The 144,179-nt window shown below is 41.4% G+C and overlaps 4 protein-coding genes across 6 annotated transcripts in view; 3 read left to right on the forward strand and 1 right to left on the reverse strand.

Moving 5' to 3' along the window:
• The first annotated feature begins 8,347 nt into the window (after window positions 1-8,347).
• SAMD13 (sterile alpha motif domain containing 13) lies at window positions 8,348-59,803 on the forward strand. Of its 2 annotated transcripts, none has more exons than XM_024565564.4 (4): window positions 8,348-8,494; window positions 13,635-13,719; window positions 42,834-42,945; window positions 58,646-59,803. In XM_024565564.4, exons 1-4 carry the CDS (start codon window positions 8,485-8,487, stop codon window positions 58,787-58,789), a joined length of 351 nt encoding a protein of 116 aa, XP_024421332.1. In that variant the 5' UTR covers window positions 8,348-8,484; the 3' UTR covers window positions 58,790-59,803. The 2 variants fall into 2 exon arrangements, with proteins under 2 accessions (XP_024421332.1, XP_024421333.1); XM_024565565.4 differs by lacking the exon at window positions 8,348-8,494 and adding an exon at window positions 12,146-12,263.
• A 15,429-nt stretch (window positions 59,804-75,232) lies between these two features.
• On the reverse strand, window positions 75,233-101,933 carry LOC112309394 (uricase). The gene is made up of 8 exons (XM_024565601.3): window positions 101,836-101,933; window positions 91,793-92,011; window positions 89,227-89,343; window positions 89,048-89,126; window positions 81,947-82,133; window positions 80,252-80,375; window positions 78,218-78,301; window positions 75,233-76,357 (listed from the first exon to the last, which is right to left on the reverse strand). Exons 1-8 carry the CDS (start codon window positions 101,860-101,862, stop codon window positions 76,283-76,285), a joined length of 912 nt encoding a protein of 303 aa, XP_024421369.2. The 5' UTR covers window positions 101,863-101,933; the 3' UTR covers window positions 75,233-76,282.
• Window positions 101,934-102,664: 731 nt separating this feature from the next.
• DNASE2B (deoxyribonuclease 2 beta) lies at window positions 102,665-114,179 on the forward strand. 2 transcript variants are annotated; one of them, XM_024565575.3, is made up of 6 exons: window positions 102,665-102,971; window positions 105,859-106,036; window positions 109,331-109,412; window positions 111,474-111,635; window positions 113,150-113,347; window positions 113,697-114,179. In XM_024565575.3, exons 1-6 carry the CDS (start codon window positions 102,862-102,864, stop codon window positions 114,035-114,037), a joined length of 1,071 nt encoding a protein of 356 aa, XP_024421343.2. In that variant the 5' UTR covers window positions 102,665-102,861; the 3' UTR covers window positions 114,038-114,179. The 2 variants fall into 2 exon arrangements, with proteins under 2 accessions (XP_024421343.2, XP_045055453.2); XM_045199518.2 differs by having other exon boundaries at window positions 102,665-102,847.
• A 14,822-nt stretch (window positions 114,180-129,001) lies between these two features.
• Window positions 129,002-144,179, forward strand: part of LOC128780368 (melanoma-associated antigen B2-like) — a 16,374-nt gene continuing 1,196 nt past the window's right edge. Inside the window, exons 1-4 of the mRNA XM_053919702.1 lie at window positions 129,002-129,041; window positions 130,518-130,642; window positions 131,191-131,316; window positions 131,580-132,323. Coding sequence (XP_053775677.1) covers window positions 129,002-129,041; window positions 130,518-130,642; window positions 131,191-131,316; window positions 131,580-132,323 — 1,035 coding nt within the window. The remainder of the gene's footprint in view (window positions 129,042-130,517; window positions 130,643-131,190; window positions 131,317-131,579; window positions 132,324-144,179) is intronic.

Below are 144,179 nucleotides of genomic sequence, written 5' to 3' on the forward strand. Positions count from 1 at the left end.
CTACAAGGGGTGCACCCTCCAGAAGATAATTCCGGGTTTTGGGGGTCTCTTCTTCTATTTTGTTATTTTTCAAATATAACGGATATTTTATAGTCTGTTTCTCCTTCCTCACATCTTAAATTTCTTTATAATGTATTTTAAGAAATACATTACATATTAGAAACACTCAATTTACTTTTAAATTTATTCAAAAGAATTTAAAAGATTATATATACATAATCACTCACGTTAAGTACTTCACAGTAAGAGAAGTCCTCTATATATTTTTACTTAATATTTTTATTATTTCAAATTGCTTATGCCTTAGGAAATAAGAACTTACCACTGGATCTTTCTCCGCCCCCTGCTGTGTAACTCCGGGCCCAGCGATCACCCTGGGCCCCACTCTCACTATACAACAGCAGTACTGTGAGTAAGCCCATGTCGTCTGCCTGTATCTGCTGTTTAATGCATTTTTCTCCTGTCGCTGAGTGTGTCTCCAATTGGCCGTATGGCTGCTGCAAACTTCATACATTTAATTCAGGGTTTATGATTATTTCTAATTCTCAGAGACTTGCCCCTGTTTTTCTATATCTACACTGCTGTTGTGTTTGGACAGTGTCCAAAAGTGTGACCTTTAGATAAGGGGATGAAACTGTACAAACTTTTGTTTCTTAATACCATCTGCTTGGTAATAAAAATCTCTGGACAGGAAGAAATTAAGAAGGGAAGGAAAATATGTATATACTTCTTTCCCAAGATAGAGAACATGAGGGCAGGTATCCTATATTCCAACGATGAGTTTCCAATAACTAGGGGCAGTTTCAACAGACAATTCGATCTGCTATCTACTCTTGTTACGAATCCTGGCTTATAAACTATACTAACATTATCCTGTATTTTCTAACCGATTTATGGCTTGTGATCTTGTCAATTATTGCAGTAAAGGACAGGTATCACCTGCTTTGTAAACTTTCTAGATGAATTCATTTCAGCAATGTTCATTTATTTCCTATGGTAAAACAGATCCCACACTATTAAAAACAAAAATAAACCACCGCCTGGATTTGTTTTCAAGTATATACTTGGCCCCTCCTACGTGTAGGCGTGATAGACTGCATCCCAGGTGTGGATCTGAGGGATGGCAGTGTTCACAGGAAACATTTGCCTTGACAATATTTACAGTTTTTTCATTAAAGTGTATGGATCCATCCTCAACATCAGCACATAAACCTACATTAGTCCCTTATCAAACTTTTTACTGTACAACACATATCAAATCTTGGTTGAGAGAATAACATACATATATAAAACGTTGTTGAACAAAATGCAGTCTACCTGTTAGTTTCCTAAGGCAGCCACAATAAAGTGCAAGAGACTGGGTGCCTTAAAACAACAGAAACTTATTCTCTCACGGCCCAGAGGCCAGAAGTCTGAAATCAAGGTAGTGGCAGAGCCAGCCTCCCTCTGGCGTGTGCAGGGGAGGGTCCTTCATTGGCTCTTCTAGCTTCCTGTGGCCCCCGATGTGCCTTGGCGTGAGGCAGCCTCATTCCGCTCTTAACCTCTGTCTTCCCGTTGTGCGTCTGTGAGTCTTCACATAGCATCTTCCTCTCTGTGTCTCACTCTTCTCACAAGGACATCAGTCCATGAGGTGAGGGACCACCCCCTATGCCATTATGATCTCATTTCACCTAATTATATCTGCAATGACTTTATTTCCAAATAAAGTTAAATTCTCATGTACTGGGGGTTAGGACTTCAACATACCTTTCGGGTGGACACAATTCTACGCGATAACACTATTTATTCCTTCTAGAGAAGACTGTAGCTTCCAAATGGCGTACATCATCAGTCTTAGAACCACAGGAATTTGCTTCCTCTGCACTATGTTTGGAGCCAGGTTCACACCTTTCATTAAACGATGCTCTAAGAAAAAGCATAATGAATATCACTATTGTGTTTACTTAAAATTCATTAAGAACCCAGACCCATATTTTTTTCAGAACTAAGTGTTGCAAAAATTCTCCCACACCTTCTCTTTCTCTCTGCCCCTTTCCCAAGCTCCAGGGGCCCTTCTTTTGCTGTAACTTGTTTCCCGAGCCTGTTTCATCTACGGCTCACTTCTGTCTCTGCGACTTTCTCAATTAACTTTCTCTTATAATTTGAGTCTTGGCTCCGAATTCTTCTCTAAGCCAAGGACTCAAGAACCAAGGTTGCTGAACCGAGGCTAACACCTAGTGCCATTTTTCCGCCACTAATAAAGCTATTGAAAAAGATCACATAGAATTTACTGGAAATTGGTGTAGAATGAAGGTGACCAGAGAGAAGATGAAAGATATGGCCAACAGACAATGGAGAAGTGACATGCGAATGACTGCTGTCTTTGAAGATGAAAATGAATATATGGAGCTGAAACAATTTACATAACAGAATTTTCTTAAATAAAGCAGATCTTAAAATTACATTTTGAAAGGGCTCACCACATCCCAAGAAAATTTAATAAGAGCTTTTTTTATAGAATTTCAAGGATTAAAAAAAATCCTATAGTCACCTAGGCAGGGGGAAAAAGGCCATCTTTGAAGATAAAGAAATTGGACATATTCCACACAGTGTTAGATGCTAGAAGAAAATGCAACCGTGGTTAATGAATATTGAAGCAGGGAGATTCTCTACCTGGTCTAATCACCCTTCACGAACAATGGTAAGAAAAAGAAATTCTCAAATATGCAAGAACTGGACAAAACATAACATATATGCACTTCTGAAAACTTTATCAAGAAAAAATTCAAGACAATGAGCAGATGAATAATAATAATGAGTTAACTCATGAATGAAAAACTCATGAGGTACAAAAAGTCTGGCAACGAGCTTTGAATCTATTTATACTTAAAATTGTATTTAAATAACTGGTGTCCTGAGTTATAAAAATTAAATATAATTGTCATCATGCTTTAAAAATTACATAATGTGAAAAATAATATTCTGATGATAATAAACTGAAACGAAAATCATATTTGCTCTCCAAATTAATAAAAAGGTAGGGAAAGAAGATAGTCTAACTAGATTAATTAATTGCCTTTCATCATCATTTCATTTCTAAGGTGAATTGATAAATATAAATGTAAACATTATTAAAATGCACTTTACAATGTCAAATTGCTCAAGTATGGTAGGTGGCATTCTACAGTGGCTCCCGACGATTTCTACCTCCTGCTATTCATAGCCTTACGTGTTGGGTGAACATAATGGCTTGACTGTAACAAAGAGTGCATGGCAAAATGATGGATTTCACTTCTGAAATTAATCTATAAACAACTATTACTTCTGGCTTGCTTACATTGTTTCTCTGACTCTTCCACGTACTTTGATAAAGTTGTGAGTGGCCCCGTAGAAAGGCCCACATGGCAGGAACCTGGGGCTTCTGAGGGCTCATGAGGAACTAAATCCTGCCAATAACCAGACGGGTGAGCTTGAAAGCAGATCCTCCCTCCAGTGTGGCCCTCAGCAGAGAAAAGAGCTTAGTCCAGTCCTGCCTCTGGCTTCCGAACATCCTGAAGCAGAGGACTCAGCTAAGCCACGCCCGGATTCCTGACCCACAGTAAGTAAAAGATAAAAAATGTGCATTGTTTTAAGCTGCTAAATTGTGAGGTGGTTCTTTACACAGCAATAGATAACATACACTGCGGAAGATAAAAATAATAAAATAAAACACAAACAAACAACATAGATCATAAAGCAAGAGAGAAAACAAAGAAATGATGAGGATTCAAAATGCACACAGACATGACAGATAAAATTAAACATATCTAATTAAAATAATTTTAAAAGAGGTTAAAATAAACTTTTTAAAATGATTACACTGATAGAGATAGTCACTCTATAATGGCAAAACATACACATCACAATAAAGTTATTGTAGTAGGAATCTTATGTATCAAATAATGTAGTATTAAAATACAAAATGCAAAACTTCAAGAAATAAGAGGAAAAGTTAAAAAAGTTAGGAGATTTCAGCAATTTCTTTTGTCATTCTTGAAAAATCAAAAAATATATACATTTAGAGGATGTGAATAACCTGATTTAAAAAGATTGATGATAATATCTGATATATAATAGATGCTCAATAAATACCGATTAAAATCTTATAGCCTGCAAAGAAAAAAATACTAATATTTTAGCTCCTCATGTAACCCTTACAAAAACAAATCTAATTTACAAGATAACAATTTAGACCATATATACCAAACACTCAACAGGGATAATTCTAAGAGTGGATTTACTGGAAATTCTCCCTTTTTGTTATGAATTTTTGGTTGTTTTAATATTTTACCACATACTTAGTTTTTCATAATAAATAGGATTTTATAATATTCCATCTTTCTATTTCTAGAATTTTCTGGAATCATTCCATGGTATTTCATTTCTGACATGAACTACTGTTCTACCTTCCTTCCAAGAACAAACAGTTCATAGTTTGATCTTCTCTTGAATGTTATTCCATCAATTATCGCATCTGCTCTGAATTTTCATGTTTCAGCTTCTACTGGCTTCCTGACTTCACCTTATAAACATAGTCTGTTGTCTCTTGTTCCAAATTCTAGAGCACGTCTTCCCTTTAAGGGCCCAGCTTCCTGCTGATCTTCTTTGCCAAAATTCTATATCACAGCTTCCATTGCTACAATTACAATCCACCTTGTGGATGTGTATTTTATTGGATCACTATTGTTTATATGCTTTTGTACTTACAGTAGTTTCCAGCTTGTTCCCCAATCCCAAGCTCCATCAAAGGGGTTAACTTCATCAGAAAGATCAGGGGCAGAAGTGGAGACTACACGCTCTGCAAAAGTCAGGTCTTCTCCTTGCAGAAGTCATGAGTGAGCACTGCCCCGGACTGAGTCCTCCCTTCCCCAGGCCTTCGACATTCCACCAACATGGATCAGGAGTCCATTGATTATCAGACCTCTTCGTCTCCAACGCCAGAGCCAGGGAACCCAAACACTCATCTCTATTCCCCACACTCACAGTCTCCACCACCATTTTAATATTTCTTCACTCCTCTGAAACTGATTTCAATATCCCCTGTATCCCTGTTTATGTCAGTCACCTCAAGAAGCCCCAGACTCTCAAACTCTCAGCAAACTCTCAGCCCCTAATCTCTCTCCATCTTGCGGCCCTCCCCAACCCCTGAAATTCTTCCACTGTGCCTCCTGGTATTCAGGGTTCCTCTCTCACTCTACTTTTCATTGCTACCACTCCGGATCAAGGCCCTGGTATTTCTTGCCTGGATTACTGTCATAGCTCCTCGCCTATTCACTTTACCATTTGCTCTCTATGATCCACCCTGGATAGAGCAGCCAGAATAATGCTTTGAAAATTATTCCTGATCATGTCATTTCTCTGCCCAAAACTCTCCAGCAGCTGCTCATTTCGTGCAGTGTGAAAGTTGAAGCTGTCGCAATGCCCTACAAGTCCCACATCACCTGTCCCAACCCAGTCTTGGTCCTGAGTCCTCCCACGCCCTACTCTCTCCAGCCCAGCCACACATCAGCATCCGTGGTATTTCTTGAAAACCCCAGGCACACACTCACCTTGAGACCTATGCCTAACTGTTCTCTCTTTCTGGAATGTTCTTCTCTCAGAAATCCACCAGAAAATTCTCTTACCACTCCAGATCTTTCCTGGTATGTTACCTTCTCAATAAAGCTTACCCTGATCATAATATTTAACATTTCAACCCACACTCTCTCCTGCATTTCCAATCTCCTTTATCCTGCTTTATTTTTTTTATAATAAATCCCTTTCGAATATACCAAAGAATCTACTTAATTTATGTTTCTTATTTAATGTCTGCCTCTCCTACACTCACATTAGAATATAAGCTCCATAAGGGCAGTAAACTTCTTCTGTTTTATTTGTTGATACATCTCAAGTAACTAGAATGGTACCTAGCACATAGTTAGCACCTAAATGATATTTATTGACTTACTGAATAAATGGTTCTCAGCCCTGTTAAACCTAATGCCCTTTTAATAACAAAGTTGGGATAATATTCTGTTTAACATTAGGAAGGTACCTACACACGTAATTTTTAAAAATTCAAAGCTATAGCCTTAACTATAACAGAGGACAAAGTAAATGTGTGATTCAACACGGAACTGCTCAGGCAAGCCTAAACTAAAAGACACAGTAAAACAGTCAGATGCTTGCATCCACCTTTAGAATCGCCATAAAATAGCCACAAAATGGGCAGTATTAGTCCTGAAAATTCCAAGAAAATACCACCACACTCCAGGAAAATTTAATATGTCTCAAACTGTGTGGAAAACACTTTATATATGAAAAAGATTCTAGGCTCAGGCAAATACAAACAGGTTTTCCATCTACATTAAGGAGCAGTGGGAGAGTCAAGTCACACAGGATGCAGGACAACTCTTTGCCGTGCGGGACGGTCCTGAGCAATGCAAGTATGTTTAGTGTCTTTGGCTGACCAACTGCATTCTAGTCGTTTCCCCTCTGCAATCACTGGGGCAAGCAAAATCACTCTGGTAAGTTTCAAAACAACTCCGGGAGGCCCTTCCATCCCAACAGACTCTTGATTTGTACATCCCGTGGTCTCTATTCTGCTGTCATTGGCTACCTCCCTGTAGTGTCTGACCCGTCCAGGGACTCCTCCTCACTCCACTCACCCCCTGGGCCGCCTGTCACCGCACTCTTGCAGTTTCCCTTTCCCCTCTCCCCCAGTTCCTGCCTGGTGTCACTGTCTAACTCCTTACCTCCCCCTGCCCGTCTCTGCTGCCTTTCCTTTTTCCTCTCCACCTGATCTTCTACTACCTCTCCTAAGTAATTGACTCTCAAAGTTCCATGCTATACAGGATATCCAAATCCACACTCCCAAATGCCACTTTGCCATTCATATACACATGTCCAACATCAAACTAGTCATTTTCCTCCAAACCATGTTTTTCTGTCAGTTGTACCTATTTATGTAAATGACAACATCATCCACTTAATCTAAAAATGACAACCCTCTTTGATTCTCTAGTCCTCTTTCCCCACATCCAATTGACTGCACTGCTCTGTCCATTTTTCCCTCTGAAGTGTCTCATAACTGCTTCCTTTGTGTCCCTGTACTTCAAGCTATCATTACCCAGAACTTAGAATATTGTCACAGCCTCCGAACTGGTACTTTCACTTCAATTTATCTTTCGATGCTTCCACAAAAGGAGTTTCTGCAGATAATAATAGTATAAGTAAATAATATTATTTATACTTAGTATAGTTCCTGGCTTATAATAAGTATAAACAATATTTACATACTACAATAATATTAATATACTTTGAATTTTATTTATTTAATTAATAATAAATAATAATAATTACACTATACAAAGTGCTTTCCACGTCCTTTAATCCACACAGCCACATCATAAAGTGGGAGCTATTATTTAAATCTTAAAGATGAGGTTTGGGAGGTTAAATAACTTACCGAAGATCACAGAGGTAGCTCTGAAGTGACACCACCAAATTCCGGGTCCATCTGGCTTCTAAAACTTGTTTGTTTTTGTTTTAAAAAATATGTACACAACTTTTGCTATGGCCTCTAGACTAATCACAATGTTCTATTCAGTCTATCCTTACCCCACCTGCCTTTCCCTTCCCACTCTATTCTTCCAATCCACAGGTTCTTCTTTTGGTTTTACTTACATCCTTATTTAACAAGGACTTATTCCTCAGCTATTTCAAGAAAGTCCTTCACAGCAGGTTCCTCTTCTTTCACCTCCCCACCACATCAGTCTGCAGCTCCTCCCTCCCTCCCCCCAAGAGAGGGTTCTGGAAGGAAATGGAATGTGAGTGGGTCCAACCTTGGTAGATGCTAACAAAAAAGAAACACCTGCATCTTGAGTTTTTCTCTGCCTCTTTGTTGCTTGATGGTTCTGTATACTAAATCAGACACCGTACAGTGTCCCACAAATGTAAGGTGCAATGATTTGCCCTCCCGCTGCATATCCGGGGCTTCAATTCAGTTCTCTGTAACAGCATTGGTGTCTCCAGCAGGAATGCCACGTGTGCGCTGGGGGTGAAAGAATAAGTAAGGCCCTAAATAACATAAACTTGGCCTGGGAAATCGCTTTCTCATTACTGCCAAAACCCGCTGAATAAAACGTGGTTTTCGTCTGGAACTCCCCATTATAAAAGTCTTTCTAGGAGTGTTCCCCTCCCCCAGTCCCTGGGGGATTTAAGTTCTTAAAACTGTCCTCCCTTACATTCACAAGGCCCCTTCTCCAGGCTATTCCCATCACTTCACTCCCTGGCCTTCCCGGTTCCGGGGGCCCCGCAGCCGACCCCCGCCCCGCCCCGCCCCGCCCCGCCCCGCCCCGCCCCGCCCCGCCAGCCCGGAGAGGACTACAAGTCCCGGCGTGCCGCGCGCGCCCCGCCGGCCGCTCCGGGGCTGGGTGCTCAGCGTCCGACGGTCTCTGCGCCGGGTAGACCCTCCCGGCAACGGCCATGCGGAGAGGTGAGTGATCCACTAGTGCTGCGAGTGCTGTGGGAACGCCCCCACGCTACCCCCTCTCCAGGGTGAAAGGAAACGAAGAAAATCCCAATAAAAACCCTCCCTCGTCTCTGCTGTGTGTCTGGTGCCTCTTCAGCTTGTTGCACCCACGAGCGTGTCACCCTGGAGTGGAACTGGGGGCAGAAGCGTGCCCGGCCGGCGGAGGCTGCGGAGTAGAGTTCGCGGGATGGAGCCGGGGGTGGCGCGGCTCGGCTGGGACCACGCTCCCGTTCCAAAGACAGGCTGCCCCGGGGGACCCCCAAACTCAAAACGAACCGTTCGTTCTTGAAAGTCTTGACCAGAAACTTTTCCCTCTGTCGCCGGTGCCACAAGCGACTCTTGGCTTTCGGAGGGCGCCGCGGGTCCAAGAGGCTTTCTGGCGTCCTCTCTCCTGCCCTCTGACCTGCACCCAGCGCCCCGTCTCCAGGCCACTCCTCACTTTCCCTTGAGCCGCTTTTGGGGACCGCTGAACTCTGCCATGCCCTCGGGAGACTTTCGAGATTTGTTCAGCAGCCATATGGACCCAGGTCTGCGCTGTGGTGTGGGCTGGACACTCGAGGGCCGATTCGGGCGGGAAGCAGGAGCGGTGGTACCTGTGGAATGTCACTGGCTTTCTGGGCAAGGCTGCTCTCTCTGGGGATGACTCCTGATCAATAAAAGAAGCGTGAGGGAGGCGCCCCGTTTCGGTCCCTTTCTGACCCATCCCCCCCACCTCATCTGAGCCCCTTCCCAAGTGTGCTCAAAAGTTCTGCTCCAGAATCCCAACACGAGGACCAACGGAGGTATTTTAGCACTGTCCGTAGTAGCCTGGATCGGAGGGTCTTGTTTGTTTGCATCTCTCACACCCTATACTACCACACATCATGGACACTACACATTCTGCAAACATACACACATTACACACACCACAAACAGGTGCAACAGCCGCACACACTGACGTAGCCTAAAATTACGCTCCTCACACACATTGCACACACATCTGAGAGGGGACCCAAAAGCCAGAATTATGAAAAATTGTGAATTTATTCTTACATGTTTAAACTTCAGTCACCTTCAAAGTGCTCTCCATTTGATGCAGTACACCTATCCAGACTTCCATGGCTCAAAATAGTTTTGAACTCTTCAATTTTGATGCCACTTAGTGCTTTTGCCATCTTTTTTGTTTCACCTCTTCCACATCAGCAAAGCATTTACCTTTGAGGACTTTTTTTCTTCTGGGGAAACAAAAAAGAAGTCACTCTGACCTGGTGAATAGGGAGGGTGGGGCCTGGGAGTCACACCATTTTTGGTCAAAAACTACTGAACACAGTGCAGTGTGGACAGGTACGCTCATAAATCACCCATCATGAACTGGGCAAATGCCTTGAAAGAGTCTTGAAAAAAATTACTGAAGCCAAATGCAGCCTCTCACAACAATGCCTGATGGTGCACTGATGCAGATGGGCTCCTAGAACAGGCACCTAGCTGGGGAAGCCTGTGCTGCAAGGGGCCCACCCTCCAGAAGATAATTCCAAGTCGGATTTTTTTTTTTTTGGTCCCCACCTTGTGCATTACACCATTTGTGCTATACACCACAAACACCATACACAGTACATACATATCATTTTTATTAGCAGAAAAGAAGGTTAATATTAGTTTGTTGAAGGGAGTGGAGAGGAAGTGGGTGAGCACTAGTATATATACTTATACCCACAAATGTCATTTTATTCCAAAGTTAGAAACCAGTTCATGGGTGAAACCTCCTAGTGTCAGAATTTAGAATGCCTTTGTGGCTCATTATTTATGAAATGGGATTATTTCCTATAACTTATAAACCCTTACTCTCATCTCAGGCAAACTTTGATCACAGCAGGCAAGACGGGAGGGGATGTTCTCTTCTATATGTAGGAAGAAATTCTTGGAGAATCTTCACAGAATCCTTCTTCCCGTGATTGTGTCTAAGGAAGAGTTGGGTGTGACCACGTTTTCATTGCCCCTCCTTTCAAGAGTAGAGCTGACTCTGCTTTTGCTCTGAGGAGGGGCGTGATAGTACTGTCAAGCCACCTTCCTTGCCCCCAGGACTCACAGCCCTCCCCTGTTCCATTTGAGTTTAGTTGAAGAACAGTTCAAGAATTTCAGATCAATTCCAAAAGCATTATAAAATCTGTTGGTGAAAGAGCTCTGTATCTCCAGAGGAGTTCATCATTTTGATCAGCGATGGTGAGAGACCCACCTATTTGACCCTTGCTCAATAAATTATGCTCGGAAATACATGAACACTTGGAAGTGTCACACAAATCATTGCTTGCTTTTTCAAGGGGGCAATGGCAAGGATGGCAGGAGAGAAACCTTGCTCAGCAATGATTTTTCAAGAAGTTCAAAATTTCTGATATCATTCCTGGAATAAGTAAGAGAAAAAAACATTCAGTTTGCAAATTTAGATCATAGCTCCTGATCTAGTGACCTTAAACAATTCTAAGGGAAAGGGTGACCCACAGATTTCTCCTCAATTCTGCCTGAAATCTAAACAGTATTGCAGCAGCAGATGACTTTTTCTAGGACCCTTCTGGGGAACTTGTGTTCTCTGCCCTGTCTTGAGTGGTTTTGTTCATGTCTTGGCCTACGAGTGTCCCCATGTTGGCAGCTATGTGGTTCATGTGTCTGCAGTATGTTTGTGGAATGGGAATGTTTGTCTCCAGCCTTGTGTCCAGCCAAGCAAGAAAACTGTGAGACTGATCAGGGTAACTTCACCGAAAGACCATGCCCAGTCTCCGCTCCACCTCCCAATTTCCTGAATTTGGATTTAGGATGGTGGAAGATACTATGAATTTGAGGGTTGGCATAATGTCTTCTTTTTCATATATAATTAATAAAGTACCAGGTGCTCATAGATAATAAGCATGAATTGAATGTATGGAATTATGCTTTTCTCTGCAGCTGGGATACACAGTTAAAATTAAACCTCCCAGAACTAATTGTTTTGGAGAATAAAGTTTGCTTCATTTTTAATTTTTGCTAACTTCATCTGGTAGGATGAATACCAAAATAAAAGAATGTGGGTGTTCGGAGAGCTGGTCATCTACTTTGCATCCTCTGAAATATGTTATTTCCTGCATAATGAAGTAAAAGGATTTTCTGCTGGGCAGTGCTTTCCTTATCCTCACAAAGAGATTGCTTAAAAGCCAGCCCTGGGAACTTTGTATACAAGTCTCTATTAGGAAAAAAGAGAAACGCTGGACTGCAGCTTCTGCGTGTTCACTGGTTATAGTGCATAAGCACTAGGTTCTTTCTCTTCTTTTATGTTTTTTCTCCCACTGGGGAGAAAAAGAGTTTGAAGCATGACATTCATGTTCAGAACAATAGCAAACATGCAGCAACCATGCAGGGGAGGGCGAAAATGAGCTACTGATGCAGCTTGTTTTTCTTTGTGCAGGAGAGGTGTAGGGAGAATTGTGCAGTTCTTGTACTCGGGATTCATTCACTTCCACTAATTGGGCTGAAGGTAGTTTGCAAAAGTGAACGGGCACACTGTAGCTTTAAAAAGTCAGCCATGAACCAGAAGGCAGTTGGTGCAGCTTGTGTGTGATTCCTAACGTCATGTTGGCTCAGAGCCAGCCTGGTTTTATTTCACTGTGTCAAATTGTACCTCCTTATTGAATTCCTTTGCCAGCCTACTTTGTGAAAGAAAACATTGGGGTTTCTTTGGCTGTTCTTGATAAGCCTATAAAAAATGACATGTTTTAGTTGCTTCTAGGTAGGTTTTCTTTTTACTCTTCCACAAAAAAAAAAAAGAAAATAATAATAATAAGACAATGTAGTGTGGTGTTAGAGAGTATCATTGTGAGTGTTTTGTTTTGTTTTGTTTTCTGAGATGCCTAGAAAATGGTGAATATGCTAACAGTTTCCAACTGAAGTGAAATCATTCTTTTGGCATGGAGCAGCAGCACTATCTTCTGTCTCCTCTGTGACGGTGTGTGAATGTATGTTAATGCCTATATGTATACGCGATGCTGGGTTTCTCTGTGAATGCTCTCAGTGCTTTAGCGACTGGAAGTTTGTGTGTGTGTGTGTGTGTGTGTGTGTGTGTGTGAGGAGTGAAGATTATCCCACACTTACAGTATTATTTGTTAATCATCTACTTCTCTAACAGTGATAAAATCTTGTGAATATACTAAATGGTGCACTTGTCGTGTCAGAGTAATCCCTAGAGGGAGGGGTGCCGAAGTATAAAGTGATTTGAGAGGAAATGTATTTAATTTATGGCTTCAGCTGTAGAAGAGCAAGCACGTTTCAGAAATAGTTTCTTTTTTTTTTAAGCAGTTTTGTTCATAGCTTTTTCATCTTGCTAATTGCATATTAGTTGCGGAGGGTTTTTATTTTTTCACAGTGCTCATCCTACTAAACAAAAAGACAAAGTGATGGATGCTATTATATCTCCTTGAATGTTCTGGTGATTTTTACATAAATCTAATTAGCTGCCTACCCTCTCTCACACACATCCTAGCACCACCTTTCCGTGCTAAAGGCTATCTGACATTTTTGTGAGCTTCCAGTGTTATCAAAGCGTGGCCATCTCACGGTTTGTGAGGCTTTCCCTGAGAGTGTGTGAGGTAGGGGGATACTTGCTAACAAAAGCTTTAAGTGCTCTTTGGCATTGTTACGAAAAAAATATAGAAAGAGAGGGAATGAACAAAAAAAAAACCCAACCAAATGCAATAAGAAAAAAGAAACACAGCCCATGGTGGAAAGGGGCAGGGAAAGGGGGATTGTTTTTCTCCACTTTGCCTCAATTTGTGAGTTGCAGTGTCTTAAGTGAGAGCTTGCACCCAGAGGAAGCTGTGCCAGTTCACACAGAACTTGTTTTGAACAAGGATTCAATTTCATTTGCAAATGCTTATTGTCAAGGCAGGGAGTGCCAGTACAGAGGAAAGCACCCCTATCCGTCTCCTCCAGTGCTTTAGGTTTAATCACATCTCTCCAATCGCTGAGGGAACTGGAGATTTAAACAAACATACGTGAACTGGTGTGAAGCTGTAAAAGGAACCATTATGTTTCCGATTCAGAATATATATTCGTCTCTCACTTTCTAAGAATTAAACACAAGCTTTTCTCCCTTATTAATTAGTTGCTGAAGTAAAGGAACCCTGCAGCCTTCCCATGCTATCTGTTGACATGGAAAACAAGGAAAATGGCTCTGTCGGTGTAAAAAAGTAAGTGAAACTGGCTTGTGAGTTTTGCTTCTGCAAACAGAGGGACTTGGTTTCTATTTTTATACTTCTTGCTTATCTCCTACAAGGCACTGTTTGGGCTCATCTTGTCCTGGTTGGTCTGCACTGGCCACCAGCCTCCTTTCTCACCCTTAACCCCAGTTGCCTTTTTCCATATTCCATTTCTAAGACAGATGACTCAGACATCAAACTGTGCAAAAAGGGTTAGTGGATCAAGCTTTGGAACAGGGATGGTTCAGGATTTCAGCCCTGCATTCTCTGTATAAAAATTTTAAAAAACCATCAAGCAGACATACTCTGCTTTCCAAGCCCATAGGCTACAAGGGGGGGACAGAAAATAGAGTTCAGATCTTTTAAATAAAATCACCTCTCTCAAAACTGAGAGCTATAATGAAGGAAAAAAGCTTCAGTGAGAATACTAAGTTTTACCAACTTTCCTGTGCTAATTTTATGAACTTTTCTTTGAATGTGGAAGATGTCAGTGCATACCGTAGCATTCTATTTTAACGTCTGTTCTCACATTTGACATGTCTGATTGTATTTATTGTGAGTTATATGCTTGATGTTTTTTACATAGGAAAATTCAGTTGCATTATGTAGCATATTCTGAAGCAGAACAAAAAGTTAACTCACAAAGATATCTGAGTATCTGAAAAAATTATATATTCTCCTTTAGGAGTTTTATTGAAGATAATAACCAGTTTGATTACAAGGATAAAGTTCCAAAGTGATGTTATCTGTTTCATTTCCTTCCATGTCATTTATTTTAAAACTGCCTTCAACTTGAGCTTTGGAGGGAGCTAATTAAATGCAGTCCGTAGAAGGTGTGATGTCTGAACGAGGAACACTGTGCTGTATGTGTTCGCAAACAGAAGGCATGTTGTCCATTACAGTTACATTAAACTTAATAAAATCTGCTTTTTAGAATTCTCAGATAATTTATATGAGTGCCGCAACGCCGTCCTTATTCCCATCCCTGAAGTTCGGGGTAGGTAGATGTAGGAGAAACGGAAGGCACAGCTCTTTAGTGCGTGCGTTACAGCAGCGCTGTGCCACGGGGCTTGAGCGTCCACGGCAGAGTTCTGTTCTGTGCTGTCCGGAATGTAGCCGCTAGCCACGTGTGGCTGTCAAAAACATGAAATGTGACTAGGGTAACTGATGAGCTGAACTTTTAATTTTATTCAATTTTAATCAATTTTAAGAGTTAACAGCTTTACTGAAATATAATTGTATATAATAAACTTACATGTGTTTAAAATGTGAAATTCGATAGGTTTTGACAGCTGTATACACCCATGAAACCATTACAATTAAGATAACGAATATACCCATCACCTCCAAAGTTTCCTCATAGTCCTTTGTATTCTCCACCTCCCACCCCTCCTCCCTTCCCTGCCTGTGTATTCCCAGGCAACCACTTATGTGTTACTATAGATTAGTTTGCTTTTTCTACAATTTTACACAAATGGAATTATTCAGAAAGTACTTTTTTTTCAGCGGGGAGGGGGTCTAGTTTCATTCACCCAGAATGATTAACGTGGGATTCATTCATGTCATAGTGAGTACTGAGAGTTCATTACTTTTTATTGCTGAGTAATATTTCATTGTGTGGATATGTAATAATTTGTTCATTATTTATCCATACACTTGTTGGTAGACTTGGGTTGTTTACATTTTTTAGGTATTAGAAGTAAAGGTGCTTTGACCATTTGTGTACAGGTCTATGTGTGGACATATGCTTTTATTTCTCTTGGATAAATATTTAGGAGTGGGATGACTGGGCTGTGTGGTAGGTGTAAATTTAACATTTTAAGAAACTGCCAAACTATTTTCTAAAGTGGTTGTCCTATTTTACATTTCCACCCGCAGTGCGTGAGCATTCCAGTTCTCTATCCTCATGAACATAATTTGAAAATATTTTCTTATACTATGTGATTTGACTTTTCATTCCCTCTTTAGTGTCTTTCAAAGTGTAGAAGATTTTCATTTTGATGCAGTCCAGTTTATCAATTTTTAAATTTTATCGATAGTGTTTTTAGTGTCACATCTAAGAAATATTTGCCTAACCCAAGGTCACAAATATTTTCTCTTATGATTTCTTAGGTGCAGGCCTATGATTTTTTTCATTAATTTTTGTGTACAGTATGAGATGAGGATAACAGCATTTATGTTGATGGTGGTGGTGGTTTTGTTGCCTGTGGATATCCAGTTATTCTAGCATTTATTGAATTGTTTGTTGAAAAATTGATTGATCATATATGTGTGAATCTATTTCTGGAGTCACTATTTTATTCCATTGATACTTTTGTATACATGCCAATACAACACTATTTTGTTAACTATAGCTTTATAATAGATCTTAACATCAGTTTGTGCTATCCATCCAACTTTGTTCTTTCTCAAACTTGTTTCGCCTCTCCTAGGTCCTTTGCATTTTCATATGAACTTTAGAATCAGGTTGTCAATTTCCACCCACAAAAAAAATGCCTACTGGTGATTTGATTGTCATTGCATTGAATTATATCAATTGAGGGAGAACTGACATTTTTAACAACATTGTATTTTCCAACTCATTAACACAGCATTTCTCTCCATTTAGTTAGGTCTTCTTTAATTTCTCTCAGCACTGTTTTGTTGTTTTCAATGTGCAGGTTTTGTACACCCCTACATATTTCATATTTTTATTCTGTGATAAATGGTGTTGCTTTTTAAGTTTTAATTTTTAATTGCTTGTTGCTACTCTCTAGAAACACAGTGGATTCTTTTATATCTACCTTGTATCCTACAACCTTGCTAAACTCACTTAAAGCTTCTAGTAGGTCTTTGGTATTTAACATAGACAATTATGTCTTATGAGTAAAGAAAGTTTTACTTACCAATGTGGATGCCTTTTATTTCTCTTTCCTACCTTATTACAAGCGATAAGACCTCCAATGAAAAGCTGAATAGAATTGGTGACATTACACATCCTAGTTTTGTTCCCTGATCTAAAGAGAAAACACTTAATCTTTTTCTTATCTTTCTTCTTCTGTACATAATGTCTCTTTTTTTCCTGTCTGCTTCTACTTTTCCTCTGTCATTAATTTTTAAGCAGTTTGATTATGAGATTCGGTGTAGTTTTTGTCATCTTTCTGGTGTTTGAAATTGATTTTGGTTTTCTTTTTTGGGGATCTGTGCCTTAGTTTTCACCAAATTTGAAAGTTTTTCAGCCATTACTTTTCAATTTTTTTGGTTTCCCCTCACTTCTCCTTTGGGGACTTCCATTATCGGTATACTTGATCACTCGATACTGTCCTACAATTCACTAATGCCTGTTAATATTTTTTCGTCTTTTATCTCTGTGTTTCACTTTGGATAGTTTCTTTGGCTTCCCTTCAAGTTCATTAATTTTTTTTCTGAAATGTATAATCTCTTGTTAATCCCACCCAATACATTTTTCACTTCAGACAATGTAGTTTCCCTCTCTAGTGTGAAACTTGGATTATTTTTTTATATTTTCCACGTCTCTACTTAACATGTTCAGTCTTCCCTCTAGCTTCTGAGCAGATGAAATACAGTCATAATAAAATTTTCAATGTACTTGTCTACTTATTCTGTCATTTCTCAATCGTTTTCGGTTGATTGATTTCTCTTCTCATTATGGGTTTTATTTTTCTGCTTTGCATGCCTGGTAATTTTTGTTATTCAAACTACATTAAATTACACTTGACATCCGTAGTATATTAGTTGCAGGTGTACAACACAGTGATTCAGCATTTGTTTACCTTACAGTGTGGTCACCACACTGAGTCCAGGAACCATCTGTCACCGTCCTAAGTTATTATAATATTATTGACTGTGTTCCCAGTGCTGTGTGCTACATCTCCCTGGCTTATTTATTTTGTAACTGGAAGTTTATACTTCTTACTCCCCGCTACCTCTTTCACCCATCCCTTTACCCCCTCCCTTCTGGCAACCATTCGTTTGTACTGTTTCCATGAATCTGGTTTGTTTTATCCTTTTAGATTCTACATGTAAATGACATTGTATGGTATTTATCTTTCTCTGACTTATTTCACTTAGCATGATACCCTTTAGGTCCATTATGTTGTTTCAAATAGCAAGGTTTCATTATTTTTTATTGCTGAGTAATATTCCATCATATATAAATATATACCATATCTTTATCCATTCAGCTGTCTATAGATACCTAGGTAGCTTCTAAATTTTGGTTATTGTCAATAATTCTGCAATGAACAGAGGGATTCATATCCAGGGTCCCGCAGAAGTAACGCCATTGAGTGGGGTTGGTAGGGTATGTGAATGTCTCGCATGAGGTGGACAACAATTTGAACATTTCCCCTAAAATGGCGTATGGTGTGATTGAGTGTGATATTATTATGTTCCAGAATTACATGCTTATGATTTTGTATTAAAAGATTTTTATGTAATAAAAAGGGGCACTATTTGTGCTGGGCCCTGTATATTATCGAATTCGTGCTCTTGTTATTTTCTTTAGCTAAACACCTAGAAGCAGAATTGCTGGGACATACGGTAGTGATTTTTAATTTTTTGAGGAATCTCCATACTTTTTCCATAGTGGTGTTCCTGGCAATTTTTTATTGAATATTGGTATTGTGAATTTTACCTCATTAGGTGCTAGATATTTTTGTATTCCTATAAATATTTTTGATCTTTGTCCTGAGATGTGCTTACATTACTTGGGAACAAGTAATTTGATTCTGCTAAGTCTTGCTTTTAAGAATAGTTTAGGCTAAGGGTATTTCCCCCCTTTTTTTGAGGTAAGATTCCTCTTTCCACTCTCACCAGTGCTCCTGGATTATGAGGTTTTCCTCTCTGCGGATGAAAACAGGCACTATTCCCACTCCTGCATTATCTTCAAGGATTGTTCTGCTTCCTGTGGACGGTGTTTCTCCAGCCTCAGTTAACTCCTTTGCCTGTGTGTGATGATCAGTACTCTGTTAAGTACTTGAGATCTTCAGATCACCAGAGTTCTCTCTGTGTAGCTGTTTTTTCTCCAGGACTGTGCCCTGTGCACAGCCTAAAATCTTTCTCCAGGTCGTAGCTAGACAGCGTTTCCCTTGCTCGTTTCCCATCCCTGAGGGATCAGTTTTTTTATTGCCTATGTCCAATGACATAGATAGAGTGCCATTCTTGCATATATTTTGTCTATTTTTTTAGTCGTTTTAGGCAGAAGAGTAAATCTGGCCCCTGTTACTCCATCTTAGCCAGAAATAGAAGTTCCAGTTCATTTATATAGCCACAAGTGATTAGTGGTTAACCTACTGGACAGGGCAGAGTAAGATTATAATGCAGAATCACCAAAGGCATAAAACAGTCTTAAGGTTATTTCTGAGATATACCAAAATCAGGGCTTACATTTTGCTTTCCATTTTTCTTTCTAGGTATGGAAAATATAGTTGCTTTACTGGGAATGGAACTATTACAAAAGGGTCATTTCCCAAGAAGTCTAAGATAATAGCCCTATTCACTGGCTCCATGCTTCTGATCAGAGCTTTCGTTTTACAAGGCTGCTATTTATGGAGTTCCTTCTGTGTGTCTAGCACTTTGTGTAAACCTTGTTAGTTCTATTTTGAGGTGTGTTATTATTCCCATTTTATAGCTGAGAAAACCAAAGCTCCAGAATATTAAAGGCCTTCTAAGATTTCACAGCTACTAAATGGTCAGGCTGGGTTTCAGATTTAAGGCTGGCTCTGCAGCCCAGCTCCTTTCTTCTGCACTGCAGTGCCTCCTTATCAAAAGTGGCCTCCCGTCACCTCTACTACAAACACGGCTCCTGCTGCCCTGAGGCTGCGGAAGCCCGTCTTTTGTTTGTCTTAAAGATTTGGAGATGGGTGCAAACATCTAATAATGTGACCATAATTTAACAAAGGTAGGACTTTCCTTTCAAAAATAGTATATGAGTACTTCTTATAAGCACAGAATATTTTAATGTCTGTTCTAAGTATACTAGGCCACTTACTTTTCAAAGTTGAGTTTGTGTCACTTGGAGGGCATGTTAAAATGCAGATTGTTGGACATACCTCCAGAGCTTCTAGTTCACTTGGTCTCTGATGGGACCTGGGAACTTGCATTTCTCACATGTTCTGTGGTGTTATTGATGCTGATGTCCTGAGAACAATTGCACTAGGTCAAGATTTTCCAGGTTATGCACTGTTGACATTTTGGGCCAGATAATTCTTTGTTGCAGTTTGGGGGGTTGTCCTGTGCATTGTAGGATGTTTAGCACTGTCCTGGTGTCTACCACCAGATGCTAGTACTACACCCGCTCTGATCATGACAATCAAAAATGTCTCCAGCACTGGCCAGGTGGCTCAGTTGATTGGAGAGTTACCCCATACACCAAAAGGTCATGGGTTGGATTCAGGGCACATACGTAGGTTGCAGGTTTGATCCCTGGTCAGAGCGAATATGGGAGGCAACCAGTTGATGTTTCTCTCTCTCTTTCTCTCTCTCTCTCCTTCCCTCCCTGTCTCTCACCTTTCCTTTTCTCTAAAATAAGTAAAAACATACTTGGGTGAGGATTTTTCAAAAATGTCTCCAAACATTGCCAAATAAATGTCCTCAATTGAGAACCACTCGAAGCTAAGCTCTGCATGAGGAATATGTAACAGGGTGGCTTGTAGGTATCAGGACTAGTTTATATATTTATATTTGTCATTTGTGCTTAAGACTCTAAAAAGACCATGAATTTCACTCTGGTGCTTCCCCTGCCTTCTTTCTTCTGCCTCTTGCTTTATGTAGAAGAGGAGGGGAAGTAAAGAGAGGAAGGATAAAGTGAATGGTAAAATGTAAACATTTGAAGGAATCCAAGTGATGGGTATATGGGATTTTTGTACTACTCTTGCAACTTTTCAGCTTAAGTCTGAAATTATGTTTTTAAAATCTAGCCAGTTCATTAGTTGAAAGAGAACTCCTAGCCCAGATTTGGACACCAGGGAGAACTTGAGCATGACATTGAAAAGCACTGGACAGAGCTTCCAACTTAGTCAAGTCAGGTTCTGAAGACGGGTTTGACCTGGCGTTTGTTGCTTAACTAACAGAAAAATAATTACCAAGTAAATCACTTAATTTCTCTCAGACTTGGTCCTATTGACTGTAAAATACAGTAGTAATGGAGGGTTGTGAGGATGAAAAGAAGGCACTTGCAGACAGTAGAGTGGTATAGTAGTGATAGTCTTTGTATTCCATTCACAGAGCACCAGAATGCCAATGTGAGGCATGCATTCTGCTAATTGTCTTCACAAACGTATTTCCTTTAATCCTTGCCACATTAGATACGGTAAATATTATTGCAGTCTTTTTTCCAAGAAAACAAATTGGGTCTCAGAGACAACTGCTACCTTGACAATATTAAACAAACATCCCGTTGGACTTGCCTCCCTCTCTTCATTCATTTATTCTTCCCTCCTGGTCTCGACACACACAGAACTGTTAGATGGCTAATCACGACCCTTGTTTAGATCTCTATTACTCTGAATATTATAAATCAATATGATTTAGCATGATAATCACCAAGGCCTAGATCTTCTTGAACACATTCTGAAATACAGAAGTAAGTAAATTGTACACTTAATTCTATGTTCAGGGTCTTCAACAGTAATGACCAACAAATCAATAAGAAAAGTATAAACAGAAAAATGCCATAGAAAAATGGCAAAAATGAGCAAACATTCCACAGAAGAGGAAATATATATGGCAAATTAATATATGAAGAGGTGTTCAGTATCATTAATGACCAGGAAAATTTCTATCAATATCACAGTAATATGCACATTGATTTGGCTAAAATTTTAACATCTGACTATACCAATCATGAGGATATGGATTTGTAGGATACAGCACTGATGAAAGTTTAAATTTGTACAGCAACTTTGGAAAACAATTTGGCATATCTTCAAGTGTGAAACAATTAAGTATTTTATAATTCAGTAATTCTATTTCTGGATACATAGCAGTGCTGCCCAATAAAAATAACACTTGAGCCACATAAGTATTTTAAAATTTTCTAGTGGTCATATTTAACAGATGAAATTAATTTTAATATACTTTATATTTTACTCAAAATATCCAAAATGTTATGGTAATATGTTACCTATATAGCATACTATTAATGAAATAATTTACATTTTTATACTAAATTTTCTTTTTTCTTCTTTTTTTAAATTATATTTTATTGATTGTGCTATTACAGTTGTCCCAGTTTTTCTCTTTTTGATCCCCTCCACCCAGCACCCCACCCCACTAAGGCAATCCCCACACTATTGCTCATATCCATGGGTCATGCATATAAGTTCTTTACCTACTCCATTTCCTGTACTGTACTTTACATACCCATGGCTATTCTACCTATTTCTACTTCTTAATTTCCACATCTTTTCACCCATTCCCCCATGCTCTACTCCCATCTGGAAACTGTCAAAAACTATCCATATCCATGATTTTGTCTCTGTTCTTCTTATTTGCTTATTTGTTTTTTAGATTTAATTGTTGATAGATATGTATTTATTGCTATTTTATTGTTCATAGTTTTGATCTCCTTTTTCTTAAATAAATCCCTTTAACATTTCATATAATAATAGTTTGGTGATGATGAACTCCTTTAGTTATTTCTTGTCTAGGAAGCTCTTCTGCCCTTCAATTCTAAATGATATGTTTCTGGGTAGAGCAATCTTGGCTGTAGGTCCCTGATTTTCATGATTTTGAATATTTATAAACAATCCCTTCTAGCCTGCAAAGTTTCTTTCAAGAAATCAGCTGACAGTCTTATGGGAACTCCCTTTTAGGTAACTAACTGCTTTTCTGTTGCTGGTTTTAAGATTCTCTTTTTATCTCTAACCTTTGACATTTTAATTATGATGAGTCTGGGAGTGGGCCTCTTTGCATCCATCTTGTTTGGGACTCTCTGTGCTTTCGGGACTTGCATGTCTATTTCCTTCACCAAATTAGGGAAGTTTTCTTTCATTATTTTTTCAAATAGATTTCCAAGTTCTTGCTCTTTCTCTTCTCTTTCTGGCAACCCTAGGATGTGAATGGTGGAACACTTGAAATTGTCCCAGACGCTACTCACACTATCCTTATTTTTCTTTTGGATTCTTTTTTCTTTTTGTTGTTCTGATTGGTTGTTTTTTGCTGCTTATGTTCCAAGTCGTTGATTTGATTCTTGGCTTCATCCACTCTACTGTTGTTTCCCTGTAAATTTTTCTTTATTTCAATTAGTTTATCCTTCATTTCTGACTGGACCTTTTTTATGCTGTTGAGGTTCTCACTAAGTTCCTTTAGCATGATTATAACCAGTATTTTGAACTCTGCATCTGATAGATTGCTTCTCTCCATTTTGTTTAGTTCTTTTTCTGTACTTTTGATCTATTCTTTCATTCATACCATGTTTCTTTGTCTCATTTTGGCAGCCTCCCTGTGTTTGTTTCTATGTATTAGGTAGAGCTGCTTTGACTCTGTGTCTTGGTAGTGTGGCCTAATATAGTAGGTGTCCTGTAGGGTCCTGTGACACAGCCTCCCCTATCACCCAAGCTGGGTCCTTGAGGTGTGTCCTTCATGTGGGCTGAGTACACTCTCCTCTTTAGTTGAGACTTGATTACTATTGGAAGATCAATGGGAGGGATTTACCCAGGTCAGTCAGCTGCAAGGACTGGCTGTGACCTTTGACCAGCAACTTTGCCCTCTGTGGAGGATCAGTGGTGCAGGGGCAAGGTGGTGGTGCTCTGACGTGTTGTATAGCTGTTCCCTGGGTGCATAAGCTCTGTGGTTTCCTGGGTGGTACAAGCCAAAGTCATCGCCCACCTGTGTTCTGCCCGGGGCGACCCTGCCTGAGTTATAAAGCAATCTGAAATGGCTGCTACTTGTGCTGGGCTTGGAGATTCCCAGGGGAAAGCAAGCTGTGAATCTAGGCAGGCTGCTGCTAGTGCTGGGCCTGGGGCCACTTAGCAAGAGGTACAGGGACTGGGGGCTCACTGAGGCTGGCTGTTGCTTGTTTGATGGGATTTAGGAAGATGTGAAACATGAGTCAAGACCAGCCATTCATATGGCAAAGTCACAGTTAACAGCTTGAGTGGGCCCATAAGTTGGGTGGGACAGAGTATCAGAGGATCTCCAGTGTGGGGCAAAGTGTTCGCCGTGTTGATGGAGTCTCAGATATGGCACCTGCCTGCCAGCTCTTTGGTTCTATGGGGAAAAGGTTCAGAAAAGAGACAGTGGCTTCTGCCCACCTTTCTATCTGGGAGAAAGCTGTCCCCCAGCGCCTGCCTTGATGCCAGACACTTCAATTCCTTCCTGTATGCCACTGGTGCCTTTCAAGCTGCTATCCTGGTGCTTGAGTCAGAGGGAGTGAGTCTGATTAAGTCTGTATGTAGGTTCCTTAAGATGAACTGCTTGGGACTCCCAAAGTTTCTTCCACCTACATAATCCCTGCTGGTTTTTGCAGCCAGAAGTTACAGGGACTTATCTTCCTGGCAATGGAACCCTGGGCTAGGGTCCTGGTGTGGGGCTGGGACTCCTTGCTCCCAAGATACCCCTCTCAAATTTTTATCCACCTCACATGGATGTGGGGGCAGCTTGTTGCGCATCTCCACCCCTCCTACCAGTCTGGGTGGATGTGGTTTCTTTAATTCCGTAGTTGTCAGACTTCCATTCAACTTGACATCTGACGGTTCTGAGTGTTGTTTGTTCTATAGTTTAGTTGGAATTTTGATGTCTGTACTAAATTTTCTAAATCTGTTATATATTTTATACTTTGAGCATTGTTCAGTCTGGATGCAAAATTTTCATTAGAAGTATTTGATCTGAATTAGATTTCATAAAATTTACAACTGAAAAAATAGAACACATACTTGCAGTGATTCCAAACTTACTTAAAAGTTCCAATATGAATCAAGTACCAAAAAATTATTTTCTTTTGACATATGCATACACATTAACACAACTATTTCTTCTTTCTATAGAAGATTTTACTTGACTTTGAAGGAAAAGCATTATCAGTTTTAAAACTACTCCTGCCCAAGTTAAACAAATATACTAATACATATGTCAATATTGTTATTATTGAATTCAAAGGGGGTATTGCATACATTTATAAGCAACTATAAGTGTGTCAATATCAATAAATCATTCTTTAATTTAAAAAAATGATTTATGTTAGAAAAATGTGTAAAATTATTTTTATTGTATTGTGTTCTGAAAAGGTTCTGTTTCCACACAAAATTGTGTACCTGTTTAAGTCACAAATTAGCTTTTCCTTGTTTTTATTTTTGGAGTGTCAAATTAGGTCATTTACACATAGTCTGATATCAGTGAGAAAATATAAATTACTCTGACATTTTATTTTGTTTTTATTGAATATTTGGCAAGCGTTTCTTTTGTTTTAATGAAATCTTCAATTGGACTTCACTGTACAATAAATCTTTGCAAAATTCTTCCATGACTTATTCAAGAAGGATTGACAAAGAACACAGATTATTAAATTTATTTTGTTCTATTTCTTTTAAGAGTTACATTATCTGGCATTCATCCACAGCATTTGCAAATATGTACTCAATGATTTAACATCCATATCGATGACACTTTTTAAGAGTCTGTTTTAGAAAACTGAACATGAATATTATATAGTAGAATGAAGCAATAAGGGAACCATAAGTCTCTTGTTTTAAAATTACATTAAATGTAGATTTTTTTCTTTTATACCTAATGTGTGTGAAGTGTCATCCATCGGGATAAAATTTAATTTTTACAAATCTAGCTGAAGTTCTTTGACAGATTTTAAATATTTTAAAATATTTAAACATTGATTTCAATTTTTGAGGCCATAAATTGGCATTATTTCTTCATAAATTTGGGAGTCTTTTGAGACAAAGCATACTCCAAATATTAATTGAGCAGTGTCTTTTATGCTGTACTATTCATCTAAAGCTGGAGAAAAGTAATTGTGTTTTTCAGATTTTGAATCAATTGATATTAGATAATGTTAAACAAATCTTGTATTCCTCACACAGTGTTTTGGTGGCTTGGTTGAAGAAGCTTTCATTTTTTGTGAAGAACCTTTTTAATCTTTTCTCATAACATTCTAACAAATCTGAATATAACCACATATATATCAAAAAATGATTTCCTTTTTTGTTCAAGAAACTGAGCTGTTTATAGCTGGACAAATATATAAGCTCAGATTCTTTTCAAATAACTTCAGAATGTCTCATAGGACATTTAATTTTCCTTTCAAGAGACTAATTTCATCAATCCCTTTTTGATTGAGAAGAAAGTTACCAAATTCACTATATTTACTGAAAATCTCTTAATATTATCAATTTTACTCTACCACAACAAACAGCTTTTCCTTTTGTTCTACTGCAACAAATCGCAATTGCTATTCATCATGCAATGTCCAATATACTTTTAGCTAATCTCCTTCTATCTGTACTGTTCAGTTCCAGTGCTAGTTTCTGCAACTCCTCTCAATCCTGCATCGGTAATATAGCTCCTTTTTAAAATTTTAAAATTCGTTCAAACTTATTTTTAACTAAGACATTTAATTGCATTTAAAATAGAAACAATGCCAACTTAATTTCCAATTACAACATACAAAGATCCTTGTAATTTGTGCTGTCTGCATCAAACACATTATAGCGTTGTATGGGTGCAAAAGAAAAATCATTTGAACTGAATTGATCTGTTGACACCATCTAGATTGGCCATGTATAGGAGAACTTCAATTTAATAATAGTATGCTGAGTGATGCAACAGTTAAGTGAAATGTCCCACCAAAACAAGGAAGTCGTTTTAACAGAAACATATATTATACCAGTTCAAGTTTCCAAATTTAAATTAATTAAAATTAGATGAAATTAAAAATTCAGTTCTTCAGTCAAATTTTAAATGTTCAATAAATACGTGTGACTAGTGGCTGCCATATTGCGCAGGTATATAGCCAATAGCAGCTCGGGAGGATGATGAAGATGAAGATGATGAAGACATGAAGGTGGGTTAAATGTAGTTACTGTCAAGATTCTAGCTTACATTTTGCCTGGTAGATTCATGAGTGTTTATTAAACTTAAAAATAACTAAGTAATTAAGAGTGAGCCATCTTAATAATTTGGAATATATCCTTCTAGACAGTTTCTATACAAATACTCTTGTATTTATCATCTGTCTATCTATCTATCCAGGCATAGAACAATATACACATGTATTCACATGTATTCAAGAATATACATGCATGTATGAGTACATACACAAGAATATACACATATTCAAAGGACTCATAAATAAGCTTTTATGGTATTCTCTTTTGATGGATTTCAGATGTACAGATTTTGAATTAATCATAAACCTTGACATTCTTATCATTGGTCTATGTTTTGCTATGTTGATCCATGTTAGAATTTTTACTAAATTCTAAAAACAGTTCTAGGCATTTTACATGTATATTTATATCTGTACAAATTACAAGTATTCAGTATCATTATTTTGTCATTTACTTAGTCTTACTCTCTTTTTCATCGGTTGGTCTTTTTTTCCTTCTTCCCTTTTCAACAGAAAGTAGTTTATCTCCCAACTACCACTCCCCTTACCCCTCAGTGGAGAAGCCCTGCTGCAATAGAAAGTTCAAAGTAACAGAGTTTAGCAAGAACTTTGAAAAGAAGCTAATTCTTATTAATGCCACGCCTTTTGTTGCATATGTATCTCACTATCTTTCTCTGTCTTTGTATTCAGTATGGTGTTTCATTATGAAAATAATTTATATTTTAGAATATTCCTTTTATAATTAGTAAAGTGATACTTTTCTTAGTAATGAATATTGTAAAGTTCTAAACTGGCTTCAATATTATGCTACTACCTTTTATTATCATTTTTTAATTGTTCAATTACAGTTGTCCCCATTTCCCCCCATTATTCTCCCCTGCCCTACCCACCCCCCACCTCCTACATTCAATTCTCCCCCCCATTGTCTTTGTCCATGGGTCCTTCATACACATTACTTGAATTGACCCTTCCCCTTCTTTCCCCCAGTATTCCCCACCCTCCTCCCCTCTGGTTACTGTCAGTTTGTTCTTTATTTTCATTTCTCTGGTTCTGTTTTGCTTGCTTGTTTGTTTTGTTGATTAGGTTCCACTTATTGGTGAGATCATATGGTATTTGTCTTTCACCGCCTGGCTTATTTCACTCAGCATAATGCTGTCAAGTTCCATCATGTTGTCGTGAAGGGTAGGAGCTCATTCTTTCTTTCTGCTATGTAGTATTCCATTGAGTAAATATACCACAGTTTTTTGATCCACTCATTTACTGATGGGCACTTAGGCTGTTTCCAGCACTTGGCTGTTGTAAATAACGCTGCTATGAACAATGGGGTGCATAGGTTCTTTTGGATTGGTGTTTCAGGATTCTTAGGGTATAATCCCAGCAGTGGAATTACTGGGTCAAAAGGCAGTTCCATTTTTAGTTTTCCGAGGAAATTCCATACTGTTTTCCACAGTGGCCATACTAGTCTGCAATATTGCCACCAATACTGCCACCAATATTGTACTAGGGTTCCCTTTTCTCCACATTCTAGCCAGCATTCATTGTTTGTTAACTTGTTTATGATGACCATTCTGACCCGTGTGAAGTGGTATTTCATTGTGGTTTAAATTTGCATCTCTCTGATGGCTAGTGATGTGAGCATAGGTTTTTACCTACTCAGTTAGGTTTATTCCTAGGTATTTTATTTTTCTTTTTGCTATAGCAAATGGGACTTTTTTTCCTGATTCCCGTTTCTGATATTTCATTGTTGGTATACAAAAATGCCCTTGATTTCTGAATATTGACTTTGTATCCCGCTGTTTTGCCAAAATCACATATTAGTTTGAGTAGTTTTATGATGGATTTTATAGGGTTTTCTGTGTACATGATCATGTCATCTGCAAAGAGTGACAGTTTTACTTCCTCCTTTCCAATTTAGATTGCCTTTTATTTATTTTTCTTGTCTGATTGCTGTGGCTAGGACTGCCAATACTATGTTAAATAGAAGTGGTGAAAGCAGACATCCTTGTCCTGTTCCTGATCTTAGTGGAAAAGCTTTTAGTTTTTGGTGTTGAGTATAATGTTGGCTGTAGGTTTCTCATATATGGCCTTTATTATGTTTAGGTATGCTCCCTCTACTCCCACTTTGCTGAATGTTTTTATTATAAATGGGTGCTGTGCCTTATCAAATGCTTTTTCCACATTTTTGTCTCTCATTTTGTTTATGTGATGTATTATGTTTAATGATTTGTGAATATTGTACCATCCTTGCATCCCTGGGATGAATCCCACTTAATCATGGTGTATGACCTTTGTAATGTATTGCTGGATGTGGTTTGCCAATATTTTGTTGAAGATTTTAGCATCTATGTTCATCAGCGATATTGGCTTATAGTTTGCTTTCTTTGTTGTGTCTTTATCTGGTTTTGGGATTAGGATGATGCTGGCCTCATAAAAAGAGTTTGGGAGTCTTCCCTCTTTTTGGACTTTTTGAAATACTCTACAAAGGATAGAGGTTAGCTTTTCCTTAACTGTTTTGTAAAATTCTCATGTGAAACTGTCTGGTCCTTGGCTTGTGTGTACCAGGAGTTTTTTGATTACTGATTCAGTTTCACTATCTGTTATCAGTCTGTTCAGGGTTTCTGCTTCTTCTTGATTCAGTTTTGGAAGATTATATTTTTCTATAAATTTGTCCATTTCACCCAAGTTTTCAAATTTCTTGGCATATAGTTGTTCATAGTAATTTCTTACAATCCTTTGTATTTCTGTGGTATCAGTTGTAATTTCTCCTCTTTCATTTCTGATTTTATTTATTTGGGTCCTCTCTTTTTCTTGATCAGTCTGGTTGAAGGCTTGCAATTTTGTTTATCTTTTCAAAGAACAAGTTCTTGGATTTATTGATCCTTTGAATTGTTCTTTTAGTCTCTATGTCATTGAATTCTTCTCTGATCTTTATAATTTCTTTCATTCTACTTACTCTGGGCTTTGTTTGTTGTTGTTCTTCAGTTCTTGTAGATGTAGAGATAGAGGGTTAGGTAGTTTATTTGAAATATTTCTGTATTTTTTTATGTAGTCCTGTATCACTATGAACTTACCTCTCAGGCCTCTCTTCACTATGGTTTTGGGCTGTTGTGTGTTCATTTTCATTTTTTTCCAGAAACTTTTTGATTTCTTCATTGATCTCATTGTTAATCCATTCATTGTTTAATAGCATGCTATTCATTCTCCATAAATTGGAATGTTTTTGAGTTTTTCACTTGAGATTGGTTTCTAGTTTGAAGTCCTTGTGGTTCAAGAAAATGCTTGATATGATTTCAATTTTCTTGAATTTGTTGAGGCTTGTTTTGTGTCCTATCATGTGGCCTATCTCTGAAAATGTCCTATGTACATTTGAAAAAATATGTATTTTGCTTCTTTGGGATGAAAGATTTTGTGTGTATCAGTTAAGTCCATTTGATCTAGTATGTCATTTGGTGCCACAATATCCTTGTTGATATTTTGTTTGGAAGATCTATCCATTGTTGACAGTGGGGTGTTAAAATCCCCTAGTATGAGTGTGTTGCTGTCTATATCTTTCTTGAAGTCCCCCAAGATTTCCATTATTTATTTGGGTGCTTCTATCTTGGGTGCATATATGTTGACAATGTCTATGTCTTCTTGATGGATTCTCCCTTAAATATTATGAAATGTCTTTCTGTATCTCTTTTTATGGCCTTTGTTTTGAAGTCTATTTTGTCTGACAGAAGTATTGCTACCTCAGCTTTTTTTTCCTGTCCATTTGCTTGGAATATTTTTTTCTAACCCTTCACTTTCAGTCTGTGTAGGTCTTTTGTTCTGAGCTGGGTCTCTGGTGGGCAGCATATGTGTGGTCATGTTTTCTTATCCATTCAGCTACCCTATTTCTTTTTATTGGAGTGTTTAATCCCTTTACATTTAAGGTTGTTATTGATAGGTACTTATTCATTGCCATGTTTCCCTTTTGTACCTGTGTTCCTCTCTCAGTCTTTTTCTTCATCTTCTTAAAGCATTCCCTTTAGCATATCTTGCAGTGCTGGTTTAGTGAAGGTGTATTCTTTTAGCCTTCTTTTGTCTGGGGGACTCCTTATTTCACCTTCCATTTAAAATGAGGGCTGTGCTGGGTGGAGTAGTCTTGGTTGCAGTCTTAGTCTGACCTTTGCTTTTCATTACGTGGAATATTTCTTGAAATATACCCTTCCGGCTTGTAGTGTTTCTGTTGAGAAGTCAGCTGCTAGCCTTATCGGGACTCCCTTGTTACTTCCTGTTTTTCACTTCCTGCCTTTAAGATTCTCTCTTTGTCTTGGAATTTTGCCATTTTAATTATGATGTGTCTTGCAGTGAGCCTCTTTGGATTCCTCCTGATTGGGACTCTCTGTGCTTCCTGGATTGTGTGACTTTTTCTCTCATCAAATTAGGGAAGTTTTCCATCATTACTCTTTCAAACAGGTTTTCTATCCCTTGCTCTTCTTCTGCTTCTGGTATCCCTATTATATGGATGTTATTACGTTTCATGTAGTCCTGAAGTTCCCTTAACCCCTCTTCATTCATTTTGAGTCTTTTTTCCTTTTTTTGATGTTTCTGGGAATTTTTTTCTATCTTGTCCTCTAGCTCGTTGATTCAACCCTCTGCTTCATCTATCTTGTTTTTGATTACTTCAACTGTGTTCTTCAATTCAGAAATTGTATTCTTCATTTGTTCCTGGCTCTCATTGATAGGTTTTATATCCTTTTTCATGCTGATGTAGTTTGCAGAAAGTCCTTGTTGCTTCCCCGTGGTTTTTTGTTGTTTTGAAATCTCTGATAGTTTACTTGCCTGTTTCATTCACAACTTTTTCTGGGGATTCCTCCTTTCCTTTCCATTGGGGGTTGTTTCTTCATCTCCCCATTTCAGGGGAGTCTCTTCTTGTTTTCTTTTGCTTCTTACATTGATCCACTTCAACTCCCTGAGTTTGTGGTGTGAACTTCTATGGTAGGAGACTTCTGAGATTCAGTGGTGCAGTCTCCTTGATCTCCTGAACTTGATGCTCTTGGGATGCCCTTTATGCCATTTATGTTGGCTGTCTGGATGTAATTGGGTTTTGATTGTTGTTGGGTCATTATTTGCTGGGTCCTTCCCTCCAGCTGGTTGACTGGGGGTCATGCGCCCACCACCTCTTATATGCTGTTGTGCAGGTGCTGCCATAGTAAAACCACAAAGCCCAGGAAACAAACCCACACCTGCAAAAATAACTGCCCCCCACAATCCCACTCTCAACAGCAAGTGATTCAGTATTAATAAGGGAGTAAAGAGATTAAGACTATTATAAGAAAGGAGAGCGAATATGATATGACCTACTGAAAGAAAAATGATTTTGAGAGGGTAGAGGTAAGAGTGCTAATAAGAGTAGGGAATTGGAGCAATGCAAAGAACATGAAATTTACATTATAAAAAAGGGAATGAAGAAAGTGGAGTGGAAGGGAAACATGTAGTATTAGCTTTAAACAGAAATTTATAAAAATAAAATATAAAGTGAGAGAGAGAGAAAAAGGAAAACAAATGAATAAATAATAAAAAATAGGAACTGAACCAGAGAAAAAGATCCACCACAGCTCTATCAACAACAAATGGGCTAAAATTAATATAGGTGGTATGGGAATAAGAGGAAAAAAAGGAAGAAAGAAGAGCTTAAGAGATGTCTAGAGAAAAGGGCAGTGATATTGAAATGATAGAGGGAGAGGGAATACTAAGAGTAAGGAATGAAAGCCAGGCTAAGACAGGGAAAAATTAAAACTTTAGATGAAAAGAAAAAGGAAAAAAAAAGAAGAAAAATTTTAAAAGAGAGCAGCATGAAAAAGAAAAAAACAGACTAAGACAAAGAAAAATTAAGATTTGAGATAAAAAAAAGCATAGTAGAGGGGAATGATAAAATTTACTATTTGAAATACAAAAATAGTGAAGATCTAGAGATAAAATTGAAAAAATGCAACAACAACTACCTATGCACAACCAAATGAGCAAAGATTGCTAAAGGTGGAGAGAGAACTCGGGTTTTTTAAGAGCAGGAAAAAGAATGTGAGATGATCATTGACAAGAAAATTGGTTTTGAGGGGCTGGATGGGAGAGAAATAATAGTAGGCATGTGGAATCAAACAAATTATATCAAAAGAGAAAACAAAATTTAAAATGAAAATAATAAGAGGCAAGAAGAAGGTAAAATGGGGTCAGAAGGGAGGAGCAAAATATGTAAATTGAAATAAACTATAATATAAAATCTAGTGACAATATGCGCAAACTTGAAGGACAAAAAATAAATGTTTAAAAGCTATGCAGGAAAGAAAATATCACAAATTATGGAGAACATGGTGGATTTCGTCTTGGTAGCATCTGGTATTTACCACTGTTTTTTCTTTCTGTTTCCGCTTCTGTCGATGTCAGATGGTGACCCTGTCTGGCCTAAGGCAGCTTGTTCAAGACTGCCAGGGATCTACTGTCTGTGGCTGTCTCCTTCAGTTGTCAATCTATCATTCTGCACTCAGCAGTCATGCTTAAGCAACATAGATTGGGCAGAGTCCCTCCTTGTGTCAGGGCTATTGTTTCCCCTCAGGCTGCTGCTGCTCTGAGGGGAGTGGTCTGCTTGAGTACAAAGGCTGCTGCTGTCTGGGGGATGACTCAGCTCCGGGATCCCTGCAACTACTCTCTCAGTTCTCTCCCCAAAGCCTCCATCTCCAGTCTCTCAAGTGTCCAGTACACTCTGCATCCCTCCTTTGCTGGAGCCCAGGGTAAGTGGCTGCAAATGAAAATTTATTCATTAGCCCTTTAAATGGCTCTTTGCATCTCCAGCTATCTATCTCTGGCAGAGAGAAATCCTATCACTTTTCACAGCTGGATGTTATCTGTGTACTTTGCAGGCTGTGGTGCTATATGCTGGGGATCCCAGCTTAAGGTTTAGACCCCACACTTCTCAGGGGGATCCAACTGGCTGCTTAATATCCTTCCAGCACTTCATCTGCCTCCTGTGGGCGATCAGCCAGTCCTATTGAATCTCTGCCGCTCTCCCTATCAGTCAGGTTGTGCCAAAGCTGTTTCTTCTGTCCTTCCACGGTTATAAGGTTTCTTACTCGATATTGTTCAGTTCTTTGTTCCAGATGACTTCTCCACAATTTAGTTGTAATTCCAGATTGGTCCTGGGAGGAGGTTAGTGTAACTTCCACTCACTCCTCCACTATCTTGGATCTCTCGCTATTAGATTTTTTAAAATATGAGATATAATTGACATATAGCATTATTTAAGCTTCAGGTGTACAACATAATGATTCGTTATTTGTATAAATTATAAAATGTTCGCAATGATACGTCTAATTAACATCTATCACCATACAGGGTTATAATTTTTTTCTTATGATGAGAATTTTTGAGATCTACTCTCTTAGCCACTTTCAAATATACAATACCGTATTGCTAACTATATCACCGTACTGTACATTACACTTCTATGACATTTGTCTTACAACTGGAAGTTTGTACCTATGGGCCACCTTCAGCCATTTCTCTCAGTCCCCTTCCTCCCACCTCTGGCAAACTCCTATCTGTTCTATCTGTGAGTTTGGATACTTTAATTTTCTTTAAATTTTTTACTTTTATAATTCATGTGTAAGTGAGATCATACCGACTTTGTCTTTCTCCGTCTGACTTATTTCACTTAGCATAATGACCTCAAGGTCCATTCTTGTTGTCCATACTATTACTTACCTCATTAAAATGATACAATAACGTTTACATGTATAGAAATCTACACAGTAGTCACGTCTCCATTTGTAAGGGAAGCAATCACATACAGGGTTGGATGAATAACCTCACAGGATATTTGGTTATTTGCCTGGAAGCCTTGCCTGGCTCCTTAAAGAAAGAGGAGAAGAAACTGATAGAAGTAATTGTGTGTCCGATCACTGGCTTTAGCTTTCATTCATTTACTCCTATTCCTGTCCTTTTGTGGTGTCACATAAATAATCAGCAGTCCTTAGATATATGTTCTTTGAAAGCAATGAGGGGATTGTATCCAGTTTGCTAGGTAGTTCCTGGGTACTCTCTCCCCATCACGCCCCCCTCACCTGTCCTGTCTACCTATCCCAGATCCCACAACTACACTGCCCACCCCACTTTACCTGAATGCAGTGAGCAGTGGTTCCTGGGATGCTGTTCTTTCCAGCGAACAGCAATGTGGAACAGGGAGTGGTCATGATGGTAGGATACCTCTACACCAAATGCATGGAAGAATAAAATAAAACTCCTAAGACATTTATAGTGGCTAATACCAAATACTTCTTAACAGATAGCTAGGAAGGGAGGGAGGGAGGGAGGGAGGGAGGGAGGGAGGGAGGGAGGGAGGGAGGGAGGGAGGGAGGAAGGAAGGAAGGAAGGGAGGAAGGAAGGAAGGAAAAGCGAGGGGAGGTAAACAGAGCCACTAATTCAAACCTAAAAAATGACCTTTCCAATCAAGGATCTGATGTAATCCTTCTGCAGATATGTTTGGTGGGATAAGTTAGAGTGCTATATTTCTTGAATACAGATACTATATGAGAGTTAATAGTGGTGTGTAACTGGTAGTTTTATTTCTCTTAGTGAAGCTGAAATTCATTTCTTACCATTTTATGGCTGTCTGTTTGTTCTGGTAGACTGTGCATTAGTCAGCCTGGGCTGCTATAACAAAATACCATTTTTTTAAGACTGGTGGCTTAAACAACAGAAATTTATTTCTTACAGTTCTGGAGGCTGAGACGTTTAAGATCAAGATTTTGGCTGATTCATCCCCTGGAGAAGGTTCTCTTTCTGGCTTACACATGGCCGCCTTCTCACTTCTCTGTGCCCTCACACGGACTTTCCTCTGTGCTTGTGGACAGCTCTGACAAGGCCTCCAGTCCTTGTCAGGCCCCCACCCATATGCCCTCATAAAAGCCCTGTTTCAAAATACAATCACATTGAGGGTTAGGGCTTCAACATAGGAATTGGGGTGGGGGACACAATTCAGTCGTATGATAAATGTTTGATTATTCCCTTAAATTAAATGATAAATTGGGTTAACAATCGATTGTCTTTACTGTTTTGATTTATACCAGTATGCCCATTGTAAATAACTGCCTAAAAGAAGTGTACATTTCAGCCCTGGCTGGTGTGACTCAGTGGATTGAGTGTCAGCCTGCGAACCAAAGGGTCACTGGATTAATTCCCAGTCAAGGCACACACGTGGGTTTCAGGCCAGGCCCCCAGTTTGGGGCATGTGAGAGGTAATTTGATGTTTTTCTCTCCCTCTCCTTCTCCCTCCCTTCTCCTCTCTCTAAAAATAAATTAATAACATCTTTTTGAAAAAGAAGTGTACATTTCAAAAGAGTAAAATGAATAAAACTGGAGTCAGCTAAGCATACTGTCACATTTTAAGCTTGGAAACAACAGGAGTTTCCATCAAAGCCAGCAGAAGTCACAAATATGCATCATATATTTTTATTCAATAGCAGGGGAATTTTATACAATAAATTGTATTGCATAAATTTTTTATACAATAAATTACAAACTGTATAAATTCTGTACAATAGCAAGGCTGTTTTATACAATAACCTTGAAGGGTTGCTGTTTGCTACATAATTTCTCGGGTGCTTTGATATTCCTGCAGAAGGAGCGCCGAGGTAGTTTAAGCAATGAAGCCACACCTGAGTTTCCTGGGCTGGTTGGTACCACTGTGCTGGGGCTCAGAGAGGGGAGGGGAAGGTCTTCAGGCCATTTTTATGTAATTGTCTCTAGTATTCATGATTGGGATATGAAACGTTCATATGTTTGTGTTTAGTAAGAATCTTGGCATGAATTGTATCTGATAGTGAATAAAACCAGAAAGAAATTCATCGAGTCCCCTTGAGAGGAGTGTCCTTATTTATACAAGTTCAGAGATCTTTATTTGTATGGAAAAGTCAAGAACAGGCAGGAAAAGAGGAAATTTTAAGATTCTTTCTTTTCAGAAAGATTAGGTGGGGTGTTGGGGAGACCGTTCCCCGCAGACATATCTAAGGACAGAGTGCCATGCCATTTCAGAGGAAAGCCATTAGCCTGGGGGGAGATTCCTATTATATTGGAAAGAAGTGATGCAGGAAGATGCCCCTCTGTCCCTGGGACCTGCTGCTGGTGTTGCTGCTGATTCAGGCCTCCAGAGCCTCTCGGCCACACACCTAGCAAGGCCTGACTCAGGGTGCCAGCGCGACTTTTACGTCTGTGCCCTTCTTCCTCCTGTTCCGTACCTTCTCTTTGGAATAAGGCAGGGAACATACATGATCCTCTTTATCACACAGCTAACCTGCGATTTTCTTGTTTGCTAGACTCTGAGTTTCTAAGGCTCTTCAAGTGCCTGACTCATAATAGGAAGGTTAAAAATAATTAATGATTGGAATAAAATATTGGCTGAGGATTTTCAGAAGGGGACACTGAGCCAGTACCTTTTAAAGACAAGTAGGGTGCTAATCCTGGAAGTCGAGCAGACAGGGCTTTGAGGGCCCAACCAAGGCTGCAGCCAGGGGAAAGCCCAGGACTGCGCGTGCTGGGTTTCAGCACATCCTTGGAATGGGTACAGAGCCCGGGAAGTCCTGTCTGAGCCAAGTCCCTGAGTGCCACGCTAAAGGATTTACAGAAGTCTTAAAGAATTATTTGCTCTCTCAGTGCCTTCATTGCTTGAGTATGCTGCAGCTAAGTGCAGTCAATGCTTATTTATCTGAATATTAAAAAATGAAAAATGGCCTGTCAAGAACCTTTGAATCATGTTCTTTTGGGGCCTCCCTGCCTTGTAGCCAGATTCCTACTTGTTAGGATAAAGGGAGAGGGAGAAAAAGAATGAAGATAAAACTAAAGCTCGCTTAGTTGCTTCGTTCTTAGATATGTCATAAGCAAAGAGATCAATATTAATTTATTACAATCAAAATGATATTGCTTTTAGCCAAAGGCTGTTTTAAGACAGGGGCAAGGAGTAGATTAATTTAATTTTGAAAGTAAGTTATAAAGATGAAGGCAGTACAGAGTTAGAGTGCATTTCTGAGTGGAAACTTACGTAACATTGAGAATTATCTTTATAAAAAGAGTAATGTGATAAATATATCACCACAATATATTAACCAGTGTCTAAAGTAACTTTTGCTTTGAACTTTAAAGCAGAAATGCAATTAATGAGTATAATGGGATTTTGACTCACATATGGATTGCATTTATCCAGAGTGTCCTCTTGGTCTAATCATCCCTCAGAATCTATGATACCGTAAGTACTGTAAAGTATACACATCCTAGATTCAGGGGAAGAGTTTCAGCTCTTTTCCACATGCCTTCACTGACATACAGAGGGAAATGGAGACTATTTGCTGCCAGCACTTAAAATGATAACGTGCCAACATGAAAACGCTCATTGTAAGGTCCCGGTCTGCATATATCTGCCAAATTTGTTATGTGTTGCATTTCTGTGCCCATGATGATGTCTCTCGAGCTCTCTTTAAAAGTGAGGTGATTGTTTAATTAGGGATAATCATTTCCCTGTGTGAATTATTCACGCATGATACAATTTTTATCAATGCATGGTGCACCTAACCATATGCACAGGGACCAAAGGGTGACTGGGTTGAATGGAAGTACTAATTTAATTAAGTGGCAGAATTGTAGACAAATTATGCCCTAGTTTCTTGCTAATTTTTAAAAATAAGGTAAAATGCATATGTATTTTTTTAAAAATTCCAAGCCTGGAAATTTATTAATGAGCTGATCATCTTTATACATTATGTTCTAAGAAGCATTTTGCTATGATAACAGTGAATAATAAATATTAAGTGATAGGGGAACTTTTATATCTGCCATCTCATTTCACCAGCGTAAAATTAATAGCCACAGTGGGAATCACCAGCTGGGTGGTGTTTTAAGCACCACCATTTCAATTCCTTCCAGAATTTGACATACACACGTTTTAAGAAAAGATTTGGAGAAAATGGTCCATTAAAAAGGGAATGAAGTGTCTCTTTTTGGCCACCAATAGCAGTCCTTGAGAAGAAGTATGGCTTTCCCAGTGGGGAAAAGTGACACTTAAACCCGTCCTCTGAAATGTTCTCACAACCTTGCCTGGCCCTGGAGCTCTGGCCTCCCCAGCCCCAGCCGTCAGGTTGCCTTGGATCATCTCCAGCTCCCTCCTCAAGACTGTGCTGAAACCACCAGGTGGGCCCAGTGAAATCATCCATCATACTTTAGCCTAAACAACCTGGGAGTGACAGTGTGTACCTGCATGTACCTGCCTCTGCAAGCCCTCCTCTCTCAGGGCCTAATTTAGGGTGTGTTTGGAGCAATAGACATCTTTCAAAACTGCCATGGAAAATCTTTAAGTGTCCTAGTCAGGTAGAACTGTATGGGCCCTCCAGTGCATGCGTCCTCACTGGCACTCGTTCCCCCTCAGTTCCAGTGTGACAGAGTCACTGTTCACATGTCTGCCCCCCTTACCAGAGTGCCAGCTTCTTGAGGGCAGCCGGGCCTGCCTGTGCTTTCCTAGCTCTGCAACCCTGCATCTACTGCAGTCCTGAGAAGACAGTAGGCTTCCAGTCAGTGTTTGTCGTATCAGTGAGTAAGCAGAGTGGAGAAAGCATAGATTTGGGGGCAAACATGTGTGGAATCCATTCTTGGCTTATCTACATTACTATGTGATTTTGGGTGAGTATCTTAACCTTTGTGAGCCTTAGTTTCCTAAAAATAGATACAGTAGCCAGTTCACAAGTACCTAGCTGGGAGGCTGAGAATAAGTCATGTGTGAAAAGCGTACTGTAGACTCTAAGGACTCTCTGGCTGTTAGTCCATTAACATAACAGATTTTCTCTGTGTTGATTATGCATCATCAGACCTGTGCTAAGCACTGGAGAGATGAGGATAGACAGGTAGGTTTCTCCTCGCCTATGCGAGTAGTCTAACATTGTGATTTTTCTTCTAATTATTTTTTGGGGGAGGGAACTATGAGGCTTAAAGTTAGGCGAATCACTTACCAAATGCGTGGTGTCTTTGTGCATTTAGACACCATGGTGTCTTCTGTGTAGACCCCTCACTAAGAAGGAGAGAGCACCTGGCTCCCCACCATTCCTGTTCTTCACGGGACACGACCAGCAGTTTTCCCAAGTTCTTATTCTCTGCTCTGTTGCTAGTACTCAAGAACATTTCAGAATTATTGATGGGATGATGTCATATCCCAGCATAATAAGAATCAGGAAAGCCTCCCACCCTAAAATTAGAATGTAGCATACTTTGCTATTACAATTAGATAACTATTCTTTATGAGGAAAGGCAGCTAATTGAAGCCATCCATGGGGAGAGTGAATTCAGATGTTTACTGGGGCGTTTAAAAGTGCATCTGAAGGCCCTCTGTGCCCACTGCTAGAAGTGCGCTGATTAGAAAACTTAAAAGTTTTGTTAGAACAATGAACTCCTTTCCAAACATTCACCAAGCCCCCCTTAAGCAAGAGAGCGAAGGAAAATGGTACCTTAAAGAGAGTCCCCAGTGTCAGCTCACGTTGTTTATGTTAATGGGATGGTAGAAAATCCCAGCATGTGGGTAATTTTTTTAAAACCCATGTAGCTTTGACATTAAAATACATCATTAATGTTTGGCAGTGTTTTTCCCCATGTAGTTTGCCTGTTAAATGATAGGGAGATTGTGTGTGTGTGCACGTGTATACACATGTGAGCATGCATGTCCACAAGTGTGCATGTACATGGGCACGCATTGTTTATAGATTCACAACCCCTAAGCCCCAAATAGAAAACACTTCTAACTAGTAAGCATTCACTCTACATGTTTTTAAAAGAAGCGCTGTGTCGATAAACCATTGATCACACCTGCGTCATTCGTGACTCCCTTTTCTTTAGTTAGGACAGAAGTTTGCTTTTTTCACCAAATATTTTAAGTTCCTACTATGAGCAAAAGATTGTGCTGGGAGGGCAGTGTAAGTACAGCTGGACCCTGGACTTTGATGTTTGAAGACTTTCAGGAATCCCCAAAGTCTGGGCAATATTATTTCCATTAAAAGTAACATGAACCTTTTCAGCTTTCACTAAATGTTGAACCCCCCCAAGCTCAGTTCTAGGCCCAGCTCTCTTCTCATCCTTTCCAAGGTTTCAGCTACCATCTAAATGCTTCTGTCACCCAATTGCATACCTCTAGCCTCCTCATCTGCTTTGAGCACCAGAGTCATGTCCCACATTAAATCTCTACTTGACTATGGATGGTACCCCAAATTCAGCATGTCCAACTAACCGGGGGTGTCATCTAAGTGAATTAATGGTTTATGAGATTCCATGTCCCTCATGCTCAATGTGTGGCGCACTGCTTAAGTCATGCTGATTTTCTTGGTTAAATCTCTCTTAAATCCACACACTTCTCTCCTTTTCCATAGTCACTGCTGTAGTGTTGGTCACCATGATTTGCTGCCTGGGTGACTCCAATAGACCTCTCACCAGCACTCCTCCTTCCCTTCTGGCTCCTCTCCAATGCTCTTTTCAATGTGAATCTGATCAGGTCTCCCCCTTTGCATAAGGCCATTCAGCAAGGCCCCATAGTTTGTACACAGAAACCCAGAGTCCTCAGAGTGGCCTCCAAGAGCTGCATGGCTCCCTTAGTAGTGCATCTTCCTGCCAAAGGGCCTGGAATAATCTTCTTCTGACTTTTTCATCTGGTTAACTTTTGGCTGCTTTCTAGACCTTGCCTCAAAGGAAACTTCCACAGAAAAGCCCACTCCAGCCCCTTAAACTGTCCGTAGCACTTACCACGATGTGCAACTGTACATTTGGTTGTGTTTCCTGACCAGTGTCCCCTCCCATAGGACAGAAGGTCCACACGCACAAGCACCATGTGTTCTCAGCTGGAGAGCTACCAGGAGCTTTGTACCGAAGGATCTTTTAAGCCAAGTTAAGCTATTTGGAATTTATCTTAAAAGCAGTGGGAAGTCTTTGGAGGATTTTTAAGCGTGAGAACAGTGTGATTGGATTTTCACTTTGGAAGAATCATCTTGGATGAGGTGCAGAGAAACCCAGACAAATACTCCCGAAACAGAAATGAGAGAGTCACAGTAGCTGCAGCTCCCTGCTAGTCTTTCTCTAGTCCACTTCGGTCCCTCCTCTCTAAATCCAGTCCAGCAGGTTACCCACCGACCTTTGCAGACAAATGCTTGATCATGTCTAGTCACTTGAATGTTGATTGAGTTCCTAATTACGTGCTTGACACTAGGAATAATAAAGTGAGAAATGGTCCAGGCCCAAATGTGTATCACCAGTCCATGTCTCTTGCTGTGGTGGGAGAAACTGTTCGATAAGCAGAGAGCATAACCCTGCGAGGGAAGTGCCACAGTGGGAGTTTGGATGGAGTTCTCGAATGCACGGGAGGTTATAACTAAAACAATTCCCTAGTAGAACAAGAAAATGCCTCACAGAGGAGGAAGCACTTGAACTAGGATAAACTAGATAGGAATGGTGGATTTTGTCATGTAGAAACAAATGGGAAGGGCATTGTAAGTGGCTGGAACAGCATGTGTAAAGGCCCAGAGCTGTAAAAGGGTGTGGTAGACTGGGGAGTGGCATTAGCCCTGTGGTCTCATTGCTGCGGAGAAGATGCATGGGAATGGGGATGAGGAGGGTAATAGGAGATGGGAAAAGACAGGTACATTGGGGCTGTTTTGTAAAGAGTCTAGGGTTTTTGACTCAGGAGTATCATACTGTGGGCTGCCAGAAATCACTGGACCACTCTTAGTATCTCTGGATTAAAAAACAGCACATGAAGAAATACTTTGCATTGAAGGTCTAATGGTTTATTAGGAAAGCAGTGACTGAGCCAGTGAGACTAATGATCTTCTGAATCCCAGAAACTGAAGAATGACTAAGGTCCTGAGGGAGGCATTGCAACCTGGGCCTCTAGGGAAGAGAGGACCAAGGTCCCCGCGGGCTGGCCTGGGCCCGCACTGGGAGCCCGTGTCCGGGGCCTAGCTGCACGCTGGCATGCTCTGCCGTGACAACAGTCTGGGTTTGTGTTTTGCAGTTCAGTGGAGAATGGGAGACCACCCGATCCTGCAGACTGGGCTGTAATGGACGTCGTCAATTATTTCCGAACAGCGGGATTTGAGGAGCAAGCTAGTGCTTTTCAGGAACAGGTAATTGAGTCTAGAGAAACACATGATGAACACACTTACTTACCTCCATTCCCCACAGAGGCAGAAGGGAGTGAGGAGGAAGAGGGCCAGGAGGGCCAGGGAGCAGTGAGGAATCAGTGAGGCTCTCCCGTGTCCTGCATTCCAAGTCTTAATCTTATCAAGCCCCAGGATACCAAGGAGGGTGGAAAATAAAAGAAGAAAAGTGACAAGCTAATGATTCCTTCCTGCAAGAGGAAAACCCCAAGCCCTGAGACACAGTCACAGCTGCAGAGAGGAGGGTAAAGCTCATTTGCAGCTGCATATTCTGAGAGACGGAACAGCCCCACCTTCAACATAAGCACACTAGAAAGCAGAAAACAGAAAAGAATGAAAAAGGAGGGACTAATCTGATTAGAGACAAGTGGCCCTGTCTTCTACTGGCCGTTGCCCCAGCTGAGCTGAATAGCCCCCTCCGATTTGCTTTCTCAGTGCTTAGCAAAGTCGAGTGTTAAGAACACAGGATTTATTTAAATCCTGGTTCTTCTAACACTGTATAACCCAGGCAAGTTACTACAGCTCTCTGAGTCTTGGTTTCACATCTATAACAAGAAGCTATCAATGCCTCACTTGATTGGATGGTATTGTAAGGATTCAAAGATAATGTATGCGCAGTGCCTGGGGTAGGTCCTGGCACAATGTTGATGCTCCCCAAATGTTAATTCCCTTCCCTTAGGTCCAGGGTTAGTATTAGAGCAAGGGAAGGAAAAGCAGGGTGTATCTCCCAACTGTCTGGGTGATTCCTGGCCCCATTTTTCAGGGTGGGTCAGATCTGTAGGGATGGTGCTTGAGGTGCTTTGACCATGAAGAAGCAAATTGGGGAAGCAAGTTGTGGTCCACACCAGACCAGCTCTGTAGGAAAACACAGAGTTCCTATCTCCCCATCAATAAAGGCTGCCATCTTCCTAGCATTAAATCTAATATTATAATCGAGGACATTGTGAACTGAAGAATATGTCGGGCTGCCTCTTCCATATCTGTTAGCCCATTCTTATTCTCTCCAGCTGGGTTTGGATAGTTGAACTTTTCTGATATCATATATGCCAACCTCCAGATTTCCTTCAACCAATGTTTCTTTCAAAGCTGATCCCTGTATATTTTCTGTTAATTTGCAACATTTGCCAAAATAACAGCTGAAATCACTTCACACCCACCAAAATAACTAAAATTAGAAAGATTGATACACTCAAATATTGGTGAGGATGTGGAGCAACCACACTCCGTTGCGTCGTTGGTGGGAGTGTAACATCAACATTGATGCATCTACCCCATGATCCAGCAATTTCATTCCCGAGTAGTTACCAAAGGGAAATGAAAACATGTCCACAAAAGATTTATACAAAATTGTTCTTAGCAGCTTTATTCATAGGAGTCTAAAACCAGAAGCCTAAGTGTCCATTAAGTAGACAATGAATACACAAACTGTGGCATAGTCACACAATGGAATACTGCCCAGTGATGAGAAGGAATGAACTACTGATGAACGTAACAGTCTGGGTGAGTCTCAAACATTATGCTGAGTGAGAGAAGCCTTAGACAAAAGAGTTCACATTAATGGTTCCTGTCTCAGTCCTTTTGTGCTGCTATAACAAAAATACCATAAATGGGGTGGCTTATAAACAAATATTTCTCCCAGTTCTGGAGGCTAGGAAGTCCAAGATGAAGGCAGCTGCAGATTTCATGTCTGCCAAATGCTCGCTTCCAAGACAGCCATCTTTTTGCTATGTTCTCAAATGGAGGAAGGGGTGAGAGAGCTCGCTGGGGCCTCTTTTATAAGGACACTAACCCCATTCAGGAGGACTCTGCTCTTGACCTAATTAGCTCTCAAAGGCCTCACCTATTCATAGCATTACTAATACCCCTACTATGCCTTGGGGCTAGGTTTTAACATATGAATTTGGAGGGGCACAGACATTCAGATGGTAGCAATTCCATTCAGATAAAGGTTGAGAACAGGAAAATGTGTCAGTGGAAGGAAAAGTCAGAACAGTGGTTGCCTCTGGATGGATGGGAGAGGAGAATGACTGGGAAGGAGCACGGGAGACTTGCCGGTGCTGACAGTGTTCTGCGTCTTGATAGGACTTTGGGTTATAAGTGTGTGCCTTGGTCACTGCCTGTGCACAAGTATATGCAAATGACTCTGATTTGTGCAGTATATAACCTATAAATTTTCCCTCAAAAGGAAAAGAATTATGAAAATAATTAAACAATTAATGACATACAAACTGAAGTATTTAGTTTACAACTTACTGATGTATAAAACTGAAATGCATCAAAATGTGGACTCACGATCAGATAGAAGGGTGAGTAGATGGATAGACATGGTAAAGTACATAAAGAAAATATTAATCATGGAACCTAACTGGTGAGAATATGGGTGTTCATTATAGTATTCATGCAACTTTTCTTTATGTTTGAAATTTTTCATAATAAAATTGTGGGGAAAATAGCTCAGGTTGGAAAGTGGAAGGTTCGTCAACTGGAACGTATTTGATTTGGGTTTGTGATGGTAGAAAGTCTATTTGCATCATTGCAGTTGAGCAACTGCACCTCTGAATTGAACAGTATTGGGAAAGGTTGACAACAACAAAAAAGGACTTAGCTGAAAGGTCTCTTGGCTGGATTCCCAGCTGCCCAAAGTGTTTTTCAGAGTGAGCTTCTGCTGAGATTCCTGAGGCATAGGTCCTAGGTCGCTGTTGGGGCTGTTTCTTGGGCCTTCTGGATTCTGCGCAGAATCCAAAAGGACCTCAGAAATGGAACTGGCCAGTTCTGAGCTTGGCCCAGGAGCAGGCCCTTTCCCCCACAGATGACATCACTCTGGCACTAGAGACACTTTGAGGCAAAAGGGAACAAATTCTCCCAAAGCATTTCATTCAGAAGTCCTTCAACGGGTGGGGGGAAAGGAGTATCATCTTGCTACTGTGTTGAACCTGCCAACTCAGGGGCCCAGAAAAGAATTTCCAGGGGACTGGAGTTTCTCAAGCATGGTCCAGAAACTGGAGTTCCTTCATTCTCATGGGTGGTTGGGCAGGGGAAATAGTCTGCCTTGAATTATTCTCTAGAAGTGACGCAAATCTTCCTCCTACTGTGAAATTATCATTGTCTTTCCTCTGCCCATTAAAGGAGGATGAGAAGGGAGTTACTGGACAGGCTCCAGCTGATGAGACAAGTAGCTGCTGTGATTTTTAGGGGGACTGAAGATTGGGATATCTACCACGTTAACCTCCCCCTTCCACCGTCATGGTTCAGAGGCCTTTAGTGTTTCACCTCCAAGGATCTTCCTGACAATGAACTTCACGCAGTCAGCAGTCACTCACCAAGTTCACCCCCAGCCCAAAACACATGACCTTTCCAGGCATATCTTCTAGGCCATAGCAGACTCATCCTTCAGTCTCCTCAGGGAAGGCTTCATCCTGCCTTTAAACGTAAGCAAGCAGGGATGGAGAGCATCCCCTAAACCACCTTAGAAAATGGCAAGTCCAGAAAAGGTAGCACAGTTGCCAATGATGTGGGGAGCTCAGTTTCATGCTATCTCTTATGGACTGTTTGTGTTCCCCCAAAAGGTATATGTTGATACCCTGACTCCCAAGGTGATGGTAGTAAGAAGCGGGGCTTTTGAGAGAGAACTAGATTTAGATGAGGTCATGAGCGTGGAACCAGAGATCTCTTTCTCTGCCATGTGAGCATACAGCAAGATGGCAGCTATGTGCAAGCCAGGAAGAGGGTCCTCACTGAGAATCAAACCATGTTGCCACTGTGATCTTGAACTTCCAGTCTCCAGAACTGTGAGAAATACATTTCTGCTGTTTAAGTCATCCAGTTGATGGTAGCTTGTCACAGCAGCCTGAGCTGACTAGGAGGCTGACTCTGGTGCCAGACGTGTCTACCCTCACAGGGGCTACTTTCAGGAAAGTGTCTGTGGTCTCCCAGTACATAACTGGATATACTACGTTGCTGTAGCAACCAGACTGGGATGTGGCTTTCTAGCAGCATGCTCCCTTGGAAGCTGTCAGGCCACTGAGTGACATTCATCTGAAGGACAGGAATGGTGTCCCATGTTCCTGTGGTATGGAGTGGCACCCAGATTATGCTAGTGATCTTGGTGTAACCTCCTTTTCTCTGCGCAGGTGAACTGCCACATGACAATTATCTCCATTAAATTTCCCTCTGGGTCAGTGAGCTCCATTAAGTTTTCTTCTGGCAAACCTTTTCTGAGCCTTTTGTGGGAGCCCCAGCTACACGCTGAAAGGACTATCAAAGGGAAGGCCCCTCTGCAGCCCCCTAACTACACCCCACCAATGATTTAATGTTAACAGTGTGTGTGTGCGTTGGGTTGTGTTACTGTCCTGGTCAGTCTCCTTTTATGGTCAGTGATGTCTGTCTCCCTCAGGTCGGCTTGTGGTTCATATCATCGAGGGCCGCATGCATACTGTGGTCCAGGATGTTCCCTGGCCCGTGAGAGCAGGAGCCAGGGGAGCCCTTCCTGCAGAAGGCAGTGATTCCGGCACTGTTGGTGCAGCCTCTCTTTCCCACAGACATCATGGCGCGGGTGGCAATTTTCCCAAGTGTTTTTTTTTTTTTATTGTTATTCAATTACAGTTGTATGCCTTCTCTCCCCATCCCTCCACCCCACCCCAGCCGAACCCCTCCCTCCCCCACCTCCACCCTCCCCCTTGGTTTTGTCCATGTGTCCTTTATAGTAGTTTCTGTAATCCCCTCTTCCCACTGTCCCGGCCCCCCCCCCCCCCCAGCTATTGTTAGATTGTTCTTAACTTCAATGTCTCTGGTTATTCCCAAGTGTTTTCTAGCAGACAGACTTCTTAGGCTGTGGTGAAGGGTGTGAGTGAGAGTCAGGACTCCTGGTTTCTTTCCTCTTAAATTGTCACATAGTCACTGGTTTGTCCTGGACAGTTCGCCTTTCTAGGACTCAGATTGCTGTAGTGAATGTGGACCTAAGCAAGCACCATATTACTCAAGCTCCTGCTTTAACAGTCAGGTGTTATTTTAGAACTTGCCCTCATGGAATATGCTTTCAATGCACAGCATAGGGCACAAAACACTTCAGGTATTGTATATACACAGTTGAACTTTCATGACTAGCTGATAGAAAACTGAAACTTGCCCATGAATACAGGTTGCCTGGTTTTCAAGAGTCAACGATACTTTAGAAATTTTGCTTTTCTAAGAGCTTTAGTTTTTAAGAAGGAACGTTTTGACTAAGTTCATTCAAAAACATCGCCACCTTCCTCACACTGAACATTACGGATCAGGTCATTTGTGTCAAACTCAGAAGGCTAAATGAGCACCATTCTTCGGAGTGAAGCCATCCCTACTGACCGTGGCCAGGTAAGGCATCTGGCAGTGCAATACAGCAGTGTCACCGCTTGAACTGGACCCTCACTGCGAGCCACAGACAGTTCTGCTCACTTTCAGTGAAGTCACTCTGTTCCTGTCTGTATCTGTCTGACTCACATACTTACAATATATATACTGAATGCATACTCTGAAGAAGACGGAAGGTAGAGGTCTGCCATTAAATCAGGGTCGTATAATTGACATCGTTCAGATTCCTCAACCTTACACGTGAATGACATCAGTAATTCTGTTTTTAGAACATATGTATCACTGAGATAATTTTTTAGAGTATCATGACAAAATCATATGCAACTCAAGGTGGTAAATTCATTTTACTCTTTTATCTCCTAATTTTCCCCAAACCCCATGAATAAGAACAGTGTTTTACTCTCAAGTGCCCAACTGGTTGTTTAAGCCACTCATTTGAAATGCAGAAATTGTATTTCTTTTCAGATGGTTTTTTGCTAAATTTTGATATGTTTCTGAGGCCACTGACTTAATAAATATAAGTAAAATTTCGTACTGCCACAGAGTGCCAAGTAACACTAACCAGCCTTCTCACCGGAGTAGTCAGGTGGGAGGCCTCGCAGAGCCACCCCACGCACGTGTTCCAGTCATGGCCAGATGGCTTCAACTGTGGTGATTTGAAATGGATAATTTCTAATAAGGCCCAGGAGAAACCTAGGCTGTAGGGGGTCTAAAGCTTACACAATTCTAACGGACTGCCTCGAGGAAAAAAGTTACAAAATTAAGAACACAAAATTGCTGAGGCAAAACTTAAGCTCCATTAGGTTCATGGTAAATCCAGCTCTGAATTAGACTGGCTGAAACCTCACAAATTGGAAATCACTTTTATTATTTTATCAGCATTTCGTAGTACTAAGTACTGAAAATATTCAAGCTGCTTTGATACTTGATATTTGTTAACAATCAAAGGCTTCTGAAATGCTTAAAATATTTTATCGTGTATAGTGAACAGGGGAAATAGCAACTTAAACTCGGCTGATATGTCCTTTCAGCCCGTAAAAATTTAAAAAAGAGTTAAAAAGCAAATGGGTAATGCTAGCAATACGAAAATGGCCAAGAGAATTGAAAGCAAAACTGATAAAGAAAGAATCTTTTGAATTTTTGATTGAAATAGATTTCTAGAAACCAAAAATCCTAAAAAGCCATTTAAGTCATTCGTTTGAAATTAGAACAGTTTTAAGACATTATAAGACAGACAGGTGTGCGGTGCTGCTTTGGCTTCTCCGCATTGTTTCCAGGGTTGCTATAGCTTTTACTAGCATTCATTAAAATATGACTGTCCTAGTGAAAATGCTCTTTGTTACAAGTACTCTTTTAGTTTGACAAAGCCACCAGAACCCATATGAGAACTGTCTGAAGGATGCACAGAGGATTTGGGGCAGAGGGGGGATCAAATACCAAGGCATGGTGACATGAAATGATGTGGTTTATCCTGTGAACTCCCAGTACCTTGGAGTAAGACAGGTGGTCCAGGGAACGCCAAGGGATTGGACTGAAAGGTAAATAGGGATTTAGGCGACAGTGTGGTGTGCTTGGCGGAAGAGGACTTTCCCTGACGAGCACTAAGAAACAACTGAAGGGTAGTGAGTAGGGAGTGCCATGATGAGATTCGTGTTCTTGAAACATCAGTCCAGTGGCAGTGTGGAGAGCGGCTTGGAGGACAGGAGACCAAAGGCAAGGAAGCTTTTATAATGGTTCCATTGGTGATGGAAAGTAAGAGGAAGGTTACAGAGTCCAGGAAAACAGTGAAAATAATTCACTGGATCGTTAACAATGAAGATTGTAGATTTGTCCCATTCTGGTTCTCTGATATGTAGCCCCAGGACTGAGCTCAGTGCTCTCAGGTGGGACGTGGTGAAAGCTTGGGTGACGGCCAGGTTTCCAGGTTTGATGGTTGTAAAGTACTGCCATTAACCAGGATGTTTGTGGGAGGTAGTTTTAAAAGGGCCGTAATGAGCGCAGTTTGGGGCACATTAACTTTGAGGGCCTATAGGTCATGAAAGTGGGTATATCTAGTACACAGCTCAGGGGACAAGTGAGCCCTAGAAACAGGATGTAAGAGTCCTCAGCACGCACAGGAGGAGTAAGAATGAGAGGGACATTTAGAAGGAGGTCTCAGAAAAAGGCCAAGGACAGCACCTTGGGGAACACCAAGGTTTTCATTATTAGGAGGAAAAAGGCAACTAGCAAAAGCAACTGAGAAAGAATACTCAGGGAAGTGGGGGAGAGAACTAGTAATGAGAGGTAGTGTAGAAACTCAGAAAGGGAAGAATTTCAGGGGAAATGCAATGATGAACAAGATAAAATACTTCAAAAAGGTGAAGCCCAGTGGCATCTCTGCATACCAGGGAGTTTCAGTCGAGTTGGGAGGAGGAACAGGGATGACCCTTTCCTCCACAGTGAGGAGTGCATGGGAGACAGGCAAGTGGAGGGAGAACCAGTAGCTACAGGGACCTGTAGACCCTTTCCTCTTTCCTCGTGAGAGAGGAGACACTTAAACTTACATGCAGGAAAGTAACCAAAAGAATTAGACAACTTACAATCAAATGAAATTGAAGACAGTTAAATGAAGCAAACTCCCTCAGGATAAGGAAAGGGATGAGATCAAAAGAGTATGGAGCAGGAAGGATATGGAGAACTTGAAACCCTCGTGCACTGTTGGTGGGAATACAACTGGTGCAACTGCTATAGAGAACAGTGGGCAGTTCTTCAAAAAGGTACGCATGGAATTACCATATGACCCTGCAATTCTGCACAGAAGAACGGAAAAGAGGTACTCAAACAGATACACGTACGCAATCTTCATTGCAGCATTAATAACAGTAGCCGAAAGATGGGAACAGCCCGAGTCCATGAGCAGATGCATGGATGAAGAAGGTGCGGTATAGACAGACAATGGAGCACTACTCACTTACAAAAAGGGATGAACTGCTGGCACACACTGCAACATGAATGAACCTTGAAAGCATGCTGAGTAAACTGAGCCAGTCAAATGATGTATGATTCCATTTATATGAAATATCTGCAATAGGCAAATTCATAGAGGCGCAAAATAGATTAGAGGTTATCAAGGGCTAGGAGGAGGGCGAGTTATTGCTTTAACGGAGTTTCTGTTTGAAGTGAGGGAAGAGCTTAAAAAATTGGTAGTGGTGATGATTATATAACATTGTGAATGCAATTAATGCTACTGAATTATACACATAACAATAGTTTAAATGGCATATTTTGTGTTATATTTATTTTACCACAATAAAATGTAATGTCAGCCATAATATACATGGTGATTCAATTTGATCAATAAATAAAAAGTTCAACTATTTTATATTTTTTAACAAAAAGAATATGAAGGGATTAATTCTGAGCAAGACAGGGCCATTTTCCTCTGTCCTTCTAATGCTCTGGGTAAGGATGTGCGTAGATAACAGCAAAGGTTGCCCCTGCGCTTGGGACATTCACGGAGTTCCTGACAGCCTCTGTTTCCTTCGCTAAACAAGAGATAAACTCCACTGCTTAGAGTGAACAGGGTGAGTGTGACTTAAATAAGGAACTTAAGGAGAGCAAGTCAAGGTTAAGAATGGCCACCAAGGGAAATGGGAGAAGGAGCTGACCAAGGGTAAACAAGAGAACTGTTCAAGTATTCTGCTGCCCCAGCTGATGTGGGTACCTGTGCAAGTATGGTGTTTCATCTTCACGGCTTCTTGACTTTTCCCGGCTGCGCCATGTATAGGAGTCAGAAAAGCTGCATCGCCCCTGCATGCAGTGTTCGTGGTGTGGGCACGTACAGGGCTCATGGCCTAAGAGGGCCAGCCAGGGGGTAACAGATTTGGCACCAAAGAGGAGCCTAAGGGCACCCATGACCCTAGAGAAAGTGCAGTTGAAGTGAAAAGTGGGTGTAATGGGAGTGAGAAGTGAGAGAGAGAATAGATTCTGAACTTCCAGTGTTGCAGAGGTGGGACTCTTCTGGTTGATGATGTAACAGGCTCTAAAAGTGAAGGTGACATTGTAGAAATGGTTGGTGTATTAGAGCAGATGAAAACATGTATAATGACTTAATTACAGTAGAGGTTTATTTCTTGATTATATGAATGATCCAAGTTTGGTCAACGGGGTGTCTGCTTCACAGTAATTCGAGGACCCAGGATGGAGGCTCTGTCATCTTCAACCAGAAGCTTTCAAGGTCATCTGGGTATTGACATCCAGTTCCGTGTGAGGGTAGAGAGCAAGGAGGAGTCCATGTAGGTGGTTTTATTGGTCAGACCTGAAAGAGGTGCACATCAATCCCTTCATATGTCATTGGCCAGAACGTGGTCACATGGCCACACCCAGTTGCAAGGAAGCCTGTGAAATGTGTAGTTGTGTGGCCTAGAAAAAAGAGCAACAAGCAGCCCTCACTATAATTGAGCTTTAAAGCCATTTTTAAAAGCATTTGCTGTTGTGATATTTGCTACTTAGTTTTGTTAAGTCCAGAGAGAAATTTCAAAAGGCTAACTTTAAAAAAATCAGCTGAAGTGAAGAAGCCTTATCTGACCATACATGGGAAGAATTCGTTTCTAATTCTATTCTTTAAACCTACTCCTTATTTAAATCTAGGCAAACATCTCTGTAGCCCAGTTTCCTCATTTGGTGAACTGAGTTTCATAATTTTTCCTTCATCAGAAATGCGTACATTTTTGTGTGTATGATAGAGCCCCTTTATCACTCATTCTGTGCTAGCAGCAAATATTAAATACCACAGGCAGATACCCATTAAATTGCTAGCCCTTACAAATGAGCCAAAATGAATATTGTGCCTGGTTTAAGTGCAAGGCCCTTTTTGCTTTGTACTGTTACTTTAATAAATGAATAAGACTTCTTTTTGAGCTACATAAATATTTTATCTGTGTTAACAAGCTGCTCAGTGTTGAATATTTAAACTAGGTGAAATCTCCCCTAGTTTATGTATATTATCCACCCCAAATTTTCTGCCAATAAGAATGCAAGGCAAGCATAGCATCAGCTGAGGGTCATTGCCTGATAATGTTGAGTCACAATTACTCCACCTCAGTGCGCTGCGGAGGGCAGGGGTGGGTAGAGGCACTGTTCAGGACACCTGCACCAATGAGGAATCCCTCCCCCAGAAGAGACTGTCCCAGGAACCATGGGATAAGATTCAGAGGGTCTTTTGGACTTGAATGATTCACCATCTTCCTTCTCAAGACTATATGGAAATTCTTCAGAAAATAAATTCTGTGTCTTGGTGAGGAAAGGTCCTTTAAAGAAACATGGTGAATTACTACAAAGTTCTGGGGGTGCCTCCAAATGCTTCCTCCTGTGATATTAAGAAGGCTTATCATCAGTTAGCTCTTCAGGTGCACCCAGACAAGAACCCAGAAGACAAGGAGGCAGCTGAGGAGAAATTCAAACAAGTAGCTGAAGCCTATGCTGTTTTGTCTGATCCCAAGAAACGCAACAGCTATGACAAGTCCAGAGGGAACCACATCAAAAGGGAAAATAGAGGAGACGGTGGAGACAAAAACTATTTGAAGAAGGAACTGTGGTTTGAGAGGCCACACTGTGGTTTTCAAAATGTCTTTGAAGATGAAGACCTCTTCTTGGGAGATTTTTTCCCCACTGGCTACATGGGTAGAACCAGGAGATCCCGCTCCTCCTTCTTTGATGTGACCCCCATTTTGGACACAGGATTTTCTACTTTTGTATCCCTGGAGCCCAGACCAAGTTCTTCTTCCTCTGGGACATTTGTCCCCTATGTAAGCAGTGGGATGGGAAACTTCCGGCTGGTCACCACGTGTAGCCAGATAGTGAATGGCAAGAGAGTTGTTACAAAGAAAGTTGTGGAAAATGTGAAAGAGAAGACTGAAGTGGAAGACGAAAGCCTATTCCATCAGACTCCTCCACGTCACTGGTAAGGAGTTGCTGCTGTACTTTCACAGGCAGACTTTCCTGTGAGGCTGGGGAGGCTGACGCTTACCAAAGACAGAATTGGAATGTGAGAGTGTGTTGAACTGGAATGGACAGAGGTCAGCTTAGTCCAAACATCTCATTTTATAGAGAAAGAGAATAATGCTCCATATGTTTTACAAGGAACTAGAAAGCAGCAGAGTTTGGCCCTTAGGACCAGGTCTTCTGATTCTAAATCGACCCTTCTTTTCCCTGCACTATGTCGGGACGTAGAGACCACCGCCACAGACCCGGCCTCCTGACTCAGGGCGCTGCCGCCAGGAGCCCCACTGACTTCCCGACTCTCATCTGCCCTGCCCTGCTATGGTGCAGTTCGCTCTCTCTTGGTGGTCACTCTTTCTCTTTCCAGTCTTCCTCTTAGTTTCTTTTCTTCCCACCTCATCTTTCTTCCTGTACATTTTCAATGAACTATATCACAATTAGGTCAATTGCAAGAGTTATCTAAGTATAGGTTGTTAGCAGAGAGAGAGTGAAAAGTAAATGGGTTAAGACCTTTTATATACTTTTTTTTAAATAGCTAGCATTTATTGAGCACTCAGCTGATATCAGGAATTCTACTTCACATATGTTATCTCAATAATGCATCCGCAGTGAAATATAGTAGCTACTTTCCCCCATCATGTAGGTACAAAATGAGACTTTGATTAAGTATCTTGCTCCAGGCCCCACCTACTAAAGCAATAAAATAGTGTCTTACTCTAAAACATGCTTATCTACTGAGCTATATTATCTATAGACCCTTCTCATTTATTTTTAGATTTAGGGTCTTGCCCTCATTGGAAATTTACACCTGTCATCTCTGAACCTTACTTCCATGTGTGAGCACTTGCTGGGACTTTTTCAGTCAGTATGCAAACATTTTGAATATTATTGCCCAATAGGTGCCTGGTTACTTTTACATGAAGACAGAAGACATAAGCAATGTAAAAAGTTTCACTGAAACTAGCAAATGATTGTCCCTTAACACAGATCTATACAAGGATGCCAAGATGTGAATTATCTTTTTGTTTTGGCTTTAATCGTGCTATTCATGCAGTCGTGAGATTTTTTATTTGTTTGACTGGATGTGGTCACACTCCAACCCGTTCCTTTGAATGGGGTTCACAGGAGGGTTCCTTGTGGAAAGTTACTGATGGAGTCTGCACTGGCTCTGCTGTGTTCCAGTTTCCAGTCTCAGGCTCGTTCTAGTACGTACACCATGCTGACTGGCAAAATTTGGGTTTCGTTTGCATCACAGACTTGTACATAAAATTATGTAACAAATGAGTAGCTTTCTTAATTCAAGGAACACTCCTGTGTTTGTGATTTTTATGTAGTTTTTCAATTTTTTAAAATTTTAATAAAACTTTTGAACTTGAACAGGAATATTCCTGCATCCCTCTGGCAAAGGGCAGCGTTCAGGTAGAGAGCACTCTTCCAGAACAGAGACAAAAGGTGGATTTGAAATTAGAACATAACTCATTTCTTTCGAAGCCCATACATTTCCACTTAGTAGTCATGGAGAACCTCCTCTACCAGGCATTGTGCTGGTTGCCTTACATAACAGTGTCCCATTTAATCTCCCAAATCCTTCAAGGGTTTACCGCCATTTTACAAGGGATGAAACTGAGGCTCAAGGAGGTTAAATCTCTTATCCAGGGTCACACAGCAAATTGTGGAGAAAGGCTCAGCCTGTGGTTGCTTGACCTGGAAGCTCACGTTTCCGATATGTTCCCATTCACCTGAGCTAATCATGAGTTAATAGGAAAGTTTTGTTGTAGGTATGAATGCTATTCATTTCAAAATTCTTAAAATGAGGATTTTCAGCCCTGGCCGGGTGGCTCAGTTAGTTGAAGCATCATCCCAAATGTCCAAAGTTTGTGGGTTCGATTCCTAGTTGGGACACCTGTGGGAAGCAACCAGTTGATCTCTCTCTCTCTCTCTGTCTCTCTCTCTCTCATCTATAAATATGTCCTCAGATGAGGGGTTTTTCGTTAGAATTTCCAGACAGAGCTTCCTTTCACAAACCCTAGTCTGAGGTGAACTGCAGTGCAGCCACTGAACAAAGGGAAAATCTAATTGGAGCCTGGAACATGATTTTCCATTTTGTCTTAAATAAAATCCAAATTTCAGCATTTTTTGCAGACATACTTGGCTTTTGACAGAAATGCTGAGTTGTAGAGGACTTTTCGCTAGCAAAGATGTTTAAAAATTGACTTTGAGTTAATCAAGGAAGTTTTCTTGTTGTATAGAAATGCAGGCAGTGACATCTCTTCTTGATGCCTGTTTAAAATAGTAATAAGTGAGGTTGGAGCAAATACCAGCAAAGGAAAGATGGAGGGAGGGAAAGGCTTTGCTACTTTTTAAAGCATTTCAAGTGAGTCAGTGTTCATCACAGTGTGTAAGCTAGAGCATGAGCTTCGAAGTAACTTGTGATTCAGGTTCCTGTCACCTCACCTGCCTTCTGAACAGCCACTGTGACTTCCAGGTGTCAAAAGCCCCTCTGCGAACTCTCAGACTTGCAGGTTTTACTGGTGGGCCCTCTTTGGGATTACTAGCCACTGAACAAGAAAAAAAAAATACTTTAAGGTTGGAAAGTCAGTCCCTATGTCCTTAATTTCCCACTCTTACCCTATTCAACCCACTGCTTTTTTATGCACTATGGTTTTGAACAGTTGTTTCCTACATATTAATGAGAGACATTTTGTTTTTTAGTAGATGACAAAATAAAGGTTTCCAACACTCAAAAATACCACAGACCAGTTAGAAGTACTTCCTTGTCCTTCTGTTCCAGTTCGTGTTAGGTGTTTGACAAGGGAAATGAGGACCGTGATCCTGTCCAGGAATAATGACAAGTGATTGTATAACTTATTGCTCAGGGACAGGGCACATTTGCAAGGGTGTCATCTCATGGAGTCCTGTCAGAATCCGCATACCCCCTCCTACCCACAGAGGAGAGAGAGGAGGAAGGGACTTGCCTGAGGTCACAAAGTGGGCTCTTCTTCAGCCCCCTAGCCCGCGTTCCTCCCCCACAGAGATGTGCAGTGCACGTTTCCTCACAGCCTGGCGTAGTCTGCAGGAGGTTTGGCGGAGTGGCCCAGTGGGTCATGGTACAGGAGGGAGTCACAGTTTTATGTAGCCACAGTTGCACGTGGGGCCCCCTTTCTGTCCGTCAGTGGGGGAGGTGGGTATGGATGTATGTGCGCAGAGTGATGAAACACACATGCTGAGGCTTACCAAGCATACCATCCCTTGAACCCCGGTTCCCTAAGAACTAACTCAGCTTCTCCCACGGTAAGTGGTAACAACAATAAGGTAGCAGTCAGCATTCTCAGTGCTTGCTTTCTAAAAATTTCAAACCACTTTCTATACTTAGGGTCCTCATATCTTTCATGAGAAATCTATTTCATTTTGCCCCAAAGCTTTATAGTCTCCAGGTTAGTTGGAGCAAAGGATACATTGTTGGGTACCTGAAGGGTGTGGGGAGTGGACTCTGAGGAGAGCAGGGGAGAGAATTGGTGGTGGGGAGAGCCCTGCCCCTCACTACCTTATCTGGAATTTCAAAGCTCCATTAAGAGGAAGTATGGTAGGGCCTTCAACATGAGAGGTTGATTTTCATGAAGGTTGAGGCAGGATGATTCTCCTTTTAAAGGCAGGAAGAAAGTTCAGAGTGAGTGAGTCATTTTCCCAATGTTCATTGATGCGATTGACAAGATTCCAAAAAACGAAGACTCTAGTCCCCATTAGTCCATCTAAACAACATACATGTACTTCTAAATGTGAAGAGGGACAGAGGGACTTAGGAAGAGAACATCGGCTTCGGCTGTGAGCAGACGAGCATTCAAACCCTGTGCCATCCTTTCCTAACTTCTTCATCTTCATTCTTGATGGTTCACTTCTTGCCTTGGTTCCCAGTTTGCCTGTAAAATTAAGATGATAATCCCTGCCTGTCCTAATTTATAGAGTTATTTTAGGAACTAAGCACACAAAATTCTATTGATAAACTATTGATATTTTATAAATGGGAAGTGTCATTCCTTTTGGAAGCAGTATCTGTGGGTATGTATACTTAAGGGTACATACTCCAAACTTGCTGTCAGTTTTTTAAGACATTTGTGATGTGATCTGGAAAACAAGAGCAGCAAGGAAATGTATTTAATCTGAGAATAAAAGTAGAAGATGGAAGAGAAAAACAGAAGATTTCATTTTGTTTCCATTTTGGCATAAGTGGAAAAGTAATGATTTTAGCTTGGAGATAATCAGTGTGACTTTTTTGAACTTCTTTCTTTATTATTCTTGAGATTTTGTACTTACATGTTGGCTTTACCCTCTGCTTCCATTATAGGAAATTGATGGAAAATCCCTGCTATTGATGACAAGAAATGATGTGTTGACAGGACTTCAGTTAAAACTGGGGCCTGCTCTGAAAATCTACGAGTACCACGTAAAACCTCTGCAGTCAAAGCATTTAAAGAACAACTCTTCATAGTACGGTCCAGTTGGGGTCTCAGACCTCAAAAAATGCACAAAGACATAATTCAGTTTCATGTGATGAAACTTTGTAAACAGAATACATACACGTGTATATGTAAAGAATTTCAACCAAATGAAACGTTATCCTATTGGATAGACTAGGCAATCCATCAGCTGACCTGAATTCAGTTAGGAGGAGCAAGGAGAACATGAGAACGTGTGGACGGGATAGTTTTCCTTGTGGGGTTTGTCAAAGAGAGTGAAAGAAATCAATCTTTGACATGATTAGTTACCCTTCCCCAGAAAAGTTTTGAAATCATAAGGATTTTCTTCATTTCTTCATAGATGGCTTTCCCAAAATTCATTTAAAAATTTAATGGAATGAGCATCTTTTGGTTACAGATTTGGGAAGGAGGAAAAAGAGAAAAAGATTGCTGTCTCCCTTGATTTCCTCTGCTCCTTAGAGCTTGTGTTACTGGGATGGAATTGCTGACACCCTTTTTTATAGAGGGTCCTCCACTTGACCTTATTAAGGTTTCACTGGGATATGCTGCGATGTGTGAAATGAACGTGCATCTTGGCCCCTTCAGGAGAGAACCGTAGCTCTAAAGGGAAAACTCTGTTGTGTATTGGGGATGTCCATCCATATTCAGCTAGCTTCCACAGGGGCTAATGGTATTTTCTGTATAGAATGGCTTTTAAATGGTTCTTTGTTTCTGAAGAAAGCATTTTTTCGCTTTATGGTTGTATTTATAATAATTTGTTTCTGAAGAAATTTGCCAAGAGTTACAGATCAAAAGGCCTTGTTACCAGCACAGAATATTTTTATATATATTCCTTCATGATGGTGTAATATTTTTTTAATTGCTCTGATGCTTTGTTTGATTCCTGGTTTGAGCACTTGTTTTTAAAAACTTGAAGAAATGGGCTTGCTACATCTCTGTTCAAAGAGACATTTGTTCAATCTCCGTGTGTCGATGCCTTGTTGGGTTGGTGCTTTGTGGTTGCAATAAAGCATTGCTTCAGTTGATTCCTGGTGTGTGTTTGACCTTTTCTGTTGGTTGCTTCTGCAGTTGGAATTAAGGATTCAGGTCACTCCTTAAAACCATGGACAGAAAGCTGAACCTTTAAAAAATGTAGATATAGGAAACATTCAGATCTGTGTGTGGATTTATCTTCTTTACGTATGGAACTGCCTAAGCACGCTTGGTCCTTTCAACTAAAAATGTTTGTTGTGTTGTGTTGTGTTGTTTTGCTGTAGGTCAGTAGGGGTCATGATTGTTTTGGAAATTCTGATGAAAGCTGTGGACCTTCCTCCAGTCAAAAACTCTTATTTCCACATACGAAACTTTGCAGAGGTAATGGACTCCTCAAGTTCCCTCTTGCTTCCTCTCAAGTTAAGAATCACTATTTTAGAAAGTGTTACAGTTCGCTCCCCTGCGGAGATCATTTGCAGAACACACCTTCTGAGAATGAGAGCGAAAAAGCACAGGAAATGGTATAGTGAGTGGGTTTGAAAGACACACTCCAAATAATTGTTCACAGAGTATCTGAAATTTGTTTGTTTATTTATTTTTCTTATTATGTATTTTTCTGTTTACTGAATTTGTTGGGGTGACTCTGGTTAACAAAATTCTGCAGGTTTCTGGTGCACAGTTCTACAACACATCATCTGTATACTGCACTGTGTGTTCACCACCCCAAGTCAGGCCTCCGTCCACCACCACTTACCCCCCCATACCCTCCTCCACCCCCCCCCCCCGACCCCGGCAGTCACCACTGTTGACTGTGTCCACGAGTCCTTTCTCTCCGTTCTTTCTCCCTGAATCCTTCCATCCTCCCTCTCCAGCACCCCTCCCTCGTGGCTGTCAGCCTGCTCTCTATTTATGAGTCTGTCTTTATTTTGCTTGTTAGCTCATTTTTGTTCATGAGATTCCACAGATGGGTGAAATCATACGGTACTTGTCTTTCTCCGACTTAAAATTTAAGTAATGCTTTGTTTTACTCTAAGTGGGGGAGGGTCACAAAAGGGACATTTTCTGTCCCCAAGTTCTCACAGTCTACCTGAGACAGCAAACAGAACACATGAGTAAAAGGCAGAATGTAGTTAAGTACTGTGAGGCGAGAGTAATGAAAGGTGAGAATTGCACCTGCTGGAGGCCTAGGTGGGAAAGAAGGGACAGGGCCTCTAGTAGAAGGGAGATGGAATGAAGAACTTGAATAACATTTCTGAAGGTGTTTCCCACAAGGGACATAGTGATTCTGCTTGAACCCTGTACCTCAAAGGGACAGCATGAGGAATGTCCAGGCCCTGCTTCTGTGCATCCACCTGGTGCCTCCTGTAGTAGTTTGGAATAGGGTTTAGCTGTGAGTGATAAAACCTGCCTCCCCTGCTCTTACCTCACCTCGACAGGTAAAGTAAACAGGACAGAAACTTGCTTCTTTTCATGTAATTGTCTACATAGGGGAACCAGGCATTCTCTGGTATGGTCCTCCATGATGGTAGGGGCAATATAGGCTCCATCTCTCTTTTTGCTCCATTTTGCATGGTACTCCTTCCTAGAATTTCACAGCCCAAGGTGGCTGCTTTAGCTCTTGCCATTACCACTTGAATTCCAACCAGTGGGAAAACAAAAGGGGAAAGGTACATACCTCCTTTTCTTAAGCACATCTCCGAGAAATTGTTCCTCTTTGTATCCTCTGATACGTTGCTGTCCAGAATTCAGTCACATTGTCATAACTAAGCTGCAAAAGAGACCTGAAATATTTCTTCTTAGAGACCATGGGCCCAGTTAAAATTCAGAAGCCCCATAATTCTGGAGATAAAGGATAAAGGATATTGGGGGATGACCTGTTGTCACCAGTCAGCTGGCCATTGAACACTTGGGACAAATGACACTGAAAGTGTATCTTTAGTTGTATTTTTCTCTAGATTTGAATTTGGGCTCAGACTCCTTTTAGTCTGAATGTTTTTATTACAGTCACCTTTCACAACGATTGGAAGTTTTGTTCATTAAGCCCATCCTAACTCAACCAAGCTTCAAACTTGGACTGCTCTATTTTTTAAAAAAGGGAAGGAAAGTATGTTAATTGAAAGGCAAACTATTGCTCATATTTCTCTCAAGGTACAGAGGCCCGTGGCTTCAGCCATAACACGGGGGGTGGACATGGTCCCGGGCCCAGGACTGTGTGGGCTACACTGTCTCCTATTATTCACTTACTGGCAGACTGCACTTGCCTACCTCGTCCTTCCATCTCTCGGCTTCTCTGGCATTTGGGGGCCGCTTTGCATTCACATCCCTCTCTCAAGCGAATCTTATCACCACTAATGTTGAAGACAGCTTGATAAATTCCATATTTTTAGAAATTAAATGAGAGAGAAAACTGTGAACCTGATGTCAGCTAGAAAATGAGGATTCTGGAGTCAGGAGATAATGGGGGGGGCGCGGTATTTGCAGAGAAATGCTGATGTGGAAGAATTGGTCCACCTTAAAGGGCATGAAAAACACTCCCAGTGGGGCCTCCAAGGAATTCCTTAAATTCTGTCTCTGAAATGGGAGAATGCAGAACTCTCATTCTGAGACACCGTAAACCGTGGAGAGCAGTGGAGTCTGAATGCAGGCATCAGAACAAGCTGAATGGGATGTAGCATGTGGTCTTTGGCCTTGCTGTTTATTTGCCATATGAAACAAGTGGTAGAAGTTCATTCATCCCCGCGCAGTACCATTCGAGTTTTGTAATAGCTCCTTGGCTCTCTTGTTTTCTCTTATCACAACCAGAACATTCACCATACCTACAATAAATTAGCATTTAGCCAACTAAAAAAAAGAAAGTGAATTGAAAAGAATCAAATCATTCTTCAGCCTCTGTTGACAGCTTTCAGGCAAAATTAGCAAATTAAAGATAGTCTGCCCGTTCTTACACCCAGAATGAAGGCCTATGACGGGCAAGCCTGAGTACCTTGGCAATAAGGGAGGCTGCTTTTATGCCTTTCCCTCCTACCCCCAATCCAGGGAAAAGCAGTGTGATCAAAATAGGCCGCAGAGAGTGGCTGGAAGTACTTGAAATTCAGCAGGTAGGCAGCCCTAGTTCCCAGACAGCAGCAAAGCCAGAGCCGTCTGATTCCTTTTCAGATCACACTGGATTTCTATTAATGTGATCTGGGTCTGCAGCTGGGAGCAGACACACACGCCGCGTGGGGAAGCTCCTCGTGAGTGCAAGTGGGAAGGAGCATGCCTTGATGCCAACAGATTTTATGTGAGAACGGTTTAATGTTGAATTCGATTATTTTTAACCAAAGGGGCTGACAGGATATCAGGACCACAAGGGACTTCAAAAAGTAATTGCCACTCCACCCCTCTCCCCACCCCACATCTGAACCTCCATAATTCAGACTCTAGAAAAGACACGTAATGAACTGATTTAAAGGCAAGCTCACAGACTGGTCGCTTTTCAGTAAAACCTAAGCTTACATGTTTTCTTCTGGCCACTGCAGTGTGTGTATGTTTTCGCAACTACATTTGCTTTCTTCTAGTCAGGCCGAAAGCCCCAATTTATTACAATCTTTTAATTCCCTAACATCTTGCAGCCAGCAAAGGCACAGTTCTACACTGTCTGGGTCCTGAGGTATGATGAAATGTAGACCCCTGATCTAAAGCAAAGAGACCCAGACAGCCTCCTTAGCGTAAGCCAACTCAGGGACTGGACATGACCAGCGCAGCAGGTTTCACTGGAAACAAGCTGGCACATTGCACTGGGGTGTGCAGCAGATATGAGCATCGTTTGTGATGCTTACTGGACATGATGAACGTGATGGAAAAGAGACCAGTTGCAGGCAGTCTCCTCATCTGTCCTCAACAAATGTCCCATGTGAGCATGGATTCTGCCCTCTGAGCTTAGTTTTACCCCGTCAGGGGCACACAGTGTTCCTCCATTGCATTAGTGAGACACATCTTTGGAGGAATTTAATTTGGAAATGTCTAATGACCCACAGTTATCCAGCCGCTCCCACATTTGGAAGCCGAATGCAAAAATTACTTACCGGTGGTGATCCATCTGCCTTTGCCGGTCATTGCAAATGGTATCTGCAGGGGTCAGGTCTGGGCACAGGGCCATTAACTGTTTTCTGTAATGACTGCAGGATGAAGCTAAATGTTCAAAGAGCTGACTGCTATAGGACAGATACGCTTCTTAGGAGACAAACTTGTTAATTCTGCTTCTAAACCGGGAACAGAAGCCACAGGGAGGAGGGAGAGAGCCATGGGTGCATTAATGAGCAGCTCGTTAGCTTCATGCTGTAGCTCCAGAGGCAATTAAATAGTTTGGGTACCATTTCTGGCCAGGAGTGGCAGTTCTACAGAGGGAAAAAGGGATTACAACAATCACATCCAAGTTCACTTGGTGACTATGGCTGTCTTCTATCTTTGTGAACCTCAAGAAGAGAGTTCTGTCTCGCCCACACTGGGCCAGAATAACAGAGGAGCCTGTGAATAAAGCAAGAGAAGCCTTTGGCTGCCTGCAAGTTGGTAGCTACATTAATTAATGTCTATTTACCACAGGCAGGCTGTTCCTGTCTACGGGTATCTCTAGAGAGAAATCAGGAAAGCTGGGGGTGTCAGGCAATCTCCAAATAGAAAACGTGCCCCTCTTCCATAGAATAAGTACAATGGGCAGACTTACTGCCTTTATCATGGCACAGGTGGGGGAGAGGTTAATGAGCAAAAGGGTAAACAATACTGAACCTACTTACTACCTGTGGAGCGGGTCGTGGCCTGGGCAGCCAGATCTCCAAACAGCAAGATAAGGGAACATGTGCCACAAGGTAGCACATGCTGTTACCTAGGTGTCACCCACGGGGCATCTTAGGTCACAGAGGTTAGAGGCCTTAAGCTCCCAGAAAAGTCAGGTAAAGCACCCAAGGAAAGATCTGCTGTAAGGGTCTCCAGCTCCGTCACCTGAGGGGCATACCTGTGGCAAAGCTTTCAAGTTAGATGCCTTCGTGCTGAATTAAAGATAGCAGAATTGTTCTGTAAATGGTGTTTCATTCTCTTTTTCCGTGGATTATACTCTGTGTTTATATGCTGGGAAATATACAACTTGAAAATAAGATTAGAAAACTCATCAGATTATGGACATAAATTTGAGGGAAACTCAGTAAAACTCTTCAGCCAACCAGCCCGTCCTACCATTAAGAGTTAGTGTTTGGGACGGTCTCTCTCCTGCGCCGAAACTCAGTGACACCAGCTGCGGTGCAGCGGGAGGAAGCACTGGGGCTGTTCCCGATAAATCTGAACTTGAGTCCAGCCCCACCATTTACTTGACACGGGAACTCAGGTAAGTCCCGTGGCTCCTCTTGGCCTCAGACACCTCCTCAGTTCTCTAGTGCCGACACAGAGACCGAGCAAGCAGCACTAGCCCAGCACCGTCCCACGAAAATATAATGCGAGCCACGTGTGCAGTTTTCAATTTTCTGGTAGTCACGTTTTAAAAAGTAAAAAGAAACAGAATTACATAATAAATTTAACCCAATATATCCCAAATTTACCATTTCCATATGTAATCATTATAATAGTAATTAATGATATACTTGATAATCTCTTTTCATGTCTTCAAAATCCACTGTGTGTTGTATACTTACATGACATCTCAATTAGGACAGAAGCTCAAGTGTATCAGTTCAGATAAGTTTCTGTTGAAAACCCAAATAATGGTGACTTAGACAAGACAGCAGTTTTTGGCCATGTATATGAGGTCCGAAGATAAACAGGTTAGGGTTGGTGTGACCACTTGACAGTCCCTGGGTCCCAGACTTCTCCTAGAGTGTTGCTCCACCATCCTTAACGCACAGCTTCCTCTACGGTCCAATATGGCTGCTTAAACTTCAGTTATCACAACTGTATTCCAGCCAGGAAAAAAAGAAAAAAAGTTGCATATAGCAACTTTCACTTACGCCCCTTTAACAAGAACTTAGTCATGGGGCTATAGCTACTTGCAAGGGAGGTTGGGAAGTAGCCGGCCAAGTAGCCAGCTAAATTAAGAACAGGAGTGTGAATACTGTGAGGAAGCAGGCAACCCTTCCACAGTACCAGTCTCATAAGGTCAATGGAGAACTGAATGAGACTACAGGGTACAGTCAACAGCATGACCCGGACAGTGAGTTAAAGTATGCTTTTATTCTATGATCTCACTCCATTTCAACCCCAGCCAAGTGACGGGATTAATAAACACACAACCCAAATGCTGCTCATTTGATGCATCCTAATATTACTAAAAGATAAAACAATTTCTTTCTTAGGTCCTTGGATATCGGGTAGTTCTAAAGCTCTATCTTTGTAAGGGCACATAAAAGAAAAAAGCCTGCATTTTTTAAGCTTCATAAAAATTTGTAATGCTGAGTTAAGGGAAATGTGCTAAGCAAAATGCATATTTTTATTGGTCCCCAAAGACATAGAGAAGTTAGTTTGAAGCTTTTGTGAATTCTAAATACATCCTGTCCCTAATTTAAAATGAACATTCAATGACATTCAAAATAGTTTTGTGAGGCTAATGAAAAGGAGACCTCTGATACCTTTGGATCAACAACAAACAGCAAAAAAAAATTAAAAATAATAACATTTTAAAATCTGAGTAGATCTGCATTCATTAATTTGAGCCAGTTAGGTTGACATCAGTCTGTTTAATTGTCTATTTGCACAGCTTTCATAATGAACTTTTAATGCGAAGGTGGCTTCTACTAGCCACCAGAATGCAGGTCATTCATCAGTCTTCTGTGTGGTGCGCGCACGGGGTGCAGAGTAAGTGAGCATTGCCTAAGTGACACATAGTGAAAAAGGGACACTTCGAACTATGAATCCACCATGGAGGAGCAAGGGAACAGCACTGACTTACCTGTCAGGCCTTGTGCAACTCTATTAACTTCTGTTGGTTCAATTGCCTCGCATGTGAAATAAGGAAGTCCAACTAGAAGTTTATTTCTGCAGTTAATTTCTGAGAGTTTCTAAGGGTCCAGTTATTTGAGTTACATGTGTCACCACTCCCCTCCACATTCAGTGAAAACTCACAGCCTTGTCATATTTACAGTGTCATTTCCCCTTCATAAACGTTCAGAGATTTCAGTCTGATTGATTCTCTCTTGGCTGTGCAGTGGGCTGGGAATGATGGTCTTGCGAATTGCCAAGTCGGCTGACTGAACAAGCCTATAGCTTTAAGTTTAAATCACTCTCATTCGACCCTCTGGTGGAAGTATCCCCCTGTTAGGAATAGGACTTCTCCACAATCAGAGCCTAGAGTTGAGGGAAAGAAAAAGCATGCATTTGCCAGTGGGTCACTGGGAACAATGGTAAGTGGGTCCATTGCCATTCTATCCTTTGGTTAGCAGGCCCATGTGCTCTACCGTTTGGAGACATAGCACCGTAGAAGAGTCAAGTATCTGGGGAATATACTGCATCCTGGAGGCTGATACTCCACCATCACATGGTATCATCGCCAAGCTGGCACCTCATTGTGCCTTTAAAAGACCTCTCATTTCATCACTCTATGAGGCCTGCAGCTCCTGGATGGTGCAGGATCTGATAGGACCAGAGGACCACATGGCCATATACAGCCTGCCATTTTATTTTAAAGTAGATCCCTTGGTCTGAGCAATATTTTGCAAGATTGTATAAACCTTGGGTAGTGCTGCCAGCTGAGTCCCTGCAGGCAAGAAAGGCAAACCCATATCCAAACTGTGCACCGGTTCTGGTTGAGTCATTGCCCCGTCAGAGTGAAAGAAGTCCGATGCGTTCAGCTTGCTGCCAAGAAGCTGGTTAGTGTTCTCAAGGATTGGTGGCATATTAAGTTCTTACTTGATATTGGTCTCTACTGCTGGAAAGTTGGATATTTGTCAGCAATAGTTATGCGCAGTAATGGAAAGCTGAATGCCATGTGTCAGGGCCCATGTGTGATGCCTATCTCTGCTACTATGACAACTGTACTCGGGAGCTCATTGTGCCAGCACTAGGATTGCCAGTGACAAAGGATGACCGACGTCAACTAGCCCAGTCATTCTGCCCACTCGATTGGTCAGCTCCTCTTCCATAATTAATGCCCTTTAATAGATATTATGCAATACAAAGACTCTCGTATTTAATGTCCACTCCCACTGTGACCTGTGTCCAGGTCTTCATTTACAAAGATGACTGAGTAACAACATGGAGAAGTCAATGGCATTTAAAGAAGAATTTATTACTTATATTTCCTGAGAAAAGGGGACATGAAACGCCATATAGGGCCTGAATGAAAGCATCAGGTTTTGGTCAGGAGGCAGAATCAAGAGCAAAGGAAAGGCCTAGGCCAGAGCCTTAATTGGAGTGTCCACGGGAAAGGCAAAGCAGGGCAGAGTAAACAGTTCAGGATTCACTGGTTTGAATAATTCCCATAAGCCTTAGGGCACAGGGGCTGTCTCTAGCTGTCTGGTTCTTGGCCTTGGGTTGACTTAGGGCAGGGGAAACATTGGTATGGTATGTAAGTCAAATAAAGGTTACATCTGAGAGACATGCTCCCAAGTAAGTTTTCATCTTTAGGAATTAGCTATACCTGGGAAGGGCACTGTCTCCCTGGATCTGTAAGTCCCCCCAACATCTCAAAACATCATAAGATACAGAAAATAAAAACCATAATTAAGACATACAGATCCATTCACCAGCCTCTTTCTTGTCCCCAATCTCTCAATCTTTCTCTTTCCAGAAGACTGACCAACCAACCAAGATATTCTCCCTTGAGTTTTTACATATTCTTACCTAAGGCCACTTTTCTTTCTACACAAAGTAGATGACCTTTTGGTGCATTTCCTAAATCTTTACTCACTGGGAGGATTTCCCTTTGCCAAGGTCATAAAAGCTTCCCTCCTCTACAACCACTGTTGGATGCCATGGAGAATGAAGCCCACATCCCATTCTTGTGCCTTCGAGCCCTACTGTGCCTGCTCCCAGACCCCTCATTTCCATCCTACAGTGGGCTCCTGCTGGGCTCACCGGACCCTGATGTTTGGCAGGTTTGCTAGAAACCTATTCATGATGAGCAGCTCTGGCCACAAAGTCTCTTAATGTTCCATGACAGACATTTGTCTTTATTAAGACCCAGTAACACACCACGATCTATTTTTCAAATGATGAACAGTTATCTTCTGCAGAGAGCATGCTCCAAACCCTAGGAGTCTGTGTTGTAATTTTCCCATTGCAGCTTGCTATAAGCCCCCATAGCATCTTCCCCAATCAGAGACACTTCTGATAGAATATGGTCTGCTAAATTATATGGCCCAAGCACTAGGAATGTTTGTACGCAGCCTGGACCTGATGCACAGCCTTATGCTACTCTGGGTTCCATACAAAACTGGAGGCCTTCCTTCACGGGTTGGACCAGTATTTCCACTGGGATATCCCATTGGAATATGATGCCTTCAAAACCCAAAGAGATTTCCAGGGATTGTGTTTCCTTCTTAGTGGCAGAAAGATTGAGATGCAGCAATGTGTTCTTTATTTTGAAAGAAATGTCCTGGAATTCACTGGACCAGGGACCATCAACATTTTTCTATATAGGGCCAGAGAGTAAATATTTTAGGCTTTATGGCTCAAATAGTCTCTATTACAACTACTCAACTCTTCCACTGTAGCACGAAAGCAACCATAGGCAATACATAAGCAAATGGGCCTGGCTGTGTTCCAATAAAATTTTATTTACAAAATACATGTGGTGGGACAGATTTTTCCAACTCCTACCCTAAAGCACTCCTAAAAACTTCACTAATATGGTGGGCCTGTGATGGATTTCTCTACCATTCTCTGGAGCACAAGCATCACTTCTTGCTCCTCCAGTCCAATTCACATGGTGATACCATGGATATGATGGACCGGTGATGTTCTGTGGAATAGCCAGATGGTCAAGTTTCCAAATACAAACAGTAGGAGACTTGTAGTCCTGAGCAAGACCATAATGAATACAATGGTCCGTCCCATGGGAATGGGAATGGCTTCTGTTCCTCCTTTTTTTATTTTTTATTGTTATTGTATTACAATACAATATTGTATTGTTATTGTTGTCCCAATTTCCCCCCCTTTGCCCTGCTCCGCCCATCCCTCCCACCCCCCTGCTCCCACAGTCAGTCCCCGCACCATTGTCCATGGCCGTGGGTCATGCAACTGTCAGTCTGTTCCGTGTTTTCATGCCTGTGGTTCTATTCTGTTTGTTCGTTTATTTTGGTCATTAGATTGTTCCTCCTTGATTTGAAAGTCTGGTGGGTTTTATCCAGTACCCTCAGGATTCAGTCTCAGGTATAATCTTTAAACTCCTGCAAGTCTTTGCCATTCTTTTGGGCTGCAGTCCCTTTCCCCCCTGAGTAGACCCGCATGTCTCTGTCTGGTTTGTGATGTGACTTGACCATAATGAATAGGTCTGGAGGCCAGGAGGGGAGGTGGGTACAGATCCTGGGGGCCACTGTTTCATTCCAGAGCCTCTGTTTTATCCTCAGGCAAGGGGGTAGGGGGCAGTGCCAGCTTTTAACAGGGAGAAGGGAGGAGTAGGCCAGAGAATTCAGGGAAATCTGGGGACTTGAGGTTCCAGGTGCATCAATCAGGACCCTGATTTTCATGTGGCAGACCTGGCAGGGTTGAGAATTCAATCTTCTTTGGAACTCTGCTATTCTTATAGTTAAGTTCTGGGCTTGATCCTAAATTTTTCTGATATCTGGCCACAGTCTGTTTAAACAAGATGGGGCAAAGCAGATTTACAGTTGTGAGTACACAAAACAGAGTTTATTCTTGTATTATTAATTATTCATTATTGTGTTATTTTCCATACAAACAACTGGAAACCTACTTTTGCCCCACCCTGTATGCTGCCAAAGATGCCCTCTTGTTTTGCCTTATGTTGGTTGTTAATCATCCTCAGCTTTTAATTCTTTCTAGATGCTTTCATGGTCCCCAGCAACACTCATCCAATTTCTGTAGTCATTGTAATAATTATTTCTCCTAAACTTCTCAAGCATCTGAGATACTGCCCCTGCCAGGATAGTCCCTTCCTCTAGGGCCCCTCCCCATTCACCTCTGGTGACAGTTTTAACACTTGCATGACATTTCGTGGCTCATTGCCAGCTGCTCAGTGAGGGGTCGAGCTCCAAACACTCCACCTCAGAGTCTTCTTCCTGGAACTACTGTTGGTATCCCAGGGTTTCCTTGCCCGTGAAAAAGACAGTGAGACCCTGAGGTTACCGGGCAGGAGGTTTATCGAGGAGTGGTCTCCAGAACAACCCTGGTGAACAGTGAGGGCAGCTGGCCTGGACAGATGGAGAAGCTCAGCTGTGATGCAGTTGCAACAGAGGCCTTACCCAATCAGGAGCGCTGGAGCTGGCATGTGCCTGCAGAGTTGTTCCAGCTGAGGCAAGGTGGTCAGGGTTTTGCACCTGTCACGACGACTAGCAGAAGAGTAGGTGTAACCTTGGGGGAAACAGCTTCCTTTAGCCAAGAGCAGTTCCCATGCGGGGATCTAACTACGCCATCAGAGGCCAGCATTGCTGGCAGCTGAGTACCTTGGTCCCAAGAGAGATCTGGGTAATGCACCACAACACGTTTAGCAGGAGCTTTACCACTCACTCTGTGGGGAAGCACTACCACACACTGAGGACAGCAGGACAAGGAATGGAATGAGCCTGAGGACGTGTGCTATCAGCAAATGGACAGATCAGGCCTGGAATAGTCGTTCTCAGCTTTGTGAGTAAATAAGATATCCTTTCAGTTTAAGTCACTCTTAGGTATCCCGTTACTTGAAACCAATAGCATTCTCGCTCACACATGTATTGTCTCATTTACTCTTCAGTTCCTCTGAGGTAAGGGTTATTATTATTTCCATTTCAAAATTAGAGAACTAAAGATTAGTGTAAGTAGTTCAAGGTCATGTAGCTAGAAATTGGTGGAGCCCCATCTAAAACTTAATCACTACCTACACCCAAAGTCCAAGCTCTTCTACCTTTTATAAACTTCTGTGGGACAGCTGATCAGACTGGAAGGGGAAAGTCACCAGCCCCAAGATATGAAGAGAATGGTAGCCAGTATGTACCTAAAGAACCAATGGGTACCAGAAGAGCCGCCCTCAAGATGCTCACTGTCCCCCTGACTTGTGATAGTAGGTTGAGTGGCCACTCCAAAGTCCTATGTCCACATCCTGATTGCCAGAACCTGTAAGTGCGACCGTGTGTGGAAAAAAGAGACTGTGTAGATGTCAGTAAGTTAAGGGTGTTGAGATGAAGCGATCATGTAGGTTATCTGGGTAGGCCCTAAATCCACACAGGGAAGCCAGCCAGACAGACAAGAGAAAGGGGGAGTGTGCCCATGGAGACAGAGGTTGGAGTGGTGGAGTCACAAGCCAAGGAGCCCCTGAAGATACGAGAGAAGATGAAAGAGGAAAGAGCAAGGGCAAAATCTTTTCTAGAGCTTTTAAAGAGAGCACAATTCTGCCAACACCTTGACTGTGGGTGTCTGGCCCAGTACAATGGGGGAATACATTTCTGTTGTAATACACTACCAAGTTTGTGTTACTTTGTTACAGCAGCCCCAGGAAAATAATACACCTGGCTCCTTCTCTTTTATTCTAAGCTTGTGGTAGGCAGTTAGAAAGACAGGAGCACACGAGGACGATGGGTCAGGTGCAGAAGGTCACCAGGGAGGAAAGCCCCAGGTGCCTAGCAAAGGGGCAAAACTGAAAACAAGGACTTTACCTCCAGGTGACCTTTCCTCCTCTAGCATATCACCAGGCGTATGGTTTTGAACCCTTGACCTTTCCTATCACTGGTCATGCAGTTTAGACCCCTGACCTTTTATATCCCTGTTCGTGCAATTTGGACCCTCCCCTGGCATATTGCTCATCACACAGGTTGGACCCCCTAGGAGGGGGAACGAACAAGGGCCCTGGGGAATAGCTTTTAAGCATTAAGCCCCCAGGACAATGAGGTTCTGACCTTCATCAAATACATCCTGGCCTCAGGTGTGTTTCAGCTCCGGGCCCAGAAAAGCAGCAAAACAGACAAGCGACACCGTGGTTGACATCAGGACCAGCTGCATTGATTAATGACCCTCTGCCCTGGTGCTGACCAATCAGTGCAGACCATGACCCTGAAAGGACACACGTGGAAAGCGGATGAATATTCTGCTGGGATCATCCCCTGAGACCGCCAAAGAAATACCCGCAAGACAGAGGACCCAGCACAGATGGAGCACGCAGCACCTTTCCCCACCCCTCTGCCTGGGCGCCCTTTCCTTGCCTCTCTCTCCTAAGCTCCAAGGGCCCTTCTTTTGCCTCTGTAATTTGTTTCCTGAACCTATTTCTTCTACAACTCACTTCTCTGCCACTGTGATATTATAAATAAACTTCCTGTTAGAGTTGGAGTGTTGGCTCTGAATTATTTCTTAGCAGAACTCAAGTACCGAGGTTGCTGAACCAGGTCCGGTCTGACTCCACATAGTTGACTATATTCTTTATGTGGTAAATTTCTATTGGGATCCTTTGTACATTTAGGACAGAACGGAAACTACTTCCTCAGTAGTAAGTGAGCATTTTCCTGAACAGTAGGTCCATAGCCATTATGTTCTCAATAAGGCCTCAGGAAGATCCAAAAAAAGACTCTAAGAATTTCTGAGAAAGACTTTGGGCAAGTGGAAGAACGAGAAGCAGCTGAGTTCTTTGAGAAATAAGAACAAAGAATATAAAAAGTACAAAGAGATTGTTTCCAATATTTGGAAGCAGAAAGAACCCAGTGTGTCTGGTTAGAAGGCTTGAAATTCGTATCTTTAGAAAGGTTTGGTTTCTCATAAATGCAGGTGAGGAAGCAGAAATTACAAAGGTTTTACACAGAGACTACAAAAGGCAGCTCCATGTAGCCCAGAGTCTAAAGGAAAGGAAACGCTCTTTCTGGGCAGAGGGTTAGGAGGTTAGAGAGAAGTTAAGATACTGTAGTTAAACCTTGTCGGTTATTGAAAAAGATAAATTTTCTTTCAGTGACAAATAAGTAAAACGATGTCTCAAAAGTGTTATTTCTATTGGGGAGCAAAAAGGGAGAAAAAGCAGGTTATTAAAAGTAAAGAATGGCATGACCTTAAGTCTAACTCTAAAAAGGCAAGGGGACAGGACACGTTTTCTGAGCCTGTGTCTGTGAAAAAGTCATGAGGTGGGATTTAGAGAATTTGAAACAAGTCTCAGCCAGAATCTTGGCTGCCAAAACCACAAGGCCCAACAATGGCCGGTCCTTTCAGTGCTGTGCCGACTGCCTCCCGGGTGGTAAATGCACTGGCGTCATCCCCGTGAAAGTACTTGAGATGGAGTGGGAGTCCGGATGGGGCGGGAGAAGAGGGGAGAGTGTTGTGAGGGCAGCTCTGCTCCCCAGGCTGGGGCACAGCCCCTTAGCCTTCCGTAACAACAGGACAAGGTGTTTGATACAAGTACCTCACACGTGTTTACAGTTCCAGCGGGCCTGCCAGCCCTGAAAGGGGCATGTGAACCCCCACGCCTGGTGTGCAGCGCATGGTTTACAGCCCTAACCACAAGGCGACATCCTTCGGAAAACTGGAACCTGGTTGAAGACTCACAGACTGAAGGCTTTCCTGCCACACATCTGGGATGTAATAGCTCGTCTGCAACTCATTCAAGAAATGTTTTAAGAGCTCAGGGGAAGCACGTGCAGGTATGTTTAAAATGGGCCACTGTTTCTGAGTGTTCTGCTCTGGCGTGGATTGCTTCTCTGAAGCCACTACAGTGTTTCTGTAACTTACATGACCAAGAGATTATCAAGTAAGAAGGAAGGGCTTAATTAAGTTTTTCATATTGTTTGCTTGTTCGGGAAAAATCATGTTAGACTCTAAATTCCTCTTTGAATAGAATTATCAAATCAGCAGAGGAATAAAGTGTACTAGCCATTGGGCCATGCAAGTTACATGATGTGGAAGCACATTTTGTAACATGAGTATTCGATATGGCACAAACCTTGCCTTGTCAAATGAGTTCCTCCTTCTTACCTCCTGTTCTTTCCAGCACTAGCTAGTGAGTGGCCTTCAGCATCTTCTAGGGTTTGTTGCTCCCAGACCTTCCATCTCTCACCCCACCCACAAAGTCCACTGAGGACTTTCTACTTGGGTCTAATAACAGATGGAAAGAAGGCGGCATGTTTCTTTTAACAAATGCATTCAGAATTTCTATGTGCCAGACATGAATACTATCAAAGCACTTTACAAACGTTAACCCATTTATCCTCAAAAAACCTATGAGGTAGGTTCTATTTGCACCTCCATTTTCTACATAAGGAAGCTTGTCAGCTAGTATGAGGCAGAACCAGGACTTAAATGAGTGTGAAATTAAACACTATACGTGCTGCCTTAAGTAGTAATATTATGAAAGTGAATGAAGCAGAATTATCAAATTATACTAAATGCTCATGTGAAAGCATTTATTAAAATGGAGATTATTTTAAAATTTAAATGCATAGAGTTTTTAATGGAGGAAGATTATTTAGAATGGTCACGTGGACAGGTTTTCATAATAGGTTTCTAAAATTATAGTTTATGAAGCTTTATGACATATATATATGATTTTGCCCATTGATATAAACACCACTCCAATTTGTATGCATCTTTGAATCATCAATTATATTTATTTCCCTGATTATGTAGATGATAAATGATCATGTCTGAAAGACTCGGAAAAGCACATGGCCAAAAATAATAACCACTCAGAGCCCCACCGTCCGGAAACCATCACTGCTGACATCGCCATATACACAGTTTCTAGCCTTCTTTCTATGTGTGTGTTTATCCATCGGTGTATTGACTTCGCTTTATTAAATGTGCTCTTTGTGTCAAAGTGATTCATTATTGAAAGGAAAAACGTATACTTTTTTTCAGGCCCCCAACGCATACTAAATATTCTCTAAGGATTGTAAAAGTCATAAAACCAATATAGTAAGATTACAAAAGTACTTTTAGAGTAGGAATAAACTAAAGGATTCTTAAAAATTCCATTATGCAGTCTAGCTGAAGCCACAACAGTGATATATTTCAAAATATGATTTTGTTCATCACGTTTCTGCACTACCCGGAAGCAAAGCTTTAGCATCAGTAGGATGAAAACAATGCTTGCTTCTTAAACTTGTACGCAAATTAACTGATATGACACTTCCATTAATTCATGATTATTTTCTTAGTGAACTGATTCCAAAGCTTCTCTAAGATAGGCTAAAAAGAAATATTAATATATGATTATTCTAACACTGCTCTGCATTTGTGAAATAAACTGTATCCACAAAGCCTGTTGGAGTTAATCATCATAAGACACCCTGCTGAGCTAGGTGTGGAATTCTTTCATACAAGAGGAAAGTGCACACTATGAATCAACATACTAAGATGAAAGTCCGCATGGTTACAGGCTATGATATCCAGCATCACAAGTGGCTGAAGGAAGTCTTCAGCCCAGAGTGGACTCCAACTGGGCTCCAATGTCACAGCTTGGAAGCCAGCTTCCTCCTCACTGTACCAGTGATTCTGCCATAGGGATTGTCTGATGGGAGCAAGACCTGCAGAAAAGCCACATTGTAACTTCACAGACACTGAAATAGAACTCTCCTTTATTCTATGAATCAACATTAAATCAAGGGCAAAAACAACAGCTTGCTAAACAGGAAAATGTATATGTCCTACAATCAAGTCTCTTCAAGCATGGTAATGCCTTATTTTTCTAGAAACAGTTGACAGATGAGTCAATTTTCCAAAAAATTAGAGTTTAAGAAAAATTTTAATCATTGGGATATAAATGTTTCTCAAATGCATTATACATCCCTGCCTTTTAAATAGCGTAGTGAACATAGCTTGGCCTTTGCTTGATGACTCACTTTGAACATCAATCACTGTCCAGAGCCCTAATACCGCCCTGCCCCTCCGCATCTGAGGTCCGCAGGGTTGCTCTCTCTGTTCTCAACGGCTCCAGACAGCTGTGCGTTTAGAGTTCTTTTTTCCACCCTGTCATTTGCCACTTCTCTGCTATTGTCAGCATGTCCTGACTCTCTGCTTCTCGTGTGTTGCCTTCACTTTATACACACCTGCTGGGTGAGGGCCTGGAAGCGCCTCCAGCCATCCCCAAAGTGCAGACACAGCCGCAGCTCTGCCGGTGGGGGCGCGGGGAGGGGTCTGAACTAAGTACGCCTTGTTTCGGGCTCTTTGTTTCCCCCACCGTGAACAGGGCCCTGGTTACTTTCAGGTCCCTCCCCTTTAGAAGGTAATCGTTTTTAAAAGTCTTTACATCCTAATTAATGGCATTCTGATCATCAACGTCCTTTCCTTCCTCTGAAGTAAACATTGCTCCCCCTCCTTTCAGCACGTGGGGTGACCGCGGCTCTCAGCCGCAGCTCAGGGCTCTGAATCAGCTACAGCGGGCACCTAAGCCTGGCTTTGTTTCCCGGCGCTGCTCCTCCGCCTCCACTGCAGCTGGGGTGGTGCTCTGCCCAGTGAAGCTGTCAACATAATTTGCAGAGCAGAGAAACATGTGCCTGGCGAGAAGCCTTGTGACTAATAAGGCTGCTGAGCAGGGGGGCCCCAGAACGTAGGACCTTCTGGACACTCCTTCACTGGTCTTTGTTCTCCAAAGGATACGATTCTATGGCAGCAGGGCCATGTTGGTAGATGGCCCCTCCCTATCTCCCTATCTCGTTCCCTCCACACACTAAAAGAAGCTGCCAAAATAGTGGGGTTTCTTTTCATATTCTAGAAGCCTGTGGAAGGATGAATCAAATAAAGAAATCCTGCTGTTTGGAAAGTGGTCCAAGGGGGAGGGACGGTTGTGGCTTCCCAGGACTGGCTCCGAGGCGCTACCCGCCATGCACTCAGGGTGTCCAGCCAGACCCTCGGACTTGGTTTCACCTTCTGCCACGGCTTCAAACCAGTCAGGGTAAGTAAGCACTTCTTCCAAGACAAGGTTTCCTTTCAAAAACTGAATTTCCCCATCTTGCCTCCTGTGATTGCAAGTAGAAACACAAATACACTTTCATCTTTTCTGTGTATATTGTATGCTACTGAACTGACTGCTTAATCAAGAGTTGGAGATGATGGACGAAATGAAAATAGAATCGTTTGAAGCTGGGACCTTGTGCAGCCCGTTTCAGAGAAGGGGATGTCAGAGCTGCTCCTCGGGCACACTGTGTTCTTTCTCTGTCCTTCTCTCTGGGCCGCCCAACCCTTCTCCTAACCACTCTTCCACTTCCAGGGTACTCCGGCCTCCCACGCCGAGAGGCCCAGAGTCTGAGGGCTATAGTCAGTGGCAACTATAAATATTCCAAAGGCAACAGCTCTTACGGGTTTTGGTCGGTCATATTACCATCCCAAGTTTATAAAGAAGGGGGGAGGGAGGGTAGATGTGCTATAAAGATTTTTAAAGTTCTTACCTCGTCCTTGTTGATCAGTCCCATTTTAGACATGTCTATGTTAAAGTAATGGATATTTGGCAGGCTGATTTCCATGTCTTCTATCTGGAATCCACAATAATATACATCACGTTGGGCAACTGTGCATCCGTCTGCCACTCAGCCCCTCCCCCACCAACCCAGCCTCAGTCCTTTGTCTCACCTCCTAGTCCTATTATTAGATGAGGCACCCACTCTTCTCCTCTCCATGTACAAGACCTGCTCTCAGAAAAGCAAGAATTTCTTGGATCCAAAACCTGGGAGACTGCTTCAACATCTAACTGGCCCCCTGGGGCTGGCCAGCCAATCTCCTAAATTTCTCCTCATTCTGCTGCTAGTTCACCAGGCCTTTCCTTAACATTTGTGCGCCCTGGGGTAAGAGTGTAATGGGAGGCCCACATACCAGATGTCTAAAGATTTAAAAGTTATAAATCAAGCTAAAAAACTTTTATGTGAAATATGTTCTATCCTTCTAACTTGGCAAATATACCTTCGAAACGACCTGGAAGGCTAGGATCTAATTGGAACTTCTCTAACTCCTCCGAGTGCCATGCCAGGACATAGTAGTGTGGGAAGAGTCAGCCCCCAGCCCTGGCCCACCCCATCTTCTTTCTTGTAGTCAGGTGGGTGGACACCCCAGCTTGTATATCAAGCCCCATGCACACCTCCTGCAAACATCTGACTTGTTGACTCTCAGGCCTAAGGGTGCACATACAGATGGCATGATCTGCCCTCCAAAGGATGGTTCCAGGGACGAGAATTGCTTAGGTTCTAGAATTAGTCTCAGGTTATTTTGGCAGGAAATTCTGGATTATGGGTATCCAGAGAGTGCTCTAGAAGGAATGCATGGGCTTCTGAAGTTTGTTTTTTTTTTTGTCTTGGTCTCACTGACTTTTTATTGGTGGAGAGAAGAACAGCCACAGGAAGGCCTGAAGTGGACATCCACAGTGCTAGCCATGGCAGGGGTCCCTGCTGCCCAGGCCCAGCAGGGCATCCCAGCAGGGCATTCCTGCCCATCCCATCACAGCCTTAGTTCAGGCCTGCTTTCCAGGTTTCTGCAACAGCCTCTCAACAGTTCTTCTTGTCTGAAGTCTATTGCCCTTTCAGAGTGGTCTTTCTGGAATGCAAATCTGGTGGTACTATATCCTGCTTAAACCCCCAAGTGGCTCCTGAGTGCTTTCAGGATAAAGTGCAGGCTGGAAAGGAGACCACAGAGGCCCTGCGGATCTACTCTTGCCTCATTGCTAGGCACGTGGCAAGATGTTCACTTGCGGAGCTTCACGTACGGCAAACCCTCAACAGGAAATGACTGTTCCATGCTGCCTCCTGTCTCCACACCTACCCTGCTCCCTCACTTCTGAGTGTGAGCCCAGATAAACCCCATTTGTCCCTTCAGACTCAACTCAAACACCTCTCCCTCTAGAAAGCCTGGCGGGCACTGTCCCCATACCTGAGTTAGGTGCCTTCCTCTGCATTTCCGTAGTACTCTATTCTTTATTGTATTGTTAGTTTACTTATTTTCTTCTTTGACTGAATAAGGAGATCTTTGGAGATAGCAGCCATGTCTAAATCATCTTTGTGTTCCTCATGTGTTGACAGAGGCATAATAACCATCAGTAATATCAAGTGGACGGACGGATGGGTGGACATGTCGATAAAGTCTCTCTGAATCTGTCCTTCATTCTCTGTATCTCTGCACACATGGTCTGCTGCTCTAATTCTCTCTCATATTCGGGGCATGTGAATGTCCCGAATATGAGGCTTAGTTGTGGCAGGTTGAAGAGACTCAGAGAGTTTTCAGCAAAACTAAAGAGCTATAGCAGTGGCCTGCGTTTTCAGGTTGGACAGATTTTTCCATTTTTTGCTCTCTTCTCACTTGCTATAACAAGCTTTTGAACAACAGATGTCGTTTTTCATGTGTCTTCCACTTTCTTATTTTAACTCTCAACCCTCTTTCAGAGCTGACAGGAGACGCCAGTGCTCTCAGCCCACAGAATGGCAAGTGAGGACACGTACCTCGGGAACCTGGCTCAGGGAGAGCACCTGAATGTCATAGAGGGTCTTCTGGACAGAGGGCGAGTACTCGCCTTTGTCAAAGGGTCCAGCAAATTTCTCTAGGACAATGTCCCGAACGGTGTCCCTAAAACACAGAAAAGAGAACTAAGGACTCATAGGGTGGTCTGTAGGAATGTACATAAAGCTCAGAAGCAGTGACCTTCCTGTCCCTCAGAAAACAATTTTATTACTGATTTTAGAAGAGATTAATACCTTGTAATATTAAAAAATCTCACTTCCCATTCCCTTACACATCCACACCACTCAAGAAACATATAGAGCGTCACCAGGCTATCTTCCTGATCTGGCACCAGGGCCCAGTGGGAATTCCAGGGTAAGCCTCCTTCCATGGTGGAAGAACCTATGAAGAAAGCTCCCAGGTACTCCAGCTCAGCTTGGCTGGTTCCTTGAATTGTTACATTTTAGGGGCTTTTTCTTTGTGCTGAATATCGTTTGGGATTACTTCATTGAATTCTCTCAATATACCTGAGGCAGATACTGCTATTATCCCCAATTAAGAGATGAGGAATCTGAGTTTAAAAGTTAAATGTTCCACTCTACATCCTTCTCTTTAGTGGGAGGCCCACTGAAAGTATTCAATACTTTTGAAGTCTTTTTAAAAGTCTTCAGTAGTTCCCCGACTCTGGCACACTCCATTTAGTGCTCTTTTCACCACAAACACATCAGGCTGCTGCCATGGGAAACATGTGAAATAAAAAAGGAAAAGTAAGATTGGGGTGAGGTGCTCTGTGAGCATTGCCCAACCTGTCACATAATCAGAGGAGCAGAGCAAAGCTGTACCAGTGGGAGCAAGCTGCCAGGGGCAGGCTCCAGCCCGTCATACAGAGAAGTCTCTAACAATTAGACCTGCAGCAAAGAAACGAGATGCCTGGTCAAAAATAAACTCCAGGAGTTCAGAGACTTAATTGCTGCTTGTAAGGATATTATAATAATAATCATATCTTTATATTGTTAAGGTATTTATAATTTATAAAGTAGTTCAGTGAATGTTACCTCATTTTGAGTTTAGCCTAGGGTGACCACATGTCACAGTTTGCCTGGGACCAAGGGGTTTCTTGAGGACATGGGACTTTCAGTGTCAAAATCAGGAATGTCCTTGACACACTGGAACAAGTTGGTCATACTAGTTTAGCCCTTTCTGCAAAACATCATTATCCTCACTTGATACAGAGGTTCTTACCATGTGGCTTCTGATCCAGCAGTACCAGCATCACCTGGGAGCTTGTTAGAAATGCAAGTTCTCAGGCCTCACCCGAGACCTAGAGAGTCAGAACTTTTGGGGGTGGGCCCAGTGACATGCATTCATTCTAACAAGCCTTCCATGTGATTCTAATAACACAATCATGTTTAAGAACTACTGATTTAATCAATTAAATGCAGAGGATCACAGAAATTAGGGGGTCCATTCAATGTCATTGTTGCTAATAGTATCTGAGAGTCAAGGGCAGATTTATTAACTCAAGGTAAAATCATTGGCTTTCTGTTATACAATAGAAGGGACTTTGAACACTGGGGCAGTTGAATTGAATGGCCTCTGAGTTTCCCTTTTAAATGGAAGACTTCATGAACTTCAGGCCCCAGAGACAAGGGCAGACACTACCTGTCCCAGCGCCAGGCCCTAGCACGTGCTCATACCAGGTAGCCTCGAAGTCCACGTCTTTGCACTGGTGGTAGCGCCACTTGCAGTACACTTGGGTGGCAAAGCACCGGTCCTTCACCTCAGGGAGTGTGGTGAACTGGTCCTTAAGGAATCCTTCAAATCCAGACTGGGTCGTTTTTAAGAACTTGAGGTCTTTGATTCCAGAATGAATGACTGGAGGTCCTGTTTTAAGTAAAAAGGTGAGAAGGGGTGGGGTCATCAAACAGTGCCTTCTTACTGATACCCGGCCCTGAGCATCCTGGTTGTTAAAACATGGCACACTATGCTTATCCAGAGAACTACATCACTGCCCATGTTTTCCGACTCCCTGACCCCTCTGAAGTCCAAATGGTGAGGATAGTGTTCCTTTCTCTCTGTCTTTACTCCCGGCCCCCTCCTGGCCTCGGAGAACTGAAGGTCAAAGACTACTCCTCCACATTCTGTTGAAGCCCACAGAAATGACTGCCATCCTCTCAGCTACATGTAGGGTTGTCTTCTAGGCCAAATGCCTTCCACTTTTTGAGCTGCGCCTCATTCAACAATCATGCTGAAAAGACTTAATAAACTCCTACAGAGCAGTTCTGTCTGCTGCTGTGACTCTTTTGTAGGGTAGTCCTGGTGCTGAGTGCCTACACTGACTTATGGCTCCCGTCACTGCCAGACCCTCAGTTCCCTTGTGGTTATGCGTGCAGCGAAGTCAAACAACTTCAGGAATGAACAGCAGGGTAAGCCTGGCCGAGCCTAAATAGAGACTGGGAAGATGAGGCTGACAACACACAAGGTGTAGATCTGCCTAAGTGCATACCAATAAAGGCTTTTGGTTTTGGGGCTGAGGGAGAAGGGACAAAGTTGGTTCATAGGCACCTGGGGGAAAGAGGGCAGAGCTGAAAACAATGCAGGGGATGATATGGTTTTCCTGCACCCCTGATGTCTTTCCGTGAGGTGAATGGGGGAGGTGGAAGGGTGACAAGTGTAATCTGAATCAGCTGTTGACCTGTGTACCAGGCAGTTTTAGCTCGGGGCCCAGGGGGCAGGTGGAGTTCAGAGTTAGTGAGGGGACAATTATCTTTTTCTTTGTGGAACACACTGTAGCTACAACAGTTTGGTGAAGCCTGAAGAGAACATGGCACCAGGTGACACTGAGAAGTCTGTCCCCCCATCCCCCCCACCACACCAGCATGCAGTGTTCTGTGGAGAACATCATTCTTCCCAAGGAGCAGTAGCTGGCACAGCCAATGCCGAGCAGGGCCAGCGAGGCAGGAGTTGTACCCAGTGGTGCCAACTACTCCTCGAGCGTATGAGAGACCCTCAGACTGTCAGAACATGGGGAAGTTCGCCTGGAGAGGACCAGAAGTTTTGTAATGAGAGAGTTGCAGAGCCGGGGAAACTCAGGAATCAACATCACTATGGTCTGGATGTTCAGGGGGCACTTTGGTACACGCCCCCACTAGCACAGTGCCCTGGCAGGATGACTGAGGTCTCCTCTTTTCAGTCTTGAAGTTAGGCCTGATTAATATCTAACCTTCCCGGCCTGCTTAGCACATAAATCAAGGGCTGGAAGTGTCAGGCATCACTATGTTTCACATGGTCTTAGTCGAAGAATAAGAATATAACTCATGATCCACAATTACAGTCCAGGGCAGCGCTTAGTAATTTAATGGCTTGCATCACCCGTGTGGTTTCAATTGCTGTGGTTAATTCAGGAGCTGTGCCGTTTCAGAAGTAGATAAATGGTGACTGTATTTTGGTATTTCCCTGGCTGCGTGTGTGCATCTCCCAGAGAGGGCAATGGCCAGTGGTTGGCGGTAGACCTGCTGATCAAATATGTTCTGATTAAATAAGGTGTTCTGGCCAGAGCGTTCCAGGATAATGTGGTAAAGCTAAAACTGATATTTGTTTATCACTCCAAAGTTCTCATTGGAAGTTATATATGCAGGAGAATCAAGAGAAAGACACCAGCAATGCCTTGATACTTTTAAGATGGCCAGGTTTATCAGATTCTAGACAGATGAAGATGTCGTTTTGAAAAATCAGCATTTCTAAGTGCTAGTCCAAGTGAGTCTAAGTCTCAAATCCAAGAGAATTGTAGAAGTAATCAATAAGTACCCGTGGAATCAACGAATGATTGAGTGAGTGCAACAAGATTGATTCACATCAAGAAATAAGTACCTCACAACCTAGAGTCTTTTTCTCCAAGACAGTTCTCCTCCATCGGTCTTTACGGTTTCTCTTCCCGACCACCCCACCCGCATCTCTGATACACAGTGTGGCAGAGGGGAGGGGAGCACACCAGGGTCAGCTAAGAATACCTTTACTACCAGCACGATTTTAGTTGCTGTCCTTCTCAGTCTTCATCTTACTTGATTCTCACCACTCTGTTACCCAGATACTGTATTTTCATACAGGGGTCTTGTAATCATTTGCCCACAGTCACATGCCTAGGAGCCGGCAGAAGTGGAGTTTGAAGTCAGTCCCCAATGTGAGAGTCAGTGCTTCTCTTCCTCCTTTTGAGTCACTTCCGTCCACACAATGTTTTCTCCTCCCTTTAACTCTCCCCATTTCTTTACAAAAAGAGGCCTTTCTAGGACATAGGAAGGTTGCCACTTCTCATTTCATAGTCTGCTTTGGGGGCCTCATGTAGAGCTCCCAGATTGAAAAATACCATCTCCATTGGTCTGAAATGCAAACATCACTTTTAGAAGTGGCCCTTATGTATCTTGACAACTTTTTATTCCTTAAAAATTTCTTATTGAGATACAAAGACCCCCTTAAAGAACTGACTCCTAAAACCTTTATAAACTAATATAATCTATTTCCAACAGTAATCCCTTTTTAAATAAAATCCTGTAGCAATGAAGCTGGGTTTGCAATCAGGAGTGGGGTTAAAACAGTAGTGGGAAGACCTGAAGGGGGATTAAGGGAGGTAAAGGAAAACCAAAGACAAATGTTACCTATTGCATCTTTTCTCAGACAGCTGGCCTCAATTGGCCGCCCCCATGTAAGCCAAAAAAGACTCTGGCTCCTCCAGCAGCCTTAATCATAAGAGGGTTCTTGGATGCACTGTTGCATGGCCATTGAAGCCCACAGCCTTGGACCTCAGAGTCCCTAAATTCAAATCTCAGCATTCTCCGTGCCCCTTCTCCCCAGTGTATGAGCACTAGTCCCCTGGAAAATCACTCCACCTCTTTCTACCTTGATTTTCTCATCTGTCAAATGGAGATGAAGACCTAGAGTTGACAGGTGTCTCAGATAATGCACATAAAGGACTTAGTAGAATGGCCACCACACAGAAAATGCTTACAAAGGTCTTCATGATGATTTTCCCATAACTGACTTTTGTTTTAGAACTCCAACCACCTGTCAATGTTCCCCATGCTTCACAAAGGCTCATCGTGTTCTGCAAACTCCTTCTGATGTGCAGCCACAGCCATCTCCGGCCCCCGGGCAAGATTTATTGATCTTCCGAGAGAGTCACCCCCACTAGGCAACTTTGAAATGATCTATTTTCTTGCTAGAATTGGAAAGTGGAGAAAGTGGTTGCATTTTCTAATGTGTTTTTGACCTCAGTTCCACACAGAACAAAATGTTTCATGTTGCTAAAGACAGTTAACTATTTGCCACAGTTTTGGCAGAACGCAAACCATCTTCTCAGGTATACTCATCATTCTGTGAACAAAAAACAACAACAACAAATACCTATTCTCTTTGAATGTGAGTTTTTTTTTCCCCCTTGGCATACATTAGACTCTCCGGATAAAATCAGAGAGCTTATTTTACCTCCTCTCCTGGCGGTGCCCCAGCTTTCGGAACACTGGTAAGAACCTGAGCCTTTCAGATTGATGGACCCATCGACTAAAAATAGGGTGCTTCACACACTCCAAAATAGACTGCAATTTAGACCAGCAAGAAATAATTCAACCAAAAAAACTGTCCTTTTCTAGATTACTTCCCATTAAAGCACTTAATCAGCTTTTTTTCTTGCCTTTCTGCCATGGTTATGAAATAATGCAAAAGGAAGATTTTCACATCTATATTCTGCTAGAATATAATCTTTTCTAGCTTTTAGTGTCCTCCTACACACTTAACAGATTGTGGTCTGTCTCCCAGAGAAGCATACATCCTACCCTTCAGTTCTCTAAGGGAAAGGAGCTCACTGCGAATTAATAGAAAATAAGCCCAATTCCTTACCTACGCATCAGGTGTCACAAAGCACAAAGCTTTACTGAGCCAAGAAAAAAAAAAATCCTGTCATTAAGAGGATAATTGCTTCCACATTTAACACCTTCAAAAAAGGACACAAATAGCTAAAAGCAGAATATTTTAAAACTATATTAAATCATTCTAGTAGAAAACCTCAAACTTGTACAGTGCTAGAAGAAGTGAAGATCAATTAAACATCGTTTGCCTTTGAGAGTCCATTTAACTCATTTAGCAGGGAGAGCAAACGTTCCCTGTGTGCAGTTCTGGATCTGCAAAGATGATGTCATCCAGAAAGAAGGAAGTTAACTGGGCTTTTGGACAACTGGGTGACAATCAAGATGGTTTCAAAAGACCTTGGGTTTGCCAAGAACTCTTCTTTGGGAGGAACTGAAGGGCGCTTTAGTCTTGATATATACAGAACGTAACCTGCCTTCTTAGCAGTGGCCATCTCCGTGCTGGGTCTCCCACTTGCCCGTCTCACGTCCACAGTCTGCCCAGCCTGACAGCTCTTCAATCTGTTCTCCTCCAGGACTTCAATGTCATCAACTCTTCCTTAAAATCATCCTCCTACTTCCACTAGTTTCCATGTTAACACTTTTATTTTTAATGCCAAAAAACAGTCTCTCTTAGTTGAGATCTTATCTCCATCTTCCATTCCTCAATGTAGCTATGAATTTTTATAATCAGTGTCAGACTGGGAGAAATTTGGTGAATTATAATTCAAATAGTGCAGAAGTTTGGGGCCCAATAGAGTTCAAATTAGTAATTCAACCAGCCTAGTGACTTCAAGGCTTGGTTAAGCTTATAGTTCACAGAGACTGAAAGAGTTTGGGAGATCCAGCTTCCACATAACACCTAAACCAACAGCCTGCATCACACATGCAGAGCCTAGCTCTCCTCTCAGAGCGTGCGAAGTCACAAACATAACAGTCCTCCTCCCTTTGGGTGAACAAATTTCTTTCTCTCTTCCAAATTCTCCCATAGAATTAGCAGACTTTGAGACAGCCAAAAGTACCCTAAATAATGCAATGGGAATTTTATAGCAATCTTTGAGGGCCTAAAATGATGTTGGAGATTCAGAAGGCTTCCTATAAATGTTTGCTCAATTGACAAGAATAAATCCGGTTCACTAGAAGAAACCCAGTTACATATTCTGCTGGGAAAAGTACTCCCAGCAGTTTGGGAGTTGCATGGCTGAACGTGTGATTACGTGCATGTGTTTGAGGGAGCAGAGTTCTCACCAGCATAGCCAGCCCCACACCAAAACCCCTGCTCAGAGGTTTGTAATAACAGACTTTGCCTTGTGGACTGGTGTGTGTGTGTGTGTGTAAAATAATGATTGTTTTCTTCAGTTAAGCCTAATCAAGGGCATTGATTCAACTCATGATTCCAGCTCTTAGATAATAAGCAAATGAATTCAACTTTGCTGCCCAAAGAGCATGCATCCCTACTCGCCAAAGAGGTGCAGAGTACAAATGCCATCTTCATACACACAACACTGGAAGGTATATGCACCCATATACGTGTGCCCACACACACTGCCCACCGTTAAGGCAGCAGATGTTTCTTGTCCTACCCTGATCCCTGCCAGCCCCATGGGATGTCAGAGGGATGCTGGATTCTAGGGGAGTCAAGCTGCAGCTTCTGGGAACACTGCCACAATGATTGCAATACCCCAAAGCTTTGTGGCTTTTTGCAGAAAGAAAATAGCTTTGTTCTGATTATGGTGACTAGTTTTTCTACCCTGCAGCAGCCAGCTGCGCGGTTCAGGCTGATGATAACTCCTGGAAATTCCTGGAAAGAACAAGAGTGTAAACTGCAGCCAGTTTTCTTCTTATGACCAGGAGAGCCCTATCCTGGGCCATTCCACTTCCAGCTCCAGGGCTCTGCTAAAATATTCTTGTGGAAGTCACCAATGGCCTATTTGCCAAACTTCATAGTTTCTCTTCAGTCTTCCTTTAACTAAAACTTTTTTTTAAAAGATTTTATTTTTTTATTTTTAGAGAGAGGGAAAGGGAGGGAGAAAGAGGGGGGAAAACATCAGTGTGTGGTTGCCTCTGGCATGCCCCCTACTGGGGACCTGGTCTGCAAACCAGGCATGTGCCCTGGCTGGGAATCGAACTACCGACGCTTTGATTCGCAGGCTGGCACTCAATCCACTGAGCCACACCAGTCAGGGCTTAACTCAAACTTCTTAACCTTTCTTGGCAGAGACTGCTAGATGTTCACTAAATTTATTTCCTCTTCTCCCTGGGTACCTGCTAGCCCATGTTTCCCAACATCATCGCAGTTAGGTGAGGCTGTGTGATTGGGTTCTCTCCAGGAGAAGTACTATGCGCTACTTTCAGGCCTGGTGTTGTTGTAATTATGGTCCACAGTTAATTCTTAAATTTTCTGGTGAATAGAATTATATGCATATAAGTGTCATTGCTGCTTGAAGTGAGGTTCATTTTTATAGTAATAACATGAGTAGTTTTATTATTATGCAAATAAAATGTCAGGAAATCTTGATTGCTATTCACTAGATATTTCCTAAGAAGGTTATTACAATTAAAGCATGGTCTGGTACTAAAAGTACTGGTCAGAAAGTTCAGAGATTTGGGGTTTTTTGTCAGCTTGGGCCTTTTTTTTTTCTTACCTCAAAACTGGGTAATAAAAATTACTACTCTACTTAACTCCCAGATTTGTTGCAAAAAGTATTATTTCATTTTTATATGTTTAAGATAAAAAGTAGATTTTTAAAAATGTAACCCTTAGTCACAATGTTCTTTCCCATCTCAGATTTAAAAGCCTTCAATATTCTCTACAGTTTTCCTGTACAGGGTAGTTTAAAAGAAAAAAAAAGAAAAAGCTGCAATTGCTACAGCAGAATCACAGCAAGAAAAATATTTTCTCACCACTCCTCATCTGCTCAACCTCACAGAAGTGCGTTCCAGTGGGAGTATGAACAAATGCATGGACATGCTTAGCTCCATTCTGAAAATTAGAAAAAAAAAACATTGTTTCATTAAAATTTCAGCATATGTCATGAAGCCCATTTCTTTAATTAGACTAAGGCACAAATAAATGAAGCAACCTTTTCAAAACGCTTCCAGGGGACTTCTTCCACATAGACTTGAGCTCTGATGACATGGTTGAAAGAAGAAAGGAAGTGTTCACAGATACTCATAGCAAAAGTTTCTATGCTTTTGATCTGCAAAAAGAAACAAAATGCCAGTGATCGGAAATACCTGCCCCACTTGAAAATAATTGGTACTATCCTCAGCGCTCTCTTTTCTGATCAAGAGCTTTCTAGAGTCAGAGGAGCATAGAATTAGAAAATTTCTTGAGAGATGAATTGGTTGTGATTTCAACTTTTCTCAAGAATTCCTAAGTGTAATTAATAAATCATCATCACCAAATGTGACTATCTTGTTTTTAAAAGAAACCTGTTTTGTAGATGTGTATAAGCAATAAGTAACTTATCATTCAGATGTTCCTCACAGTGAGCAGAGGCATCGCTCACACCAACTACAGTGCTACACAGTATACTCCGAAACACTCTGGTCTCTTTATGAGGCTGGCAAATAGGCCTCCCAGTTTTTGAAGGAAAAATGGGAATGAAGGGCCACTTCAGCTTTCTTGCCTTGCAGACAGGCCTCCTATTGACTATCCTCAGCTCTCCACCCCCATAAAGCTGCTCTCTAATTCCAAACAAATTCCTCATATTAATTTCTAGGCAATATTTTATGGTACTCTCATAGTCTACAGATTATCTGTGGCATTGCCTATAATTAATATGGGCTATTTGTGCAGGTTTCTCCAAGATAGTTCTGACATTTGTGAGACATTTTATGCATGTTGTCGCAGAACATGTATTAATACCATCCTATTTCACTCTCACAAGTGTCCTGGTTTGGGAAATGAAAGCACTAACTTGAAAAGATACGTGCACGCCCATGTTTATTGCGGCATTATTACAGTAGCGAAGATGTGGAAATAACCTAAGTGTCCATCAATGGATGAATAGATAATGGAATGTTATTCAACCACGACAAGAAAGAAGCCTTGACATTTACGACAACATGGATGGAACTTGAGGGCGTTAGGCTAAGTGAAAAAGTCAAATGGAGAAAGACAAATGCTGTATGATCTCACTCATATGTGGAATCTAAAACAAACACTAAAACAAAACAAACAAACAAAACCAAGCTCACAGATACAGAGAACAGATTGGTAGTTGTCAGAGGTGTGGGGTAGGGGGTGAACTACCCGTGACAGATGAATAAAGGGAGTCACAGGTACAAATTTCCAGTTATAAAACAAATTAAGTCCTGAGGATGCTATGTGCAGCATGGGGACTATGGCTAATAAGACTATATTGCATATTTGAAAGTGGCTAAGAGAGGAAACCTTAAACATTATCATCACAAGAATAAAAACTCTGTTACTGTGTATGGTGACTGATGTTAACCAGACTTATTGTGGTGATCACTTTGTGATCTATACAAACGTCAAATGCAATGTTGTGTGTCAAGTATACCTCAGTTAAAAAATAACAAAATTTCCTGGTTTGGATAAAAGACTATATAGTCATTCTATCTAAAAATAGAAGGACTATTAATTCATTTTATCTAAAAAATGAATGAATTTCAGTAGTTTTTAACATCCACATTCATTCCTTCACTTTTCTGTACCTCTCACAGAGTACAGAAAATGTAAGAAATCTTTTTACCCAGCTTTCTTTTTTAATGCAGCACAAACACCCATTTTCAATTTGTGTTTTCAAGAGAGCCATGCCTTTTCCACAGCCTTGCCTGTGCTTGCTGGGCCATTCTGATTAGCAAGAGAAAGGCTGAGGGTGGAAATATGCCTTGCAGAATTTATATTTCAGTTATTTCATTCATTTCATGGGTGCAGATTGCATGCAAAAGCATGAAAAAAGAAGCTTTCCGGTATCCATTTTTTGCCTTCTTAGACTTCCTAGCAAGTAAAAAAATGATCTTGAGTTGCCCAGAAATGTGCTGCTTCCCTGACACGTAAAGAAACTCGGGGTGAGAGTGCTGAGATACCAGATCCAATCAGTTCCAAGGCCCTTGGAAGAGTATAATTGCCGCCATATACAGATACTACGTGGTCACGGAGTTGGGAAAATATGGAAGTCATTCAAAGTTGGACAAATAAATATCAAAATGTATCCCATACTTAAGATTTTCTTCTATAATAATACCAAGAAGAAAAATAGTATTTACTTCTATAAATGCACACCATTTAAAAAATAAAATAAATAATAAGATTCAAAGAAATGCATGACAAAAATGGTGAATTTCTATTCTGAAACACTCTCAAGACTTTGACTTGCCAATGATGCTAATCAAGAGAGAACTGTAAAATTCTTTAGTAGGATTCTGTGTGTAAAGAGTTAAGATCCAAGAAAAGAGAACAAAGAGGTGAATTTAAAAAACAAACAAACGAACGAATGAACAAACAAAAAAACAGCCAACCTTTTCTGTAAGGCTAGGAATTTTAAAATAGGAAAGAAAAAAATGTAAAAATAGAATTAAAAAGCAAACGGAACTTGAAATAAGCAAGTAAGATCATCACGTTATAAAACAGTGACTTCTGAGCCAAGACTGGCAGCATCTAAGAAGGACAGCACATACTCCTTTGAACTTTGCCAAGACATGAACTGTGTTCTTCATGGTGTCCGTAGGGATGATGTCAGAATTATCTCCAAGTAGGTAATCTTTTTTGGAGCTCAGAGTGAGTTGCACCGAAGTTGCCACTTCTTTGATGCTGTGATATTTTCCATCTCTCTGAATATGGAGAACTTTTACCATATCCTTCCCATAGCCAGTTCGAACAAACTCCACCTCATCATTCTGCAATGAAAACATAATCATTGTATTGAAAAAAGCTAAATGAAAGCAGAAGTCAACTGCAATTTCTTTAAGCCTTAATTTAACCATATACAAGTCCTCAAATAACGTCGCGTTGTTATGCTGTGAATCAGATGCTATACTAATATAACCCCTGTTTATATCCATGAGCCTATGGTCAAATTGATTTCATAATAATGTCATTTCACGGTAGTTCCAAGAGGCTATCAACGTTAAGTGGGGACTTCCTATAATTATAAAAGGTGGGAATCAGAGTACTCGTGTAAGCAAGGTCATGTCTTACTGTCGAAGAAGAATGAGAATTTTCATGGAGAAAAAAGAACGACAAGTAACAGATGGAACTACATCAACTTGGCCTGAAGACAGACAGGTAGGTGGGTTTCTTGATAATGAGTAATAATAATAACTGTACCTCATGGGTCAAACTACTCTTTACTTGATCCCTGCTGACTTAATCCTTCTAACAGCTCTGAGAACTAATATTATTCCCATTTTATGGAGGGAGAAACTGAAGTTCAGAGTTTAAGCAACTTGCCCAACTACACGTAACTAGGAAAGATTAGAGCCGAGGAGTCACTCAGGCCTGTTGACTTTAAAATGGGTACTCCGAGTCATTACATAAACTGCCTTTCCTGTGTAAAATTGTTGTCTGTGTTAACTGGAAATTATTTTGTCCCCTTTTTTATAGAGAGCAATACTCTGGAGAAAATGCCCTGCGATCAATAAAAACAATCTGAAAATTGCTTCTTCTACTTGCTGCCAGGAAGAAGAGTAATTAGTGACAGGGTCCAGATTACGTTCAGGAGTGCAGAACCAGGGCCATCTGGCTGCGGTGAAAGCTATGCCTTAGCAAAGAGACACTGAATAAAAGCTCGGTGATTGATTCATTAGTACCCTTGTCTGAAGCTGGAGCCCTCACTAGCAAATACGTCCATCTGCACTGGCAGGATCCACAAGACTTAGCACTTTACTGTGTTTGAAGGAAGAGGCAGGAGGGACAGAAAAACCTATTTTATTTACCATTAAAACTGAACATTAACATGGTAATGAAAGAAGGGGACAAAAATAAAAATAAATCAAAAAACAACTTTCAGTGAGACTCTGGGGAAGCGCACATAGGTGATATGCTCATAAATGTCAAGGGCTACCTCAAAATGTTTGCAAAAAAAATCACCAGATCCCCTGGGAAAAATTTTAAAATTCCAGCCAGCATCAGAAATTATTGTAATATTTTTAATCAAGGTGAGGGGTAGGAGACTTTCTTAAATTTTGGAGATAGAGTTTAGTAGGGTATGCTGCATATTTGGAAGATTTGTGGTGTCTGAACTTGGTCCTTCCTCTGTGGGAGGGACATATTTAGAGACATCTCTTGCAGAGGCCCCTCAAAAGTCTCTGAACCACTCTTTGGGGGACTCATCTTCAAGAAAAGCATCAACAAGAAAACAGAAAGAGCAGACTTAAGGGATCCTAGTAAGAACTATAATAGTGACAAGGAAAGAGGCACTGTTGTATAGTTATAATGGCTTTGGAGTCAGAGTAGGCCCAGAGGCTGCCTTGCTACTTCTAGCTTTGTGGCTGGTGACAAGTAATTTGATGTCTCTGAGCCTCAGTTTTCTTATTTGTACCAGTGGAGAAAACTACCCCTTTTTGTAGGGCTGCTGGTGAGCGTGAAAGGCCTGATTCATTTCCTAGAGCCTAGTGGTGCAGTGTGGTCAACCCTCACGGCAGTGGTCGTGTCAGGTCTGGCTGTGGACACAGCAGAGGGCACCTTGAGTAAGGGCACCAGTTTTGGGCATGGGGAGTGCTACGGGTAGCAGAAGGAGAAAGGCTCTTACATGCTTCAGACAATAAGAGATTCTGCCTGGGGGAGAGAAACAGTTGGATGGCTTGGGGCCCCTGGATGGTATGGCTAGGATTCAGAAGCCAAGGTCTCTGAAATTATCCATCATCCCCAGTATACAGCAGGACAACAACTGTTATTCCTCAGTTCCATCCCCTGCTGCAAAATACTCAAGGTGCAGTAGGTTGTCTGTGAAAGCTATGTGATATATACAAAAATGGAATGATAGCCACACTTTACGTCCCCAGCCCCACTCACCTCCCCAACTTCTTATCTGGCCACAGCCTATCTCAAACTACTTCCGCTGTCCGGGGCTAACCGTGGATGTCTAGGCTCTGCATGCCTTCGTGCCTACAGGCCTTTGAATTTGCTGTTCCTTCGTTCTTGAAAATCCTTACTCTTTCTCACTACCCAACTACCAACCTCTTCACCTGCCTGACTTCCAGCTAGCCTTCAAGTCTCAGATGTCACTTCTCCCCAGTAATCGGTCCCAGTCCTTCAGGTCTGCTGTAGGTACCCCTTCCGTGTGCTCTCAAAATAGTTCTTTCCCATTAGAGTTTTTATCAAATTGTATTGCAGTTGCCTCATTTTGTGTCTGATTTGTTCAGGAATGGTAAATTATGGAAGCAGGAACAATTTTTATCTTAGTTGTCACGGCAACCCCAGCACTCAGCGCACTGCCTAGAACGTCAATAGGTGCTTAATAAATGCGTCGTGAATAAATGAATGGTGCACTACCACCTCTACCCCTTGTGTGCTGGCACAGAATAGTTAATGACAATACCCAAAAGAGTTCAGTACAGGAAAGGCTGCTTCAGCTCAGACCACAATCAGAAAGTTCCTCTTCCTGGGAAAGTGGGGAAGGCCCCCTCTTTCCTCTGATTACCAGAGCCTGGAGATCACAGGCAGGGCTGGCCAGAGAAGAAAGGTCCAGGAAGGGCGGAGCTGAGTGTAGAGAGTCAGCGAGCAGCACAAAGGGTCCACACAGCTAACAAGACCGAGTGTTCCAGCAGAGCGCGGCCATCCCGGAGACCACACGTGCCACACAGGAGGGAGGTCAGCACTCCTTATCAAGCTGCTGACTCGGCCTCGGCACCCAAGCAAAGCTGTGCAATCGAGTTCATTGAGCAATGAGTCAGAATAAAAAGGCCTCAAGCATCTGAGGCTGGAACAGAATGGAACAAGAATGGAGTGGGACACTGAAGGGTCTCTCGGCACTACATGACAAAACAGATAATGGTCTGGACCACAGCTGAAGTTGTTTCTTCAATAAGTCTTCCTCACTTCCATAGTCAGAGAAACCAGAAGTAAGAGCCAGAACCGTGTTGTGCATGATGCACAGGGCAGTGCAGAGATCCATGTCCAAGGCCACTACACAGTGAAATACCAAGGTCGCTTTCATCTGGTGCCCCTATCTTGGAGCCACATAAGCCAGGTGTGAATCTTTGTTCTGCAACCTACCAGCTCTGTGAATGGAGGCAAGTTTCTCCATCTATAAAATGGGTATAATACTAGCCCAGCCCTGGCTGGTGTGGCTCAGTTAGTTGGGCATTGTCCCACAAAGTGAAGGGTCGCTGGTTTGATTCCCCGTAGGGGCACATGCCTTGGTTGTGGGTTTGGTCCCAACTGGGGTGTGTATGAGAGGCAACCAATCAATGTTTCTCTCTCACATTGATGTTTCCCTCCCTCTCTCCTTCCTTTCCCCTCTCTCTAAATAGATAAATAGAATCTTTAAAAAAATAGTACTGCCTATCTCTCAGGATTGCTGTGAACATTACGTAAGAAAAAGAAAAGTACTTAGAAAAGTGTCTGGCAAATAGTAAGTGTTCAATAAATGTTAGCTGTAATTATCATTGATAAATAATAATTCTATGTCAAATTTCGCCTCAAAGGGTTCTCCTGGTTACTGTTATCAATAAACACCCAGACTACACACCAGTCCGGGGCCACGGTGACAAAAATCAAAGACTGAAGCTAAGACAAAGCCTACTTCAGCCTTCATGCTTTTGCTGCCCTTCCCCAGGCTTGTGTGGGTCGAGGACATGGCTGCAAAAGGCCTCTCAATTACCTGGAGTAAAACTCCGAATAAAAATCCCCCCCTTTTTTTAAATTTTTATTGTTATTCAATTACAGTTGTATGCCTTCTCTCCCCATCCCTCCACCCCACCCCAGCCAAACCCACCTCCCTCCCCCACCTCCACCCTCCCCCTTGATTTTGTCCGTGTGTCCTTTATAGTAGTTCCTGTAATCTCCTCTCCCTACTGTCCCCTCCCCACTCCCCCCTGCCCATTGTTAGATTGTTCTTAACTTCAATGTCTCTGGTTATCTTTTGTTTGCTTTTTTCTTCTGTCGGTTATGTTCCAGTTAAAGGTGAGATCATATGGGGAAATGAGCCAGACGGTGAGGGACAAAAATCCCCTTTTCTTCAATGTGTTTTGAAAAATAAAGGCATGGATTGTCACTGTTTGCCCACAAGTAATGTTGGAGAAATCTCAGAGATTTTAAATAAGTCTCCTGAAGTTTGCTTCTGTGCTGAGATAGTGAGTGTTCTGGTTCCATACTGGAAGTGATGTAGGTTGCTACGGCAGGTCCAAGGCCTCTTAGCTTGGAGTCTGTTAACCTCTACAAGGCCACGCAGATGGATTTGTGGCAGGAAAATATTAGGAAAGATAAGACAAAACTTTTACGAATTTAAATTTAAAAATAACTAGCCTTTTATCTCATGTCTCAGAAGAACATCTCTGCCCGCTATAACAGAGAAGAATACAAAAGAGTAGCTATTTAGGACCGATTACGCAAGGACAAATCTCAGTTCAGCGGCAGGGCGCAGTGATCAGCGGAGAACTGTGCATGGAAATGGCTTCTCTCTTCTCTGGAATGTGCTGGGCAAGTTCTTCCCATTCTCTGCCCAGGTTTTTCCCTTGCCTGGCTATTTTATTGCACATTTGTGAACGAAAGGACTTCAGAGAAAAATGCTGAACTAATACAAGAAAAAGGAGCACTCAAGTGAACAATATTAATATCGCTTCGATGAATTTTAACAATATGGAACATAAGAACAGTAATGATGAATAACAGCCTTAGAGGCAGCTGGTATTTTTCGGTTGCCTAGGATCTACTAAATGTCAGATGGAAAAATATTGATATCTAGTAGAAAATGTCACATTGCTTTCGGCTGTGGAGCAGTTTATTTTTGCTATCGGGGGAGGGGGGGTGCCCTGAGTTATGTTCAAAAGGTGACTCTAAAGGGACTTGTCAAGTAGATGTTTCAAGAACAGTTACTTAATGAAGACTCCATTTACACGTGTTCAGTTTTCATACTTTTGCCTGCTACAGAAAGAGTCATCACTAAATGCTGGGGGAGATGCTAATTTTCTTGCCAGCATCTCCACAGCACCAATAGCAATAGGCTAGGGAACTGGAACAAGGCCCTAAGGAGCCGCTAGAATGGGCAATGGGGCGGTGAGGGCAGGAAACCCCACAGCAAAGAATTGATGAAGACCTCCAAAAAGGCATTTGGAAGACAATTTTACTGAAATGCATCCACACTATCTCTTTCCTAATATATAAGTCTTGCAAATAAAAAAAAAATAGTAGCAACCATTTAGTGAGGGTTTGACATGAGTCAGTAAATTTGCATATATTATTCCCTCTGATTTTTCACAAAAACTCTGGGAAGTAGGTATGTCATCCAAGTCTGACGAAGGAAGATGCCAGCATCCCCTAGTAACTGCCATGGTCACACAGTTACCGGGTGACAGAGGCAGGCAGAGAACCCAGGCCATTTGGCTCCAGGTGACATGTTTTTTCCTACCACATCAGAGTCCCTACACCCCCTGATGACAAGCCCTTCACTCTTTAGGGACAGGAAAAAAAGCATTCTGATCCCAACAGGTTTTCTGCCATTCTATTGCAGAAACCTATATTTCTATACCATTTAAAATTTTTCTACCCAATGAGACCTATGTTATCCCTCAAAAAAACCTTGTGATTTGCTACAAAGACTATTTCACAAATAAACTGGCTGAGAGATGTTAAGCGAGCTGTCCAAGTCACACCGATAGGCAGAGTCGTATAGTAGGAAGAGCAACCGCTGAGACTGAAAAGTCTTATTCCACTTCCACTATACCAAGCATAACTTACCCCACACTAAGAGATTCCCCCCACCCAAACGATCCCTTTTTCTAGCACTTCAGTCATTGTTTTCAACTAAAGGGGAATTCTAAGCCCAGACAGATTCTGTGTTTATTGCAAGGATGTTTAAGCTCTGAAGTAAGGAGAGAATCAAAGGATGGCTGCCCTTCGGGGCAGGATGAAAACTTAGCATCATGCCTTTAGCAACAGGGCAGGGCACTATGTTCGAACTGAACATTGGCTTTTATCTGGTTAAGGACCTTTAACACATGAATGATGCAGGCTAATTTGTGGTTGTTATAACCATATTACCAGTGGACTGTTTGTGGTCCATCTGTAAGGACAGAGAAGGAGGTGCATCATGGAGGAAAAGGAAAGAAGGTGGGAGGGAACCAGCACTTAATGAGCACCAGTTCCACACCAGAGGCTATGCACACGGCATCTCACTGACTCCTGGTGGCACTCTATGTGGGTGCAGATTGTGAGTCCCACCTCCAGAACAAGGGGCTGATGTTCACGGTGTTAAATAGTTTGGTCAAAACTATACGCCCAGTGAGAGTCGGGGCAGGCATGGAACCCAGGTCTGCCTGATTACTTTCATGTAATCCAGCTAGATTACTGGATTAGTTAGTTAGATTACTATCCAGCTAACTTCCTGACACAACATTATAATGTTTTTCATAACGGGATTTTACCTACATAAATGCTTTCATTTATTTCTCTGATTAGTTCTAATTCATTCTAAATTCATATCACCCCAAAATAGAAGTCTCTCAAAACTTTTTTCATTCAGTTCCTACATTCAGCTATATTTATTTAGCTCCTTCAGTGTGACAAGCACCGTGGTAAGTTCCAGAGATACAGCAGCAAACAAGGTAGACACCGTTCTGCCCAGATAGAGATCATACACTAGACACACTTTTGTGGTAAAGAATCAGAGAGTTACTATTGGATTTTGGGCTTTGCAGGTTGTATGATCTCTGTTGGAACTACTCAGCTCTGTCATGATAGCATAAAGCAACTATGCGTAACACATAAGTGCATGGGTATGGCTGTGTTTCAGTAAAACCTATTTACAGAAAAAATGGTGAGCCAGACTTGACTCACAGGAGTTTGCTGACCTCTGATCTCTACAGTAAGCACCAGAAAAGTAGTCAAGCACTGAGAACACATTCCGACAATCACCCTCATTGAAAAAATACAGTGAGCTCTGGGTCTCTACTGCAAGGACCCCTAAGCCAGGTTGAGAGAGTTGAAGGATGGCTTCCAGGAAGAATTGGCATTCACAAAGCCACCCGAATAATGAGTAGGAAATAACCAAATAAAGTTTTTCTGGCCCTCTTCCACTTACGTTTTCCTTTACCCACATTTCTAATGAACAATTCTTTATTTTACAAATACCTGAGTCTTTCTGCTTGCCTCATTCCTTTTCACCAAAATAATTTAAGTCCCCTTCCCTTCCTCCCTCAACAAGTATGTCATCTTTTTGCTTCAGTTTGTCACATGCTATATTTTACTCCATACATCAACAGTCTTGTAAAAGTTGGAACAAAAAATAAAGTTGAACTCAGAGAAATGTTATGGTATGTAAACCATACCTAAAAAGACGATTGAAAATAAATGAAGCCAGCAGCTGGGCTTCAGGAGTCCTCACAGGATGGTTAAATTTTAATGAAGCCAACAGAGACCAGGGCGTGGAAAACTTTAACTTCATCTCAATTTCAAAACATTCTCACAGATTAAGCTTCAAGGAACATGAACTCACAGCCCCAAATCAAAAGTACACAAGGTAGCAAGGTACAATGAGAGAGAGAGTCGTAGAAACAGCAGGTAGCGAAGTGTAACCTGCAAAGACTTCAGATGTTGAAATGATCAGACATGAAATATAAACATCTTATAGTAAATTCTGTTATAGAAATAAGACAGAAAATTGAACTTATCTTCTTCTTGAGATAGAGTGAATATGGCTTCTCTTGAGCAAGAAACAAGGGGCCATAAAAAAAAAACAAGTAAATTTGAGAAGAACCCAGTAGAACTTCTAGAACTGCATTGACAAGTGGATTAAGAAACAGAGTAAATGCAACCGAAGAAAGAATTAGTTATTTGGAAGAGATATGTTAAATAATAGATTAATGTTGCCAAAGAGAGACTGAAAGAGCTGGAAGAGAGATCCAAATAAAGAATCAAGGATTAATACAGAGACACAGGAAACAATACATGAAAGAGACATAAAATGTACACAAAAGATACAATACAGCAAATGTGGAAGAGGCACAATTGAGATCAAGACTAAGATTTTCTAGAATTATTGGATGGATGAATGAATATAAATTTTCAACCATAAAATAAGAAGCTCATTACCAAGTGAAAAACTTCCTTGTTCAATACACTTGGCCAAGTTACAATGAAGGGATTTTCTATTTTTAGAGGTGATCATATTGGGAGACGGAAATGGTATTTTGACAATGTTACATTGCTTGGGCTCCAAAAGTCTGTGATATTTTCAAAAACATTCCGCCAAGTTTGCATTTTCTCTCTCCACCAAATTTATTGTGTTTCTGTCCACAATATTACTTTGCTGTGTTTAGTAAAACCTGGGACACATTGGAATCTAGACTTTAGGGTGATGTTGAAATCCCTGAAGCGCTTCGGTGTCCAGGACGGTGTCCAGGACGGTGTCCGACACCTAGAGATTGCGTAAGGGAGCTTGTTGACTGTCCATCGGCACGATCACATCGGCAACAACGGGAGATAAGCAAGCTTTCTGAAAGCAGCATCTGACGGAAGGGAACCTGCCAGCATTTTTCCAAGCCTTGAAATAAAATTAGATTTAGCAAAAGCCATCTTCATGCAGATGTGCCCCAGCCCAACCACAGCAAGGGCTCAGGTTGTAGTAAAAATAATCATCACTAATATTTGAGGATTACTCACTATTTGTCAGGCACTATGCTAAGCAATGATTAGCACTATGATTGAGAAAGCAGAAATTATTTTATATCTTATTCAACAAATGTTTAGCCTACCTAACTGAAACAAACTGCTTACAGTTAGTCTCTAGATTCTCTGAACGCATCACTGAATCCTAAGCCTAACATACTCAGCTATCAACACTGTAATACCAATAGGTACTGTAAGATAAATTAAATTAACTTTATTTTATTTTAACTTAGAAAAGTAAACTTCATGCTATGAGAATTTTTTTAAATTGATAAAAAGGTTGGGGTTGCTGAGATCCTTTTTATCTGAACACAGGAAAAATTTATATAAAACAAAATAATACCCATAAAGGAAGGTTCATAAAAATGTTTCTTGGTTTACCACTTTGGTAGGTTGTGAATATATCAGATACAGCATAGGTTGGGCCTTAGGACAGCGAGTCTCAAAGTTTAGGGTACACCAGCAGCACCAAAGACCTTGTGAAAATCGTAGATTCCTGGGCCTAACCTGCAGGGTTCTGATTTAGTGGGTTGGAGTTCAGGCCGAGAATTCCACCCTTTTCATAGGCACTACAGGAAAATGTGAGTGGGTGGTCCAGATACCCCCCACAAAACTCCTTTTTTAGAAGAACTAGAACCACAAGCCCTCCCTTTCCTATGACCCTTGAGAATCCTGAACAGCTCCCACTGGACCACAGAACCGATCCTATTGCAAGGGTCCAGTTCTGATCTGGATTCCTGAGTCTAGGGATGAATCAGCACCATAATGATTTACAGGCATGAGGTAAACTGCTATATAAGCATCTTTAATAGTTGATTCAAAAGAATCATGGACTTAAGAAATTCTTTTTATGTCTATCTACCCTATCCCTCCTCTAAGAAGAGAATAGTCTCACCTTATAGTCGTTATGGTACTGGGCCATTTTCTCTTGGCCTTCAACTTCAGATTCAGTTTCAAAAATGAGAAAAAGTAGTTAGGGCAAAACAAATGTTTGTAACATTTTTTATTTGACCTGAAGGGTGAGCGGTCAATATGTTTACCTGATTGCATTACAGCCAATTGGACATCAAGGCCTCATTAAAGTACCAGGAGGTGGAGAGCATATGTAAACATGTTTGTTAAAATACAACTACATGTACTCTTACTTTGAAACAACCCCTGAAATACCCTTTAGGAACTGTTTCCTTAAGATAGATCTGGCTGATGTGGCTCAATGGATTGAGTGCCAGCCTGTGAACCAAAGGGTTGCCAGTTCGATTCCCAGTCTATGGCACATGCCTGGGTTGTTGGCCAGGTTCCCCAGCAGGGGGCGCTCAAGAGGCAACCACACATCGATGCTTCTCTCTCTTTCTCCCTCCCTTCCCCGCTCTAAAAATAAGTAAATAAAATATTTTTTAAAAAGAGTACATCTTTGTTAAATAAAAAAATGATAATATTACAAATGATAGATACTAGTTATAACTAAGACATAAGATTTTGTCATTTCTGTTTAATGTGTGAACCATAAGCATTGCTCTCATTTACAGAGAGACAATTGTGAGAAAAAAACCCATGAAATATATTTAATTTAACACCTACATACTAACATGGAATTTCCCTGTCTACTGAATTTTATATTACACAATGTTCACTCCAAAGGGTTAAATATATATCACTTTTTTCTCTCCAGAACTTTTTGATGACTTTGCAAACCAGTCAACAATTCAGCAGAAAGGCATCCGGAGTCACGCTGGCATGTTGTGACTGAATCATAAGGCTACGTGGGATTTGTCCCATTCCGAAAGTGCCCGAACCATGGACACAGAGGCAAATGAAATCAAACGTCAAAGCCAGCACTGGCTGAGAGAGACTCGCAACTCAGACTCCACAGTCTGTGGGGGGAGTTTTCTGCTGTGCATGGAATAGAGGTAACAGGCAGAAAATGACAGCAAGTCTTCTAAGGACAACCCTTGCTTTGCTCTCGCTTGGCCGCTGTGGGGTTCTGGAGGGGACAATATCATGCAGAAATGAAGAAGGGGATGCTGTCGATTGGTAGGTAAAAAAATGAATGGTTTGGTGCATGCAAATAGAAAGCCAGAGTGTCAGATGCAAACTGGTTCGCTGTAAAGTTCCAAAGGAGACTTCCAACCCATGTCCCCTCTTAAGAAGAAAGGAAACTGAAGAGAAGAGATTAAAGGGGCCAAATATTCAGATAAAGGTAGGCTTCTCAGTGAGGGCGCTTCCTCCTGAGAAAACTGAGCAGCCTCTGCAGGCCTGCCGCACTGTTTCAGTGGGGCAAGGGCTGGTGGCCACAGATGTGGGGTGGAGCTGAAACTTCTCTCAGTTGGTAGTTTCCTTTAATTGCAGTGTGGCTTTGCTAACAGAACCCTTCCAACATCCTTTTAGAGACTGTGAAAGGAGAGAAGGCAGATTATTTTCTTTTTGCACTGGAGCTTATGCTTCTCATTATGGCAATAAGGGCGTGATCGTACATAGTACTGTGTGGTTAATCTCCTTTATTAGGCAGCACAAGCAGCTATCGGAGTGGGGAATAGGTCAGAGGCCTCTTGAACAGTGTCAAAGCGACTAAACAGCTTTGCATCATAGTCATGGATCTCCTAAAGTTTTGATCATTTTTTTCACTCTTTATTAGGGAGTTTGGGTTTGCCATTACAGTTGGCACCAAGCTTTGTGTAAACTTCAGGCTAGAAAACACAGGCACACTCAACTCAGTCTCTCGGCAAACAGTTGCTCAGCTCACACCAGGCTCTGTGCTGAGTTTTAAAAATGCAAATATGGACAAAACATAGTTCTCGCCGTCAGGGAGCTCCTAGTTATGTGGTAAGGGCACAGATAGGGTACAGGGGAGCATAGAGGCCAAAAGACTTCTCTGAGGAAGTAGTTTTGAACTCAGTTTTAAGAACAAATGTAAGTTAGAAAAATAAGGGAGATGTAAGGGCATCTCAGGCCAGTGAAAGAGCAATGACAAGGTCTGGAGGCAAGAAACAAGGGGGAGAGTTTGAAGAAGTTCACTTCTGAACTTTGCTGGCTCTTCAGAAGAAGGTGAGGAGATGGTAGGAGATGAGCTTAGGGAAATGGGTAAAAGCCAGGTCATGAAGGGCTTCATGTGCTGAGCCCCAGAGTCTGAACTTGACATTGAAAGGGAGCTACTGAAGGACTTCAGGCAGGCCTGTGATGTGGTCAGATTTGCATTTTAGAAAGCCCACTGGCAGTACTATGAAGGCGGGCCAGCTGGGGACCAGTCTAGAGTCATTAAGGACCTTTGCAGTATTACAGGTGAGAAGCAGTGTGGACCCAACTTAGAGAAGGGGTAATGGGAATAGAGAGGAGGGAACACTCTGAGAAGACTTGGTAATGAATTGGCTGAAGGCAGGAGACAGGGAAAAGAAAGACTTCCAGGTTACTGGCTTCTGTGACTGCATGGGTGTGTTCCCTAACGGCAGGGGATGAGGACTCTGGGAGCAAAATATCACAAACGTGGTTTCAAAAATAGGAAGATGAACTTTTCTGGGACATCCTGGCACTTAGGTTTATCTGACCTCAGCATAGCGGTCTGGGCTAGAAATCGACTTGGGAATCTTCAGCATATAATTGGAGATAGTCACCCGGGAAAAATACCGAAAAGCACCGATTCCCAACTGCTGTGCCATGGCATGCTGACAGTTTATACACCCTTCACTGGTGGGCCGCCAAATTGTTATCCATATTTAAAATTTACTCTCGCCATAACTAAATGGACAATCGCTTAGCAACATCGGTCAGGGGGAATGCTGAGCTGAGCAGACCGTGAGACTGGCTCAAGCTGCTGTGACTTACGGGGAGAGCTAAAGGGAGAGTCATATCAAGTCAGCACCAAAGAATAACTTCTCGCTTCCTGCCACATGAGAGGAACTTGCCCTGAGAGTAAGGAAGCACGGTCAGGGCAGGAGACAGTTCACTTAAATAGAAGTAAGACTGAAGAAAACCAAATAAGCCCTGAGAAGCTTTTATGGGCAGTTGAGACACTGGCACTGTTGTGTTTAATAGTGAATTCTTTACAATGTGTTCCTACTGAGAGTGTTTGAGGAATAAAGTTGGGGTTTGTGCCATTAGGGACTATTTGGAAAGACTGGGGTGATTCTGCCCTCAAGAGACTTTCAACATGTCTGCGGACAGTTTTGATGGGCACGACTGGGAGTAATACTGGCATCTAACAGGTGGAGGCTACAGCGCAATGGACAGTCCCCCACAACAAAGAATGTTCGGACTCAGAAGGTGAACACAGCACATTGAGAAATACTGAGCTGGATGATCCAAACAAGCCCAAACGCTGTGTTGGCCCAAACACCTCTCCTCCCCAAAGGAGACATATACGAACAGGAGACAGTGGTAAAGGAAAGCAAAGTGCTTACTTAATTAACTGGCCTTGGCCCTGAATTCTCAATGAGGAGCACTCTGATAATCGGAGTTGAACAATGTGGCTTAAGCCAGAGGCTCCACCTACCCAAAAATCTAAGCCTAAATCTCAGACCCAGCCAGCCAGTTGCAAAGATGAACATGTCAACAACTTAGGGCAGAAGAGAAAATCACATCAAAGACCTTCCAGCCCAGGCCTGGGCCTTGGCCGCCTCCCTGCATGTAGTCATACTGACTGTAGACACAACAGAGAGAGGCACTCTCAATATACATGTACTTTTTACTGCAGGAATCCCACCCACAAGGCCAGCTAATGGCTTAGAATATGCCTGGTGAGAACCATGTTTCCTTGTCTGGGAATGAGCAAGAATAAGGGTGGGGGAAAAGGCTGAGCTTGAGCACATCCCTTCACTTAGACTTAAAGGCCTTTTGTGACATGTAAGTGAAATGATATATTTAAGAGCTTAAGATGGTGGCTGCCACCAGGGAAAAATTAGTAATTCACAATTATTTCCTTTGTTAGGTTTACCTTTTACAAGTTACCTAAAAGGCAAGACGAGGCAAGTAGAAAGACTGGGTTAGAGTACCTATACCTAGACTCTACAACCAGAAGCTGGAGGAGGAGTAAGCAGCTAATGAATACCACCAAGAGTGCTTTGGGAAGAACACTAGAACAGCTGTATGAAGCATATGCCTCCAAGGTATGTTACAGTTCATTATTCATTTGAAGCATATAAAAACAGAATCCAAAGCTCCCAAAAGATTTTAACTGCTCCCTTACCCAACCCCCAATCTAAGCAACTTGATTCCCAATCTGCATCAGTCTGAGCGAGACCTTAGGGAATGTGTCATCAGACTCCACAGTAATGCCAAATTGTTGGTACATTAGGCACCATGTCCAATGGTATCACTGGGCAAGGTGTAAACTAATTACATATTGAAGTCTTCTGGCTGCCTAATTCTGCCAATGTTCTTAGTGCTTGCTATCTTATCCCTCTGATGGGAACAGGGAGTAGAGACCTCTCCTGTTATGATGCAGTGGAGATCTCTGATGAGTCTGTCATGAGTTACGGGGATGGTTATGCCATGCTGCTGATGAGTGGTAGTTACCTACGTAGAGGGTCACTCAGTCTTCCTCATAATTAATCTTTTTCAAAATGGTAGGTTGAGGGCTGGGACTCTAGTTCAAGACCCTAGAACTAACTTGCCTGACAGGAGATTAAACCTGCTATCTGGGCTTCATCAGGCAGTGAGATAACCAGCGAAAGACACCTAGGTGATAGGCCTGCTGGCCAGTGTGGACAGCCTCCCTACGTTCCAGGCCCCACGTGCTAGTCAGTGACAAGACACTGCTTTCCAACCAGATGTGACGAGTAAAATCAAACAATGATCAATGTCCGATTACACCTGGTTATGTATTTACTAACCGACGACTTACAGAGAAGTAAATACATGAAAGGACTCAGCACTCACAATGTGCTGAACCTGTACTCACAGTAACTAATTTAATCCCGACAACAATGCTGTGTCAGACTCTAGCACTGCAGGACTTGGGCGTCTGAGCATTTGCTCAAAAGGCGCAGAGAGCTGTCACTGTATGCTGATGTTCTCTTTTTCACCTGCCATTGAAACCAGCCTTCAGAGCCCAGTTACCAAGTCAAAGCTTACTTGGCAGCTGCTGGAGCACCTACGATGTGCCAAGCACTGTTGTTCTAGGCACTTAAAAAAAATATTTCATCTCAGCAACAACTTTGCTTTGAATTAATAGATTATTGTGTAAAATCAAAACTGCCTGCAGCTGCTTGTGTTTTCCAAGGTTGGGGCTGAGGCCTGGAACACAACGCAGCAGCGAGAAAACACACTTACCTGGTTCCCTTCTCCATCTCAGACACTGAGGGCTGTGTGTTGTGGGGGGCGGGGGTGAGGAACAACATCGTTAAGCCTCTGGCATTTACCTTAGTTGGGGCAGCTGGTTCTTAGTTTGGCAGAATATAATAGTGATCTTTGGAGGCTCAGGAGGGCAAGAGAGCTAAACTGCAATATAAATGAGGGGTAGATGGGAGCTAGAAATTAAAAAGTATAAGAAGCATGGAAGGAAACTGGGGTCAGGTCAGCATGATAATGTCTACATTATTCAATGTTCATACCTTCAGTAAAACCTGCTCATACACAATGCCTTCGCTGATGAATTTGGGGGGTGTGAGGGGTGGAAATGACAGTAAAAAGTTGATTTCCATGTCTGATTGTCATGGAGTGAAAAGAAGAACAGTGGTGATATCCACATGAGATTGGCTGCTTTTTGGACCCTGGAACTCTGTGCCAGAGTGACCATGAGAACTTAACTCTCCACCTCCGGATCTGGAATTGAACATTTGAGAGTAGAATGCCAGATCAGACCAACTAGTTTTATATCTCAAATGTCAAGGTGACCTTGGCCAATAACTGGATTACATTTAAAATTGTTTCTCTTCTCGTGCCTTTGTAGATAAGAGCCTTCCACACACCTTCATAATAATACTTATCAAACTATTATGTGGCAGTTGCCTGGTACTTGCCTTTCTATATTCCTCACTAGGCTGGGAACAGAGCCCGTACCCCTCTTGTTCAACATCCAGTAATCAAAATACTCCCAACACATGTGTTAAAGGAAGAACGCTGTCCAGAGGCACGTGCTTACATCTGCCTATTCTAAAGTCCCTGATCAGAGAGCCTCTCTTCCCGCTAGGGCTACAACCCCTACACCTTAGCTAGCTGTTCACATCTGTTAGAATAATAATAAGAATAAATTTCCTCATTGAACCTTCCCAGAGCCGCTGCACATTGCACCCCAAAGGCCCACAATGGCCTCATTACCACACTCGCTGCAGGCTTGCAGAGTGACTGTCAGAGTTCTCCAGAGGAGACATAAACGCCAGCGGTAGCTGTGGTCTATGATAGAGAATGAGGGTGAGGAAACAGCTTACGTTCCTGATATTCCTAAACACGGAGGCCAAGAATGCTACAGCACACAGACGATGCGGCACACTTTTTACAAAGGTGTTTAGACTACATCCAATAATTAAGTAACTATAAGAGATTCAGTTATTGACTGTTTTTCTGGGACAAAAGCAAGGAACTTTTTAAAAGAAATGGGTTGTTCTTTCTTGCTTTTAATTATGTTGCTGAGATTATTTTTAAAAAATCGACATTATTGACTTCAGTGAAAGTCACCGCTTCATGACACGGATGACACGAAGCCACATGGAGCAAGGGTAAGCATGTTTCTAAAACACGGCACCGAGACAGTCTCAAAGTCACAGCTTCACTGTGACTCAGGAATTCGGCCAACAGTTTGGAGGATTTACTAGCATCTTCCCTTACCGGAAGCAACCAATACCACACACTCAGTTTCACCACTTTTTCTAATCAGGGAATATCAAGTTAGGAAGGTGAAGGAATTCGGAAAGGCAGTGGGGAAAAATCCTCCCGTCAGTGAGGTAGAGGGCGCAGAGAATGAGGAATCCTGATTAGACACAGAGCTACACCCAGGCAGCGAGGCACGGAGTAGGCCAAGAAAACCAGATCCTGACAACCGGTTCTGTGTTGTACCAATAACATCGATGGGAAAAACAGGTATAGCCCTTGGCTGGTTTTTCCTACTTCATTTCCTGAAAAATATTGAAGTGCTTTTTTTTATTATACACTGGTTGCCAAATCAGAAACATGGGTCCAAACCAACCAAGAATAAGAGGAATATCACCCTCACGAACATATCACAATGCAGAGGGCTCCCGTCTCACAAGACAAAGCCATACAGGTTGAGAATGGACTTCCTGTCACTTGTCTTGTAGGTCTCAGAGTTTTTATTGATGGGGAAGCTGCCTATTAGGGTAATGCATTGTTTCTCACGTGTGTTAATGAAAGCTCTGCATTGCAGGCTAGGCGGCTGGTAGAAATGTCATGAGCATTTGTAAGTGGGAGATTTATACCATTATAACCCTAATATGTTCCTGCAGAACAACAACACCGCCTATCTGATGTACAATGATGGGGTCCCTAACTCTGTGAATTACAGCAGAAAGTACGGACACACCAAAGGTATGACAAAGACTCAGTTTCTCTGTCCTACTGGAAATCAACATTTTCTTAAACATTGCATCTTGAATATTCTTATATTCCACATTAAAAAGATAGCTTTTGTTTTTTAATGCTTGATTTTGAGTTATCAAAATGTGTGATTTCTATATCATAAGTTACAATTACATAATTTGACTGGGCAATTTCCTTTTCACAAAGGCCCCTGTAGTTGGGCCTTGATTGCTGTTGGAAGGTCAATGGGAGGGATTTACCCAGTCGGTCGGTCAGCTACAAGGACTGGCTGTGACCACTGACAACCACCCTCTGCCCTGTTTGGAAGATCAGCTGTGCAGGGGCAGGGCGGTGCCGCTCTGACTTGGGCTGTAGCTTCCACTGCATGTGTAGGTTCGGGGGTTTTCCAGGTGGTGCAGGTCAGAATCAGCCCCTGCCTGTGTTCTGCCTGAAACTACCCTGCCTGAGCTATAAAGCAATCTGAGATGGCTGCTACTTGTGCTCGGCTTGGAGATTCCCAAGGCCAGCCAAACTGTGGATCTAGGCTGGCTGCTGTTAGTGCTGGGCCTGGGGCCACTTAGCAAGAGGTACAGGGACTGGGGGCTCATTGAGGCCTGCTGTTGCTTGTTTGATAGGATTTAGGAAGTTGTGAGATATGAGCCAAGCCCAGCTATTCATATGGAAAAGTCAGTTACAGCTAGGGTGGGCCCATAAATTGGGTGGGAGGGAGTCTCAGGGGATCTCCAGAGCAGGGCAAACAGTGTTAGCCAATTGATAGAGTCTCAGATATGGCACCGGCCTGCTGGCTCTGTGGCTCTGTTGGGGGAGGGCTTAGAAAAGGGACAATAGCCTCTGCCCACCTTTCTGTCTGGGAGAAAGCTGTCTCCCAGCTCCTGCTTTAATGCCAGACACTTCATTTCCTCCCTGTATGCCACTGGTGCCTCTGAAGCTCCTACCCCAGTGCTGGAGCTCAGAGGGAGTGAGTCTGAGTAAATTCCTGTGTGGGTTCTTTAAGAGGAACTTCTTGGGATACCAAGTTTCTTCCACCTACTTAATCCCTCTACTACAGATATTGATTCTATATGCACTGAGAGAGCAATAGGTGCTTTCTTTAAGGGAGTTTTTGAAAGAGAAATAACTGGCAGACATTTGGTTTCCACTTAACAATAAGGCAAACATGAATACGCTGTATGTTTGCATGTCATATGAAAACTAGAAAGTCTCGTGAACATGCCAAAACCATCCTGATTTATTTATAAACACAAATAGCCATAGATGCCTGTTGGACAAGGTTGTTTTTGTCATGTCACAAGATGATGAAAATCTTTGTTTTCTTCCTTTCTGACTTCCATGTTATTTTGTTTTAGAGATTTTTACTAAAACACAATTAACTGGAATGCTTTAGCATGGCTTCCTTTTTTTCTCTTTGCTTCTTTTTGTGTGTGTGTCGGAGGGTGCTTTCGGAACTGGGTAATTCTTCTGCAAATAAATGAGCATCCATTCCTTACAATAAATAACTGCAAGTACATTTTTTCATTTGATATTTTCTCTTTCAACTCTGCTTTTTAGCCGGCTTTTGAAAATAACTTAGCTGCTTAGCAGTGAAGACCTATCTAAAGCTTGCCAGGTGACTGTATAGTTTTAACAAGGTCAAATTCAAATTTAGCAAATTTGCATTCTGTCAGAACAAATTTTCTTTGTGGTTTCAACGTGAAATTCCTCTTGATTCTTAACAGGATGGTTGCCCTCGATCCCCTTTTCTGGTGGCTTGTTATCAGGAATGGGGTGATGGAATATGTGCCTGAACTGGTTTCAAAATCTTGGGAAAAATTGGTGCAATCCTTGTGATTATCAGCCTAATAAAATATTAGCCTGAAGGCAGGGCAAGGGAGAACAATGGGGGAAAATTGAGACAACTGTTATAGAACAACAATGAAAATATGTAATTATATATATCAATATATATATATTAGCCTAAAGTATAAATGGGCTTAAATTTTGCAACTCTGATCTTTTTTATAAAGGAGCTTCGTTTTTCTGATTTATCTGTATTAACTGTATCTTTGGTAGGTTTGTTGCTGTGGAACAAAGTCCAGGGGTTCTGGCTGATTCATTCTATCCCCCAGTTTCCTCCAACTCCTGAAGAAGGCTATGGTTATCCACCCACAGGGAGACGCAATGGACAAACTGGCATCTGCATAACTTTCAAGTACAATCAGTATGAAGCAATAGGTAACATTAGAGTGTGTACAAAAAGAGATAATAATGTTGGAGAAGGGGCTATATTAACATGTTGGGGCTATAGTAACAAATGTGCCACTTCATTTGTTTCTCCATTCATAGACCTTCTGATCCCTACATTCAAATGTTGGCTTTGCCATGGTGAGACCTGGGGCAGACTCACTGGACCTTGATTTCCTGGCCCTTCAATGAATTTTGTGAATTTATTCAGGGGTAGTAGTTTCAAATATCTATAGGGGCCAGACAGGAAACAGAAATGGGTGAAAACAGGTGGATGTTGCATGGGCAGTGGCGAGAGTAACAAATTGAGGTGTTAACTCTCTGCAGCTTCCCTCAAAATCTTCAGCTCCATCTCACTGTAGGAGATGCAGGAATGCAGAACTAATGGTTGCAGACGTGCATATCTTATAAGAGTAACTAAAATCTAGAGGTGTGTATGTGTGGCTGTGTGTGTGAGAGAGAGAGAGAAAGAGCAAGAGCGAGAGCACAGGAGAGAGATCCTGCTTTTTAAATATAGTCACAGCTGTGGCTGGTGTGACTCAGTGAATTGAGTGCCAGCTTGTGAACCAAAGGGTCACCACTTTGATTTCCAGACAAGGCACTTGGCTGGGTTGCAGGCCAGGTCCCCAGTTGGGGCCCGTGAGAGGCAACCACACATTGATGTTTCTCTTCCCTCTCTCTAAAAATAAATAAAATCTTTTAATAAACAAATAAATATAGCCTCAGTCTTAAATATTTTTTAAAAAATTGTGCAGATCTCATATTGCCTGTAGGCTTCCAACCTGACCCTTCTGAACCCCCAGGTCTCAAGCCCAAATGGTCCAATTACTTGGGTTTGGAAAACTATGATAGGGGAGGAGTAGAACAAGGAACACTGTTTCACCAATATCTCTTTTTACTGAGGTGGCTGGTAAATAGTTAAAGAGTGACTTCCCTTTAGATAAAAGAGGTTTGGAAATGGTTTTCATCCAATTTTCATCACATGACAAGGATTTCTGAGCCTATCAAACCCCAGTCTAACTAGTAGAGTTCATGTAATGATTAGACAGCTGAATAACGGAGCTCAGGTGTGTGCATCATGAATTGATCATTCCTGGATGACTGCTACGTGGGAGCTCTCTCTACTCTTGTATATGTACATACAGAAGAAAAACATATGCCTGGGTTTGAGTATCAACTCCTTCAGTTACAAGCTTTATAACCATGGGCATGTGACATGACTTCTCCGTTAATTCTTCTATAAAATGAGGATAATGATAAACTCAATAATAAGAATGCTATTAGGATTAATTAGTAAATCCATGTAAAATTCATAGAACAATGCCTGCAAAGTAGGAATTGCTCAATAGGTGTCAACTATTTTAACCCAAAAGTTATTTGAAAGCAATTGGCTTAAAGAAGGGAACACTTCTGTTCTGCTTTTTAATTCACAGAAAAAGCTGTAATATCAATAAGATTTCCATTTGTATCTTAATTCTCAATTTTTCTTGATTGTCTTTTTTCAGATTCCCAGCTCTTGGTCTGCAACCCAAACATTTATAGCTGTTCCATCCCTGCTACGTTTCACCAAGAGCTCGCTCACATGCCCCGGCTGTGTGCCAGGTCCAGCGCATCGGAAATCCCTGGCCGGCACCTCGCTTCTCTTCAGTCAGCCCAGGGACAAAACTTCCTCCATTTTGCAAAGTCTGATTCTTTTCTTGATGGTATGAAAGACCATCATCTAACAATATGCTATGAACTCTGCTGTTGAATTCATTTTGGATTGTGTATAAGAAATATTCTGATTATTCAGGAGAAGAGAAGTAGAAAATGGGGGGAAGAACATTTTTAGACGCCACTATCATCTTTGTAATAATAATAATGATTTTTATTTTCATATTACTTTAGCATTTACATTATGTTCTCCCATCCACTATCTTAATTTGTTGTTATTAGTGTACTTGTGACATTCACATATCAGGTATGAATGATGATTTTCATTCCTGAAGATATTTTAGAGACTTATCTAAATATAAATACTAATCTCACTATCTCTCTCTTTATAAACTCTAGACATCTTTGCAGCCTGGATGGCTCAACGGTTGAAGACACATTTGTTAACTGAAACCTGGCAGCGAAAGAGACACCAGCTTCCTTCAAACTGCTCCCTTCCTTACCATGTCTACAATGTCAAAGCAATTAAGATATCCAGACAATCTTATTTCAGTTCTCATCAGGATCATGCCAAATGGTGTGTTTCCCAAAAAAGGAGCAAAAATCGCTGGACATGTATTGGAGACCTAAATCGGAGCCCACATCAGGCCTTCAGGAGTGGGGGATTCATCTGTACCCAGAATCAGCATATTTACCACGCATTTCAAGGATTAGTTTTGTATTATGAGAACTGTAACTAAATCTGGTAAATGGACATATTTACTATTATTTTCAATACTGACACTGGATCTTCTTCCATTAGATTCATTCTTTATATCTCAAAAGCCTATGAATGTATGTATAGTCCAAAGATTATCAAGCAAAACACTCTTCTCCCATGTTTACCATTTATCTTCTAATTAGTGGCAATTTTATCTACTTTGCATTTATTCCCTAAGCATAAGCTACCATATATAACTAAAATGAGAATGAAAGAAAAAATATTTGCTCCAGATTAGTCCACTCTCAATTGTTCACGGACTGTCTGACAATCTTGTGGATTAAATTTCATCTCCATCACAAAGACGTCCCTGACACTCCTACCCACCTTATTTTTTCTGAAAAGAAAAAACATCTCTTTCTCTGTGTACTCCGTGCTCTTTACTCTTATTCCTTTTAAATTTCTTTCTCATTGGTTTATGGTTAAGCCATGGCATTCTTTCAGCTGCTACTTATTCACTGTATGATTTTGGATCATTCATTTGAACTCTCAAGCCTTGGTTTTCCTCCCTATGAAATGGGGAAAATAAACCTGACACTGAGTTGGCAAAGCTAGTGGATTTTAATCTGAAGTCCCACACCCAGCTTGAAAAGACAAAAGTTTAGAAATGAGTAATATGCTTCCAAAAAATTTTAAGTCAGATTAGGAGAAAGAAATAAAACAGCATCTAAGTCCAGCCCATCAACTTAGGGGAAATAAAAAAGTGTAACATAAAGAATCCAGAATCAAATTTAATAATTTTAATTCCAGGATGTTTCACTTTCTGTAATTCTTATAAATAAACATATTATATAAATTAATAATAATAAATTTGTATTAAGTACTAATTGCTTAATAAAGTTTGAGATATGGTTTCCAATTTCCACTTACTATCTAGCAAAAGTAATCACAACATCAGGAAGGATTGCAGAATAACATGGTTCTTTTTATTTGCATTTTATTTTAAATTTTATTATTTTTTATTTATTTATTTATTTTTTTAGTAGTGTTCTTGCCTGTGCCTTAGCAGTGATAGCTGGTGGCCTTGAACACCAGAAACACAGTGCTGGGCCTTCGGGCCAAGGTTATTAGGCTTGTTACCATTCCCATTGCCAAGAACACTGTTCTGATCAGATGTGTCTATCCCATCCCTTTCTGATTCAGTGGCTTCTAACAAAATTGACATCCTGGCATTCTGAAAGAATTAACCTAACAACTTCCAAAGTGTCTCTTTCATCCTCCTGGAGTCAGTCACTTTTTCAGTAACATGTGGCTATTGACCTTGATGTTGAAGACTTAACTTATCCCCACCCAAGAAGAGAAAGGTTATTACCTCCCTCCCAAGTAGTGGGAAAAATGAACCTCATTAACATTTCCAGTGTCCCTTGAGAGGTACAGAAGTTCAGTGTTATAATGTGGCATTTGTTAATTTTTTTAAAATTTCATGTCTGCCACTAAGATACTAGTAACTTTAATGTCTATATAACACATAATTTGATGGGGATAAAGCAAGTATAAACTGAAAGAGGGCAAAGATAGATGCAATCATCTATACAGAAAGAATAAACTAAAACTTGCAACTAAATTGTATATAATCTGGTTTTTGAAGTATCAGATATTCAGCAATACTTTTAGCACCGTTATTTATTTATTTATTTTTCAAAAGATTTTATTTATTTCCATTTTTAGAGAGAGGGGAAGGGAAGGAGAAAGAGAGAAACATCAATGTGTGGTTGCGTCCTTTGCACCCCCCACTGGGGACCTGGCCTGCAACCCAGGCGTGTGCCCTGACTGGGAATTGAACCTGCGACCCTCTGGTTTGCAGGCCATCACTTAATCCACTGAGCCACATCAGACAAGGCTTAGCACCTTTTTCAAAGTGCCTTGATTTAGTCACTTGAATTTAACACATTGTCTTATTTTATTGTGATTTTTAATGTGTATCCTGACCCTAAACTGTGTATTATGATGCAGTGTGTCAGCTGCAGTCATAGCATTTGTTTTGCGCCAATAACAGAGACAAAAAGAGTTAATCAGATATGGTTCAGCTGCTACAGTTGCGTGATTAAAAACCATTTTAATCACACCAAATTCCCGCAGCCCAAATAGTCAAGGCCTGCCATTTGTTTCCCATTTCAGGTTTGAGTACATGTGCACTTTTGATCATATGGGTCACCTGGGAGCCTTGTTCTTTTATACTTTGCTTTGTTAATAAAGGTACTTGGAGAAACAAAAAAAGCAATCATAACAATAACTAGAACTAGTACTTACCAAATATTTACTATGCAGTAAAATTCAACCCACATTTTAATCTTTAAAAATGTTTCAATTATACTTAAGATAAATATCATTTTGTATTCATTTCAGGTGTATAGCATAGTGGTTAGACACTTTTATAATTTACAAAGGATCCCCCAATAAGTCTAGTACCCACCTGGCACCATACATACTTATTAAAATGTTACTGACTACATTCTCTATGCTGTACTTTACATCTCCGTGACTATTTTGTAACTACCAATTTGTATTTCTTAATACCGTCACCTTTTTAACCTAGCCCCCCAATCCTCTCCCATCTGGAATCCATCAGTTTGTTCTCTGTACCTATGAGTCTGTTTCTGTCTTATTTGTTCATTTTGTTCTTTAGATTCCACATACAAGCGAAATCATAGGGTATTTGTCTTTCTCTGACTTATTATACTTATCATAATACCTTCTAGCTCCATCCATTTGTCACAAACAGTAAGATTTTATTCCTTTTTATGGCCATGCCTATATGGTCAATTAATACATGATGAAGGAGGCAAGCATATACAATGGGGTAAAGACCGTCTCTTCAATAAATAGTGTTGGGAACATTGAATAGCTACATGTAAGAACAGATGAAACTGGACCAGTTTCTTACACCATATGCAGGAATGAACTCAAAATGGATTAAAAAGTTAAATGTAAGGTGTAAAACCATAAAACTCCTAGAAGAAAACATAGGCAGTAAAATCTCTAACATTTCTCTTAGCACTATTTTTTCTGTTATAATTCCCTGGGCAAGGGAATTAAAAGAAAAAATAAACACGCAACACTACATCAAACTAAAATGTTTTTGCACAGCTAAAGAAGCCACTAAAAAAATAAAAAGGCAATCTTCTGAATGGAAGAAGATATTTGCTAACGATACATCTGATAAGGCGTTAATATCTAAAAATGATAAAGAACGCACACAACTTAACACTGAAGAAAAAAACAAACAAAACAAACAAAAAAACACCCAAACAATTCAATAAAAAAAAGCGCAGAGGACCTGAATAGAAGTTTCTCCAAAGAGGACACACAAACGGCGAACAGATACATGAAAAGATGCTCAACATCACTAATCAAAAGGCAAATTAAAACCACAAGGAGCTACCACCTCACACTGGGCAGAATGGCCATCATTAATAAATCAACAAACAGGTGTTGGCTAGGATGTGCAGAAAAAGGGAACCTTTGTGCATTGTTGGTAGGAATGCACATTGGTGCAGCCTCTATGGAAAACAGTATGGAGGTTCCTCAAAAAATTAAAAATAGAACTACCTTATGACCCAGCAGTTCCACTTTTGGGTATTTAGCCAAAGAAATCCTAATAATACTATGCAGTAGGAACTGTTCCTACCTTAACATTTTACTGATATGGAAACTGAGGCCTATACAAGTTTCAGAAACTTGTACAGTATCACAAAAATCCATCTGACCTGTAAGGCTATGCTCTTAACTTCTATTCCAAAAGACAGTAAAAGAAAATGATGCAATATGGGATAATTTGTATCTCGATGTCTCTATAACAACCGAGGCTCATGAGACCTACTGGCACTGGTTTAATGACAGGCAGAGAGAAAGCTGAGTTTATCTTCCTGTCAGAAGCAAGCATGAGGTATGGGTATGTTGAATAAATTTAAATGCTTGAAAATATCAAGAGGCTAAAAAATTTGTTTTGACCTCTCAAAGAACATCTGAGTGTAAAGAATTATAATAAAATAGTATTAAAAGAGAGAAATAAAAAGTAGAAGATCCTGACTTCAGAGGTGAAGAGGTTCAAAGTTTGATCCCATAGAGAAGAATGAATGAAAAGGTAAAAGAAAGCAAAGGTGAAGAAATTCACTGAGTGAAAAATGCACAAATAAGTATGAGCCTACTTTCCCAAAAGGCAAATCCATACTTTCTAGAAAAGTGTTTTCATTCCAAGCTTAGCAGAAGAGAATCAAAATCAGGATCCACAGAATAAGGAATACAGAAATGTGACAGAGAGAAGAAAAATAAGACACTGACCCACTGGAAATACACATTAAGAATGTGGTTCCCTCTAAAGGGGGAGACCGGAAGTGACTGGGCTGCTTATCCCCACCCTCCTTGAGGAAGGGAAAAGAATGCTAGAAAGAAATTGAACTGCCCTGGTAGTTCAAGGATACCACATACCCTGGGAGGAAAAATTATATCTTGTTGGAAGTTTCCTGTGGTGGAGCTTAGAGGCAGCAGCAACAAACCAAAGAGAGCTAGTGTTGCTACCCTTCTCAAGCATGTGTGCAGGAACGCTACACAGTGATGCTGATGCCTATAGGGAGACTGGGATGCATCTTCAGGAGAATGACATTATTGGATGAAAACTGAAACATTTGAGAATGTAGGGGATGTTTTTGTCGATTCTCTTTGGGTGAAATGGGAGGATATGGGAGAGATCAGGGAATAAAATTTAAGTTCTAAACTATGGTTCAAAGTAAGTCCTGGAATGAAAGGCTCATATTTAAGATGTGAGTGTATCTTACAAAAAACAGTAGGACGTGTTTGGCTGGAAACTGCTTAATGTGATAGTGGAGAAAAAAATTAAAAACAACAATAAACCTATGGCATTAATTAGAGTGGAGGATGGCAGTTCTAACATGAAAATTCCAAATCATTTCTGCTATGCCCTCATACCCTTCTTAGAAAAGTTATTTTCCACAATCTGTTGGTATCAAGTGTCACATTCTTCTTCAGCTCCAAATACATAGGCCAATAGTGGACATGTGACACCAAAGAAAATAAGGCATAGGCTAAGCCATAGCCCAAGCCAAGGCACCAGATGTGAAAGAGAGCTGAAAGCAGGGGTACCAAGACTGAGTTTGGGGGCTAGGGCACCTGATCTGGAGGGTCATGTCCACTAAAGATAACATCACCATTTTCTGTCTTGTGCATGATGAAGCAGAGAATGCAGGGCTGCAGAAGCTGGAGAATGACATAAACGTACCACAAGATCAAAGGAGCAAAGAGAAAGTGATAGCAATTCCCAATGGTCTAGAAGTCAGCTGAGTTCCTTATGGCACCCAGCAATTCTCCCCGGTCACATATTCTATGAGTATGACATACCCCTATATTCTTTTATTAAATGCCCCATTTTTAGCTTAAGTTAGCTTGAATAGGTTCTTATTTCTTGAAAGCAAGCAAATCTTGTCTAAACCACGTAAACAAAAGAACGACAGTGTGAGTGTAACGCCAAATCACCTCAACTGGAATAAAATTGAAAAGTGGGTCATAGACAATTCTCACAGTTTCATAATCTCGGGTGTTTTACACATCAACACAGGATATGGGTTATAAAGGAAGTGAAGTTGAGATTGTAGAATAGAACAATAAATGTGCTTCACAGGAAGCAATAGGAAGAATTCGGTGGGATAGAATAAGAAAAAGTAATGAGAGAGATTCAAATATTCAAACATTTACTAAGGGTTTTATTCAACTAAAATAATTCCCAATTAACTTTTGACTTGACACACTGACAATTTCATCTGCCAAAGAGTAGATGAAGCGACCAGAACTTAAGATTTGAAAACAGTTTGTTGGTGAAATTAAAGTAATGGTTCCCCCAAAGAAAAATATCCCCGGATGATTAATAGGGAAAGAAAGGTTGAATACAGCCCAAATTTAGAAAGTCTGAGATTGAGATACAGGAAAAAAAAATGATCCCATGGTAGACGACTCTTAAAGGGAATGCAGTTCAAGAGGTTAAGAAGGTATCAAGCCTGAAATTCTGACTATGTGATTTGTCCATGAGGAGGAAAAGGAGAAAGGGCCCACAGAAAGCAATGTAACTACACAGCCCATGTTCTCACAAGCTCACTTAGGTGCATACACAGCATGGGAGGAACAGGCCAATGAGCAGAGAAGAGTAAAAGAATGGCACCGATCTATACACAGAATTATGTGAAACCACAATGGTTACTTGTTGCCAAAAATGTGAAGGTTAACAAAAAATGTTTTATACTTATTTTTGGATCAGAGTTACATTAGAACTAATAGTTGTTCGTGAATGACAAAAAAAAAAGCCGTCTCTTTTATCTTTGTCTTTTCGGTAAAGATGAATGGCATTCAAACTAAGAAGGCAGAAAAGAAATGGTCAGAGACAACGAAATGAAGACCACTGCGATGCAGTTTTAAACACTGCATTACGCTCATTTAATACAATGAGTTTATGTTTCCAGGCCCAATCAATTATAGTGAAAACTACTAAAAGACCAGAAATCTTTGAGAAAACATGGAAGACAGATTAATATAATTTTAATTTTCAAAACTGGATGGAAGGTGTGGTCTCCATTGTAATCCTCAGCATGGATCTTCAGTGGATCTTTAAAGGGCCAGATTGTAAACCTTCAGAAAATGAAGAACTAGACAATCTTCAGGCGTCTGCATGAGCCAGGTTCTCAAAGAGTCAGGCATCTCTAACTACCTCATTTCCTTTTTGACAAGAGTTACAAGACTGGCAGAACATAAAAATGTAGTAGGTATAGTATCCTTGGGCTGCAACAAAACAAAGGTCTCTCTTCATGTCCTTACGGGCAAGATGATAACTTGGGGTGAATTTGAGTACAGTCCAATGAACGTCTGCATTATTCAAAGGGTAGCGATAGTGAATCTGTGTCAATCTAAGAGGAGGATCTTGGTGTCATACCAAAGAGCCCGAGCACTTTTTCCAATTTAATCCATCAAACATGCTCTAGACTAGACACTGTGGAGAGTAAAAAATACAAAACCAAACAAGACAGACAGTCTCTGCTTTTATAGATCTTATATTTGAGTCTGTCCTTAGCCTTGTTCCATTAACATTTTTAGATGACTTTGGTCAGTATTCAGAAGATATATTTATTAAATTTGTATTTGACAAGCAGGTAAGAAGAAGAGCAGATCCAATAGATGATGAAATTGCATTCTAATGAAATTTGAAAGGCTAGTGTCACGGGCTAAACCAAACAATAGTAAATAAAATAAGGATAAGAGTAAGACTCTGCCCTTACATCCAAAACAACAGCTACTACCCACAGTGGCCGTCACACAAGTATAGGTTGAGGGGAAACACACTATAGCAGCAGATAATGTAGAAAATTATCCAGAGGTTTTGGCAGAAAACTCAAAATGACTAAACAGTGTGATTTGCTGTAAAAAGAAGAAAGGAATAATATAATACAATCTTGAGATGTATGAGTAGAACACATATCAGTAAGTAAGGAAACAGGTGTGCTCTATCTTGTGACAATGGCCTAGGTACCGCCTTATGAGGAATGTAGGAAGAGTGGAGGATGTATAGAAGAAATTGGCCAGAACACTGGTGGCTCCTAAGACAGTGGAAGGAACAGTAGAAAGAAGTGAAAATGTCTATTTCTGAAAGCTCTCACTGGGGACAGGATAGTTATCTTCAAATACATAAGAGATTATCTGGGGGAGGAGCATCTACACTTGTTCTAGATGACATCTAGAGGCAGAGGTAAGATGTTCAAAATGAAAATAAAGTGATCTATATTTAGTTCAAACTAACTACAGACTGTGTTGTCCAAACCTCTCGCTCTGGCCCCTGATGTGCCCTGGGCTCCTCTCCAGCTGTTCTCCCAGCTCTCTCCCACACACTTGTTACACTCCATTCTTCCCGATCCTCCAACTCACCAGACCCAGCCCCGCCTCAAAGTCATGCCCTTGCTGTTTTGCTGTATGAAAAACTTTTCTCCCGGATGTGTACACGACTGGCCTTTTCTCATCATTAAGTCCCTCAGCAATTAAGTAATTTCTTATGATAGGCCTTTCCTGGTCACTCTACTTAAATTACCATCTCCTGTCACTTTCTAACACAACACCATCTTGTTATTTTTATTCTGTTTGAGCATTTACCACTCATTATATGATAGTTTCTTTGTGATAGAACGTGGGTTTTTGTGTTAGATTCACTGTTGAATGCCCAGTCCCTAGTGGAACACCTGGAACATTGGGTGTTCGGTAAATATTAGCTGAATGAATGAATGAGTGAACATAAAAGATGGCAAGATCTGCCTACATACATGTTTGAGTGAAGAGCAAAATGTCTTTGGGAGTCTGTGGTAGAGAGGATTCACATATAACTTGAAAGGCAGACCTGGCTGGATGATCTTAAACTGCTTCTCAACACTGAAATTATTATAATAAGCACTAAATTGTGGATGTAGAATAATTACACTACTGGTTCAAAGAGAGGTGGTTAATGAAGAACAGTCAAGAAGTCTTCATTGAAGAAGTGGAAAACCAAGGACTCTTCAAGGGCGTGTGGAGCTGGGATGGGAGGAAAGATATTCTAGGAGGAAGCAACACTATGAGCGAAGTCTCAGAGGTAGACTTGGGTGGCACATGAGAAGAAGGCAAGTGTAAGGAATGAGGCTGGACTGAAGGAGAGTGCTTTGGGAACTAAAGGTAATGAGACTGGACAGATAAAGTAGCACCACAATGTGAGGTGGGACCTTAAAGCCAAGCTATGAATTAAATTCAGTGGACAAATTCTAAGTTTTCTTTTTCTTTTTTTCTTTTGTTATCCTCACCCAAGGATATTTTTTTTTATTGCCTTTGGAGAGCAAGGAAGGGAGGGAGAGACACATTGATGTGAGAGAGAAGTGTTGAGTGGTTGCTTCCTGTGCACAGCTGGACCAGGACCGAGCCCACAACCTAGGCATGTACCAGGAATCGAACCTGCAACCCCTTGGTTACAGGATGATGCTCCAACCAACTGAGCCATACCAGCCAGAGCATCCCTGAGTATTCTTGAGGACATAGATGAACAACTAATAATATAAGGGAAGTTAGACTGTGGTAGCGTCTGAGCCTTGCAATCAGTTTGGACTAAATGATGTCCTTTCAACTCTAAAACAACGTATTCTTTTCTATTCTATTCCATTTTAGGAGGCTCTGACAATAATCCTGATATGCGATATGATGTTTTGGCCTAAGATTGTAACAAGTGAAACAAGAAGAGGTAAATGTGAGACATATTTTTTTAAAAGCTGTGAAGACTTCATGCCTAAATTAATAATAACTATAGTTATCTCCATAATGGGAACCTGACATATAGTAGATGCTCAATATATATTTGCTTGCTACTGTAACAAGATCCTATTACTGAACTTTGGTAAGATATCTACAAGCCTTTGCGTAAGAATGACAATGAATTTACACTACTCTGTCACTCAGATTCCTTTGTCACCAGTGTCCTGCAGGTGGCTGGCTGATTATGGCTACATGGAAACGATGTCCTCTATTGTAAAGAGGTGGCCTCTATGACCTCTGTGTTCCCCCCAGACCAGCTGTTACAACGTTGCAGGACCAGACTGGACCTATGGCAGGCGGCACCATAAAGGGATTAAAATGATATCTTATCCATCTTTCCAGCCCTTATACATTCAATGAATGTAGTCCTTTTCAATTAATTACTTTAAAAGCCCATCCTTTAGTCTTATTCTTCCCACCCTGACACTTCTGTTTTAAAAAAAATTTCAGAAGCTGCACACCAGCCAAACAATAAAAGTGTCTCATCACTGAAGGCAGTAGCCTGTGCCATATAACTCTGCCAAATGTCCTTTTAAGTATCGACACAACTTAGGCCTGATGGTTAGAGGTCTGGACCCCGGCTCTCCCTAACCCCATTTCACCCCCTCTTCCTTGTTTACTGGCCTCTTGTTTCCTCTTTTTCCACTTGACTTATTTATTTCCAATGTTTCTTGATTTTTGTTGGCTTTTTCCTCACAGTATTTTTTATAAGGCACTTTAAAGGAAATGTTTACTACATGGGTGTTATTGGAATGGATTCAGCGTGCCACCCCCTGAGAGCCCAGCTGAATCTGGGAGGGAGCATAGTACCATGTAACAGCTCTGCAATCACACCGCCCTGGCCCTGCCGACCTTGAGCCATGACAAGCTGTGTGACCTTGAACAAATTATTTAACCTCTCCAAATAATTTTCTAAACTGAACAACAAGAATGATAATAATTGGAATAAGATAATCTGTGTAAAACATTTAGTGCCTGGCACATAAAAACATCCCCTTATCTTTTATTTTAAACTATCAGAAAAATATTAAATATTGCCTATATTAATCTTATTAATTCAGAGGCTGAGGGAAAAGTAAATGCTCTGCCTGCATCACATTCTAGCAAGTACTCAATTTGTGAATAAAGCAGTCTAACAGATCGGTGCAAATAAAGCAAAGGAACCGAGAATGCTGTTTGAGTTGTTCCCTTTCTCCATGGTGATAGTGCTTCCTCAGTAACAAACAGACAAACATATAAAAGCCAGTCATTTTTTTACTTTACCTCCTACTTGAGGAATCACGAGGTAATGAATGAAAGAAATAATCTCAAGAGAAGAGGAAGGTACAGGCAGAAGCCTTACAAACATGGATGGGAGTTCTTTGCAAATGCTTTCAGTACAACGTTGGCAAGCCGACTAAAGGGCGCTGCTGCCACTATTTGCAGAGCAAACAGGCGTGAGGCCATTCAGGAGAGCAGGGTATCGGAAGTTTAAATTCCAGTTCTGCTACTTTCCATGAGGTGTCTGGCAATTTACCCAAACCCTCAAAGCTTTGATTTCCTCATCTGCAAAATGGAGAAACTAAGAAAAATATATGTAAAGTTTTGGCACAGTAAACAGGAGGTGTATACTGTATCACTACTCCCTTAGGGCAATGTCAAACAAATAAAATTGTGTGTTCTGATCAGGGTTTGTAGGCTGCATCATCTGAAGTGTACGTGGCGCTTTGGTACAAAGGAGGACTTTGTATCTGAATAAGAGGCAGGCAGGTGTTCAATAAATATTTGATCATTTGTTTTGGCTTTCATGAAGTACCTTGTGTACCCAATACATAGTCTAGGATCTATTCTACAATCTTTTTAGGTAAGGACACTACCAGCTTCTTAGGTTTGCAACATCCTAACCTAATCCCAAGATCTGGTCTATTTCATTCCCCGCTGTTTTTCCTTCACTTCCTATAGTCTCAAAAGTTTCTGGTGGTTTTGCAGAAAAGCTATCCATGGAAGGCAATCTTGTTGATATATTTGGACTCTGTTAAGCTTCCACTATGTTTAATTATCACTCTGTGGTCAGGAGGTATTTCAAATGGAATTGAAGGAAGAAGAATAATTTAAGTGATTGTCCTAGGCAATAAATTGGTATCGATGTCACATATAGATAACCTTCTGAAAAGGGAGCTGCCTCCCTTTTTTTCATTTTGTGTAAGAAGATTGTTATAACCCCTAGAGGCCGCTCATTCATGAGGGGGTGGGGAGCTGTGGGCTTTGGGGGCAGGGTAGGTCTGAGCGACTTTGAGTCGGCCAAATGACTGGAGTGTAGGTAGGCAGTTTGGGGGGGTCCTTTAGGGTAAGGGGGCAAAGTAAGAAAATAGAAATTCCACCCTTTGGTGCATATGTTATGGAGGAGAAATACATAAATCAACTTTGAAATAACTTTATCTCATAGATTAACGCTTTGCATTCCTTTTCTATTTTTAACCTAGTTTCAAAATTATTTTTAAGTTTTTAAAATAGATTTTTAATTTTAAAAAAGAATTACCTGTTGACTGGAGAATATTACAATATAGGAATAAGCAAAAGGAAGAAAATTCAAAGTACTTCGCCAAAAAGCAGATCGGTGGCAGACGGGAGCTGGAGACTGGGGGAGGTGGAATTGATTAAAAGGGGTATGAAAAAACCTTTGGAGGGAGAAGCAAATGCTCTGCCTTAATTGTGGGGATGATTAAAAATATGTATACATTGTCAAAACTCATAGAACTGGGCCTGGCTGGGTGGCTCGGCTGGTTGGAGCAGTGTTGGGCACACCAAAGGGTTGTGAGTTCGATCCCTGGTCAGGGCACGTGTACGTGAGACAACCAATCAATGTTTCTTTCTCACCTCGATGTCTCTCTCTTCTTTCCTCTCTCTATAATATCAATTTTAAAAAACATTTAAAATTCATAGAACTGTATACTTAAATGGGGTACAGCATTTCACTATATGTAAATAAAACCACTATAAAGCCAATTGATAACTTTTCAAAGTACGTCTGTCATCACCCATACAAAACTACTTACTATTAATACCCTTATATGCAGTTTTTCAAATGATTTTCTATGTGCTTATATCTAAACATATTTGTCTACACAAAAAAAATCGTATCATTTTGATCAAATGTAACTGGTTTTTATCAATTTCCATTTTTTACTCTCTTACCTAGAAGAAGGTTTTACTACCGTAACCAACTGCTCCTACAAAGCTTATTACATAACACCCAAGGGGAAAAAATTGCTTTGAGGAGAGAGAAACACGAAGCTATTTTGACTTTTACAGCCTCCGTGATCTCACTGTTGATGATTTAACAATCATTGCACACTTACTAGGCAGGGTCTTACTGCATAAATGTTGGAGCAACACTTGCCATCAAAATTTAATGGCAACTGACTGCTGAGAAACCCACCGGCAGCTGCTGCCAGCACCCTTGATTACATCACATCTGCCTCTGAAAATGTGATTCTCCCTGTATGTGTGTGCCTGACATACAACTGCAAGACTCTTCCACCTGGAGTTTTATCAGACATTTTAAAGAAGACAGCAAAACATGCTAGCCCCTTCTTTCAGAGACAAACCTATCATTTTCCAGAAGTAATTTTAACGGAGGCAAACCTTTACCTCTGCCTCCTTCGAGTCTGTAGTTAGGTCGAAGAATTAAACTGATACAAGACAGAGTAACAGGATAAACTCATACAAGCTTTATTTAATATGGGTTTATGTGACTTGCAACCTTCATAAGGAAATGAAGACCCAAAGAAGTGGAAAAACTGAATTGCTTTTATACTAAATTGAACAAAGAAAGGCAATTGTGAAAAAGTAACTAAAATAAATGGGGAGACTAAAAGAAGAAAAAAGTTATGTTTTTAAAAAATTTTAATGTAGCTCTGGCTGGTGTGGCTCAGTGGATTGAGTGCCAACTTGTGAACCAAAGGATCGCTGGTTCGATTCCCAGTCAGGGCACATGCCTGGGTTGCAGGCCAGGTCCCCAGTGGGGGCACATGAGAGGCAACCACACATTGATGTTTCTCTCCCTCTCTTTCTCCCTCCCTTCCTCTCTCTCTAAAGATAAATAAAATCTAAAAAAAATCGTTAATGTAAAATTAGAATGTTTTATTTTTTATTATAGTTCACATTCAATATTATTTTGTACTAGTTTCAAATGTACAGTATGGTGGTTAGACAATCATATACTTTACAAAGCGTTCCCCCCATATTTCAAGTACCCACCTGGCACTATTCCTAGCTCTTACGATATTATTGCCTATATTCCCTATGCTGTACTTTACATCCCCAGGACTATTCTGTAACAACCAATTTGTACTTCCTAGGCCCTTCACTTTTTCCACCCTTGTCCCCCAACCCTCCTCCTCTCTGGCAACCATCAGTCTGTTCTCTGTGTCTATGAGTCTGTTTGAATTTTGTTTGTTGGTTTATTTTGTTCTAGAAAAGAGTTATTTTAACAAGTCTGTACAGAGTTATCTGGGCCTCGACTTCCCGAGTATGTTTCTTTCCTCCTGGTATAGGGAGGAATCCTTCACATGGGAGTTTTACCTCCTGCATTTAAGAAGAAAAGGGCAGGTCGGAACACCCTTCTTATTCCTGCTCTTTTTCAAGTGCCTTTAGCTCAAACCATATCTTAAACCAAAATGGCATATTTGGGGGAGACACATCTGTTTCCTTCATAATTATGAGCCCCTGAGAGCTGGTTCCCTCCTTTGCATGCTGGACTCCAGGAATAAGGAATGAGCCAGAGGATATGAAGGCGAAACCATCCCTGCCGTTAATATGGATGTTGGCATAAAAGCCCGATTGCAGGGGAAGCAGCAGCAGTTGCCACCTAACTTCCACCTCCGCTCTTGTGGGTACCTGCGTGCAGATGGGCCATCTAGCCAAAGAGAGAGTTGTCCTTTCTACCAGGGCAGTTACACAAAGACGCTAACTGTAGGGTAATCTAATCTGTCCCTGGTGTGGCTGGTTCCTAGAAAGCAGGAAAGGAAGTCATAAAAATCCATCTACTTTTACCAGGGACAAAATACTTTGGCCCTATTGACAGAATAACAAATATAAAATACTGGTCAGATTTCATAACTTATCTCCAGCAGTGCTCAGTAACTCAGGGCCGTATACAAATGAGGGTTTAATCACAGCCTCCTGATGACCCAGGTCTCCACAACTCCAGGAGAAGGAAGAGGGCTGGTAACTAAGGGGAGGCTGGGCCACACTGCTGGGCCAGCTTGTTGTGTCTCTACATCCAAGAAGTCAGACTTGCAGCTCCCACAACTCCCTCCTAAAGCCCAGGTGAGGACTTGGAGGCAGCAAGGCCAGAAGTTCCTTTAGGTCAGGACTCTGCATAAAGGTACCAGAGTAGCTGAACAAGTTGACTCTGTGTGTGTGTCTACAATTTGGGGATGGCTGGAGGCGCTTCCAGGCCCTCACCCAGCAGGTGTGTATAAAGTGAAGGCAACACACGAGAAGCAGAGAGTCAGGACATGCTGACAAGAGCAGAGAAGTGGCAAATGACAGGGTGGCAAGAAGAACTCTAAACGCACAGCTGTCTGGAGCCGTTGAGAACAGAGAGAGCAGCCCTGTGGACCTCAGATGCGGCGGGGGCATGGCGGTATTAGGGCTCTGGACAGTGATTGATGTTCAAAGTGAGTCATCAAGCAAAGGCCAAGCTAGTTCAGAACATTTTGTTTAAGAAGGCAAAGTAAAGCGCTTTGTAAAAACCACTTTCCAAAATAAAATGTTTTAATTGGCATTTGTTTGGGATATATTATGTTGGCTATTAATAGTATTTCCACTTAAAATATTAGGTATATTATATATTACTATATTAAAAATCCCATCCAGTGAGAACTGATTTTTATCTATATAGACTTACTGGTATATAAATGTATACACACACATACCCTATTTTAAAATCAAATCCTCTATCTTCCTCTTCTTAAGCCATGCTTTCCTCCAGGTCTCTGTAAAGCTGTTCTGCTTTATTTTCTTTCTAAATCTGTCTCACCAGGGTCTCCTCCGAAGTTTCCCTTTCCGCTCTCTGAGCCCTCAATGTCGATATTTCTCAGGATTCTCTCTCCATTCTTCTTACTTGAAACACTTTCCCTGGGCAGCCTTACCACTATTGTTTTGATGACACCCACATCTATATGTCTGACAAAGTTCTCACTTGTGCATGCATACATACGTGAGTGTGTGAAACAGTGTAGTGAACATCACCCGGAGGGCACCTAACATGTCCCATGTTCAAGCCTCCTTCCTGCTCATCAGACCTGCCCCTCCTCGGTTTTTCCCTGAGAAACACTCACCCGGTAACCCAACCTTGAAGACACCCTAGATTCTTCTTCCCTTTCCCTCCCTCATCCAGAGAATTGCCTCCTCTTGATTGTGCTTCTGTATAGCCCTCAAATCTGTGCCCTCCCTCCTGCCTTCCTCCTGTGAGCTGCTTTACCGGCACATTGTGTCAGCGTGTGTCTTCGGTCCTCACCTTCACACTTCGGTTCTTGATTCTTGTCCTTTTTGCTTGTCCTCTTCAGCTCCCCTTTGGAATTTTGGCTTTGGTAGTCTGGATTTATTCTCAGTAACAATCCAGGACACGAGGCCCTGGTCCTGGTATACAGTCCAAAGACCATCCTTCCCTTACTCTCACCACCGCCCTCTGTAAGGAGGGGGCAAACTGGACAATTTCTCTGGATTGAGGACACTCCCCCGCCAAGCATAGCTCAGTCATAAGGAATTGTTATTCTGTTTTGGAACCGTTGGTCCCTTTGTTAACATGCACTTTATGCTCTGAATTATTCGACAATATTTGACTGCTGATTTCAATATCTATAGATCATCAGTGGGACTGCTTCTATTATCTGCCTCTTCTCTTGATTATTAGCAACATTTTATTGCCTCATCACATGTCCACTAATTCTGTATCATTTGCTGAACACTAGTAATAAAAATACCATAAAGATTACAAATGTTATCTTCTACCAGAGAGAGTTCCCCCTTTCCTCTGTTAGGCACACAGGGTAGGAGGTCGGTCACTGCAATTACATGACACCTGGAAGTGGGTTGGGCCTGAATCTCAGTTTTACTAAGACTTGCCCTACCTCTGGTCTCCCCTGTTCTAGGGCATGGCTCCCCTGAGTTGGTGATTGTGAGCTCAGCCTTGCAAGGCTGTCGGAGATCCACCTCTGCGCTTCAGAAGTTGCTGCCCAGCTCTTCAGCCTCTGGTCCCCCACGGCTTCACCATCCGGTAAATTTCTTGAATAGAGACTGGAGGCATTTTGAGAAAAGGTTCTCCCTGGAGGGCCTTTGTTTCTTAAGCATTTGAAGACAATGAGAGGTAGATTTTACTCTGTCTTTTGGGAGGTTTACCCTAGTTCTGTAGACTCCCGTGTAGTATCACCAATCAGCAAATATGGGGAAAATCAACCACATGGTTGAGTCTCCTTCCTATTTGTCACATCATACCTCTGAAACAGTTAGGAGCTTTACTGTTGTGTTTTTTGTTTTTTTTTTTTTAACCCCAGCATAAGTTCTCTGCATAAGCAAACCCTTCAACCAACAGTCAGGATCAAAAAATGCCCTAAAGAAAAAATATCGGATAGTGTCAGCTCATTCGGAAAGGATTCTATTCTCTCTGGAATTTTAGTTCATCCAATCTTCATTGCTTCCATAGCAACTTGATGATTTTAAAATATAAATTTTGTCACTTATCCTGGTCATCCTAGTTGTTGCACTATATGTTACCAAGAAAAAAAGTCTCATATGAGACTTTCCGAGGGCGGCTTTCTGTCTGAGGGCGGATTCGCGGGACCAGCCTCTAGTCAAGGTGCCCAAATCACCTTTTCGGAGGCCCGCACTGCTGTCTGCTGTCCTGAACAACAGCCACCGTGCCTCGTGGTCAGCAGAGTAGGCTCCGTGCTGGTGAGAAATGCTGCCACCACAGAGCTGAGACCCAATGTCTTAGGAGTGCTCGGGCCGCTACAGGGAGGAAGAAAAGGCCGCCTGCTCCTCCTTCCTCTTCTGTTCTGGCGGACGGTCCCTCAAGCTCCACTCTATAGGTGTCTCTGAGTCCCCGGGCCACCACCAGTGCTGCTGCAGGAGTTTCATAAAAAAGATCTGCTGTAAAAGCCAAGGGCCATGTTGGTAAAAGTAAAAATTCCTCCGGGACCTCAACTTCCTCAAAGGGCGCTGGCCTACATATTCCTTCTCAGAAGGCGACTAAGTTGGCAGAGTATCTTCTTACTTGGTATAAAATGAAGAAGCCCGTGAAGAAGGCAGACGTGCTGAAGATAATCCACAAATGGTACAGGAAGGACTCTTCTAAGATTCTCAGGAAAACCTCTGAGCACATGGGTCTGGCCTATGGCCTAGAACTGAAAGAAGTCGAGCCCAACAGTTACTTCTACACTCTTTCCCACAATCAAGATGACACCAACGAGGAGAATCTGAGCAGAGGTTGGAGATTTCCTATGAAAGTGATTCTGATGCCTCTCCTTGGTGTGATATTCTTAAATGGCAATTGCACCTCTGCGGAGGAGATCTGGGAATTCCTGAATATGATGGTCGCCTATGATGGGGAAAGTCACTTAATTTGGGGGGAATCCAGGAAGCTTATCACTCAAGATCTGGTTCAGGAAAAATACCCGGTGTACCAGCAGGAGCTCAGCAGTGGTCCTCCATGCCGTGAATTCCTGAGGGGTCTAAGAGCCCAGGCTGAGAGCAGCAAGATGCAAATCCTTGAGTTGTTGGCCGAGCTCCATGATAGTGATCCCACAGTCTTCCCACGTTACTATGAAGAGGCTCTGAAAGATGAGGAAGAGAGCGCCCAAGGCAGAGCTCAAGCTGCAGCCACGGCTGGCAACACTTCCAGGGCCAGCGGGCAGTGCACAGCCACATCCAGCACTACCCTCACCCTCACTGAATTCAAGGTGGAGTCTTCACTTTTTGGTTGGAAAGGCCTGTTAAGCAGTTGCCCAATATGCAAAATAAGTTGTTGGCTTATTGTTGTTTTTTTTTAAATTTTTGAAGTACTGTTCTTTTAAACACTTTCTTTAGATTCAGAATATATATATTTATGAACAGCATGGATCTCACCGTTATTGCCACATATCAGGTTAGTAGTAAGAGTTTTGTTTTTGAAATACAGATTGGCAACCCTTCAGTCACTTTCGTGATCCACAACAAGATGACACGGCTTTAGGATAGGAGTGTCTTTTATTGGACACTAAAATAGGTGGGAGCAGTAGCTAGATAGATAGGTACACAAATACAAATATAGCGCAAAAATTGGTAACTTTACATTTTTTTTCTTTTTTTTGAATTTTTTACTGTTGTTCAAGTACAGTTGTCTCCATTTTCCCTTCTCCACTCCCCCCAACCCCAGCCATCCCCACCTCCCACCCTCGATCCTACCCCCCTTTGGCAATTGCAGTTGAGATAGAATGTTATTTTAGATTTAGGTGTAGAACATAGTGATTAGACATTTATATAGCTTACAAAGTGTTCAACCCCATGAGTCAGATGCCCATCTGAATCATGTGTAGTTATTAGAATGTTGTTGACTGTATCACCTATGCTATACTCAGCATTGTCTGTTACCACCAAGTTGTGGATGCAAAGAACATGTCTATTCATAGACAAGTGGATAAAGAAAATGTGGTACATATATGAAGTTGATCACCTGTTTTTTTTGCCTACTAACTTTAATCGTTCATTGTGCACATTGTAAACATATGTACCTGGATTTGCTTGTGTCATTCAAGAATGTCTGAGAATATAAATCATAGTGAGTCAGAAAAAAAAGACTTTTTGATAACAATCTCAGTATTTTGTGCATAATACACAATAACTTGCCAAGTTCGTACCTAACGAATAAAGAAATCATTTAACTTTTCTTAGCATCATTTCCTTTTAGTGAGATAGTAATATTTTATGTGAATTTAATGCTTACTGATAAACAAAATATTTTGAATTCAAGAAAGAATGTGGTCCATATTTCATATTCACTTAATTTTTACAACACCTCTTCGGTAGGAGTTATAGTAATGATGAAGAGATAAAGATAGCCACTATTTATTTACTGTGGGCTCAGCCCTATGCTAAGTACTTCACATACATTATCTTATTTAATCCCTACAATCAGCTGAGCTACTTCTCTCCCTACTTCCGTAAGGAAATTGAGGCTGGAAAATGTTAAGTGACTTGTCTCAGTCCTGAAATGTGGTCAATGGAAGAACTGGGATGCAAATACAGTATGTCTAGTTCCCAGTCCAGCGTGTTTTCACTGCACTTCAGCTTTCTCTCTGGTGTGATATCAATTTTCCTCTAGGGTTAAACTAAAATGCCTGACACTCCTCAGCTTTCCTAAGAACAACACAAATATAAAATATAGTTATGACATATCACAAGACACTACTGGAAACACTTAGAAGTAGGGTAAGGGACTTGAGTGGGTTGTCTCTTATTGATGGAGATACAGTTTTGCCTTGTTCAGATGACATTTCATGGTCTGGTTTCAAATCTGAACCGCAAGGATAATTTGTAACAAAAATGATTAGATAGAATTAGGGATGTATCTGTGGTCACAGTAATGAGTAAACATAAAGCTCACATGAATTAGATTTGTTACTTTGACTTCATTAACACCTCACTTTGAACTTCTGTGCTACCCAGCTACAGATCAAACAGTACTTTATACTGGTAAAAATAAAAGCTATTCCATTTGTTTCTTTAAAATTCACTACTTAAAAAAAAGCAATCCTAATGTCATATATTAAATTGTTTGCTGTCATTTGGAAAAAGAAAAAGATTAACTGAAAAAAATCAGCCATTTTAGAAACTAAGTGAATAAAATGCACACTTTTATCACGCTGTATTTCTCTTTATTCAGAATCATGTATTGTTAAGCATGTATTCCTGTTAAAATCCTTACAAAAATATGCTGATGCCATGCTTCCACTCACGGTACAAACGAGACAGGGGAAAGGTGAACTGGCAGTGTTTATCACGTCCAGAGTTAGGGAAGGGTGGGTGTGAGAGCACCATCTTCTTTCCTCATGAAATGTGCATGGAAAATACATACAAACGTCTCACCAAGTAAGAATTTTAAGAAGGAAATGATATCAATAGCGCCCCGAATTCTTTATTATTTCTGCCTGAAAGCTTATAATTCTCAGTGAGTTGAATAATTTTTATAGAGATTAACACTTTCAGAAAGAATTGTTTTTCCTGTTCACCTCTTGTATGTGTATAGATTTCCTATATAGAGATATGTAGATTAGAGTTCATATATATCTTATATAGGTATAAATAAATCTATTTAGCTATATATACATATATATATACACACATCGGGTATATATGCATTATATATGCATCTATAACCTACATGTGTACAACATATGTGTCAAACTAGGTCTTTTGTTTAAATTATTATATAGATATTTCTTGATCTTTTAAGGTGTTTTCAAATCATATATATTTATGTGTATATATATGTATATATATGTAATTTCCCCTTCATGCAAGTGTGTTATATCAATAAAAGGAGAAGTCATAGTACAAAGAGTTAAGCTAAATGTTTTGCCCACAGTCACAGAGCAGAATCCAGATGATAGCCTGGTCTCCTGACTCTTCCTTTTTATGATGCCGCCGTGCTTGTTTGATAGGCTTCTGTCCAGCTGAGTCTCAGAAGGACACCGTGTCCCCATTTTGATCTCACTGAATTAATTCACTGAAACAAAAGGTCATTTTAGACAGAAATCCAGTTTGACTGATTTCTTTCACTGTATTGCCCGGTTTAAATTAAATGAGCAAATCAGTGTCTTTGTTTCTGTGCCACATACGCAGCCTAAGCACTGGCCAGGGGCTGTAACACTAGCCTCTGTGGCCCATTTTAAATCCCCTCTTTTGGATTAAATAAACACCTGTCTCTCTAACCGGAATATGACAGAAAGAAAGGACAGAGAAGATGAAGAGGCAGCAGACGACCCCTTCCTAAGCAAACACTATTGAATTACAAAGGCGATAAAAGCTATTTTTAAAAATTGCAACCACGAGGGAGCAAATTTATCGATCGTATCTTTGGTTTTTTCCTGCTTGTTGCTAGGATGTGGTCTGTATTAAAGACAGTCGTTGCCTTGGTGAGAATCTTCCTGGAGCAAAGTAGCAGTGCTCCCCCTGCTGACCGACAAGCCCAGTTATGTTGTTGAGTTCTGCTTTGTTTTGTTTTTCAATTTAAAACAAAGCAAAATAATTAGGCAATTAGATGCCTTGAGTATATAGCTTTGATCATTGCTCACAGAATTGTATTCTAAGGATATTAAAAACTACTTAACTGACATTGGAAATTTTCCTTCCTGTTATGTATGAAGAGACATAAGGCAAATTCTGACCAGGTGCCCGGTTTCTCAGTGCTCGGGGCTATATCTTTGTTTCTTCTCTTTGAATTGAGGGTGAGCCTGGTGAGTAAGGCCATTCTCACCTTGATATAAATTATTAAGTTCTTTGGATGCCATTTAAATTTTGAAAAGGCCTGGGACAGGAAATTGCTTATAAGATTAACTAGTGATTTTTGCTAATCACTAGTTACTTGTAATAGAGAGCGAGACAAAGAAAGAGGGTTCTACAAAGGCCTTAGTGTCTTTCACCATGAAAATTCCTGAAAGCATCTAACAATAAAGCTGGGAAGTGGTAGGGGTGCAGTGGTCAGATTATGGAGAGGCAGGTGAGCCTCACTGAATTTGAAGCGTCTGCAACCAACCCAATTCGCTGTAACCGGGAGTAGAGTCTTGGAGAGGAATTGGGAGATGGAGTTATAGATTTAAAAATCACCAGTCTATGTCAGAGTTGAAATCATAGGTATGGGTGAGATCTTCCAACAGGAAAATAAAGAAAATGAAGAGGAAAGGCCCGAGCACGGAGACATCACTAATATTTAAACGGGCAGAAAGGAACCACTGCTGGAAAGTGAGACAGAAAGACCTCTGAGACCTCAAAAATTTCGGAGAAAAATAAGAGAAATTACTATTATATTAACCAAAGGGGGAGAAAAATTCAAAAAGGAGGAAGTCAATAGGGTCAAAAACCAAAGATAAACCAAGGAGAATGAGAACTTAGTCCATTGGCTTTGCTAGCTAGGAGGTGCCTGGTGACTGCAAGCGAGTCTCAGCATAGTGGTGGGAGTGACAGCCCAATTTTCACAACAGTTTAAACAATAAATGAGAAAGAAATATAATGGGGATAAGCAATACTATGGAAAATGTTGGCAGTGAAGTTGAAGGCAGAGACAGAGCAGTGCCCAGAGGAAATAGTGGGGCAGGAGAAAGTTCCGTAAGACTGGCCGACTTGAACGTGTTTGAAGGTTAACAAGGAAGAGTCAATGAAGGACAGACAGGAGAAGAATCATAGTTTCAGACAGGTTTGAGAGAAGTTGAGGGTGAAAAGGACCAAGAGCACTGGTGGAATCTCAGAAAAGAGTAAGAACACGTTTCTTCTGGGACAGCGGGACAGCAGGAAAGGATGTACAAATGAGTTTGGAATGTTGGCGGGGTATCGGTTCCAGGAGGATAGCGCTGAGAGGAGAGTTTAAGGAGGCTGGTCGTGGTTTTCTGTTCCAGCAGTTGACATACAGGAGGAAAGGAAAATCAAACCAACTAGAGATTTGTGAGATTCTGTGGGCAGTACTGAGGGAGCTGTAAGATTGCAAATACAAGCTGAAGGAGATGAGCATCAGCATGGCTGAGTGGTGTTCTCCAATAGCAACAGGTAAACCAAAGGCATGAGAACACAAAACGAGGAACTGGCTAATCCGGAAATACAGATTGCCACGGCCAACAAAGCGCACAAAAGAGCAACGTCCTGGTGAGGCTGTGGCAGTGAATGATTCGGCTGTGGTGTGCAGGAAGAACAGGAAAGGAAATGAAATCGACAGGGAGGAAAGCAATGGGGGGGAGGGCGGAGGGGTGTGGCTGACTGTGTGCGACTAAGAAGAGATCCAAAGACCAGAGTTAGCAAAGGGTCTGAAAAGCTCATTTCCTGGGAGAGTGAACTTGGAAAGAGGTTGAAGGACAGCAGCTGGAGTCTGTAAGGGGTTTTGAGAATTCAGGATCTCTGGAGTGGACACTTCTTGGTCTGAGGGTTGCTGAAAGGGAATGTTCACAAGGCTCTCTGAGGCAGAATAAAACTTAGAGCTGGATGCCAAAACCCTTAGAGAATTCCTGAGACTGTGGGAAGGTAAAGCTAAACATCAGGTTATAATGACTATATAGGTGGGAATCTATACCAGACTCCTGTTTTTTTAAGCTCCTACTATGTGCCAGGCACTCTGTGGAGGTAATTTGCACGTTACCACATTTAATTCTCCTTTCATTGTTGCTACTCAGTGGAGTTACTACCACTGCCATTGTACAAAAGATGAAACTGAAGCTCAGTGAAATTAAATGACTCGCCACAAGTCCCTCAGGGAGTAAAATGGCAAAGATGGAGCGGGACTCCTCCCCAGGCTACAAGCATCACACTGAGATTCAGTGTTTTGTTCCCGGTAGCTAACAACACCAAGCACATTTTAAGATCCTAAAAAAATTGTCAAGAAGAAATAAAGAAGGAAAAGAACATATAAATTAATGATTAAAAAGAGAAAGAAGGAAGGACTTGAAAGGCCAGGTGTTGTCTTCTAATCCCTATTTACTCTACAGAAGGGTGTGGTCTAATAAGATGGCAAAACCTAACTACCAGCAATAAAAAACAAAGGAGCACCCCCAATTGTTCCCCTCCTCTTCGTTTGCCATTAAACATGGAGTTTTGTTTTTAAATCCGAGTCTAAACTAAATTGAATTTCTTACATCAAGCCTTCCTGATTATCTTCTCTCTGTCCTAAGTTGTCATGTGGGCCACGTAAATAAATAAAAACAATCTGTTCTTTCCTAACATGGACCTTTCCAAAAATAATCACCACTGTCGGTTTCGTTCCAATCCTCCCTGCACTTCCATTAAAGTAATGAAAACGGGCTCAGGTTCCTCTGAGGACAGAGACAATTGACGTGAAGCTAGATTTTGCTGGTCAAAAACTGAAGTGAGAACGGGAAATGTTTTGTGTCCTTGCAAACTCACAGGGAAGTGCTTTCTCACCACAGTCACTGGAAAGAAGAACATTTTCACAAGTCTCTATTTTTGACAAATATTTTTAAGAGTGTAATGTTATAATAAGAGAAAACTTAGCGCTTGTGCGTAAGCTCTTGGAATATAATAAGGGACCCTTATCTCGCAGACTAGCCCTGTGACACTCACTGTGGCAGGAGTTGTTAAGCCCGTGACTGCCAAGGGGCTCGCACCTCACCCTCCAAGCAGGTTGGGGGGCAGGTAAATAGTCTCAAGTTCATGAGAACAGAGATCAGACCTCTAAGAGGCAGGAGGAAGTACAAAATGTAGCTCTTGGGCAATCCTCATGTAGCAAATCAGGCTGTTTTCAGAAGTCTGCCTGGGAGAGTGTTTCTGTGGCATCTCTGGGCTGCCATGGGGATGTGGAGGGTAAGCTGGAAGATGGGGAGTCACTGCCCCTCCATCGAGCACAGGTCTACCCTTGCTTGTTTTATACACTTGATTTCCAAATAAGGCTTCATTTAAGCAAAGGCCACGAGAATTAAAAACAAAAACAGGAAAGCTCTAAGTTTCTTCTAGTTTTAAAAATATGCAATGATTACAAATCTGGAGCCGCTACCTGGAAGGCGGAATGCTGTGATTTGCTGCGGCTTGAGAAGACTCACAAGGATTTGTTTGCTCAAAAGTCTGTCCTGTAAAAATCTAGACAAATGATTGGAGGAGGAAGGGTGGCTGGGAGAGGTTCAGATTGCTCTAGGAAAGAAGGGGACCTACCAAGTGATCCTGAGGTGACCACAGGGAACGTAGGAAAATCACAGGGGCCCTGATAACCTACAAGGGAGAAAGGCCGTGAACACCTAGGAAAATCCCATACTTTATCTTAGAGTGAACCCAAACCCAGCTTAAGTGGAAAGCTTGAATTTTTTTTCTGGTTTCCAAGGAAACATAATTAAGGGACACAGGTCGTAATTCCTCCTAGAACTGATGAAAAAAAATTCTTCAAAGGCTTGTATACTGAGTTTGTGTGAAGAAAGCAAGCTTGGCTAATCAGAGGGAATCAGCGACTATGATCAGACAAGAGGAAATAAATGTTTAAGAGCTTTGGGCAAGATGAGAGGGGGAAGGATAAGGGATAATAGATCTTTGTCTGTTCTAAGCCTGTGGAGGAGAAAAGACAGTGCTTTCCAAATCCAGGTTCAACATAGAAAAGGTACTGTTCTATATTTGTAACATTTTATGTGACTAGGATTCATTTTTAGTTTATGGATAATAATGCCTAAGGACAGGGATCAAGTTGTCACACTAGAGCAGTATAAACTGCAGATAATCCGTGCATTTACTAGGCTATTTCTTTTGATTCTTGAGTATCTGTATCCTCTCACAGCAGCTTGCACATAGTAGGTATTCAATAAAATATAGGGGTGGGCAAAAGCAGGTTAATAATAATAATAAATGATATAATAATTAATAAAGAAATAATAATACAAGAATAAACTGTGTTTCATGTACTCAACACTGTAAACCTACTTTGGCCCATGCCTCTATGTTGGCCCACCTCTGAATGAACAAATGATGTAAGATTTTTGTGAGTATTGATGTTTTTCTTCTTTTTTAAAATTTTTTAAAATTAATTAATTGTTGTTCAATTACAGTTGTCTGCATTTTCTCCCCTCCTCTCCTCCCCACCTCAGCCAAACCCACCTCCCTCCCCTGCTTCCACCCTCCCTCTTGGTTTTGTCCATGTGTCCTTTATAGTAGTAGTTCCTGAGATTTTTGTGAGTATTAAGCCACGAGAACAGTGAGGCTTTTCTTACCTTGGGTGACTAGTAGCTTCCTCTGAGGGCATGATGAAAGTCCCCACATCAGTGTTAGCCCACCATCAACACCGTTATAGACTCTAATACTCAAAGGAACTTGGATGATATAAAGGAACCTGGAAGATCTAAAAATGTGCTAAGCCCTTGACTAGCAGTGTTTACAGAGACCACAGTCCACTCTCAGGAACTGGCTTTGGGGACAATAATGTTTAAGTTTTCCAAGCATTAATTACAAAATTAAAATGAATTGAAAACAATGGCAATGCACTGCATTTAGGCTAATTCTAGAAAAACACAAACAGTTACAATGTAAATAAAGACTTTGCTGGAAGGTAGAGGTGGTGCAAAGGCTGTGTTTCTATACATAACAGATAAGAAAGCAGGTTTTATTCTTCTTCTTGTTGAAGGATCTTCCTAGTTGAAATTTTTGGACTAGATTAACACAGTCAGGAAGGGCTGCTCTCTTAGAGGATGAACACTCCTAAATGTCCTAAATTTATTTCCACATAAATCACAATTTTATAAAATGAGTATGTTTCTACCAACTGGGATATTAATTAGAGTCATATTTGTATTTATTTCCCACATCTAATCATTCAGTTGTTTTAATAAAAGTCTCCTTGATGATCACAGTTAAATATTATAAAAATCATTCTCTGCTTAGTGATTAACTTTTTTACTGTGAGGTAACTTATTATTAATAACCAAACTTGACCATAACAAGTATCCCTGGACCTTACTACAGATTCTCAGTTCATGAGTGTACCTTCCAGAATAGATGATGGGATGATTATAAAATCAAAATCTAGTCTTCTAGCCATCCACTCTGTTTTCACTCTTACCTGCTTTCAGTTTTATTTAAAAAGAGATCAGAACATCTTACTCCTTGGTTCAAAATCCCACAATGGCCTAAAATCTTGCTGTCATTCAAATAAGCCAGGTACACACTCCTGGCTCGATAGCTTTGCATGTGTTACCCATGCATGGAACATTCTTCTTCCAAATACCATCGCCGTCTACTCTCTCTGCTCTTCCACTCCTTCACTCAAATGCCGTCTCCTCTGTAAGGCTTTCCCTGCTGCCCTAACATTATAATCTTACTCCTCACTCTGAACATTGCCTACCTTCTTTCTCTTTAATTTTTTTTCTACTTAGCACACACACCACCATCTAAAATAATATATATTTTACTTTAGTATCTTTGTGATTTGTCCCCTAACTAGGATATAAGCTCCATGAGGGCAGAGATGTCTCTCTGTTTTGTTCCCTATGGTATCTCCAGCACCTAAAAGAGTGCCTGGTAGTGAACAGATGTAATGGATAGTTGTTGAATGAATTGCATGATGCCAAACAGAACCAACCTCCTGAACCAAAAATAAGTAGGAAAAGAGGAGGAAATATGTAACATATTCATTAGGCTTTACTACTACTTTGCATCAACTGTGCTTTTGATAACGTTTTTTTTATTTTCATTTTTATTCAATTACAGTTGTGTGCCTTTTCTCCCCATCCTTCCACCCCACCCCAGCCGAACCCCCTTCCCTCCCCCAATTTCACCCTCCCCCTTGATTTTGTCCATGTGTCCTTTATAGTAGTTCCTGTAATCCCCTTTCCCCACTGTCCTCTCCCCACTCCCCCCTGGCTATTGTTAGATTGTTCTTCACTTCAATGTCTCTGGTTATATTTTGTTTGCTTTTTTCTTCTGTTGATTATGTTCCAGTTAAAGGTGAGATCATATGGTATTTGTCCCTCACCATCTGGCTTATTTCACTTAGCATAATGCTTTCCATTGCTTTTGATAAAGTTATAACACATATAATTTCAATCTTTTGATTAGTGGATTTTTTCATGTATCCAAAGGCTTCTATTTTCTTCCCCAGAAAAACCGCAAAGATAATCTAATAAGCAGCAAAGAAAATCACTTTGTATTTCATCCACTTCATTACTTTCCACCACTTTCAAGGCATAATGAGAGGGATTAGGAGTCAGAGCAAAGAATATAGACACAAACAGTCCCTGAGAAAAGTCTGTTGGTCTTATCAATGGAAATAATCAAACAAGGGCACAAAAACTTTCTTCAGGGAGGCACCCTATCTGGTTTGGGCTGTTTAAGCCACTAAATTTACGTAAAAATACTTTTTTAAAAATGATAGACTAATGGACTAGAAGGTAATTCTCATTACACAAGGAGGCAGTGTTGCTCAGAAAAACTAAAGACTCTATTTCCGTAGCTAAGTCATAACAATGAATCATCACACACCCCAAATCACTGCAGACAGAGCCAGCATGAGTTTCCCGATGACTACTGGTCCAGCCTCTTCAAAAGTCATTGCCTTCTGAATGAAAATCAACGTTGCCAAAAAACGGACACAAATGCATTATGAAGGCCCACTGGAAGGCGCCCTGTTTGAATATTCACGCAAAACAACCTTGTTTCAGATCAGGATTTTGTCTTCCATAACCTTCTATAAGATTTCCTTTTCGGATGTCATTTAAAAAGGTAACTTTACATGAAAAAAGCAGACATTTAATTATACAGTGTTTGAAGTGTTAAACTTGTTTCAGCAGGAATTCAAGTCTTGCTCCATTGAAATCGTCTGCAGGTGTGCGGGGCTTTGTTGGCAGTGCCAGAGACGCGGGCTGAGGCCTTCCCTTCCCAGGCTCCATCAATACTCTGTTAATTCACTCTTATAGATACAGGTATTGAGGAGGTAGACCTTGGAGATGAGCTACAGCTGGACAAACTTACAGATGAACTCGAGCAATGCATTCTGTTTGTAAAATCAACTCTCAAGTATTCCCTATGTGAACACTATCAAGTATCAATAGATTTTCCACATGGCATGTTAATGCCAGGTGGGCTTTCTCCTGCAATCACCGTTCTCCCTGACACACTTGGGCCGTCCCCAGCTTGTGGGTGATCTCAAAGTAGGGTCATTGTAGATGTCATTCGCCTAAAGCAAATCATAATGAGGGGAAATGCACTACAGGACAATAAAGTAGCACATCCCAAGGGAAAATAAGCTTCTCGCTCTAGGTTTTAAATAATAAGCACCACAGTCCTGTTTCCTATGATACTGTTAATAGAATTATATCATTTTTCTTTTTGTTTGCTTTAGAATTATATCATTTTAAATTATATTTTATTGATTATGCTATTACAGTTGTCCCAATTTTCCCCTTTTGCCCCCCTCCACCCATCACCCCCCACTCCCTCAGGCAATCCCCACACCATTCCTCACGTCCAGGGGTCATGCGTATAGGTTCCTTGGCTACTCCCTTTCCTACATCATTTCTGAAGGCAGGCGGTTTTCTTTAGGCATACACATAAAGGCCTAGACCCTTGGTGACCCAGTAACTTGCATCTCAACAAGTTGGTGCTGGAGAAAAACCGGGGTATATGTATTTAGCGCCCTCCCCAAATTCTAAAAGCACTTACCCAAGTGTGTTAGCACACAAATCCAAGCACCACTCTCCCACTTGTTGCCTACCCCCTTTTCAGTTCTCTCCTCTACTCCAAGTCAGGGTGGACGTGTTTTAATTTGATGAAAAGTAGCTAACAGGAAACTTTCCCAATCTCAGGATAACCTGGACATGCCTTATTATTAAAAAGCAGGAATTTTTTTTATAAGTGAACACTTGGGATACTACAAAAACCATCAAGGCCAGATATAATATTTTTTTCTATTAGGCTTGAGTAAGAGAGCTTAAACATGAACTCTTGGCTATCAACAAAGACAAGGAAACCGGATGTTTAGGAGGAGGTCTAATACTTTGTTTCAACAAGGAAATCACTAAAATTCAGGGAATGAGCACTTGAGTACAGGAACATCCTGGTGACTATTATGTGAGTCCAGGCTGAGCGCTCCA

This window comes from Desmodus rotundus, chromosome 3, assembly GCF_022682495.2.
Source record: "Desmodus rotundus isolate HL8 chromosome 3, HLdesRot8A.1, whole genome shotgun sequence".
In the NCBI taxonomy this organism is placed as follows: Eukaryota; Metazoa; Chordata; class Mammalia; order Chiroptera; family Phyllostomidae; genus Desmodus; species Desmodus rotundus.

Coding starts and splice junctions, on each gene's coding strand:
- SAMD13 (XM_024565564.4), top strand. Junction 13,720..42,833: donor GGCTCTGTCGGTGTAAAAAA/GTAAGTGAAACT, acceptor TGTGTTTTGCAG/TTCAGTGGAGAATGGGAGAC. Junction 42,946..58,645: donor CTAGTGCTTTTCAGGAACAG/GTAATTGAGTCT, acceptor CTTCCATTATAG/GAAATTGATGGAAAATCCCT.
- LOC112309394 (XM_024565601.3), bottom strand. CDS start 101,862: ATGGCCCAGTACCATAACGACTATAAG. Junction 82,134..89,047: donor GGTTGAGCAGATGAGGAGTG/GTGAGAAAATAT, acceptor TACTTAAAACAG/GACCTCCAGTCATTCATTCT. Junction 76,358..78,217: donor GACTGATCAACAAGGACGAG/GTAAGAACTTTA, acceptor GCTTTTCTGCAG/GTCTTGCTCCCATCAGACAA.
- DNASE2B (XM_024565575.3), top strand. CDS start 102,862: ATGACAGCAAGTCTTCTAAGGACAACCCTTGCTTTGCTCTCGCTTGGC. Junction 109,413..111,473: donor AAAGTACGGACACACCAAAG/GTATGACAAAGA, acceptor TATCTTTGGTAG/GTTTGTTGCTGTGGAACAAA. Junction 113,348..113,696: donor GTCTGATTCTTTTCTTGATG/GTATGAAAGACC, acceptor TATAAACTCTAG/ACATCTTTGCAGCCTGGATG.